At 52.1% G+C, this 132,835-nt stretch overlaps 1 protein-coding gene and 2 pseudogenes across 3 annotated transcripts; 2 read left to right on the top strand and 1 right to left on the bottom strand.

The window, feature by feature from the left end:
* The first annotated feature begins 71,435 nt into the window (after positions 1-71,435).
* Positions 71,436-126,538, top strand: N4BP2L2 (NEDD4 binding protein 2 like 2). Of its 3 annotated transcripts, XM_016134326.2 has the most exons (8): positions 71,436-71,626; positions 72,845-74,094; positions 80,012-80,136; positions 84,542-84,630; positions 85,014-85,090; positions 87,609-87,752; positions 122,913-124,633; positions 126,454-126,538. In XM_016134326.2, exons 2-7 carry the CDS (start codon positions 72,845-72,847, stop codon positions 122,959-122,961), a joined length of 1,734 nt encoding a protein of 577 aa, XP_015989812.2. In that variant the 5' UTR covers positions 71,436-71,626; the 3' UTR covers positions 122,962-124,633; positions 126,454-126,538. The 3 variants fall into 3 exon arrangements, with proteins under 3 accessions (XP_015989812.2, XP_015989811.2, XP_036084330.1); XM_016134325.2 differs by lacking the exons at positions 122,913-124,633; positions 126,454-126,538 and having other exon boundaries at positions 71,437-71,626; positions 87,609-91,157; XM_036228437.1 differs by lacking the exons at positions 85,014-85,090; positions 122,913-124,633; positions 126,454-126,538 and having other exon boundaries at positions 71,437-71,626; positions 87,609-87,741.
* Positions 83,813-83,930, bottom strand: LOC118609788 (annotated as a pseudogene).
* LOC118609657 lies at positions 119,841-119,956 on the top strand (annotated as a pseudogene).
* Positions 126,539-132,835: the final 6,297 nt, after the last annotated feature.

The raw sequence follows: 132,835 nt of genomic DNA, 5'->3' as shown, positions 1-132,835 counted from the left end.
GCTTGATAGAGTCGGCTCCCGCCCCTCACCGCTCAGTCGTCCTGCGCCTGGGTTTTGCACATTAAACTGCGTTTTCGGCCCTTTTGCTCTTGGGAAGAGCTGAGGGTATTAGGAAGCGTCTCCTGCTCGTGCGCGAGTGCCATCTGGCGGTGGAGATGAGTCACTGCAGGCTCAGAGGAAGCGTTTTCTGATTGAACCCACCAGGACCTGCTAAAGGAGGATCAATTTGTTTCCCCCATTAGCGCCCCCTTCAGCCAGATCTGGGGACTGACGTTTCCCCAGAGTGCCTAGCACTTGACACAGCCTTGCTGGTTGTGTACTTAAAACTAAAAACAGCTGCTGCCAAAGTTTACTTAACAGCCACGCTTTTATTCAGTATCCATCACGGATCAGGCTTTCATGTATTGTGAGTTCACATATGTGATCTCTAACTCAGTGGTCAACCCCGTTTTTCTAAAGGGGAAGCTTCCGATTCCCAGCAAGTAGGAGGTGAAAATGGCAGGCCAGCGAGCAGAGGAAGTGGGTCTCTGAATTCGGGTCTCCCAGCTTCAAATCCCATGCTTTTTTCCTATTATCCTCTTTCCTTAATTGCTTTTCTATAATAATCACCGATGTTTCAGTACTTTGCAAGTGGGGGCTGAGGGATTAACTGGGAAAGAGTTATGTGATCGACTCATGTTTCACTTCTGAACCTGTAATCGACTTCGTTGAAGCCACTGAAGTTCTGGGGTACGTCTTTGCCCGTCCCTGTCCCCACCCCTGCAAATCAAATCAAGTACTCAGGACAGTGGAGAAGAAAGGCTTTGCTGCCTGCTCCGGAGTAATATCTTTCGCCAGAAGCTTTTTTCTTTCTTTTCTTTTCTTTTCTTTTTTTTTTTTTTGAAATAAATATGTTCCAAGGCCAAGGAGAAACAAACCTGAAATCCGTTTGTCTGCAAATCAGTTGACCCGGGTTTCTTCCAGGGTTTTGCCATGTTCTAGGTAAGAACTCAGAAATCAGCCAGGAAATCCAGATTGCAAACGCAGCGTGGCCCGGCTCTGCCTCGCTGGCCGGCCCAGCAGAAGTGGGAGGAGCTTCCAGGCTGTCGGCCTAGGCATTTCGCTCCTCTCCTGGATTTGCCCTGTCTACCCCGGACTTTCAGGAGGGCCCACGACAGAACCACTGCCGATGTCTGCATAATGCTCACGATTTCTGCAGCGCTTCTCAGATATGGCGAAGCATCCGGTCTTTGCAGCAACCTGCGAGGTGGGTTTGTTAACTCAGTTGTCTCCTTCTGTAGAGAGTCTGACATTCCGAGGGTAGATGACACACCAGAGGCCTCCCGGCAAGGATCAAAACCCAGCCTCAAAGCAGTGACCGGACGAGGCCCTGCCCCGCTCAGCACACCACCACATGTCCTGCCCTGCTCCAAACCCTGGTGCCCCCTTCCAGGCCCCTTTCCTGGCTCACCAGCCCCTCCGCCTGGAAAACCCCGCCTCCTTCCCCGTATCCAGCTGCAGAATCCCGCCTTCAAGGCTCGGCTTTGGTGTCCACGCACGCACAAAAGTTCTCCCGACTCCCTCCCAGGCTCGCTGTTCCCTGCGTTTCCACGGCTCCTTCCTGCACTTAAAAAAATAATCGTGTCTCCACAATCTGCTGTGTGTCCTGGTTACCACGCTCGTGGTCTGCGGGGTCTAGCAGGGGGCCTGGCGGTCGGCGGGTCCTCCGTGAAATGCTCATCCAGCCGAATTCTCACGATGGGCCAAGTCGAACTGTGCTAGTTCACGTGCGTTGTACCTTCTGTGTGCCAAGTCCCGTTTCGAAAGCCTTGCTCATCTCACGTGGTCCTCCCTCCTGTCCGCCAGGTTAGTTTCATCACTGTCCACATCCCAGAGACGAGAAAACGGAAATCAAGGAGGTTAAGCGACGTGACCGGGGTCACACAGCTAGGAAAGAGTAGAGCCGGGCCCGAACCGCTTTCCCCAGTGCCTGTAAAGAGGGGACAAATCCCCAGGCCCCAAGAGAGCGGTATGTTTATTTCCTCCCCCAAGAAAGAAGTCTTGCCTCCAAAATGAGGCAAAGCCAGCCTCTGACTGGGCTGGCCTTGCTTTTGGCCAGAGACAGGCAGAGACCCTGTGGGTGGCGGGCACTCACCCCGTCCTCAGCCCCGAAGCAGCCTGGAGACAGGCCGAGCCCCCTGGAGCTCTCGGTGTGACCGGGAGGGAGCGGAGGAGGATTCCTGCTGCCCACACGGCCTCCTTCCCTGAGGGTCCCCATCTTGGCACTTGAAGCCAGCTCAGGCTCCCTCCTTCACATTAGGGGTGAGACCCCTTACTCTCTATGATGTCAGGACCTCCTCGAAATGAACACGGGGTGCCAGGAAGCTTGCCATTTATAGAGCGCCAGCCACACAGCCAAAGCTTGCTGGTTGTATTTCTGATCCCAGCACTGAGCCTGCAAAGGGGGCTTTGGGAGGCAGCCGTTTTACTGATGGGGAAACTGAGGTGCAGAGAGTTTAGGCCACTTGCTCCTTGCTGTTCACCCTGGAGGGAGGCTGGGGGCCCTCTTGGGCTGCAGCTCCACCCTGAGGGAGAAGGGCCACCCCTCGGAGCCTGCAGGGAGTTGTCCTTTGTCCCAGTTTCATCCAAGCCAGAAACGCAAGGCCCCACTTATTTGGGCACTGCCCAGGCTGGAGCATAAGTGTCTTTTGCACACAGGCCTCTCTCTGTGGCAGGCCGTCTCCCTCAGGGCAAAGACGCATACGGGGCGGCCAGGGCGGCCCACGCAGGAGGTGGCTCTGCCTCGTCTCCAGAGCTTCCCGGGGCGGGGGACGGCTGGCAGGCTGGGCTGTGCTTGGCACGTCGCTGCAAGAGTTCGTGCTGGCTACAGCATTGGGAGGAAGCCATGTGGGGCGGTATCCCAGGCCCTGCCGGGTTTGGGGCTGTCCCTTCTCTGTGGTGTGGCCGGGCTAGGTCTGGAGCACCTCCAAACACAGACACGCGGAGGTAGGTGTTTTCCCCAGATGACACGCAGGGCAGATGACAGACATTCTTTACCGAGGTGGCCGAGGCCCGGGGCTTCACCCGAGTCCCCACGCCCCCCGCCCCCACCCAGACAGGCCCGGAGGTTTGTTCCAAGCAGGGCTCCCGACTGCCAATGCGAGCTCACGAGGAAGCAGCGTGCGAAGCAGGAAAAAGGGCCACCCTGTCGTCACGGAAATTATTTCACAGGTTCCATCCAGTTCATGACACTAACTCACCATAAAGCGGCCAGCGAGGATGACGAGGCTCTTTGGACAGACGCAGGCGTGCGCAGCGGCAGGCAGGGTGGCGTTCGCGGGCAGGTTCACGCCCGCGACTCGCTCGTAGATGTGATTTGGCGGCACGTTGTTGAGAAGGCTCTGGATTCATACCGATTGACTGCTCTGCCTTCCAAAAGTCAAAGTGTGTCTTGCTTTGCCATGTCAGGATATTTTAAAGTCAGAAATGCGAAGAGATTCATTTCGGAGTCTATATTAAAACACACTCACCTGGCAACTGGATTTAACACTTGGGTGGTTTCTGATGATTTTTTTATATGTTGGCTGTTACATCTTCGAACAAATTTTCTTAATTTTCAGTTTTAGAAGGAGTCAAGAAGTTATGCTCAGGAAGGGAGGCTGAGTCCTCGCAGGACCGGGGCGGGCCCAGGTTTCCGCAGGGCGAGGGTTGGGACCAGCTGCCCATCGCCAGCCACGGGTAGTGACTGCCAGCTGAGAGGGACTGCGCCGTGGGGAGTGAGAATGTGGGGTTCCTTCTCAGACGGACCTGGGTCTCCGCAGGACCCCTGTCACCTCGCTGTACCCACACACCATTGTTTCTCCGCCCTCTGAATGCAAACCGTGTCACCTGATGCACGGGACCCCCGTGGGATCAGCGCTGTTTTAGAAAGCACTCATCACAGGGGACAGGGGACGACGGTGGCTTGGGCAGCTGCCGTGTGGGATCCAGGACACGGGCCGTGCCGGGCTGTCCTGTACCAGGCCCACACACACAGCCTGTGCTGGGTTTGGTGTCCGGTGGCAGCTCACGCCCAGGAACAAACCACACTCACGACCCCCCTGGCCCTCTCGACACTGGCGAATGATCTTAAAATGACACCCGCATTCCCTACCAGGCCGTGACCTGGGACCCAAAGCGAGGTCCGCAGCCAGCAGCCCAGCCTCCGGAGCAGAAGCTGCCTTTTAACAAGACCCCGGCGAGCCCCCCGCCGAGGAGTCTGTGAGGCACTGAGCGCCCCACGCAGCGGGTCACCCTCCTCCGGGGCGGGAGCCCCAGCATGGCTCCCTTCGGTGAACAAAGAGTGGTCTCTGAGTTCACTAAACACCCGGCTGCTCTGACGGTGGTCGAGGACCCACTGCGGGTGGCCCTGGGCTCAGGGCTGGGTGGACATGCCGCCTCCCCCAGCTGGCCACCCGGAGGCCATTGGGAAGCAGCTGGAGAACGGAGCAGTGTCCTGGGGCCCGGTGAGCCGTCCCCCCAACCCCCGCCCTGCAGAGGACCCATTCAGGGACTGTGGCCTCTGAGGCAGCTCGTCCCTTCCTCAGTGGCCTGGAGCTATGGCTGTAGGATCTCACGCTAGAAGAGACATTGAGACCCACTCGATGGCAGTGGTGGCTCCAGGCGGGGGCGGCGTCACCTGACAGGTGTGGGCGGCACCACAGGGTGGCCGCATACACAGACTCCCCCAGCAGCCGGGGAGGCTGCCTCCCAGGCCGTGGGACCTCTGCTCGGAACCTTCCCGCTGCCTGGAGCACGGCCCCATGGAGGCCCTGCACACCTTGACGGAGCCGACGGGATGCCTGCGTCCGGGGCTGGGTTGGCATGGCTGCGTCCAGGGCCACGAGCCTCGACTGCACGCTGGTGTCAGAAGAGGTGGACGCGGTTCCTGGCCTGGCTGTGGGCACTAGCTGGGGATGGGGAGGTGACTCCCCGAGCCGGAAAGCTGGGGCCTTTGGGACATCTCACCCTCAAACTGACTCTGCCAACACCCCGTGCGCTCCCCCTGCTCGCCTCTCTTTCCAGCCTGGGCTGCCCCTGCCCCGTCCTACCCCTTTCCAGTCGTCTGGTCTCACATCTGCCAGGCTTGGGTGGGGTCCCAGCCCCTCCTGGGGTCTGTCCCTGGCCTCCAGCCCCCCCACCCCCATCTCCCCAGCCCCTGAGGGCCCTCCTCCGTCCCAGTTTGTCCACGAGGCTGGCATGTCGTGCCGTGCTGTTTTCTGTGCAGTTTCCCATATGTTGGGGTGGCCCTGGTATGACCATGCGGCCTCAGGGTCAGCGTCTGTACCCCGAGCCTCAGTTACATTCGTGAAGCGTTTCTGGGTCACCTGGCAGAGCTGTGGGCTGAAGTGTGTGTGTGTGGAGAGAGAGATTGATTCTGTCTCTAAGGATCTCACGGTCTAGAAGGGAGGATAAAACTTGGCACCGCCAACAGGAGGAGTCGGACAGATGGCGGAGACAAGATGTCACAAGGGTTCGAAGGCGGGACAGGCCGGGAGGGGTCGGGAAGAGGCTCCTGAGCCTGTGGCCTCTGGGCTGGGTCTCAGAGGGTGGAGAGAGTCTGGCCTGGAGGGACAGCTGGGGGCAGCGGGGAGTGTCTTCCCGTGCTGGAGGCCCTCGGTGTGGCCGCAGGGCACCGCCGGCCCCTCTGTCCTCCTGGAGGCCCACCTGGGCTCGCCACGAGGACTCGGCAGCGACGGAGGCTCCGCGCCAGGCTGCACAGGTTGCCCTGGCCCCGACTCCAAGGCCCTCTCACCCCTGAAGCCAAGCACCCCAAGCGAAGCTTTTGGGAGCGTGTGACCGGGCACAGTGCCCACTGGCCAGCCCATCGAGAGGACGGAGGACAGGACTCGAGATGGGGACCTGTGTTGACTTTCTCAACCTGTGTGTCTTTATTTTCACCTCAAAGGACCACAGACAGAAATCGGCACGAACCGAGGTCCAGGCCCTGAGAGGAGTCTGGTGGCCCCTGTCAGGAGCGTGCCCTCAGACTGAGCACACGCCCCCGGCCCAGGGGGCCTCTTCGACGCCCACTCCCTCCTGCCAGGGCTGAGCAGGTTCACCTGGCCATGCCGCCTGTGGACAAGGCCCTCCCGCGGGTGGCCACCGGAGCATCCTGTGTGACGCGGCGTCTCCCCGGGCCCGCGGGCTGCCACCTGCTACCTGGAGGAGCAGGGACAGCTCCCACTCCAGGCCCTCGATCCTCTGAGCCAGGTGGACTCGCCTCACCTCCAGCATCAGGGCCCGGTCACTCCTCAGGGCCCAGGTTCCCAGATGTCCTCCACACGGGCCACCCCCGTCTTCTGGGACCTGTCTGTCTTCCGGAGCGATGCTGGGAGCCCCCTGACAAGGACACAGATGGGGAGAGAGGAGGTGACCCCAGAGAGCTCTGTGCTCACCCTGCCCTGGGCCCCCCGGGGGACCCTGGCACGACTAACGTCACTGACGGTCTCTAAGCAACAACACCCACCCAGCATTGGGGAAGGTGCCAGCAAGTCACCTCCAGGGACTGACCTCGCGATTCACTAATAAAGACGTAGTGTCCCCTGAGTTTAGGTTTCCACATTAACATACGAGAACAGCTAATTGCACCACTCACAGCCGGCACGTCTGATGGTCAGAGCGATTACCGCATCCCTAGGTCTTGCCGCGGCTCACGCGCGGGCCCTCGGCTCGTGCCGCCGGCCCTCCCCTGATAGCGGGGAGGTTTGCGTCACGTCTCTTTAAGCATGAAGCGCGCCTGCTACCGTATCATCTCCAAATCGCTCTCATCTGAGCCCCTTGGCACAGAGATGACAGGTCGCCGCACCTGCACCCCCACAGCAGGACGGTGGGGCGGCCCCCACGGAGGTCTGCACAGCAGGGCCTTTGCGAGGGGTCTGCTGAGGCCCCGAGAGTGAATGCTGGATGTGGCGAGGCTGGGATACAGGTGCCGGGACCTGCACCTGGGTTTCATGGGGAGGACCAGCCTCGGGGACCAGGCTCAGGGCTCCAGGGACCCCGCGGGCCTCGGGACACACACACAGAGTCAGAGTCTGTGACCACGCTGGGAAGGGCTCCTATGGCTGTGACTCAGCGTCCCCCAGGCACACGGGACAAGTTTTCCTGCAGTCACTGGCGGGCACAGGTGCCTTTCTTACCACTTTTGTCTTAAGACAGAGGTCAGTTTGACCAAGAAGAACCGATGCTTCAGCTCACCCAACATCAAGACTTGGGCACATGCCATGTTCTTGGGGGGCTCTCTGAATTCGGGGAGCAGCGCTCCCCACTGCCGGCCCGGCCTGGGTCTCCACTCCCAGCGTCGCTGAGCCAGGCAGCCCCCCTGGTTATGAAGAGGGGACTCCTCGGAGGCACAGGGCACCCCCACACAGATGCTGGCTCTGGGAAGCCTGCCCACACTCCGTCGTCACCCAGAGCGTCACCCAGCTCAGCGGGGCAGAGACGAGGGGCCCTGGGCTCAGGGGCAGAGGTTGGGGGCTGGGGCAACATAACTCAAGCCAAGAGGAGTGATACCTTAGCACACTATTTAAAAAACCGAGCCGCATGCTGAGGCCCATCGCGGGCTGCCTGCTGTACTAATAAAGCTTTACGGAGCCCAGCACAGACGCAACAGAATGATCACACCCGTCTGTCATCTTCGTCCCCTCCGAGCTTGCCTAGGTCATGACCACCAGAGACCCGCGTGAGGACGGGGCGCGACCTGGATGGGCGATGCACCCCACGGACACCCCCTCCTGCCACAGGAGGCGCTGTTCACCCGTCTGGATCTGCTGTTTCTCCTGACCCCGTCCCACGCCCTTGCTCCATCCTCCCAGGCCACCAGCTTGCTGGGACACCTGCAAGCTCAGGCTGACCGAGCGGGCTTCCCTCTCTCCAGACCCAGCTGCCACATCAAAAGGGCAAAACAGGACTCTGCCCTGTGGGCTTTCTGGTCAGTACGAGCAGTTCTGCCCCCAGCGCCTTTCTGTGGAAGGGACTGTGGCCCCGCTCAGGAGCATGAGACCCGCTCCGGAGCGGGCAGGGGGGCTGCAGGGCTCACCGCGGATGTGCCGGCCCCGGCGGCGGGTGGTGGGCCTGGCTCAGCCTCTTCTCTCCGGAGCTGCAAGGCCTGAGTGCTGAGCTGGAAGAACTCCCCATTCAGCTCGTCCAACGTGTCTTCCACCTGCCAAATCTTCCTCTGGAAACAAGGGGTATGTGGCCTTCATTACTTTCTCTTTCATTCCCACTTCATTAAGAATCCACGGTGCTCCTGCTCCATGACAGGCCACGACATCAGCCCTGGATAAGAGCTGAAGTCAGGTCCGTGGCAGAGAGCTCAGCGCCGAGGACGCGGGGCCCCAGACCTGTGTCCTGCACACTGAAGGCTGCTGTGGAGGTGGCAGGAGCCACACGCATGACACCTAATACCAACAGGTGTGGTCAGGGAGAGCTTTCTGGAAGAGGGGACGTCCCGGCTGAAGTCTAATAGGTGAGTAGAAATTAGCTGATTGGACGATGACAGAAGGGCAAGTTCAGCAAAGGAACAGCACGTGTGAGATCACAGGGATACAGCGGAGCAAAGGAGACGTTCGTGCAGACGTCAGTCCATCCACCCTCCCATCCGCCCGCCTATCCATCCATCCAGCCAGCCGCCCACCATTTCATCCATCTATACATGCACCCACCATACCATTCATCTATCTATCCACCTGTCATCCATCCATCCATCCATCCATCATCCATCCTTCCACCCGCCCATCCACCCATCTATATATCCACTCACCATTCCATTTATCTATCCATTTATCTATCTATTTATCTATCTATCCATCCATCCATCCATCCATCCATCATCCATCCATCATCCATCCACTCATGTGTCAAGTCCATGGTCAGTTCTGGGACTCATTGGTAAATTTTCATGGGGTTTCCAGTCTATCGAGAATGGCAGGCGTGGAATGAGAAAGTGTAAGTGACGTGTCACCTGTGGGAGGGTTGGGTTGCTGTGGGGAGCAGTCAGGCTCCGCTGGGTGGTGGTATGGAGTTTGGTAGGACAGTGGAGGCGAAGCCGCTGAAGTGGAGGTGATTGAGGACTGGGGACTCCAGGCCATGAAGGGCCTCGTGTGCTGCTCTTGGACACCATGGCCAAGATGTTCTTTATAGGAGAACCCTCAATTTGTCAGGGTGTTAGTGTGTCCAGCCGAAAACTGCTCTTCTCAGATTCTTTTGTAGCTAGAGGTGATCATGAGACTAAGCCTTGGCCAAGAAGATGTAAAAGAGAGTTGTTCACAGGATGGATTCTGGAAACTTCTTTGAAGAGAGAGCTGACTTAGTTGGCCCATGCCCTTTGACCTTCCGCCCTTTCCAGCAGCTGCCTCGTGACCACAAGGGGACCCCAAAGGTGAAGGTTGTGGGCTAAGGGTCACGAAGCCAAATGTAGAGGGCCTTGGAGTTTTAGGGTGTCATGGATACTGATGCTATTGTCCCACGAGTCCACGCGTGGTGAACTTGTCTGTCATGGAAAGCCACCTCTGCCCCACACGAACCCCAAAGTCAAATACCAATGTAGAGGCAGAGCGGCGTTCGCATGGGAACTCTGCCAAAATCAGAGGCAAAGAGGTGAGTGGGGGTAGCACATGGGGCCTAACTCCCGCCTCGGGCAGGCGTTGGGGCCACAGGCCCGTCATCTACTGGGGTAGAGGGCAGTGGTCTGGGGCTGCCGAGTGGAGTTTGCACCCAGGAATTAGCTGCCCCTTCCTGTCACCGGAATGAAAAACCCGCGCCCGGCCCCGGCACGTGGCCCGGTAGCTGTGCAGGCTTCCCGCTCGGGGCTGAGTTTGGGACAGAACCGACGGAAGACGTAGGAACCGCGAGGCTGGGCGGCAGGAGGCCAGACGCCGGGAGGTGAGAGGCCTGGAAACCAACACACCGCGGCGTGTGTGGGCCCCGCACGGGCCGGGACCCCGGCGAGCGCGACCCGGTGGGCCCCGCACGGGGCAGGACCCCAGCGAGCACGACCCGGAGACGAACGCACGGACCACAGAGGGGGGCTCGGCGTCACGGGGCGCAGCAGGCACGGGGAAAGATGCTCGCGGGAGGCTGGACGCAGCGGTGAGGTCTGAGCAGGGCCGCCGCACACGCGTGTTGACAGTGGGAAGAGGACAGAGGAAGGACCAGGATCCACGCGCAAGACCAGGAGCGTCACGGCGAGAAAGAGAAATCCGGAAAGGAAAACGATGTCGCGCGAACAGCCGGGGGCTTGCAGGGCTGCTGCTGGACCCAGCTGTCATGTGCGGTCCGTGCGTCTGTCCGTAGGCCCTGGCGAGGAAGTTCCTGGGAGCGCCCCGCTCCCTGACACTCGGCCCCTTTCCTGCTTCACGGGCGTCCCTCAGGAAGAGCGCGAGGACAGGAACGGGAGTCGTGAGAGTCGAGCGGCTGAAATGCTAAAACCGAGAAAGTCGAGGCCGAGGACGCGGTTCTATTCTAGCTTCAACCAGCCTGGAATGTCAGCTTTTGAACCTTCCCGCCCAGCGTCAACGCCTGGCCGTGTCCGACCTGCAGACAACCCTGTGATGGCCGCCTGAAGGCCGCGCTCACCCCGTCGCCTACCCAGACCTCCGACCGGCCAGACCAGACCCCTGGCGCCCGTCACCTCCCATCTCCCAGACCTGCGCAGCCATCACCCTGACCGCCTTAGGGCGAGTTACGTGGGGCTTTTTTTTTGTTCTTTGCTTGTTTTTTTGGTGATAGAGCAAAAGTATCTATTAGTGGTAAGTTTCTGACCCAGGGAATCCTGTTTTATGTCATTATGTCATCAAGTCTGTCCCTTTCTATTGTTCTGCAGTGTCTTTTAGACGTTCACAGGCTCTGATCCCCCTGGCGGCTGTGAGAGAGGGCGGAAGGGCCGCTCGATTGAATGGACGCGTGTCCACGCCAGGGATCCCCAACGCCAATCGCGTCCCCCACAAAACATCACCCCCGACCACTTTTTTCTCCAGCCTCGTGTTTGATTTCTGTCCCCTAGAGCTGTGTGTACCTCTACGGTGTGTAGGTGACCAGCAGGGCTGAGAGAAGGGACAGCCGGACAGCACGGCACCCTCAGAGGCTGCAATGGGAACTGGTGGCCCAACTGGCCTCCTGTTGTGACGACGGCGGGGCCTCGGCAGGCTCCTACCTGCAGCTCGGGAAAGCCTCTGTGTGTGTGACCGTGTCCAGCGCCTGGGCTCCCGGCTCCTCCTTTGGCAGCGCCGCTGGTGGGCTGTCCTGGTCGCTGGTCCTGCTGGGGGCTGGGAATAAGCAGGATGACCGTCGTAAGCCTCCGCTGCCCAGACGCACATCTCAGCCCCCCGAACAGAATGAAAAGGACAGAGGCAACCTTTACCTCCTCCCCGAGGCGTCTGAGATTAGAGCGGATGAGAGGCTAATGGCACGAGATGCTCACAGCCCTCGTGGTCCCCGAAGCTGGCCTAACCCCCACCGGCCTTCTCTGCCACCCCGAAACGTGGCGATTGCTTTGAGCTGAAGGTAGTGAGGAGCAGACTCAAGAGCAGGTTTGAGTCTGCCCCCTCCCCTGTTTGCCTAAAAGCAGGACAACAACATTTCAAGGTGCCCTTCCTCCCCCCACCCCACCAGGAAGGAACAAAGGGAGTCACTTGAGGTGACTCTAGATCCTTATTGGCCCACAGCCACCGCCAGAGGAATTTACATAGAAACCTTATGCTTCCTCATCCACGGTTTGCAGTAGATTTTCCTTCCCCCGATTTGCTGCTCCTAGACACTCAGTCCTTTTCTTGGTCACCTGAGTGTTGTCCTCTTGTGAAGATGCCCCCCGCGCCTGTCCTAACCCGCTCCGAGCTCCTTGTCACCAGCTGGGGTTCACTGGTTTTTCCCTCGGCCTGTGGTCTTTGTCAGTCTGGCCCACCCAGCCCTGCCCCAGAGGAGTAGGGAGAGGGGTTTTCTTCCCTCTGTCTTCAGGCTGGCTGTGTCCTGCCTCATGCCGTGGCCCGGTGCCTGCTCTGTGCCCTCCAGCCCTGGGGGGTGGAGAAGGCGGCCCGGGGAACCGGGCTAAGCGTGTGGGCACAGGTACTGCCACACCTTGGCGTGCATCCCTCCTCAAACCCGCCTCCCATGTCTGTCTGCTTCCTGCTGGGACCCCGGCTGCATTTCCAGGCTCCATGTGGCATCTCAGCTGAACACCTCAGTCCCTGGACTGGCCTCCGCTCCTGAGCTGTACCCCCAGCTCGCTCACCTCACCGCGTGTCTCTGTCAGCACTGTCCCCTCTGAGAACACCCTCCCCGGCCCCATAAGGGCTGCTGCTCCACACCCTGCCCTTATGGTGAAGGGCGGCTCAGGTGACCCCACGCCACCACACCTCTCCCGGCCTCACAGCCTTCTTTAGACCCCCGGGGCTTTGTATCATGATTGTGTGCCCCATCTGACTGCGTCCGGAATGTGTTCGTTCAAGATTCACAATGCTCGGTGCAGTCTACACCCGGCCATCTGAATTCCGAACCTGCCCTTCCCTGTGTGACCCTTCTTTCAGGAGTCCCTGACCCTCCAGTCAGGCCACTCGAATTGTGGGGGTACCTTTCTCGGCACCTTAAAAAGAGACTCAGTAGGAGAGATGTTCCTGGGAGGGACGGCTGTCTGTGACCTCGCCGTGTGTGGCCTCGGGTACATTGTGTCAGTTCTAGGCCCTGAAAGTAACAAACCTGTATCTTTTCAAAGTTTCCCGCGGGTGTTTTGGAATGGGAATAAGAGCCATAGGGCTGGTCCCGCCATAGCCCTGGTTACCGCCGGGCTGGGACCAGCATGAGACCTGCAGATGGAGGTCAAGTTGACCTAAGCAAACAGGTACGCCTCAGAGGAGGGGGGAATTAGGAAGGTTGGGGTGGAAAATGAAGTGTGGTGGAGTTCGGCTGGAGTGGATGGGGCCTCGCGCCCACGGGTGGGAACAGCCTCCAGTCAATGACGTGAGTTCCGATGAGTCGCTCAAATCGGGGGCGCTCTTGGCAAACCAGGGTGGCCGTGACAGTGGGGGGTGGCCGCGGGCAGGAGCCCTGGACGCTTGCATGAGATCTGAGTGGGCTAAGGCTTTAAATGAGGCGCTGGCGATGAAGAATAAAGTTCTTCGTGCCAGGGAGCTAAGGGCCACACCCTAAGAACACAGCTGCTGTGTGCAAGCCTCAGGGCGACACTTGTCCCCAACTTGCACTTCCATGCTCCTCGTCTGGGGGTGTCCCCACCTGTCACTTCCATGCTCCTGGTCCAAGGGCAGGGCTAGGGGCTCCAGGAGCCGGTCACCGGCCAGCTGAAGGTCTTGTTGACAGGCGGAGAGAGGCTGCTTGGCAAGCTGACCAGTGGCCTTGGGAAAACAGATATTCCTGTAACTTTCCTTCAGTTCCGGGCCCGCAAAGCACAGTGGTGGGCAGGGCGGGGCTGCCCACCGCCTGGGCACAGGCGCTGCTCTGAGTCCGGAATCCCCGTCTCTCTGGGGCTCGGCCCCTGACTGCCAGTTACAGCTAAAACCCGATGTGGGTTGTGGCTCGTTTTAATGCCCCCGGACCCTCGGGGACACGCGTCACGGATTCTGCCCTGTTGCGTTGGGGTGTGCCAGGCAGGGTTCCCGAACAGTCCGCTTGTCCCTCTGACATATTGCTTGGCCACCTGCAGAGCGTGAGGCCCAGGTGTGTGTATGAGCGTGTGATGTATGTACCTGTGTGCGCACGTGCCCGTGTGTGTGAGTACAAATGCGCATGAGTGTGGCGTATCGTGTGTGTGTTTTGCACGCATCTGACGAGTCCCCAGGGGCCAGGCTGTCCGCAGAGCTGCCCTGCACACACAGCCGGGCTGCTGCCGGGGACCACGCACCTTTCTGCTGGTCCCAGCTGGTGGCCCACGTGCACGAGAAAGGGCGGACGCCAGGGCCGCGATCACTGTGTCCAGCTCCGGCTGGCAGCCCAGGGGAGAGACGCGGGCGGAGCCGCCTGGGGGGAGGGCACGGAGGATGCCCTCAGCCACGTTCGTCTCCCCAACCCGCGACCCCCGGCCTGACACCCGGCAGCCTCTGCCACTTCCGGGGCCTGCGTGGTGCGTGGGCCCCTGGGCCTTGGTTATGTTTTTGCCTCTCATCCCAGAGCCCACTTCCAAGACCCTCTCCTCTCAGCAGTCACTCCCATGTGGATGTCCGCTTCCTGTTTATAGACAGTGCCAGCCCCACGGGACGTTTGTAGAGAAGCCTTCAGCAGGGAGTCTGGCAGGAGCCTTGGGGCCCTGGTCCCCGTCACCGCCCACACGAGGCCAGCCCTGTGGCATGGAGGTGGGCCTGCCAGCAGGAGAGACCCACCCGCCACACGTTACCTGAGTCCCTCCCCCGGCCGACCCTGTCCCTGCCGGGGCCAGGCCCGCCTGTGCCCAAGGCTGGTGCTGTCTGGTTACCACGGTGGGTGCCAAGCACCAGGCGACATGACAGTAGACGAGAGACGCACGGCCAGGTGCCCTGCCCGTGCCGATTTCCCCTGCACCTGCTGCTCACCTGGAGGCCGCCGCCAGCGCCCCCTGGAAGAAGCCGCACTGTGGCCGCCCCGCGGTTCCTCACGCTGCCCAGCGTCTGTCCAGGCCGGGGCTTTGGCCCCCGTCGCAGGCGAGCCGAGGGCCCGCAGAAGGTCCTGGAGGAGCCAGGCTGCGTCACTCACTCAGCTGCCAGCGTCCGTCTTAGGTCAGGGGGTTCCCAGAGGGGGTGTGGCTGTCCCCAGGGTGGTGCGGATGACCGTGGCTGGGTTGTCTCACCTTGAGCTCCCGGAGCTGCTGGCTGGCGCCCTGGTAGAAAGCCAACGCCTCACTCCTGTGCCTGCCCAGCTGGGCTGCCACGTGCAGGCTCTGGTCCTCCAGCTTGTCGTAGAGAGTGCGGACGCTGAAGTCCTCCAGGGTGTGGGCCCAGGGCGGCTCCCCTGCTGGAGGCCGGGGTGAGAATGCGGGATGGGTGGGTGCAGGGAGTAGGGCCCCCAGGGGTGGGGCTCAGGGCAGGACGCAGGGGAAGTGCGGAGGCCTGCCTGCAGGAGGAGGCGTGCTGGGGGAGGGGTTAGCACTGGAGAGGGAAGGCAGGGTGGGGCTTGGTGGGCCGCAGGTGCAGCGGGGAGAGTGGCTGCAGAGCCTCCTCTGTGTGGGTGTGACTGACAGGGGGGCCCTGCCACCTCAGTCTGTCCTGCTCCGGCGTCACACTGCTCTGCCGATGAGGGGTCTCCCTGTCAGCCACCTGAGGAGGCTGTCGGCTGGGTCCTCCGGGCTGTGTTCGACCTCCGCCCCTTCCTTCCACCTGAATTCACCTGGCTGTCCCCAAGGTCCCGTACCGTCCTGTTCTGCTAGAAGGACCCGTGAGGGAGGGAGGCCCTCCCCTGGGAGCTGGGTCTTGAGGAGGAAGGACAGTGGCGGGCCGTGCAGGCCTGTGCTCCCCGGGGCAGCCCGCGGAGCGCGTGCGGCTGAGCGAGAGCCCACTGACTGCCACCCCCCGGGCCGCCCTTTCCCAGGCCAGGTGGGTGTGTGTGGGAAGGGGCCCCGTTTGTGCTGGCAAAGTGTTGGGGCTCATTCTGAGCAACACACGGGCCCCGGCCATGCTGAGCCAGCTTTGCCCTCCTGTTGTCTGTCTGCGGCCCCATGGGGTCTGTCCCCTGAGCTCCCAGCCATCAGCTGGGGAGGGGGTGGAGGGCAGGTTTTCAGAAGAAGCACAGGGACCTCCCTCCCCCTGCACTGTCACACACACCCCACACCCAGAAAGACCAGTCTTCTAACCAAAAGGGCCTGTCCCTGCGCCCAGGGGGGCCCGCCTGGCCGCCTCCTCCCACGGGAGCCCCCAGCCTGGGCCTGGATGGAGCCTCCACCCAGCACCGTCCACCGCGGATGACCCACGAGGGCCGATGGCGCAGTGGGAGGGGCAGGCGTGTCCTGAACTCGGTCAGCGCTCTCTGCCCTGAAAGGCGCTGTCCTCCCTGCTCAGAGCCTTCCCCAGAGAAGCGATGGCTGGCCTCCGAGGCCCACACCGAGGCAGAGTCAGGGGCCACCCAGCCAGGCCCGCCCTGGACGGGACGCGGGAGGAGGCCTGCGTCCAGGCCCACACTGCTGGCCTGGCCCCACGACCGTGCTCGAGACCCTCACCGCCCTCCTGCAGGCCAGGCCCCTGCACTCAGCTCACTTCCAGGAGGGGTGGGGGGCTCCAAAGCTCCACAGAGGCCACTGCTAAGCCATGTGACCCCAGGTGGGGCAGGGAAGTGTGTCCCCAGGTCCTCCTAAGCCCCAAGGCCCTACCCAGCTCTCCAGGCATGAGGGGGACTGACGGGGATGCCCAGGAGCTCTGGTAAAGGAGCCGTGCGGACAGTCCCCATGCCGCCCAGCGGTGAGCGAGGGCCAGCAAGCCAGGGCTTAACTGGACCTGGGGACTAGACCTGACCAGACCCACGTGGTACGAATAATAAAACTCTTGCCTCAAGCTCGGCAGCACCGTCTGTCCAGCCCTGAGCAGCTGGGGACCTCGGGGAGCAGCCCACATGCTCCGAGCCAGAAGTGGGGGCAGCCAGGCCCGGAAATACCCTCTCCTGGGTGCTGTTGTGAGGGTCAAGTGGACCACGAGTGCCCCACAGACTCTCAGTGCCAAAGAGCCCCCTCCCCTCCCCGGAGCCCGCACCTGTGTGAGGACGGGCGCAGGGGTGTGCCACACACCAGGCGGCACCTGCTCCCTGGGAACCGGCGTGCTCCCGGGAATCGGCTCCCTCTGCAGAGCCCCGAGGACCGAGGCCTTCACGGAGCAGACAGCTGGAAGGAAGCAGGGGCTCGGTGCACAGACACCCACAGGCGGCCCCGGGGGGCCAGCGATGGATGACGGGCAGCTCAGGAAGGCGCCCTCCCCCAGCCCACAGGGCCATGCCGGGCTCACAGATAGGGCAGGGCAGGGAGAGGCATGAGGGGCAGAGGGTCTCACCTGTCCCGGAGGGGCGCACACTCAGCAGGCACGTGCGGCTCGCAGAGGCCCCTCCACTGAGGCCTCCCAGCCGTCATGGGGCCGGCCGGGGCCAGCGAGGGGCTCAGCGCCAGACCCAGGCCAGTCAGCAGGGCGGTCGCCAAGCCGACAGCCAGAAGCACACCTGCAGGTCGGGGGGAGAGGGGCAGGGCCACGTGGTGACCCCTCGGAGGGGCCCTGGTGAATGGCGTTTGCATGTGCCTCCATGTCTCTGATTTCTCTGTCCTGCAAAACAACCCTCATTCCTGCTTAGGCCCAAGTGGGGGGTCTCCTCCACCCTGCACCCCTCGTGTGAGAGTCCCTCTGGGGCACCACTGCTTGGCCTTCCCCGGCACGTCCCAGGGCCAGGCCTGCTCCTTGCGGTTTGCTGGCCTTGGCGCCCTGGTGACTTTGTGCCTCAGCCACTGCCTTCTCCCTGCCCACCGGGGCAGGGCTGTGACTGCCTCACGAAGACGAGGAGGTGAGGACAGGCCTCTGTGACCCCGTCACCACGGAGAGACCCCACGGCCCTGCCTCTCAGTCCCGGGCCATACCTGTGATGGCTGTCCAGTCGGGGTCCAGGGCTGGCAGCCCGCGCCGGAGGACGCCGTGCCTGGCGAGCTGCTCCGGGGAGGACGGTTGCACGCGGGCCGGGCCGGGGCCACAGGCCGCCCCCTCCTCCTTCACCAGCACCACGGCCATGCTCTCCGGCAGCCTGCTGTCTCGGAACACGTACGTGCCCGGGTCCAGGAACTGGTGGGCAAACCTGGGGCGAGGGCCCGGACACGGGGAGAAGCGGCTGCTCGCACCAGGCCGAGTCTGGGTGGCCTCGCCCCATACACGGGGGGAGGTCACCCGGGACCCCCGCACCTCCCGCCCGTGCAGGCAGCCCCCCCGTTTTCCCCGCCATCTCCATCACAGTCGTGGAGGAGGCCGTGACCTGCCCTCGAGAACCGGCCGCTCCGAGCCCCCGGGCCTCCCTCACCTGGAGAAGTTGAGCTGGGTCTCTCGTACCAGGTGGTGGAGTCTCCGGAAGGCGCCGGAGTCCCAGCGGGGGTTGGTGTTGAACAGGTGCTGCTTCTGGTACACGGGGTAGTGGCTGGCTGAGCGGTCTGGGGAGACAGCTGGGCTTGGGCTGGTCCCAGGGGCAGTCCGGCCCCAGCCCAGGACAGCGCGCATGCTTCCAGTGGTATGACCTCCCACCTTCGCATGTGAGGGGACCTCGATGACCTTGGTGCTGGGGCGCGCACACGGGCAGGCACAGGCGCGCTCTGAGCAGGGCCACCAGATCTGGGGCACCTTGTGGGTGAGCACAGCCAGATGCCCTGGCACCCCAGAGGTGGGCCCGATCCGCTCTGCACCCTGACACAGTGGGGCAGCCAGCAGGCACACAGCGTGTGCTGTGCGTGGCTGAGAGAGTCGGCAGCGACGGGGCGGACGGGGCCGCCGGCGGAAACGCAGGCGGTGTTCCCTGTACGCCTCTTCCACGGGCAGGTGTCAGCCTCTTGTCCCAGGCCATCCCCACGCCCTGCCCCTCAAGGCCAGGCTCCAGTCTCACTTCCCCCATTGTGTGGAGAAGGGGTCACTTCACGGGTGGAACCATCAAGGCTCAGGGAGGGCGGTGGTCACCCCAGGTCCCCTGGGTTTATGGGAGAGCCGAGCCTGGAGCCCAGGACACAGATGTCCCATTTGGAGTTCACTGTCAGGGGTCTGTTTGCCCCTTTGACGCTCGTGGCCATGGCACTGCTTTGTGGTGATGGGGAGCAGGGGACGGTCTGGGCCTGGGACTTTGAAGGTGTGGTCTCTGTGTGACATCACCTGACAGTGGGCAGGGGAGGGACCAGAGACCGGGCAGGAGGGACGGTCCAAGGGGCAGAACTCACTGTGGGGAAGAATGTGAAGCTGGAAAAGGATCACATCCCCCTCCGCCAGGCAGACCACTGGGTTTGGGACCTGGCGCACAGGCTGCTCCGGGCCTGCGGTCTGGTGGTGCCTTTGCAGCTGGGAGCTGGACACGGGAGGTCCTGGCGAGTTTGGGGAAGGAAAACTGAAGGACATGGGCCTGTCTGGGGACACAGGCTCCACCCATCATCCCTGCCCTGTATTGTCCCCACCCTGTCCCATGTCCCTGTCAGGAGCAGTGCCAGCCCTGAGGCCCTTGCCTCTGGAGGACGACTGTCTCGCCTGGCCCTCGTGACCCGCCCCCTTCCGGGAGACGTGGCCATGGCCCCCACCGCCGCCCTGTCCGGCCAGCCCGGGCTGCGACCTGACTGCTGAGTCCGCGCCTTACCCAGGAAGGAGCCCAGCGTGTCCTCTCCGGAGACGATGAAGCCGAAGATGCCGTGGGGGCCGCACCGGATCAGGTGGACCCTGGCGCTCCCATGGAAGAGCTGGTCCGGGCCCAGCGTGCTTGTCACTTCCTGCGGACACACAGCAAAGGCTTCAGAGACGGGCGACAGACATGCAGACGGCCCCAGCGTGGCCCAGCCAGCTGCCCTCTGCCCACGTCTCCTCCCTCACGGGCACCTTTCCCGGTGGCCTCCCGCGCCCTGGACCCCTCCTCATCTTCAGAAAACACCCCGAGCCCGCTCAGCGCCCTGTACTGGGTCATCGCTTGCTCCTCCTCTCTCTCTACCTGCAAACGTCCTGCTTGTGGAACCACTTAGAAACATCGCCTGTGCCTCCAAGTCTGCTGTCCAGTCCTCACCCTTCCAGTGGCAAGTGAACAGCCCCCCAGAACCGGCTGGGAGACAGACGTCCAGGGGCGGCCCTGCCCTGTGGCCGGAGGTCCCGGCCAGGATGAGAGGCTCACCATTTCTGCAACTGTGGTGAGGGCTTTCAGGTGCCTGAGCCTCGGGCGCCCCTCTGTAAAGTGAAGCTGATGCTTTGTTTCTAAGGGCCTTCTGGCCTCCCACTGGGTGGCCGACAGCCACACGAGAAACGCCACTTCCTACCTCCTTCCTGCCCGCTCTCCAGCCCACAGAATGGAAATGCAGGTAGTCGGCAGCGCCCCGGGCTGGGAGGCCCCCTGCCACGCGCCTGTCCCTTCCGAGGATGTTTCTTTAGACGTGGCACCCAGTGGCTCTCTCCTTCCTCTCCCCTGGAGCGCCCAGGTCCCCTCCCAGGCCAGCCCTTCCCCAACCGGGGCTCACCCTCCGGGTGCTGTCCCCAGCCTCGTTCTCCACGCTGAGGACCAGCTCTCTCCTGGGGCCCCGGGCCAGGGAGAGCCTGGGGGTCTTGGCCAGACACTGGGCGTCACAGAGGGCTTCTACGGAGACATACTCCTGGCACTCGCAGCTGAGGAGAGCAGGGGGCAGGCCGGTCTGTGGTTCCCGCAGCCGGCGCAGGCCCTGGGAGGACCCGGCTGTCCGGTCCCCCAGCAGACACTGCACGTGTGTCCCCGCCCTGCTCCCGGGGGCGGTGTCTCCCACCGGGGAGGGGTGACACACACACACAGAGCCTGGCCCCCGGGCGAGAGGCCCCGCGTTTTGCCCTGGGCCTACTGCTGGGGGGGCGCAAGCGAGGTCAGGGAGCTGCTCGGCCTGAAATTGTCCTGTTTGTTGTGCCCCGCATCCATCGGGCATGGAGGTCTCCCCCGCCTCACGCCGCCTGCTGGTCAGGCGACTCCGCCCAGGCCACAGGGCAGCTGGAGCATCAGAACTCGGGGTACCCTGGGCTCAGCATCTAATTGGGGTCAGCTCCTGGCGGCTGGCTCGGGGGCCTGAGTGTGGCCCCCCTCCCTCACTGCAGCCCCTCCTCAGCCCTGGCTGCGGGCCCCGCTGGGGTGGCCTCACACTGCTCTGGGGGATGCTGCCTGGGCAGTTTCTGGAAGGAGCTTGTAGTCGGTTCAGCCTCCCACCAGGGCAGGGCCCTGCCAATGGCCTCCAGATAGGCCCTCTGGGGATGGTCAGGGCCCGTCTGGAGAGGGTGGCTTTGTCCCATTCTCAGTGGCTTTTTGTCACTCACATGCCCAAGTCAGCGTTGAGCTCTCCGCCCACTGGGTGACAGGAGGAGGAGCAGTCGTACTGCTGGGGGGATACACACTTGCGGGTGGCGGCCAGGCGAACATCTCCGGGTGAGCAGCGCTCAGCCACCTGCAGGAAGAGAGTCCGAGGTGGGGCCTCTGGGAAAACAGGCTCCTCTGAGAGGCCACCTCGTCAATGCGCTGAGACAAGGGTTGGACTTGAGGGCAGAGGGGACCCAGAAAAGTCGAAGGGAAGTCTGCTGCTTTGGGGACCTGAGTGGGAGGGTCCAGCTCTGGGGAGACTGGCCCCAGGTCCACACAGAACAGCCAACATCACTTCCTAGGAAGTGGGGAAGGATCAGCCGGAGTGAGGGTGGAGGTTAGTCAGGGAAGGCTTCCTGGAGGAGGTGATGGCGAGACTGGTTCTGAAGCAGGGTCGTGAGGGCAGGACACTGCAGAGGTCAGAGGACGAGTGTCTGTTGGGCTTTCTGTCCCCGTGGCTGGCTGGATGAGGAAGCCCCTCTGAAGTCGTCGCCACGTATCGAAAATAAATGAGATGCAGAGCCTGCAGAGCTGGCCATGAAGGGAGGGCCTCAGACCCTGGTGCCACCAGGGCCGTCTGCCTGGGGGGCGATGCTGCACCCCACTGCGTTTGACAGTGCTCCAGGGGCACCTTCTGTCCTTCGGTGCTCACCCCAGAGCCCCCAGCGTGACCCTGTCAGCTGTCGGCTACCACAAAATGCTTCTCGATTCAAGAGACCCGCACACAGTGGGAAGGGGGCGACTGAATCACCCCGCGATCCTGCCGAGGCTCCGGCTCCATGGTGAGGAAGGACGGCATCTTATCGGGACATGTGACCTCTCCCAGGTCTCCTCCTTCATGCAGGAGCTAACACCCCGGCACAAAGGGTCAGACATTCGCCAAACACCCCGTGACAGGAATGTGGCACGCGGAGGCCTCCGCCTGTGCTTCCTGTCGTCACCTGCCACCCCCCGCCCCCGCCCCCTGCCCTTCCTCCCCCCAGCTACGGGGCGGAGGGTACCTGGGGCTGACAGTCCTCACCACCGCTGCTCTCGTCACTCTCCAGGCCGCTCTTGCCGTAGGACTCGTGTCCCGCCTGGCAAATGCAGGACCCATCTGACTTCTGGAAGACCCTGTTCAGGCCCCGACAGGTGCAGTGGGAGGCGCCTGGGGACATGGAAGTCCTGTCAGCTGTCAGAGCAGTCAACTCTCCCTCCTGTCCACAGGAACATTGTGGTCCAGACATCTGCCTTTGCCAAAGCACTGGGAAGCTTCTAACGTCCAGGTCTCCTTTTAGATGGATTAAGTAAAAATCTCCGGGGCAAGGCAGGGTGTCCGCCTTTTAAGAAGTCCCTTGAGTGTATCTGAGCCACTTTACTTTTACACGTCTTATATTAATCCCCTACATAAGAATGCTTTTGAAAAAAGCGTTCTGCCGCTAAAGAATACTTTGAACAAAAGTCAGAACTCTCGGCCTGGCATTGATGACCATAGAATTAACCTCAGATCTATGTTAAAAGCCTAACTAGACTTTACTCATCCTCATTCCTGTTTAAATCCAACCTTTTCCATAAGTTTCCCTGATCCTGCCATGCAGAAATGATTTCTTCCTGTTTTGAACCATCAGGACTTTTTTGGGCTCTCTTGTGGCATTTGACACTCTTGCCGGTTTATTATATATTTTCTCTTTCTTCCTATTATATCTGTCACAGAATTCTCCACGGTGCCTTTGTGGCACAAAGAATAGTAACTGGAGGTTAGTGCTTGTGAGATAACCTTTAAAATGAATGAACTAAAAAATTCTCCACCTTATTCCCAGGGGGAAAGATGCAGTTCATAAAAGTGCATATACGCGCAAGAATTTTTTCTACCTTTGGCAGAGTATCTTTTCTCAGGCCAATTTTCCTATGACTTACAACTAGAAAAGCCAGGACAAAAAAAAAAAAAAAAAAGATGGAAAACTATTTGAAGGAATGAAGAACTTAATTGGGGGCGTAAGGGAAAGAAAATTCTGGAAAGAAAGGAAATCTGAGGGAGGAGCACCACATTCTCCAGTGAGTCATATGCCACTTGGGGAAGGTACAGTTGAGGGGCCGAAAAGATGAGCATAGCTTCGGGAGGTCTCATAAGGCCACAGGGACAAAAATGGGGCCGCCAAGAATGAGGATCTCAGGGCAACACCACGGGGTATCAGTTCGGAGCACTAAGGGACTACCCACCCCCAGTAAGGCCTGACTGCAGGAACCTAATTCTGTCAAAACCCGATTTTCTGAACCCCTGATGGACACGGCTGATTCATTACTGTTGTCACTGCTTCCAGAGGGAAAGCAATTCCTCTGTGGACTCCGGTGACAGCATCCAGACTTTCAAATGTTCTCTATGATTTTCACTCACACTGTCTAGCATTCAATCAAAAAATAATCAGGCTTGCAAAAAAAGAGAGAAAAAAACCCCACAAGAATTATTAAGAGATCAAGAGGGAAAAAAACCAGACAATAGATTCAGGCTCTCAAGAGAGCCAAATAATTGGAGTTATAAGACATGGTATGCACTTTAAACTGTGAACATGCTAGATAAATCAAATGATAAGACGGAGAATTATAACAGAGAACAGGGAAATATAAAAGACTAGAAATTCTAAAACTGAAAGACTCAATAGCAAAAAGCAAAATATCAATAGGTATATTTAATAGTAGATTACATGGAGCTCAAGAGAAAATTAATAAGGTGAAATAGGGGTCTCAAAAGAGCATCCAAATTGAATCTCAGAAAGAGAAAACGAAAGGTGAAAAATGCAGAAAATAGTGCAAGAGACGTGTGTATAATAAGAGAGAAAGAGAGAGAGAGAGAGAGAGAGAGAGAGATGACATGAGTAAATGGAGACCCAAAAGAAATGGAAGAAAATTGGGCATAATAAATATTGTAAAATAGAATGGCTGAGGATTTCACAAAATTGACAAAAGACAGCAAACCACAGATTCCAGAAGCGCTAAAGAAACTCAAAGAGGATAAATACAAAGCAGAACGACAGGAAGAAACTTTAGTTCTATTCTCAGAAACTGAAGACAAAGAGAAAATCTTAAAAGCACCAGAGAAAAAAGCACATTTACCTCCAAAAGGCAAATATAAGGCTTGCACAAGACTTCTCAAAATAATAATAATAATAATAATGGAAGCCAACTATATCTTCGAAATGCTACAATTCTCTGCTTAGTTAAAACATGCTTCAAGGCAAAGCTTTAAAAAAGACAATTTTAGACAAAATGCTAGAAAATGAAAAACGTTAAACCTCATAGCTTGTATGATAATGTCACAACACATCAAATGCCTAGTAACCAAGCTAATGGAACATATAGGAGGGCTACCCAGAAAATGTAACAAAACAAAAATCGTTACGTGGAAAAACAAAGAAGACGTAAGTGAGAGGAAAATTAATCCATGTTAAAAGGATTAGAAGGTGCCGTGTGACAAAGGGTCTGTGTCTCTATGCAATCCCACAGACGTTCCAGTAAGGGTCTTCGTGGACGACGTTTCTACCAGGACAGGAAGAAAGGTCAGCGGAGCAAGAGATGCCCAAACAGACCCTCCGCCGACGGGATGCTTGCTTCATGACAATAAAGGCCACTGTTGAGCCGTAACTCGGAAGCCCTTCAGTAATAACTAGGGTAGGACTTCCCGTAGAAGTCGAGGAGCCTAATCAGAACGCAAGCTCATCCAAACATTCAGCCCACACAGGTCGCCAAGGCCCCCATCGCCGGCCGACCATCTTTGGAGATGAGGCCTTTGAAGAGGTGATAAATAAGTTCAAATAAGCTTAGCGAGGCCCCTGATCCGTTTGACGAGTGTCCTTCTACGAAGAGGAAATGTAGACAGACACACAGACGCCAGGTGTAAGCACAGAGGAAAGGCCACGTGAGGAGGACACAGGCGGAAGGCGGCCATCCGTTAGCCGGGGACAGCGGCCTCAGGAGAAACCCAGCTGCTGACACCTCGATGTCGGACCCGCAGCCTCCAGAAAGAAGAGAAAGTAGGTTCTGTTGTTTACGCCGCCCAGCGTGTGGCACTTTGTTATGGTGGCCTTAGCAGGCTAATTGATACATCCCCAGGGCTCTAAGCCACAGAGAGTGGCCGCAATCATTTTAGCCTGAAAAAATGTCCTTACTGCCACCTAAAGGTCATGCCACCACAGAAATTATAGTCACGTGCCCATAGAAGGTGCAACTCTGATTCCCTGATGATGGCCATTCAACACGAACAAGTTAAAAATGTGCTCCTCAGTGACTAAAGCAACGGGCTGTCCTAGCTCGTTCCATGCGAGCCGGTGGGACATGACGTGGACAACAAACCCGCGGGTCCTGCCTCACTCATCACCTGCCCGCCAGGTAAGGCGGTCACGGGACTCAGGGGGTCGGCCACCTCGGAGACAGAATGCCTTAGCGGGCAGACGGGAAATAATGATAGAACCCCGGAAGACATGGAGTCAGACTGTTGAGGGTGGCGTGCGTGCACACACACACACACATGCACACACACACACACACCCCTCTCTGGGACAGCAGGCCCACGGGGACATCCATTCCCTCACATCCGAGCAGCTACATTCGACGACGAGGCCGTTCTCTGCAACCCTGCACCGCCGGCCCTCACGGTTGCAGGGCCCAGGAGCCCGGGTGCCCTGGGGCTCAGTACCTGGGGACAAGGGGGCGGACGTTTGTGAGACCCACCTTGGGGAGAGAAAGCGAAGCTCCCGCAGGGCAGACAGCCTGTCTGGCCGGGCAGGGCGCCGAAGGTGTCCGCAGGGCAGGGCAGGCACTCTGCAGCTGCCCCCGCCTGGCGGCTGCTTCTGAAGGTTCCCGCAGGGCAGGGCCTGGGGCTGCGGGTCCCAGCAGGACAGAAGTGCCCCGCGGGACAGGGCTGGCTCTGGTACTGCTCTGTTCCTGTGGGAAGATGGAGCGGGATACTGAGGCGTGGAAGCTGGCGGGCAGGGACAGAAATGGCAGGGTCCAGGGTAAGAACGAACCAGCTGGGGTTGGGGCGGGGAATGGGAGGGGAGCCAGCAAAGCGAACGCAGGGGACAGTCCAGATTGTTGAGGGGACGGCGTATGCGCCCCTCCCCACCACCAGTCCCCTGGCCCCGGAGTCCCTCGGAGCATGCCTCCGTCTCAGCCGACACGGGCAGTGTGGCCGGCACTGCTGACCGCTGGGCCGCCGCTGTCCCGTGTTCGAGAACTCCAATGCTGCTGACCCCAAACACTTACTAGCACGGTGCTGTGCACGGCTTGCAATTCACAGATCTTTCAACCTTCGCATCCAGACAGGCGTGGCGCCTGCCTGCCCCGCACCCTCCTTCCCCTGCGTCCTCTCCACACTCTGCCAGGTGGCCGGCCCAGCCCAGAGGAAGCACAGGCCCAAGCCGGCATGCTCCCAGGGGCTCTGCCCCAAACCCCACCCTCCTCACCAGGCCCTGCCCGATCCTGCCCAGAGGCCCCCAGACCCACCCGGCCGGCAGCTGAATCCAGGGGGACAGGGCTGGCAGGGCCCGGCGTCCAGGCCTGGGCCGCGGTAGGTGCCCGCGTCACACCGGTGGCAGCAAGTGTCCTGGGAGACACGGAGGCCACTTCGGTTCAGGGCCTCGGAGCCCCCGGGGCAGGTATGTGGGCGGCTGCTGCCGGGGGGGCAGTAGTGAGGGAAGCGGCAGCTGCAAAGAGACGACCCCAGGCCTGGTCACGCGGGCGAGGTCTCGCAGGCCACGGCGCCTCATCTGGCTAGGAGGAGCCCGCATGTCCCCAGGCTTGGGGCTCAGCTCGGGGGCCGGGGACGAGTCTCTGGTGTCATCCTAGGTGGAGGCCCCGGGGTTGCCTGGCCTCCAGAGTGGGTCAGGGCGCCTTCTTGGAGTTGGCCAAGCCGTGGTGGCCAGGTGGCCAGGCTATCGAGCAGTGTCCAGGCCTGTGCTCCCTGCCCTCCTCGCCTGGGCAAGGGAATGTGTTTGGGTGGGGGGAGTGCCGGACACGGGCTCGAGGTGGCCGGATAAACTACAGGACGTCCAGTCATGCGGAATTTCAGATAAACAATGAGCACGGAGTCCCCAACGCTGCAGGGCTGCATGTATGGCACAAATGTATTTGTCGTTCACATGAAACTCAGCCGTGAGTGGCCCTGCTGTAGCTTCATCTGCTAAACCCGGCATGCCCCACCGGCCAGCCCTGGAGACCGCCTCTCAGTGCCGTGCGCTTCCTGCCCCTTCCTGCAACACCGGCAGGGCCGGGAAGCCCCAGCAAAGCGCCACCGCACTGGTCCTTTGGGACCCCGAGTGGTTGACTCCTGTCAGGGCGGCGGCGGGTGGGGGGTGGCCCGGAGGGGGAGACTGGGTTGTGCTCAGATTCTCACGGGTGGGTGGGGGGGTGGTACTCACAGCTGCCCTGGGCCCGCGTAGGTGGGGGAGCCGGCAGGGCAGGCATAGCCCGCGGGGCAGAGTGGGGGTACCCCAGTCTGGGGCCCGCAGTAGGAGCCAGCCCTGCACGGGACCTCAGCCACGGCACCTGAGGGAGAGGGGGGAGAGCCAGGTGGCACAGGTCGGACCTGGGCGAGCCTCGCGGGGCCGGGCAGACGGCCTGTGGTGGCCATCCCTGTGCGAAGTGCTCTGTGCAAGGCCTCAGGGGGAGGGCACGGGCACGGGGCAGGGGCGCAGGAGGGGAGGACTGGCAGGCTCACCTGCGGGGCACTCGGACCCTGCTCTACAGGGGATCGCAGAGACGCTGGCATGGCCCCGCAGCTCGGGCCCCGGGCAGTGGTGGCCAGGGGGACAGAGCTCACAGCCTTCCCGCGACGACGCCCCTGGCTCCGTTCGGAAGGTGCCCGGCGGGCAGAGAAAGGCGCCCCGACTGCCTGGACACCAGTGGCCTGGAGGACACAAGTGGCCTTCGAGGGAGGAGAGACCTGCGGCAAAAGCAGCAGGCAGGGAATCGGGGCTGCCCTGCCTGTCCCCCCAAAGCCCTCGGCGTCCCGCCTGGAGTCAGCATCGCACCTGGGGACGCGCAGAGGTGCCCGGCGGGGCAGGGACGGCACTCCGCCCGACTCCGGCCTCCTTCTGCGGCCAGGAAGGTGTGCTCCGGGCAGGCCTGGGGGGTCGCCCTGCCTCCGGGGCAGTAGTGGCCGGCCGGGCAGGGGCGGGCAACCGGGTCCCCTGCAGAGCAGAGGCAGTGCTCCCTCTCCGTCCCGCACCTCCCAGGGGGCCTCCCGTGCCGTCTCCCGACAGTGCTCGGCCCGGGTGCCTCACCGGCTGTGCACCAGTGCCCGGCGGGGCAAGGCCCGCAGTCCTCTTGCTGCTCGGCCCCAGGGGCGGCTGCCACGGTGTGAGGCGGGCACGGGGTGGGCTCCCCGCTGCCCTCTGGGCAGTAGAAACCTGAGGGTCACAGGGGACACAGGTCGCACTGGGCCCCGTGGAAGGCAGGGGCTCGTGTCCAGAGGGCCCCTGCTGGCCCAGGAGTTGAGGGGTCTGGACCCCAGGCCTGGTTCCACCTGCTTTGGCGTTTGTCAAGTCAGTCGCCGTCTGACTTGCTTCGGGTGCTCATATTACATACTAGACACGTGTGATGTGCGGAATCACACGCACACGCACGTGCATATTAAATGCACGGCGCGGGGGTGGACGCGATTTGGTCTGTTTTGCCCGGGTGGGTCCTGTGGTGACGGCTGGGCGGCCTTGCCCTCTGCCTCTTTCACACCCCAAGGTCAATGAACAGCTGTTACCTGGTGGGCACGGCTTGGCGCAGAGCTGTCCCCGGGGACACGGGGTCTGGGACTCGCTGGCACCTGGGGTCGTCAGTCCAGAGGTCCCAGGTGGGCAGAAGTAACCGGCGGGACATTTTCCCCACAGCTGTCCACCTCTGACAGCCAGGGAAAGGGGACAAGAGTGAGGAGACCAGGATGGAGGGCCGAGCGGAGCCAGGGTCCCAGCACAGGCGGGCCACAGGCCCTGGTCCCAGACGGTCACCGCGACCCACAGTGAAGAATACCTCAACCTCCGCCCCAGGGAGGGAACGTGGGAATCCACTCACACACACGAGAGACCGAGGCGGGACATGGCACCCAGCGGTGAGACGGTGCATGAGGCTCAGAGCCCCGACCTGCGTGCCCTTCTGTAAAAGGCGCATTCCTGGGCATTTCCCCTGAGCTTGTCGAGCTCAGTGGGGACAGAGCGGGGGTGAGCTGCCAACAGCAGGACACGCCCCTCGGGGGGCGGCCGGTGGGCCCTGCTGCCCTCCCCGTGGCAGGGAGGAGGAAGGGGGCCAGGCCACCGCCCACGTCCTGTCTGGGGCCTGCTGGGCTCTGGGGGACCCCAGCCCAGATCTCTAGCCCTGCAGCAGGAGGCCTGAGATAAGGAGACAACCTCCCAGGTTGACCTGGAGAGCCTTTAAGGAGTAGAGTCCGCTTTGAAGGAGGCACACTTCTGTGGGAAAGGGGTCCACCTGTCCTGACAACCTCATTCCCAGGCTTGGGGCCTGTAGGCACGAGCCTTTAGAGGGTGCCGGGAGCTGTCCCTGGGCCAGAGACCCCAGGGGCTGTCCTTCTCTCTGGGGAGCTGCGCCCAGGTCTTGGGAAAGGCCGGAGGCTGGGGAGTCCCACCCAGCCCTGGAGGCCGTGAGTCCCTGAGTCCCCAGTAAAGCTTCTCCCGTGACTTCTGCTCCAGGAGAGTGTCCCCACTGCACAGGTGAGAAAGGCAGGTGCAAAGCACGCCCCTCCTCCCACCATCCCTGCAACGAGAGGAATTTGGGTGCCCAGAGGCCTGTTCTCCGGTCTCGCTCTTTAAAGGGGCCGTGTATTGTCTCTCCAGCCTGACCGATGACAAAAGCTATTCAGATTGCAGAAATTCCTGAAACAGAGCTGGAAGGAAAATTGTCCAGCTCCTCCCGTGGACACCACAGAACTGGTGTCACCTGGGGCACAAAGAACCCTGCCTGTGAGGACCCCGCTCTGTATAGGCTGAGGCTGGGCAGAGGCTGTCACGTCCCGCCCACCTTCCCTCTGTCTGAAGGTCACGGTCAAGGTCTGCGCTAAGTGGCTCTCTCCACCTCGCCTCAGGCTTCCCCTCCCTGCTCAGGCCTGTGTGGGGCTGTGGTCTTACTGCCCGCCGCTCGCCCGCAGGGCAGGGCCTCAGGACAGGCCAGCTGAGAGGGTGTACTCTGACGGCGGCGGCTGGGGGCCAGGGACTCTGCGCGGCTCCTGACCTGCAGTAGTGACCAGGGGGGCAGACGGAGCAGTCATCCTCTTCCCGGAGGCCCGTCGTGTCCTGGGGGGTAAAGCGTCCTGGAGGACATGGAGGAGGGGACCACGTGCCTGGAGGAGGGGAGCAGCGGGGCCTGGAGGACAGATCCCGTAGGGCATCCTGTCCCCCCTCCCCTCAGCGTCTTGCTGCCCCCAGTGGTGCAAGATTCTTGTACTGCTTTCTCAGGACGGAGCGAAGACATGGCGGTGACTCGGTCCCTCTCCCAGGATTGTGGTCCTTCTATGAGAGGGTCACTCCCGAGGGGAGGGTTTGCAGACAGCAGCGAAGCTGTCTTGGGGAGAGGGTCCAGTTACGCAGCTGAAGGGCTCTCGGGCTGAGCTGGAGGCACGCTGGGTCCACACTGAGCATGTCGCACTTGGGAGCTGCCCGCTCCCCACGGCCTGGTGGGGCGGGACATGCCCATGCCAGCTCCCATCTGCTCCCACCCCACCCCACCTCGTCCCATGGGCGGCCCTCATGCTCCTGGGGCCTGGGCGTTTCCCAGGGCACGTGGCTATGCTGGCAGGTGCCAGGTACACACCAGTGTGCACACCTGGAGTGGGAAATAAGGGAAGAAACCCCCACAGCAGGGAAAAAGGTTTAAAGGCGGCAGCTGGGCGGAATCGGACCAGGAGTTAGAGGCTGAGAGGTGTGTTGAGTGAGAGTCAGCACTCCGGTAGGAGAGGCTGGGGACCCAGGACAGCAGGCTTCCCAGAGCTGCCGCCAGAGCAACATGTCCCCACGGGGGCAACCGGCCAGGCCCTTTGAACTTGGGACGTCCCAAAGATTCTGGGGTGAGAGGTCACTTATTCAAAAGGGGAGCCACCGCAGAACGAATGCGTGTGCCTCGCCCGTGAACCAAACGCTTGCAAAGGTGAGGCGTGCACAACTCCTAGACACGGCAGGATGATTCCCCCACATTTACCCGAGACGCGACAAAGGTCACAGACCACAGACGTTCGCGGACACCTATTTGTCTGCTGGGCCGCCTGGGGACCGCGTATGTGTACACATTTCCGCGTGTGCCCTTGCGTGTGTCTGTATGCCCTGTGTTTGTGCGCCTGCGTGTGTGTGTGTGTGTGTGTGTGTGACTCTGTGCGTGTGTGAGTGTGAGCGTGGGCTCATGCACAGGGCACGCAGGGCGACTGGACCCACAGCCGTGGACAGCGCGCGACGCGTTGCCGAGCTCCCCTTCCCCAGTGCCCGACACCGCGGCACAGCCCTCCTCCGTGCGGGGCTCGGAGTCCCTCCCGGACCCTCACAGGTGACAATGCCTGTGTGCCATGCCCTACGGTGCAGGCGCTCACCCTGGGCCCCCCCGGCTGAGTGCAGGGGAGCACAGGGCATCGGGGGTGATGCCGAGAAGGTGAAGAGAAGCAAAGCAACAGGGAGGGGCAGCCCAGCCAGGTGGGGGGCGGAGGGGGGCTCCCCCACGCTGGTGTTCCCAGCATGGGCGCCGCGCCCAGCCTGCAGTGGGCACCTGTGGTGTTCGAGTGAGTGGGGGAAGAGGGATGTCGGAGGAAAGAGGAGGGCCCTGGGGGAACGGGGGGTGTCGAGGGCTCCTGGGCATACCGGCTGGGCAGTAGGCATGTGCCGGGCAGAGCCTGGGCACTCTGGTGCTGGGACGCGGGCAGTAAGAGCCAGGTGGACACGGCAGGCAGGTGTCCGCTCCCAGGGAGGGCTGGTACTCCCCTCGGTGGCATGGGGCAGGCCAAGCAGCCCCTGGCTGGCAGAAGTGACCCTGGGTGTTGGACACAGAGTGGCACCTCTGAGAGCCGAGCCGTGTGTGGTTAGGGTGCTCTGGGTCAAGAGGGTCGGGGGGCGGGGGGGAATGCCTCCTTCGGGCTGGCGATGGGGTGGGGCGGGGCCGGTGGGAAAGAATCGGGGCCTAGGGGACAGGGTGTTGAGGCCCCCTCCAGGCACTGAGGGCCGGCCTGAGGCCTAGGGGCCTGGGATCCCTCCTGTGGCCCCCGGGAGGTACCTGAGGGCAGGGGAGGGCTGTGGGGCCACAGGCTGCAGGGTCCAAGGGGCATTTGGAGCCAGCTGCGCAGGAACCCATGGGAAGGCTGAGGCCCCGGCCGGGGCAGAAGGAGCCAGCTGGGCAGGGCTTGCAGCTCTCTTTGGAGGTGCCACCTGGATGGGGAGGCGGAAAGGAACAGGCTCTATGTCCCCACAGGGGACGACCCGTCCTGAGCGCGGGGCCTTGGCGCTTCCTGGCTGTTGCCCTACCCCGTGCCAGGCCCCGTGCCAGGTCAGGGCCGGGCACACGGGCCTCCTCCGCCTCGGCGGCCGGCAGCACGGTGGGCATGTCGGTTGGAGCCCGGCACAGGGCGCGGCCTGCAGCCGGATGTGTCCACCCCGTTGGGAGCCCCAGAGCCCCAACCGAGCAAGGGTCTGGCTGTGATGCTTGTGTCTGTTCCCAGGGATTGGGGTTGGATTTTGCAAAAGGAGGGGACCCAGCTGGGAGTGGGAGAGGCGCAGGGCAGAGGCTCACCTGGGCTGCTCCCCACCGTACCCCCGGGACAGGGCACGGGGCGCAGCGTCCCCTGTGGGCAGTAGTGGCCAACGGGGCAGGGTCCGCTGAGGGGGAAGGCAGCGCTTCTCCGGGGGGTGGGGCTGGCCGCCCCTCCTTCACAGTAGTACCCGGCCAGGCAGGGTCCTTGGACGCAGGAAGACAGAGTTTGAGGACAGCTGCCCGGAGGAGGGAGGCCCCTCTGCCCCCTTCCTGCTGCCACTGCCTGCTGTCCCTAAGCCTGGGGCGTCAGGGAAATTAGAGTAGGAGGGAGGGAAAGTCGGGGGGACGAGGACTCCACAGCAGCTGCAGCGTCCTTGGCCTGGGAGGGCTGCAGGCTACTCCTCGGCACCTGCTCCTCCTGGCTCCAGATTCGGGAGGCTCGTGTCTCCATAGCAACTGTAGAGGTGGGTACCACAGTCACCCCACCTTACAGGGGGCCCTGAGGCTGCGGTAGACCCGTGACTTGTCCAGGCCACACCTGCTCTTGGCTCTGAGGCTGAGACCTCTTGGGGGCACAGGGGAGCAGGGTTCCAGGGAGGGGGGGACGGGAGGCCACCCTAAGGCGGGCCGGCCAGCCGGAGACTGCTGTGGCCCCTGGGGACGCAGGGCAGGGGGCAGGACACAGCTGTGCTGGGTGCTGGCACCTACCCTCGGGCTGCGCGTTGCCTTCGCCTGGGCAGTACGTCCCCGCGGGGCAGGGCTGGCAGGCCCCGGGGGACAGCGCACCTCCCCGCGGGTTCAGGGCTCCCTCCGGGCAGGGAAGGGCAGAGGGCGTCCCTGCTGGGCAGTAGTGACCTGCAGGGGAGCCGCGGTGAGAGCACTGAGTGCTGGGACCTGCTGCCCCTACACCCCACACTTCCCCGCACTGCGGCAGCCCTGAGGGGTCAGAGGGCACAGCAGGAGGCATGTAGCTGGTGGGGGGAGGAGGCGGGGCTGACTCCAGCCAGAGGAGGAGGCTGTGGGGGGTCTGTCAGGGCAGCTGAGGTGTGACTGTGTGCACACACGTGTGTCAGCGTGTGCACACGTGTGCATGCACAGGGTGTGATCAGTGAGAGGTGACAGCTGTGCCCTGGCCCTGGGGGCTGAGAGTTTCTCATCCTAGAGGAAGGACGTGGGGTCATGTGCGCCCCCAGGACCCCCGGTTTCCTCTGGAGAAGCGTCTGCCCTAGGTGCGCCCCCACAGGCCGGCCGGCTCACAGCACAGGGAGTCGGCCCCCTGGGGTCGGGCTTGTGCAGGTCACTGGCCTTGCTCTGCGGACACACAGGACTGCCGAGGGCCAGCGGCCCCTTCAAGTGGGGGCTGGGACTGACTGAGACGTCCCAAGTCCCAGACCTGTGTCTCCCCTCCATGACACGTGCACCCTCGCCTCCTGGGCACCCACTGAGAACTCAGGTGCGCAGGAAGGGACAGACGTATAGTCACGAACGGGGTGAAGGGAGGGCGCTGGCACTGTCCCCAGTGGCTCCCTCTGCAGCCTCCCCTGACCTCCCTCTGTGGCGCCACCAGCCCCGTTTCAGGGGCAGGTCCCCGGCCTCGCCGACGGCACATAGTGCCGGGAGCCGCACCCGGGGAGCTGGACCCCATCTGCCCGGAGCCCTGAGGGCGCTCGTCACCTTTGGGGCAGGTGGTGGGCTTCACCGTGGCGGCCTTTGGGCAGTAGGTGCCTGCTGGGCAGGGCAGGCAGGTGTCAGCCCCTGACGCGGGGCTGAAGGTGCCGGGCGCACAGGGCAGCTCGCTGTGGGCCCCTGGGGGACAGCGGAAGCCAGGGGGACATCTGTATCCGTGGGTTCCGTCAGAGGGGGAGGGGACAGTGCTGCCCCCTAGGCAGATGAACCTGCGGAAACAGAGAACATGGCTGAGCCTCCCGTGACCACGGGCCCTGGCCTCGCAGAAGGGCACGGACACAGGAGCCTTGGGGCAGGTCACCAGGGTGTGAGGTCCCTCACACGCTGTCCCTACAACGAAAGGGCCCTGTCAACATGCTTCTGGACCAGCTGTTAGCCACAGGAAGCTGAGTGGCAGGGGCTCAGGTAGACGGTAGGGACAGAGGTGACATTCTTCGTAACAAGCTCGCCCCCCTGCATGTCTCCTCTGTCCTGAGGCCAGAGCACACAGGGCAGGCGGGTCTTCCTTCACACAGGACCCAGCCAGCTCGCGGTGGCTACAGCTACTCTCCAGCCCTTCGGACAGTCAGGAAAAACACCTGGCAGGGATCTGGGATGCCTGCTGGCCAGTGGGACTCAGACTCGCTGGGAGGCCACCCTGAGGCTGAGCGGGGCCGTGGCTGGGTGGCAGGCACACACCAGGGCTCCCGGGCCTGAGAGGCTGTGCTCAGCTCAGCCCTGTATCACAGGGACGGCACGCTGGGGCCCACGTGCCGGGGGAGACAGCCACCCTGGGCTCCCCAGAGGGGCTGGGAGACACCTTAAGCTTCGGGGTTAGTCTGTAACTTGGGGGCCCTGCTGGGCCTGAGTTCGAGACCCTCCCTCCCGCAGGCCACCACAGGTTCCTCACCCGGCATCGCAGAGCCCGGCCTCCAGGGCATGGGAGAGCCCAGGCCTGCTGCAGTAGTGCCCAGGGGGGCACGGCTGGCACTGGTCCTCGCTGGACAGGCCTGGGGCCGAGGAGTATGACCCAGGAGGGCATGGCACCGGGACACCCGTTCCCCAGGGGCAGAAGAAGCCCGGGGGGCAGATGTCATTCCCAGAGAGTCCAGGGGCCTCCACCTGTGCAGCCAGAGAGAAGCGAGAAAGGGCTTCGAGCCAGGGTTGTGGCCTCAGGCTGCAAACACTGGCTGACACCCAGGGGGACCGGCACCGATATAAATGAGGCGACATCGTCGATAAGAACGTCTCGGGCAAAACAGCTCTGTTATGTGTGCGTTTAGCTGTGCCCACCAAGGCCTGGAGCCGTCCCTCCTGAATCAGTGAGGACTCAGGGCTCCCCCTCCCTTCCCCTCCCTCCCTGTCTCCCGCCTGGTGGCTGTGGAGGCGGTGACTTCCAGAAGGGGCAGTCTCTGGTCCAAAAGGGGGCTGGGAACCAGAGAGGGCAAGGGGCATATATGTCCAAGGTCTAACGGCAAGTCAGTAGCAGAACCGAGTCGAAACCAATCCAGATGCACTAACACCCACCTGCCCCCGTCTGTCCAACACCGGCCCACATGTCCGTCCACCCAGCCGACTCTCCGCCGCCTGCCCTACAGTACGATGAGGTCACTTTCTCGCCACATGGCTCTGAGACAGGCCATTAGCCCACGTGCCCCTTGGTGTCTCTGTATCTGTCAGGGGTGACCCCAGGGCCTCCCACAGCCCTCCGTGAGGATACTGAGTCAGTGTGTGCACAGCACGATCCAAGTTAAGACTCCGTGTGTGTTACCTGCCGTCACAGCCACGCATCATCAAACCCAAGATGTCATCTACTGAAAGGCAAATGATTTCAAAAAAAAAAAAATCACAGCCTTTACAACCACCGGATTCTGTGGCGGGTGAGCTGCTGCTTTTTTTAGAGACCGGAAACGTAGAAACGTACGCATCTTAAAATGGCAGAAATAAGCTGTCACCGGGCCCTGTGCCAGGCCCTGGGGGCATGAAGCGGGGAGGGTCCTCCCCTCAGGGCGCTGCAAGCCTGGTGTGAGAACCCGTGGGCCCAGCGGGACCCCGGCCAGCTCCGTGGCCCCGTCACACGCGGTCGCTGCGGGGCGGGCTCTGACACCACTCACCTTGTGTTTGAGGGGGGTGGCAGACACTGCACCCCCTGTGCAGTAGTGGGCGGGGTGGCAGAGCCCCGACGGCTGGGACAGCCCTTCGGAGGAGCAGAACATCCCTACGGGAGCAGATGGAAGGGGCAGTGACGAAGGGAGCACCCCGCCTCCCCCATCTCCAGCCCCAGCCCCGCCCCTCTGGGATGGTCACCCCTCACACACACACCCACTCTCTCTGACTGACAGGGAGCTGGTGTGACAGCGGAGCTGGGGTGAGGGCGAGGTCACCCAGAGAGGCCCGGAGCTGCCCTGGCCAGGGCAGCGGTCTCCCCAGCGACGCCTGGTCCCCGAAGAGGACATGGGATTGGTCTTGTCTTGAGCGTGTGGGTGAGGTGGGCACAGGTCCCAGGAGGCCTGAGGGCCACACGGGAGGGCGATGGGGCCCGGCCCGCGTTTGGACCTGACTGTCCTTTGGCTTTGGGCTCCAGAGGTCCCTTGTCACAGGCAGCACGCTCCCCATGGACCTGCCTCGTCTCTCCCCAGCCCTCAGCCCAGGCCCCCTAGGCCTTGAGTCCACCAACCTGCCGGGCACGGCTCACAGTCCAGCTCGGCAGCGGCCCCTCGCCTGGGCCCGAATGTCCCCCGAGGGCATGGGTGGGCAGTGGCCGAGTGGGAGCCGGGGGGACAGAAGTATCCCTGGAGGCACGGGCTGGGGCCACCGGCCATGGGGCCTAGGGGACAATGGCGGGGTCAGCCGGGCTGGCCGTCAGCCCTACCTGAGCATCCTGGCAGGAACGTTGGGATGCCCAGGCCCCGAGCCTACCCCAGGTCAGCCTTCAATCTGGGTGCCGGACTCTCTGTCTCGCTTCCGGGTGCGCTGGCCAGGAGGGGCCCCCGATGGCTGGCCACCTGCCATCGCGACAGAAGGGACATTGCCCGGGAGACCCTGTGGGCCCTGAGACCTCCAGCCTGGGGGACCCTGGCCACTGAGCATAAAGCTCCCTTCTCCAGGATGTGGCTCTTGCCCACGCTGGCCACATGAGGGCCACCACCCCGGGGCGGCTCAGCAGCCTGCAGACCCCAGTGCTCAGGCCTCTCTGCTGGGACAGTAGGGTGGCCGAGGCTATCGTGTGCGCAGCATGTACCTCGTATGTTCAAGAGGCTGCTGGGCCACTGCCAGCCAGACCCCAGGGCCCCAGATCTCAGCCCCCCCCCCATCCCACCACCACTGTGCGGCTGTACCGGGCACTGCTGTGCCGATGGGTTGCTTTGCTGCCCGTCCTGTGAAGCCCTGATGTGCCCCCACCCGCTTGTCCCTGGCCTGTCTCAGGGGCCGGGGACCCGGCGCCCACGGGGGCCTCGTGCTCCCTGAGCCCACCTGTGCCCGAGGCTGCGCAGTAGAATCCAGCAGGGCAGGGCTCACAGGAACCCTGGGCCTCCTGGGGCTGGAACGTTCCGTTCTCACAGGCCCTTGGCTGGGACGAGCCCTCGGGACAATAGAAGCCTTGGGGACAGCGGAAAGACGCAGGGGTGGCAGAGGTCTGGCCCGGGGGACAGTAATAGCCTGCTGTGCACGGCCCGTCTGGGGAGTCCTTCCCCACCCCTGTGCAGAGGAGGGAGATGGAGGGCCTGACTTCAGGTGGGAGGGCCTGACTTCAGTTGCGAGGGCAGGGGGCAAGGGGCAAGGGGCAAGGGGCACGGGGCAAGGGGACGGGGAGGGCCTCGCGCTGTGCCTGAGCCGGGGCTCCGCAGCCAGACTCCGCGTCCCCTCCGGGCTCCTCGGCTCCCATCCTGTGCGGCTGTGCGGCAGGCAGGCCTGTCCGAACCCCCAGGGCCCGTCTGCTCTCCTCCCATGGGACCACGCGGAGCCGGAGCCGGAGCCGGAGCCGGAGCCACACAGTGCAGGCTTAGGAACCTGGGAGCACGGCCGTGGGAGGTGGCCAGTGCCCCGCCTCCCGCCCAGCCTCTCTCCGGTGTGACACCCACATCCTCGCGGGATCCCCACGGGCCTGGGGACCATCTGGGGACCCCGCTCCTCCCTCTGTCCCCCAGCATCCCGCTGGTCCGCTTCCCGCCACGCTGTGTCTTGCTCTGGGTGATTTCTACAGCCGGGACGAGGCAGCCGAAGCCACACGTGCAAGTCACACTCCCGCTTGCTGCTCGCCCCGCGTGGCCACCCGCCCATCCCTGAGCTCTTTCCTCGCAGGTCCCCTGCAGTTCTGCCATGGCCGCCCCGGGCAGGGGCCCAGCTCCGGGAACGAGGCACCCCGGAAGCCTGTCACAAGTGCTCCACGGAGACATAACCCTCAGGCCACCCAGGATGCCTTCCCGCAGGACGATGGGTCAGTTACGGACCCTGCGAAGTCCCAGAGCGTTGGCTTTGTCACCTGAGTCTGAGCAGAACTGTCCCGCGGGACAGGGCCTGCAGTCTTCGGCGCTGCGCCCACCAGGCCTCTCTCTGAAGGTGCCCCTCAGACACGGGTGCCGCGTGGGGGTCTGGCTACCCAAAGGGCAATAGTAGCCAGCAGGACAGTCCACCGGCCAAATCAGCCTGGCCCCTGGCCCCTCGGTCCCCAAGGGACAGAACCTGAGGATATAGAGGTGGGCGGTCAGGATGCCTTTGGCATCCCCAGGCCTCTAGGAAGTAAGGAAGGAAGGAGGCTCCTGGACCCGGATGATGTGGGCAGGAGCAAAGCCCTTGCAGGACCACCTGAGGTCACAGGAAATGGACGTCAAGGTGGACAACGGCCTCCAGTCGCGCTGAGTGTTGGGTGTGACCCTGCAGCCCCCAAGGCCCCTGGTGTGGCAGTGGTTGTCACACACTGGTCCCTGCTGCATGTCTGAGCCCCTCTGGCTTGGAGGAGGAGGGGAGTTGAAGGTCACCCAGCCCTAGCAATGGCTCTCACTTTCCAGCCGGGCACGTCTTGCAGACAGTCTGTCCAGGTTGATCCTGATACTGCCCTGGGGGGCAGAGAAGGGGCTCCGGGCTTCCCGGGGGGCAGGCGTGTCCAGTGGGGCAGAGCGTGCCTGGAAGAGCCAAGGGACAGAGCGATGCCCTCCAGGGGACTCCCCACATCCTGCCAGCCGGAGCCCTGGATGACCGCTTCCTGCGCCCTGCGTTGCTGTGGCTGTGCGGGTGGGGGGTGTGATTCACGGCGCCTGTGACAGATGGCATCCCAGGCCACCCTGTTCTGTCTTCGGTGGGGAACTGAGGCCCCAAACGACAGAATTTTGCCGCCTCTGCTCTGGGAGCTCAAACGCACCCTTGTCCTTAGGCTCTGACTGGCTTGCTCTTCCTCCCTGGGCCCCGGGCCTCACACGAGGGGTGGAGACCCATCCTGCCCCCTCGCCAGAGGGCCCTACGTGGCCCGAGGGCACCTTTGCTCCCTCCGAAAGCCCCGGCTTCTCCGTCTTGGTCGTGTGTCTTCCCTCTCCCTCACCCCGGGCGTCTCCTACCTCCCCATGCACGGTGTTTCGGCCCAGGTCACGAGGACCCATCTCCCTGCTGTGGGGTGACCGGAGCCTGGTGCAGAGGGAAGGCCCTCGGGCACGCCTCCTTCCAGGAGGGGCCCCTGGTGGTCCCACAGCACGCCACTGGGGAGGACGCCCCACACTTACCTGGACTGCGCCCCGAGAGAGAGGCTCTGGGGCAGAACCAGCCTCCATCACACGGGGCCTCCGGGAAGCTCAGGCCGGCCCGTGAGCAGAACCAGCCGGCAGGGCAGGGCTGGCAGGCGTCCGGCGACGTGGCCCCAGGGGTGGGCAGGAGAGAGCCTGCAGGTCCACACACTGCGTCCACCACCAGGATGCCTCTCCAATGGAGAACCAGGGGATCTGCCCCAGGTAGTAGAGCCTCAATCCTGCTCGGCCTCTCATACCAGGACCACAAGGCCACCCCACCTCCTTGTCACCTGGCGTGCTGTGGCCTGGGCTCAGCGGCCATGGCCAAGGGGCACCCCATCGCATCTCCGCCACCCGCTGCACCTCCGTCCACTGCTCACATTCAGGCCTGTCCCAGAAGCCTGGGTCCCGGCTCTGAGTCTCTCCATCCACCACTCCACCCCATGCTCCCTGTGCTACGTGTGTGCAGGATGGACGCTGGCCACTAAGTGCAACTGGGGGTCTTCTATGTCACTCCCTGGGAGGGTCCCCAAGGCCGGGCCTCGACTCCTCCCCTCTCTCAGGAGTGCAAAGCAGACCTCGGGGCTGGCGCTCACCGTGCGTGACTCACCTGCCGGACACGGAGCAGGCCTGGGGCTGCCCTGGGGACAGAAGTGGCCTGGAGGACAGAGGTCCCCTGTGACCCCGTCGGTGGGGCTCGGGACAGATGCTCCCCGAGTGCAGTGGAACCCCGCGCTGCAGGGCCCAGACACAGCCACCAGCCCAGGCAGCAGACAGTAGAAGCCTATAGGGGAGACAGGACATGGGGTCCCCAGGGACTGGGGGACATGGAGGAATAGGGACCCCCCCCCTCCCAGCCAGCAGGCGTGCTTTGGGGCGGCTGTGGCCCTGCAACTCCCCACCTGAGCCAGGCCTGAGTCCTACCCTTGCTGGTCGGCCGGGGAGGGCCTGGCCTGGGGCGTGCATGGTGGGGGTGCGACCCTGCCCCCTCACCTGGCTCACAGGGGGTGCAGTCTGAGGGCTGGGCGCCCCCCCTCTGTGGCTTGTAGGTGCCCCGGGAGCAGGGGAACTGAGAGGCGAAGGCGGTGGAGGCCGGGCAGTAGTGGCCCGCGGGACAGTCGTGGCCCAGCACGGAGGAGGTGCCCTCCGGGCAGAAGAAGCTGCAGGCAGGAAGCGAGGGGACGAGGTGGCCGCGAGGCCCCCTCCCCTCTGGCAGTTGCCCCCAGGCTGGGGACACAGCTCGGCTGGGCTCAAGCACTGGTTGGGAGGGATGTGGGGGGAAGCTAAAGGGCTCGAGCTGCAACGACAGAGGCCCAGGTTTGAAGCAGGAGCGACCCAGTGACCCCCAACACGGAGGGGGGGAGACTGGAGGCACGACGGTCGGGGGAGAGAAGGGGACACTCTCCTCATCCTCTGCAAGTCACGGCAAACTCAGGTTGGAGGGGTCTGGGCCAGTGCCTGGTGCACCCAGCCTGTGCCCAGCGGGACTCGTGGGCCCAGGATGGCCTCTCAGCACTCACCCCTCGGGACAAGGCTCGCAGTGGCCCTGGGCGGCCAGGCTGTTGTAGGTGCCTGCCTGGCAGGGCCTGGGGGTCGCCGTGCCTGGGGGGCAAAAGTGTCCTGAAAGGCGAGAAGACCAGATGGGTCAGGGCCACAGGACGCTCTCCTGCCTGGCACTCTGAGGGGTCCCGTGCTGGACCCAGTTCATAGAGGAAGGGCTCAGGGGACCACCGGAAGCCTCCTCATGGTCCTTGGCGCCTGTCTGGGTGGCAGGCAGCCTTGGAGCTCGCTCGTCCCCACCTCCCCAGGCCAGCCCCCGGGGTACCTGCAGGGCATGGGCCACCGGTCGAGTCTCCCAGAGAGCCGTTGGGGATGAGGGCCCCACTGAGGCAGAAGAAGCCGGGGCTGCAGAGCCCAGAAGGGCTGGCGAGGCCAGGGGAGGAGCAGTAGTGGCCGGGCGGGCACGGGGAGCAGGCAGCCTGCAGGAGACGGCCCTTAGTGTGCCCGCCCCCGGCCGCCCCCAGCACGGGGCCGCAGGGGCCGCAGCAGCGGGCTGAAAGGTCCCCGGCTCAGAGAGTCTGGTGCTAGCTCCCCGCCCTCACCTACGGCCACCCCACGGGCTGGGCCTCGCTGTGCTGCCCGCCCCTTCTCCAGGGAGGGGCACGCCCCACAACGGCACGGGGCTCCCCGTGACCGGGTCGGGGCCCTTCGGACCCTCCGCCGTGTGCTGTCCTGCTCGTTGTATTATTTCTCTTTTGCTTCCACGTCCTTATGTGGTCTGACTGGTGACACCAGGGAGGCCGGGGTGCTGAGGCCCCGGGCCAGCCAGGAGTCTGGGGAGCCTTCCTCGCGGGAGGCGAGCGCGGGGCCAGCCATCGCAGCCCTTTGTAAATGACAGGTGACTGTACCATTGCGTCATAAAGTAACGTCTGGTCACTCCTCCGCCTGGAAGCCTCCTGTGGCCTCGGACTCACCCAGGTAGCAGTGGGTGTGCTGCACTGGGGCCCCACCCACCCAGCACCCTGCCTGCGCCCACTCCCCACAACCCCAACGTGAGCCTGCTGCAAGGGGACTGCTGCCCCTTCCAAGGTCCCAAACTCAGCGGGCAGCGGTCATGTGCTGGGCACACGCGCTGGGCGCCTGCTCTGGCCAGGCACTGCCCTGACGTGAGGACGGTGAGCAGAAAGACGAGCCTCCGGGCTTCGGGCGTCAGGGTGCATGCGGGAGATGAGGGGGCCGAGGGGAGAAGCCGTGTAGAGGGCGGTGGGCGGTGGTCTGCGCTACACGGGGCCGGGCAGGGCCTCCCTCCGAGAGCGACCAGGCGGCTCTGTTCCCAGTCCCTGTGACAACCTTCGACCTTGGGGACTAGATACAAACAGGGCCCTCCCCACAGCCAGCCTCCTCCCGGGACTGGGGTCGCCCTACCTCTGAGCCGAGCTTCACGCGGGCGCTGAAGGTGCCAGGTGGGCAGGGCTGGGGCACTGCTGAGCCCCTGGGGCAGTAGTGGCCCTGAGGACACGGGCCGGCCGCCTCTGGAACCAAGACACAAGTCAGCCCAGCCGCTGGGAAGAGCAGGGTGAAGGCGCGTGCTCGAGTGGTCCCCCGTGTCTCTGGTACTGGCTCCAGGGTTGGGATTAGGCAGCTGGCTCCGAGGCACACCTGTGAGCCTTCCTCCTGCAGTCCACACCCGCACCTGCCCTCCACCACGACCCGTGCTCTGACCCTCACGATCCGGAGAGGTCAGAGGAAGCTTCTCCTGACATGGGTGCCGGCGTGGAAGGAGTGCCTGAGGAAGGCCGGGTGCCCTTCGAGGGCTCAAGCCCTGGGGTCTGGGGCAGGAGCTCGACTAGGTGACCCCACCCAACCCCACCCCACCCAGCTCTTTGCTCAGAGGCCTTTGCACACCCCCCTGTGCTGGCTCACGTTCTAACATTCTCCCTGGGCTCTGGACCTGCCTGGCTGTTTCTTTTCTCTTTCTGTCCCTCACCCCACGGGGGACCTGCTCCAGGTACCCTGACGCCAGGGCCACTCGGCCACTGTCCTGGGCTATCGTGGAGCAGCCGCGGCTGCCGGAGCTTGTGGTGAGGATCCACACCTCCTCCCGCAGGCTGGTGTGAAGCTCAGGGCCCATGGGCAGCTGCAGGGGCACCAAGCTGGGCCAGGGGGCGGCGGGCTGGGCACCCGGGCTGGGCACTGACTCGCACACCCTCTTCCTGTGCCTTGGCCAGAGACAGGGTGAGACTGCACCATGGGAGTTTGTCCTTCCGTCTCGGGATGTCAAAGGGGCTTTGACCCTCAGAGGATTAACGCTGCTGGAATGATCCCTGAGAGCCGCTTGGGAAGGTTAACACATGCACCAACCTGGGCTGGTCCCCACCCTAGAGAGTCCGACTCCGTGGCCTGGCCCACCCCCCCCGCACCCGCACCAGGAGGTGGCAGGGGACGCGAGGGTGTGGCACGGCCCGGCGACAGTTCACCACCGCGACCTGCCCTGGATTCGCCCTCAGCCTGGCCCTTGTGGGGTGTGCGGGTCCTTGGAGGGGGGGGAGAGGTCCTTCCCAGGACAGACAGGGGTTGGACGAGATAGATGCCACCGGGCCGGTCACTGCTGGGCCATGGTGTCCAGCCCGCCACGCCCGAGAGCCTGGGAGCGTGAGTGGCCCAGGACACGCGCCCAGGTCTCTTGAGGAAGCCGGCGCCTTGGTCTCAGTGGTTGACCTGTGAGCAGGTGGAGGGCCTGACTCTGTCCCCGACCTCCCCGTTGGGGGCTCAGGAAATGAGGCCTGGCTCGGTGGCCGGCGGGGGTACCCGTACCTTCGGTGCCGGCCTCCGGGTTGGGCCGGCTGGAACCTCTGGAGCAGAAGAAGCCCTCCCAGCACTGTCCGGCGGGCTCTGTGGCGTTGGCGCTCGGGCAGAACCTGCCCGCGTCGCAGGCGTGACAGCCCGCCCGGCTGCGCAGGCCGGGCACGGGGCCGTAGGTGCCCGGGGGGCAGGGCTGCCCGCTGAGCCCCGAGCCTTCAGGGCAGTAGAAGCCTGTGAGGGGGCAGGTGGGGCCAAGATTAGGGCCCGAGCAGACAGGGAGGCCAGGAGAGGGAAGGCTCTGGGCGCTGGGCGGGGCTCCGGCCCAGGGACTGTAAACGCAGGCGCGTGACCACCTCCACAGCCAGGCCCGTTGCCCTCCCTGCCGGTGACTGTGCCCACCCCACCCGCCAGCCAGGCCACTGCAGGACGCTGACCTCTTGGACACAGTTGTGGCTTCAGCCCTGGAACACAGTAGTGGCCACCAGGACAGATGTGACATCTCGCTGTGCGGCCACCAGAGGCGTAGGAGCCGGGAGGGCATGGAGTGGGGTCAGCCATTCCCAGAGGACAGAAGTGCCCGGGAGGGCAGGGTCTCCCAGAGAGCCCCTCTGCGGGGGTGGCAGGGACAGTCCCTCCTGCACAGGAAGCTCTGGAAAAATGTGGGCCAAGCATAAGCACCTCAGCCGCGAGGGTCGCTGAGGGGTGTGCGGCTTGGGCAGCGGGCGGACTTCAAGCCTGCGCCGGACCCGCCTAGCCCACTGGCTCCTGGCTCCTCCCGCCTCATGCCTCCCGCCTTCAGCCTAGTGTCCAGATGGTCAGCCTGGCCCTGCTCGGGGCAGGGTGGGAGGTGGCAGACATGAGATGTGCTGCCTCGAGGCTGGATACCAATGTCCTTCCAGTGACCTTGTCTGCACAGCAGGCCAGTCCAATGGCCGACCCTGCTACCCTGGCCAGCACCCTGCAGGCCAGTGGGCGTGGCTTCTCCCCGATGGGCAGGGCCTTCCTCCCTGGTCCCCGGGCTGGGCCCAGACCCTCACTCTGTGGTCACCACTCCCTGTGCATCAGAGGAGACAAGCTGTGCACCCACCCCGGGTGGCAGGGTGCTGGCCACGCTGGCGAGGAGCCACTGGGGCAGAGGCGCCCTCCAGAGCAGTCTTGACAGCCTTCCAGGGCTCCGTTCCCCTGCTCGGACCAGGTGCCAGGCGGACATCGGGAGGGGACAGCAGCGCCTGCAGGAAGCAGAGTGACAGGAAGAGGCCAGGCAGTCTCACCGGCTCCCGGGGTTCGAGGGGACGGGGGACTAAGCGAGGCTCCTGCGCCCCGCATGTCTCCCTCCCGCACACTAGGACGAGAAGCCCGCCCCTCTCAGCACCCGGGGGACCAGTTCAGGTTTGGAATCCTCAGTCCACTTCATGGACGGACGCCTGCCATCGTGTAAGCGGGGACCACGGTGGGGAAGGGGTGACCAGGCCTGAGAGGCAGAGGAGGGAGGGCCAGCGCTCCAGGGAGGTTGCTGAGGTCCGGGCTGGGGCGGGGCCTGCCCAGCAGACCAGGGTCCCGAGCTCAGCCCTCAAAGCTCACCCCGCCTGTCACTCAGGGCCTGCAGCCGGTGCCCGGAGACCCGCCTTCCACCAGGACAAGCGGGGAGGAAGGGGTCAGCCTTCGTTCACCCTGCCGTGGCTGGAGAGGCCCTGGAGGTGGCCGGGTACCTTCGAGGCAGTAGTGCCCGGCGGGGCAGAGGAGGCCGGCGGGGTCCCTGCTGGTGGCTCCTCCCTTGCACCAATGTCCTGCAGCACAGTCTCCTAGGAGAGCGGCCGCTTGTCACCGTCCCCGCCACGTCCCGGCTGGAGGACACAGCAGGGGGCACACGGGCGCTCCGTGCCCCCACGGCCACCGGAGCCCCTGAGCCGGGGTCCTGGTGTCCCTCCCATCAGTGCCACGCGCCGGCGTGGGGTCCGTGCCAGTGGGAGGTTCGCCCTCCTCGAGGACCGTCAGCGACCGAGCCGGTCTTTTCCTTACGGATGAAAATGTTTCCGGCCATTTCACCGCGGAGCCACCCAAACGCGCCAAGAAAGTGCCACCCTCCTCCTCCCACACCCACACCTGCTGGCAGAGTCAGGGCGCAGGGACGCTTTGGGCCCTTTGGGGGAGCCCCAGAGCCAGTGCCCGTGTGCTGAGAATGGAGGCGGGCAGTGCGGAGGGTCCTGCCCTGGAGCCCCCGGGCCCCTAGGCCCAGCCGCCACCTCCTAACTCTCTGGGTGGGGACAGTGTCTGATATCAGCGGTCGTGGGAAGGCAGCGAAGACCCCGCTGGATTTCCCTATTCTTTCCCCGGAGCCCACGCTGTCCTGTCCCCACAGGGACCGGCCACCATGTTCATTCACTTCCTCCCTGAAGCCTGGCCTGGGACCCACCGGTCACGCCTATGCGGCCCTCCAGGACGTACGTACCTGTCGGTGCCCTGAGCCCTGCCAGGGCACAGAATTTCCCAGCGGGGCATGGCTGGCACTCAGCGATGCTCCCCAGCCCACTCCGAGGGCCGTACGTGCCCACGGGGCAGCTGTGCTGTGTGGCCACAGCTGTGGCCAGGGGGCAGTAGTAGCCTTGAGGACAGGGGTACAGGCTGAAGTCCTGGATGGGCCCAGCACTGGAGTCGCAGTAATAACCTGGCCAGGAGGGAGGAATGCTCGGCGCTGTCCCCTCCCTGAGAAGTTCAGTCCCAGCAGCTGTCCTGTCGCAAGGGGCCTGGGGCCTGAGCCCTGGGCACTGCCGTCCTGGAGCTCTCAGTCGCCACCTCGCCCCTTCACCCGCACCCTCAGGTCTTTGCTGCCTCTCACCTGCCGGGCACTGCCCGCTGGGGGCTTGGAGACCGGCCTCCTTGCAGTAGAAGCCTCGTGGGCAGGCCTGGCACACGGAAGGCACGGTCTGCGCTGGGAGGCTGGAGAAGGTGCCGGGGGGACACAGGGCGGGCCTGTGTGACGCTGCGGCTGGGGGCACAGGGAGGCCACAGGTTGGGCAGCAGGTGGGCAACCGCCTCTGGCCACCCTCCCCGAGGCCCGGCTCCTTGGCCCTTCTGCAGCACGTGGAGAGACCCACGTGGAGGGGCATCGCCGGGGCTCATGACAAGGCCACCCCATCGGCTCTCAGCTGTCCACAGCGAACAGCTCACGCCACACGAGCACCCGCTGCACATTAGCCACCGCCCTCTGCGGCCCCTCTCAGCCTCGTGGGACACCTGCAGCACCTCCTTTCCGTCTGGCTTTCTCCCCACCTCCCCAGGGTCTGTCCCCCGGGCGGGAGGGTGAGGCGGGCTGGGAGTGGGGCCCAAGGAGACACTCACAGCAGAAGGTTCCCGGGGGGCAGGGGGCCCCGGTCAGCCCGTCCTCCGGAGCTGGGGACGCTGCTCCCTCTGCACAGAAGTATCCTGCCTGGCAGGGCCCGCTGGGTGCGGCGAGGCCTGTGGGTGAGAGCGAAGCCCGGCTGGGGTCAGCAGACTCGCCGAGGCAGCAGCAGGTCCTGAGGCAGGTGTGTCCAGGCGCCTGAGGATGCAGCACGCGGGATGCTGGCCTCCTCTGGCCGGCTCTCTCCTGCACTCAGCCCTGTGACAGCAGGGGCCACTCCCAGCTCACGGAGGGCTGAGGGCAAGCCAGCAGGTAACAGGGCCCACACCTGAGCACAGGTGGGCCGACTCAGGCTGGGGTCGTGGCCTCAGGTGCTCTACAGTCCCAAGGGGCCAAGACCGTCTCAGGGGCAGGAAGAGTCTGACCAGGCATGGTCCCCAGCGACCAGTGGTGCAGCCATGGCAGGTGCTCAGGAAATGTCATGCTTAGACACAGAGTGGTGAGCGGCTGGGCCAGGGCCACGAAGCCGCTCCATCTCAGACACCTGCCCTTCTCCCCATGCTCTTGTGTGGTGACACACCTGTCCCACTTAGGCTATTTACTCAGCATGGCGCAAGCATGACACCCCCAGGCCGGCATGGGCACCAGCTGTCACTGACAGAGTGACAGGCAGCTGCAGGTCCCCCGCCACCCACGGGGTTGGCAGGGGCTCACGCCAGTCCTCCCACCACTGCCGAGCCTGGGTCATAGCCCAACGGCCAGAGACGGCTCAGGGGTCCTTACCAGAGGTGGCGCAGAAGGTGCCTGGCGGGCAGGGCGTGGGCTCCGAGCTGCCCTGGGGGCAGAAGGAGCCGGCCGGGCACTTGCCACCTGTGGCCGTGGCTGGGCACAGGCAGTTGGCACTGGTGTAGTTGTCCAGGTCGAAGGGGCGGGCGGTCCAGGCTGCCGACACGCAGAACCAGCCTGGGGTGGGCAGCAGCAGGCCGGGCTGAGCGGTGGGGCAGCAGGGCCGGCGTGATCCCAGGGCCCAAGCCGAGCGCCCCCAGGCCGTGGGCCCGGCCCCTCCCGTAGCCACTCCAGCAGCTGGTCCCATCATGTGAGGTCCAGGCAGAGGTGGGAGGCGCAGGGGTCGGTGGGGGCATCTGGGGTACTCTGGGAAACACACCTGCGTCGCACGGGCCAGACACCTGGGTCAGATTCTCCTGCCCGCAGTAGTGGCCAGGGGGGCAGGGCAGGCAGCCATCCAGGCTCTGGATCAGTTGGTCTGGGTTGTAGTAGCCCCGAGGGCAGGGGAACTGGGTGGCGAGCTTGGTGCCTGAGAAGCAAAGTCCACGGGAGGAGCCAGCCTGCTGGAGCCCGGCCGGGCCCGGGGCCTTCGGGCAGGACAGCGAGCAGCCCGTCACTCCCCAGGCCCTCGGGCAGCGCCCCCGGGCAAACTCCTGGCCTCCGCCACAGGAGCGGCGCCCTCACCAACCCCCTCACCAACCCCCTCACCAGCCGCTCACACTGGCCATCCCAGCCTGTGTGGCTCTGAGCCTGCGGTCCGCAAAGCCACCGAACTCGCCTTCTGGTGGTCACCTTTCCCGAAAGGCACGGAGCCCCAGACTTGTTACATCTTGGTCAAGTAATTTTAAATCTTTATTTTTTAGCCAGTGTGGATACGTTATGGAATAGAAAGTGATGCTCTCGTGAATTTGAAGATAAAACAGAAGAATTGTAAGAAACTTGGTGGTGAGGCCAGGTGCTTTGGGCCCGGCCCCTGGGAGAGGCCCTGTCCCCTCCCTGGGCCTTCGGGACAGGTGATTGGGAGCACCTTGGAAGCAGAGGACACCCGTGTGCGCTCCAGCTGCCATGGCGGTTTGCAGAGCAGCTGGCCCTGCCCCGCCGGCTGAGCTTAGAGCGCCAGGGCCGGCCCCACTGCCAGCCCTGCTCCCGGGGGCCGCAGCCTGGACACTCACCCCTGGGACAGTAGAAGCCGGCGGGGCAGGGGTGCCCACTGTAGGTGGTGACAGTCTCAGGGCAGTAGTAGCCAGCAGGGCAGGGGAAGCAGGAGGCTTGGCCAGTCAGGTTGTTGTAGGAGCCGGCGGGGCAGGGCCGGGGGAGGCTGGTGCCCCCGGGGCAGAAGTGGCCTCTGGGACAGGGCCCTCCCTGCTCCGAGTGACCTGAGGAGAGGACGGAAGCCGCGTGAAGGATGCAGGCCCGGCCACAGCAGAGCGCCAGAGCCAGGGGCACCTTGCGTGGAGACGCTGGGACCCGACGAGGACTTGGTTTGGGCCAGAGCTATGAGGGTTTTAGAGAGAAGTGATGTGGCTAAGTCGTGTCGTGTAGCACCGTTCGGGCCAGAAAGCACGTGCCTTGCACAACTGTTGTTTCATCTGAGCCTCAGAAAAATCCCCCTGTGGTAGGTGGGCGGGAATGACCCAGCATCACTGGGAGGTCGTCCCGAGACCAGGGTCTCTCGTGCTCCGCCTGGCCTGGTCATCTGACGTCTCCCCCCTCCCTCACTCACTTCCCCCTCTAGTTCAAGGACACGCTCTGTTTCCTTTCGAATGAAACAGATTTAGACACATTGTTTCACGTGTGGTTGTAACGAACCAGGGCGGCTGATTCTGCTCTCGGGGGCTGGTCCTGGCTGAGCTGCCCCTCCGTCCCCTCCAGCCCCAGCTGCACTGGGATGTGGCACCCCACTCAGCAATCCAGAACTTAGCCTTCCACCTGGGAGCCGGACTGTCACCTCAGGTGTCTTCTAGACAAATGGAGACAGACGAGAAGAGGGCAGAAGGGCCCGGGCCTGAGTTCGGCGGCCAGGTGGAAGCTGCCGCTGAGCAGGTGTGCCTGGCAGATGCTCCAAGGACCGGTGATCACCAGAGGGAGCTGGCACCCTGACCCTCACGCCACCTGCACCTTGCTGGGCACAGAGGCTGCCCCATCAGCCTGGCCTTGCACCCTGACTCCCCCACAAGGTGCTGTCTCTGGTCCCATGGGAGATGAGGGCCACGCTTGGCTTGCCACTGGGTGGCCCTCTGGGTGCCATTTGTGTACCCACTGGCTGGTCTCCAGAAGTCTCCCTGTCCTCCCTGGTCACCTCCTTGCAAATCTATGATGTTCCCATCTTTTGGCCAGTAGGGGTCTGATTTGGGAGGTTGGGTGGGACCGAGGTGGCTTTGGAGCAGAAGGTGTGACCAGAACCGATGACCGCAGCCCAGGAAGGCAGTGAGCCACACTGAGAAGGTGGCTGGAGTCACGGTGGGGGAGGCCGGTGGGTCCAGGAACAGCCCTCGGACACTGAACACTCAGGAGAGTCACCTCCAGGCCCCGTTGCCCACACGCTCCCCTCTGTCCTCAGATCCACGGCCAGGCACCTCCCATCACCAGAATGCCCGTCTGCCCCCGGGCATCTGGCCAGTGCAGGGCCCACTTGAGTCCTGGGTCCCCTTACCTGTCGGGGTTGGGGAGGTGACTCCTGCCAGACAGAAGTAGCCAGGGGAGCAGGGTCCAGAGGGGACAGGAAGGCCAGATGCACCGCAGAAATGGCCTGGGGGGCAGGCCAGGCACTCGGCGGCCATGGAGACAAACATCCTGGGGACAGAGAGAGACAGCTGGCGGTCAGTGGGACCAGGAGGCTCTTCACGGGGAGGGGCACATCCTGGCAAGGGACATGCTTTCTGGGGCTGCCTTTCCACTGCTTGTCCCCTAGGCTCCCTGGGGCTCTTTCTGCTTGCGAGGGTCCAGGAAGGTGTGGCAGCCCCCTCCCCGAGGACGTGCACCTGGCCACAGGCCCTTTCATCCTAATCCCCAATCCAAACTCAGGTGTCTGGGGCCACAGCCCCCCAGCCATTGGCTCCACAGCTGTCCCCTTGCTCTGGGGAGTCCTCTCGTGGGGGCTGGGAGGTTCCTAAGGTGGGGAGTTGGGGCTCTGCTCTCAAATGCGATACAGGCAGATGTGCCACTGCTTGGTGGCTTTGCTGTGTGACATGCTCTCTGGCTCCCGCAGCCCACATCGCCTGCCCTGCTCTGGCCAGCTCTCTCCCTGTCCCTTACTGCTGGTCAGGGCACCTGTGCCCTCACAGGCCCAGTGGGATTCTTGCCCTCGAGGCTTGCGTCTCCTGGGATGAAGGGTGTTGGTGAACGGTCAGCATGGGAAGGAGGACAGCAGGAAGACGCCCGGGCTCAGCCGTGGGCCTGAGGGCAGGGGCACTCACCGATCTGAGAAGGTGCCCACAGGGCAGGGGAGGGGCATCCCTGTGCCCACTGGGCAGAAGTGGCCCCGAGGGCAGGGCCCCCCTGCCGTGGTATGTATGTCTCCATCAAGGTGGGTGACCTCGGCTCCTGCCCAAATCAGGAGTGGGTGGGGTCACAGAGAAGCCCCTCCTCGGCCCAAAGCTAGCAGCCCCACCTGGCATACCGCCTGCAGGACACCTCCCGGAATAAGAGCCTGAAAGCTGGAGTGACAGTGACCGAGCCTTGGCAGCCCTCGAGTCTAGGGTCCCGACAGCAGGTGGGGTCCTGGGCGTGGGGGTCAGGTCCTGACATGTCCTCTCCTGAATTAGAGATTACCTGGGCAGGACCCCGCCTAGGACCCCGAGGGCAGGGAGAGAGCATGGGGGTGCCAGCATTTGGCCTATCCTGGAAAAAAGCAGGGACAGGACAGGATAGCAGGGGCTCCAGGCCCGGCAGGGACAGCTTCTGCGACATTTGTCTTAGAAACTTGGACCCTCTCGGCTGAGCTTGTTTCTGTCTGCACCACCTCCCCCTTGCAGCAGAAGGATGTGGTGGGAAGTCTGTCTCCTGATGCTGCCCCAGGCCAAGCTTCTGTGATTCATGACCTCATGCCGCCCCTTGCTGAGCTCTGCACATCAGGGCTCATCCCCAGAAGGTCCCCTAGTGCCGGCCTGGGGCCAGTCTGCAGTGCTCCACGCTCAAGAAGGGAAGCCCAGGGTCACTGAGCACGTGACCACCTAGGCCCCCACCATGGATGCTGCCCTTCCCTCGCCCTGTCCTATTTAACTTTTCCTAAATGTCACATCCCCTGCTCTCAGTGTCCCGGGCCCCTGGGAAACAGTGAGCTCCCCTAGTCAGGAGGGGTACCGCCCCTCTGGCCAGTCCCCAGTGAGCTCTGCTCCTTGACCGGTGTCCCAGGAGAGTTCCCTCCCCACTCTGTCTCCTCCCCTGCAGGACACGGCTGGTGGCCCTGGGCCTGGTTGCAGCTCTGCCATGGACTGGCCGTGTCCGGAGGGCAGAGGAGGGGGCGCCCAGGACCCCAGGAGCAGTAACAGTGTGGGAGTGGGGGTGGACGGGTCCTCTTCTGACAGCTCTCTTAGCGCGGAAAGCAAAGTGGCTTTGGCCGTCTCAGGGCCCTATCTACCCTAGGCTATGCTGGTTTCCATAGCAACTGTGCTTCACTTTCTGCCCCAAGTACCTGAGCCAGTGCTGTGCTGGTCCGGCTTGGCGGTGGCCACCACTGAGCCTTCAGGGCAGGCGCGGCCCTCAGGACCCGTGTCGCCCCGTGGCCCACCGAGGGGCCTCGGGGTTCGTGCCCCTCCTGGGCAATAAAACCCTGGAGGCAGAGCAAGCACTCAGGCGGGCCCAGGGCCCAGCACCCCACCTTTCTGTGCCAAGGATGCCACCACCAATGACAGCTCCCACAGGAGCGGGCTCTGAGGGTGTCCCGGGGTGGGGGGTGGGGTGATGTGATAATAACTCGGGCCCTTTCCACCTCATCTGAACTTCACTCTCCGCAGAGCCCATGGGCATCCAGGACCCATGGTGGTCAGGGTGGTGGTCAGGGAGCTGCCCCACTTCCGGACGAGGCAGTGGTCTCCAGAGGAGGTGGCCTTCCTGGGCTGAGCGGACAGAGCCGCTTGCTGAGCTTCTGGGACACTACAGCCCTCTCTTCTCCCTCTGCCTTCACCCCAGGGGCTGGGATAATCCGAGTGGCTCAAGGTCCTTCCATCACATCCAGAGGCCCCACCAGTGGCCTCCAGCCTGCCTCCCTCCTGTGTCGGCCAAGCCTAGCCACACTGAGCTGGACCCCAGGCTCTAGCGGGCCCTGGCCCAGGGCTGAGGCAGGGAGGCAGGCCGGGAGTGGAGCTGCAGGCCTGGACACCTTCTGCCTGGCGCTCTTCCCGCCAGGGTGTCGGGGGATGAGGGGACACTCACCTGGTGCACACGGGCCCCCGGGGACAGCCTGGCCCGCCGCGGCACAGAAAAGCCCAGGTGGGCAGGGCAGGCACCAGCTCACGTCCGGCGCCCCTTTCTCTGCATTCCAGGTGCCAGCCGGGCAGGGCCATCGCCTGGGGTCCTCGGTGCCCGCCGGGCAAAAGTGGCCAGGGGGGCAGAGGTCACCAAAGGGGAGTCCCTCCTGGAAGAAGAGGGGCCTGTCAAGAGCAAGGGGTCCTCTCCGCGGGTGGCTCTCGGTCCTCCCGGAAACCCCTAGGGAAGCCTGCCTGGCTGGGCCCTGCCACCCCTGCTCACCGGCCACCGATCTGCACTCACACCGCCCTCTGGGGACCGCTCTGGGAGTCTGGCCTTTCAGAAACATGAAACAAATTTTAATGTCCAGTAGTCTGAACAGTCCCAACCCTGCCTATTTGCTAGAAGTGCTGACACACAGCTTTAATCGTGGTAAGGCACGTCCATTCATCCATCCATCCATCCATCCGTCATCTATATCTGAGTATCTATCTATCCATCCATCATCTATCTACATCTGTCTGTCCGTCTGTCCATCTACCCATCTGTATCTATCATCTATCTATCTATTTTTTATTGGCCACATTTAGGGGGTGGTGGTTCTACCAGCTCTGCCCCTGCAGCAGCTCATCTCATCTCTACTGGGGTTCTCTGTCACCGCAGCAGGCAGTGAGCCCCGCAGGGCGGGCGCTGGGCCCTGGCGCTCTGCCGGAGCCCTGGGGCCCGGCGGGGCCCGCACTCACCGGGGAGGAGGAGTTGGAGCCAGGGCCACAGTGATGGCCTGCACGGCACAGCCCCTGGGGCTCGGCCAGGCCTTCTCTGCCGCAGAAGGTCCCAGGGTGGCATGGCTGGCAGTCCTCCACGCGGGCAGCCCCAGGGGCCTCTCGGAAAGTGCCCTGGGCAGAGAGGAGGACACTGGCAAGGCAAAGGCCCTGGAGGCCAGCGTGGGGGCCCCTCTGCCCTCACCCTGACAGACGGCTGGGATGGGGACGTGGCCTGCTCAGGAGCGCAGCCTCCAAGTCACTGTCCCCTCCGCAAAGAAAAGGCAGGCTGGAACTTGTGCCCATTCATGGCAGGTGCCGACAGCAGTGGCCAGGGAGAAGAGGCCACCAGGTTATTTGAAGAGCCGTGTGCGTCCCGGGGATGGGAGCCATGGCTGTGGGGCGGTGACTGAGGAAAGGGTCTTCTGGAGATTGGGTCTCCCCGCTGTGGCTTTCTGGTCTACCGCCACTATCAGAAGCCAGCGGAAGGGAGTGGCCCAGTCCTCATCCAAGTGGGTGCAGGAGGCGGAGAGCTGGGGTGTGGCCATATCACCATGCAGACATGTCACCCACCCCCAGACCAGCACAGGGCTGTTGGCCCCAGAGCTTTCCTGTGTAAACCGAGAGGCCAGAAGGGTGGAGGGAGTGTCTCACCGTGGGGCAGGGGATGGACAGCAGGCCCCGGGCTGGGCAGTAGTGTCCGGGGGGACACGCCATGGGGCCAGCCAGCTTTGTCTGGTTGCAGAGTTTTCCTGCTGGGCATTCCTGGCACCAGAGATGGCCGGGCCCCTGGGGAGGGGGAGGAGGGTAAGGTGGGCTTCTTTCAGCACCTCTGACACGTGGGCAGGCCTGGTGCACAGCAAACTCTGTGGAAATATGGGCCTGGACTGGGGCCCAGGCCACCAGAACCAAGGTGCTCTACAGGCCTCAAGCTCAGTCCACGGATCATCAAAGCCGGGAGGGTCCTCCCACTCCGTGGAACAAAGTCCACTCGGAGACACGTACTGAGAAGCTGCCAGCATCACATGGCCGCGGGGTGGCGGTGCCCGGCTCAGGGCAGTGGTGGCCCGCGGGGCACAGCACACAGGCCACAGCCAGCCTGGCACCCGGACTCTGGCGGGAGGTTCCCCTGAAGGAGAAGCAGAGAGCCAGGGTGTGGGTGCCCACAGCCTTCCCAGGAGGAACCATGGCCCCAGCCTCACCCACAGGGTTCAAGGGCAACCCCCAGACTGGCAGCAGGCCCCTGGGGCAGGCTGAGGGGGTGGCCACATGGGCCAGCACGGGACAGGGCACCGAGGGAGGCTCCAAAAGCAGGCGTATGCGCTCACGGTGCTGCTCGCTAAGCTGTCTGTCCTGCCACTTTGCTCGATTTCCTGCTGGCATGGTGTCTCCCTGTCTGTCTGTCTCTGGCTCCGTCTCTCTGTCTCTGTCTCATTCTAACTGATTTGTAGTGGTTCTTTGTGGAAGACAGTGGTGAGCAAATGGGCGTTCGGCCTGTCATTCAAGCTGAAAATGCCTCTCGCATTCTGGTTCGTCTCTGTTTTGATGCCTTTGAAGGGCAGACGCTCTAAATGCTGCGTTCAAACCCTGCGGTCTTCTCCTCGATTACTCCCGCGTTTCACGTCGTGCGTCGATTTTCCGCCTTCTCTCAGACGTCATAAATGACCCCTTTGCCTTCTGTTTCGTGATGTTCCGGTTTTGTTTTTAACTCCGACAGCTGTAATCAGCCTGAAACTTATTTTGGTTAATGCCGTTTTCACTCTTTACATGAAGAACACATATTGCTTTTCTTTTTTTAAAAGGAGAAAAACTCTGAAGTTTTACTTTTTGGCCAGAGGAATAAAAAGCACATCCTGATGAAAGTCAAATGAATAGAGAACCTCTGGGCTTGGCCAAGTGGTCTCTGTTGGGACCTCGGTAGAATTAGCTTCCAGACGCTGGGCTTTGGAGGGCGTCTCCGAAGCAGCTTCTCTTCTGAGCTCGGGCACCTTTCCCACCGACTGCAGCTCCCAACGCCCGGACCCTTGGGGGCAGGTGTGGAACCCCCTATGCCAGCCCGTCCCATGCAGCCAAGCTTGGGCCCCTGCTGATCCTGTTCCCCTGTGTCTTGTCTCAACAAGGCTGCCAGGCCCTCAAGACCGCCTGTCTCTCTTTAGAGACCCCTCTCACATGTACTTGACAGGCACGCAGTATAGCTCAACTCCAGGAAGGCCCCCCTCAACTTCTCTTACCGTGGGCAGGGCACAGGCTTGGGAGCCCCTCTGGGGCAGAAGGCCCCTGGGGGGCAGGGCAGGCAGTCTTCCCTGTGGCTGTTGCCTGCCTGAGAGCTGTAGGTGCCCGCAGGGCAGGGGAACTGGGTGCCCCACTTTGTCCCTGTTTCAGAGAGAAGGGGAGGGGAACGGGGCAGACAGAGGGAAGTCAGAGCTGCCTCGTCCAGACACAGCAGCACCTCGCCCTGCTTTCCGGGGACAGCTCCTCAAGGAGGCCGTGGGTGAGGGGCAGGGAGCAGGGGTGCCACCCACCCAGGACCCAGCCTTCGTCTGGGCTGAGATGCCCTGTGACCCGCCAAGATGCTCAGCCGCTGGTGGGTCGCCGCCCTCCGCTCAGGACTGTCTTCTGAGGTCTAGCCTTCATCCGCGGAGGTGCGCAGGCCGGCCCATGACATGCCCTCCTGGCACTCACCTGCGACCTTGCCGGGGAAGACCCTGCCCGTACTCACCTTGCGGGCAGTAATGCCCAGCTTCGCACGTCCCCGAGGGCACTTGGGCTCCACCGACGCAGAACCAGCCCCGGGGGCAGGGCGTGCACTCCTCGCCCGTGATCAGTCCGGTCCGGTCACTCCAGGTGCCCGGGGGACACTGGAACTGAGTTGGCCATTGGGTTCCCGGAGGGCAATAATGGCCGGCGGGGCAGGCGGTGGGAGGCCCGTTTGGACCCCCAGTTCCTGCAAACACCGTTCTGAGCTAGGCCCTGAGGCGCAATAGCCCCTCAGGCAAGCCAAGCATCAGGGACGTGGCTGGGCTGGGCACCGGGAGGGGCATTTGGGTCAGCAGTGGCCCAGAGCCACCCGCTGAGGTGGCAGGTGGGGACTGCAGCAGTCTTTGTGGGCCCACCTGTCCTCGGACACCTAAGGAGAGGTGAGCCGTGCTCTCTGTAGGGACAAAGGGGCTGTGTCCCTGGCCTCCACACCTCGGCGTGGAGCTGGCTCCTCACCCCGGGCAGGGAGGCAGCTTTGCCACCTCCCCACTCACCCGGAGGACAGGCCAGTCCCGCGGGGCAGGTCTCGCACTGCGACAGGCCGGAGAGGTTGCTGGTCCTGCTGAAAGTCCCAGCCGGGCAGGCGGGCCTGGGGCCATGGGGACTGGAGGAGCCCACGGGGCACACGAACCTACAGCAGCGAAGGGGTTGGCGCCACCATGCAGAGCCGATGCCCAGAGAGTCGCGGTCAAGGCCCACCATGCCCACAGGCCTGCCGTGGGGCTCTGTCACCGCAGCCTGGCCCCTCTGACACCCTGCGCCCAGCCACCTTGGAACACACTCAGGCCCAGCGCTCCTGAGGTAGCCTGGGCTGATGTGACACTCGGCCCTCCCAGAACACCCAGGGGACAGATGCTTGGGGAGCCTCGCCTGAACCCGAGCGTCTGGCTCTCTACCGGTGTGTGTGGGGACTCCGAGCTCCCATCCCATAAGCCTGCCATGGAGACATCCAAGACGCTTACCCTGGGGAGCACTCGGCGTCCGGCTGAGTCAGCCCCGCCTGGGTGCAGGCCCTGCCGGCTGGGCACAGAGCACAGTCTGCGGCTTCGTCCTGGCCCGGGTGGGGGCTGAATGTGCCTGGCTGACATGGGATGGGGTGAGTTGCTCTGCTGGGGCAGAAGTGTCCGGCCGGGCACTGCAGACACTGGCTGAGAACTGAGGGGAGGTCAGCCCAGGTCACTCCAATGCTCCCTGAAGTCCTGGGCTGCCGGCTAGCGAAGAAAAGCAGCGAGCCCTCCCGTGGGCCTGGGGGTGCAGCGAGCAAGGCCGGCAGCCCCGTCCACTGGACGCGAGCCCCGAGGTGCAGAGTGGGGGCCTGTCTTCCCCCACATAGAGGTGCCCACCAGAGCCATGACCTGCAGGAGCTCGCAGCCTCAGCAGCAGAGCCCACGGACCGCGGTGGCGGGAAGCCTCCCGACTTCTAACTCCCACTTCCCTTCTGATAAAGTGAGAGAAAGTGAGATTGATCTTAACGCCACCTCCTCCCAGGCTCGCTGTGAGGACTAATTATAACATTGCCCGAGGCGACAGAGCGTCACGCAGAGTCAGCCACATGGCAGGTCACCGTTGAGTGCCACCACAGCCCTGGGAGAAGTGACACCTTAGGCTGCCAGCTCACACCAGGCCATGGTCCCTGTCCTTGGAGGCTGGGTCGCTTCCGCAGGCCCTGTGTGCCCCCTGCTCAGGCCCAGGCTGGGAGAACTGCTGTCCCCACCCTGCCCTCAGGTGGGAACCGGGGGTCCTGGTGGAGACTAGTGTGACCCCTCAGGCTACAACTCTGGGGACCTGTGGACGAAGGAGCCCCTTGATACCCAGAACTGTGTCCCCTCAGGGGCTAGCGGGGCCCCGTCCTCCAGGCTGGCCCTGGCCTGCGAAGGAGAAAGCTGTGCTGAGGGAGGAGCGTGCTCTCTGATGGCTCTGAGGAACGCCGGAGCTGTGGATGGCAGTGACCAGGGGCTTGGAGCCTTCGGAACTTCATGGAATCACAGCCCAGAGACCCCACCACAGAAATATTTCCTCGAACCATTTTCCCGGGACTGGGCCTGAGAACCGGGCGAAACGGGAGCTACGAGGACTTTGTCCCCGGTGCCTCTTTTCCTTTCAAAGCCTGTCCGTCTCTTGTTGGGACGGCGGGGGTGCGGGGAGGGACTTCAGGGCATTTTGGGGTGGTGCAGGGTAATAATGGGGCAAGGGCGCGTTTGCGCTGTGACCTCGCACTGCGTGACTCGAGCCACTTTAGCTGACCTCTGATGCTTGGAGAGGATGCGAGCTTCAGCTGCTGGGTGTGACACAGTGCTTCCTAACAGGTGGCCCCGGACCTGACCCTGGCAGGTGTGCCAGCCCCACCCCCCTCATGCCCAGGGCCTTTCCTTACCTGCACTGTGGACCCGCGGGCACAGACTCAGGATGTCAGAGCTGGGAGGGGCCTCAAAGACCACCCAAAGCACCCAGTACCAGATGCCATTGTCGTGGAGGGTGGTGGCCTGTCTTAAGCTGGCCTGAGTCATGGGGCAGAGAGGTCCCTCCTGCCCTGCCCAGCTCTGAGGGGACGACCCTTGCTGTTGACGGCCCTGACTTTGCTACCAACTAGACACGTGATCTCGGCGAGCCAGGGAGCCTCGTTTCTGTAAGTATGTGGGAGTCCCGGTTCCCCACCCCCACCCTGGGCTGCTGTGAGCTCCATCTGGAAGGTGTTTTGTGACTGCGGAGGCCACAGCAGCTCTTCACTGAGCGAGCGTTCAATACCTGCTCAGCCCAGCGCGAGCCCTTCGCACAGTCTGTCCCGGCTGACGTCCACCACAGCCTTTGAGACAGGCATTACTACCTTTATTTTACAGATGAGGCTCTGAGTGATCAAGGAACCTGCTGATGTCACACAGCCCCTGAGTAGCAGATCTGAGACCCAAACCCCGGCGTGGCGTCCGCTAACGCACGCTCCTCCCCACCACGGGAGGACCTTGGCACTGGGGTTCCGGCCACATCACCCCTCTGTCTGCAGCTCTAAGTAGAATAGTTTGCTGCTTTTGAACTTTCTTTGCAGGTCCTGACTTCCCCAGCTGAGCACAGAGAACATGGAGCTCCCAGAGCTGGGGCCTGGGGGGCAGCTGCGCTCTGTGCTCACCCCTCACGGTGCCTGGACGTCCTACTGGCCGTAGTGGGCACTTGGATAAACAGCTAATCAGCAAGGTTAGCAAAGTACCTCTTCCACGGAGTTCATAACTGACCTGCCCAGCAGAAGCTGGTGTTGGGGTGGGGTGTCACCCTCTTGCCTTCGTAGCTCCCGGCTGGTCGTGACACAGTGGCAGAACCGTCTGGACAGAAGTGGCCTGTGATGAGAAGTCTCATGGTGGGGCCCACCTGGGCTTAGTTTTGGGAGGAGCCTGCAGGCTGAGAGGCGGGGAGCTGGGAGCCGTGAACCGGGGCTGGCCTCTGAGGGGGTCTGGACCACCCAGGATGTGGCTGGACCCCACCCCTGGCCCTGGGGAGGCACCACCGCCAAGACAAAGCTCAGGGCAGCAAAAGCTTTGCTCTCTGGTCCTCCCCAAAGCTGCTTCTTCTGCTTGGATGGCTCCCACTGCCCCCACTCCCCGCCCCCACCTCGCTATTGGATCCTGGTACCTCCTGGGTCTGGCTCCCTTACCTGTGCAGAGAATATGTTTTCTGACTGCTGTGGTTAAAATAGAAATCAGTAAGACATCTAGAAAAGCCCCTAAATGTTTGGAAATTAAACTACAGACTTCTAAACAAACCTTTGGTTAAAAAATATCACAAAGGACAGTAGAAAACCTTGCAACATGAATGATACTGAAAACCCAGCATCATATAATTAGTGGGATGTAGCTAAAGTGGTACACAGATCTAAATTTATAGGCTTAAATGCCTGTAAATTAAATGCCTGTATTTGTAAAAGAGAAAAATGCAAAATCGGTGATCTGTTTCCACCTTAGGAATTCAGAAAAAGAGAGGATTAAAACCGAAGCAAGTAGAAGGAAGGATATAAAAATAGCAGGAATTGATGAAATAGAAAAATAAGGAAAAGCAATTAAAAACCAAAACTAGTTCTTCGAAAAGATAAATAAAACTGATCAAGTTCCAACCAGATCGATCGAGAAAAGAAGAAAGAACACAAAGTACCAATATCAGGAATTTAAAAAGAGCTACCACTCCAGACGAGACATCAAAGCACAGTGAGGGGAGAATACGATCGACTCTGCGACAATAAATGCGACGACTTAAATGAAATGGACAGTCCTCGAAAGACCTAACTCACCTAAACTTCACAAGAGAGAGAAAAAGTCTGAAGAGCCTTAAATTACAGACAATGAATTTTTCAGTAAAGACCTTCCTGCCAAGAACATGCTAGGCCCCCAGGCTTCACAGAGTTCTATACACCACTTAAGAAAAGACTCAGTCCAAGTCTACATAAACCCTCTCACGAAACAGAGGAGCGGGAGCGGCTAATTATCTGAGAGCAGCTATACTGATATCACTACCAAACAAAGAGACAAGGGGAAAACTAGAGGCTAATATCTCTCATGAACATAGATATAAGAGTTTTTACAAAAATATTAGCAGATCAAATTCAACGATATATAGAAAGGATAAACTATCACAACCCATGGGGTTTAGCTCAGGAATACAAGGTTGGCTTAACGTTCAGAAAACGATGATATACATCATCGTATCACAATAAAGGAGAAAAACGATATAGTCATCTCGATCAATGCAGAAAAGCACAGGACGAGATTAAATATCTATCCCTGGTAAAGGCTCTCGGCAAAGTAGAGACCGAAGAGAACTTCCTCAACCTGATGAAAAACATCTAGAAAAAACTAGCCCTAACATAGTACATGAAGGTAAAAGACTGAATGCTTTCCCCTCAGATTGAGAATAAAGGATGCCCGACTCTATGCAAAATGGTACTAGAGTTCCTACACAGAAAAGCAAGAAAAATTAGTAAAGGGATATGGATTGAAAACATAGACATCAAAAAGTCTTTATTCATAGATAATACTTTTGTGTAAAGAGATAGATCCTAACACGCACACACGCGCACGCGTACACACACACACACACAGAGCCACTACAACAAGTAAACGAAGCAGGTCAAGATTGGTCGAAGGATACAAGGTCAACCGAGAAAGTCTATACACCAGCCAGGGCCTTGAAGAGATATGTGGACACCATGTTCATAGCAGCATGACTCACAAAGGCTGAGAGGTGGAGGTACCACAAGTGTCCACTGACGGATGAATGCATTATCAAAGGCGATCTATACATATGATGCAGTATCACTCAGTCTACATAAGGAAGGAAATTCTGACACCTGCTACAACACAGGTGAACCTGGAGGACATTACGCTCAGTGACATAGGGGCTGTGGAGGTGACGGCAGTGATGGATACAATGGTACGAATGTATTTAGTGTTGCTAAACTGTGGTTAAGATGATGCATTTTGTTACATGTATTTTACCACGATAAATAAACTGAGGAAAACAATTGATACCAGCCACAAACAATTCAAAATTGAAATAAAAAAATATATAATTCCATTCGCAATAGCATACATGCACAAACATGAACTGCTTGGGGATAAAGTTAACCAAACATGAGCAGATCCTGCACACTAAGATTCGGAGTTCTTAGCAGGAGCCGTTAGGAGAGAACTGGTACCTGGACGGCCGTCTGATGCCCACGCTCCTCCCCACGGTCTCGCTTCATGCTCCCCACGGTCCTGTGGGTGTGCGTTGGGGGCCCAGGGGTAGCTGGACCCTGTCCCTCAGAGCCGGCTGGACTCCTGGGGGGCCATGCAGGCCAATGCGAGTAGCACGGCCCCGCGCCCTCCTTGCCCACCTGGTGCTCATTCTCTCTCATGTCGTAAGGGTCGCCAGCACCCTCTCACCTACCGGTGGGGCAGGGCTGGATGCCGAGACCTCTGTCTGTGAAGTAGCCCAGAGGGCAGAAGACACAGCCAGCATGTTGCGAGCTTGGGTCCCATCCAGGCAGGAATGGCTGAGGGACAACAGGGAAACTCCAGGTGAGACGCCAGGCAGGTTGTGACTCACACCTGGACCCGGACCCTACTGAGAGTTGGGGTCTCGGCTCAGATGCTCACTTAGCCGAGTGTCATTGTGGACCCCCTAACCTCTCTGCCCCTCTGATTTCCTCTGTAAAAGAAAATGACCTCCCGCGTGGCCGCATGCATCGAGGGGAGGAGGCTTGAGCCCGGTGGTCCGGAGTGGTCACGGCGGGGGCTCGCCTCCTCGCCCTCCAGCTCTGACCTTCTGGGGCTCTGAAGGATGGCAAGCTCCCAGAGACAGCGTCCTGCCTGCCCCTGTCCTCTGTACCCACTGCCGCGCACAGTAGTGCCTGATGGCATGTGGTGAGTGGCTGAGTCATGGGGTGACTGCTGGGGGTGTCGCTCCTCGGTTTCTATGGTAACCACGTGTCACATGGGGACGGTAGCGCCAAACCTCCTAACACTCCGTGTGTGTCACCTCATGTGAGCCCCACCACAGCCCAGAGCTGGGCTTTACTCGTCTCCAGGTAAACTGGCTGGGCGAGTTCCTGGACGCGGGGTCAGAGGCTGCCTTCCTAGGGCAGGGTCGCCACCTTACTTTTACCCGAGTTGGCGGGGACGAGGCCTGCTCCTGGTCCTGAGATTTAGCCTCTTCTGGGGACTTCCCGATAAGCTCCAGACACCCCCACCCAGGAAAGGCTGAGGCAACGAGGGCCCTTCCCTGGGGGTTACCTGGCAGTCCTTGCTTCCTGAGGGCCCAGTGCAGGCTCCGCTGGGGCATGGCCGCAGAGCTGTCCTGCCACCCGGGCGGCTGCAAATGCCAGAGGACAGGGAGCAGCTGAGGGGAGGCCACTCAGCCAGGGGACAGCTGAGGCTCGATGGCAGCTGTGACTATGCTGTCTCACAGCTGGCCTCTCACAGCTGGCTCGGTCCGTTAGAGTCCGCCACCAGCTGGGCAGACTGTCTGGCCCACTTTCTGCCTGGCCCAACCGGGACTGGCTGGCCGGAGAAGGGAGAGTGTCCCCACCTGGCTGACTCAGAGCTGATGGTCAACACCTTGGGGCCTGGGGAAAGGTCAGTCCCCGCACAGACACCCCTGGGCGGCCCCCTACCTCCCGCCACCCCTTGCCCTGCAGCACTGCCCTTCCAGCCCCCTCCCTCCTCTCTCCCTGGGGTACGAGGGGGATCCACTCCTTACTAAAAGCCTGCGGGGCACTGTGGGCAGCTCCCAGCCATGCAGGGCTGGCCTGGCAGGCAGGTGACAAGGCACAGGAAGTGGCAGTGGGCCCCGCTGCGGGGAGAGCGGATGGCCATCCCTGCAGAGGGCGAAGGAGAGGGGAGAGGAGGGCGGGGCGGGTGTGAGGTCGCATCTCCACCACTCCACAGTCTCTACGGAGCTCCCCTGAGCCGGGCCTCCTGCGATGCTGTCACTTCAGCAGAAGCCTGCAATTACTGACAAACTGTCACAGCAAACTCGTAACAGGGCTTCGCTGGGAAGCTGGGGCAGGGCTGGTGCCGAGGATGGCGGCTGTTCTGGACAGCCCACAGGAGACCCAGGAAGAGAAAGTGCAAAGACTGGGTGACGGGGACCACAGGTTGCCGAGAGCCTCCCCCCCGCCCCCCGCCGCCGGCCCTGAAACCTGAGGCTGTGCAGAGGCCTCATAGCCTGCGGCCACCCCCACCACCTAGAACTTCCAGGTGCTCAGAGCACCCTGCCAATAGTGCCACAGAGTAGCAGGGCTGACATTTCATCTGGTCAAGCCTCTCATTTTACGTGGGGAAGGAAGCTGGGACTCAGAGGTTGCAGGACCGGCTGGAGCCACCTGCGCCCTGGGCGAGGCTGACGTGGGCCGGGGGCACGGGCAGCAGGCTCCCATCTGCACCCCTTGTAGTTCCAGGGGTCGGGTGTGTGGCTCTCCCCTGTGTTCCTGTCCCTGCCACCCCTTAAGAAAACTCTGCTGGGCTAAAGACCCAAGGAGAGGCTGCAGAGCTGTACCTTAAAACTGCTAGCAAATCCCGATAGGAGACCCAGAGAGGCTCCAGTTGTCAGCGGAGGAGCTGCAGGCTTTGGGGACAGACAGACCTAACTCAGAGGCCTCCTCTTCCACCCATTACCGGTCAGCAATGTCCCTCCACCTCAGGTTTAGCCTCTTATTGGGGCATAATAGCTACCTCATTTCAATAAACGGAAAATACTTAATATATACAGTTTATAGCAAGTCAATGTATATAATACATATTAAGTAACTACATATAAACATATCTTCATATATGCTATATATATATGAGATTATATAAGATTTGTATTTTAAATATATAAAAGATATAAGTTTATATATGCATAAAGGACTTTCATCTGATGCAGCCGACTACAAGGGCTTGTTTAGCATGGGGCCCAGAAGAGACAGACAATTCACCAAGGAAAATGAACACCCTGCAAGGCCTACAGAGCCGCTCAGGGTGCCACAGGATTCCAGGGCCCGAGAGAAGGTGCAGAAAAGAATGACGAGGGGACCAGAGAGGGAGCAACCCCGAGGACCTGGGCAGAGGGCTGTGTGCAGTAGGCGGCCTGGCGTGGCGGGGGGGTGGGGGGCAGAGGCCTGCAGACTAGGGTGGTGGGGGCAGGGTGAGGGGGCCAGTGGTGCTGCCGCCTCCCACCCTTCCTTCAGGTCACCGCCCCAGCCGTGATGAAGGCCGTGGGCTGGGTTTATACCTGGACCTGACACTGACGGACGACCTGCCCTTAGCCAAATTCCCGAGCCCCGGGGTCCTCGTCTGAAAAGCGAGTGGTCATCTTAGGCGTGCACAGAGTGGACGAGAGATCAGACAGAGGCTGCGGGCAGAGGCCACGGGTCCCAGCACACAGCACACACCCAGGTGTCATGGCCGCCCTTTCGCTGATCTCGTCACGGACTCACCTGCGTTGAGGGCGGCCAGCAGTGGGGCCAGGGCCATCCAGAGCCCGGGCTGTGGCATGCCGGAGCACTGACTGGGAAAGGCTTCACCAGAGAATGTGCTCGATCCTTGGACTGTAGGCCGGAGCATGTGACCCTCACGGCTGTAACCGGACCCTCCGTCGCTGCCTTGACCCACCCCACCAAGGTCCCCAGGGAATGCGACCTCCCCTAAAGCATCAGAGAAAGACAGGCAGGTGCTCTTTGTCCAGCTCTCCTGCCCCTTCTCCTTCCAGGAGGCAGCTGACAGGGAGCCAGGCTGCCAGCCTCCGGTGCCCTGGGGACACTTGCCAGCTGTGGGATCCTGGAAAACAACAACAACAACAACAACAACAACTCTTTTTCTGTCTCCATTTCCTTGTCTGTGAAGCAGAGGTGACAAGAACACCTACCCCCCGGGACTGTGAGAGGGCCGAGGAGTCTCGGGGCATCCTCAGAGCAGCGCCTCCACTCACAGGCTCAGCATCGATCCTAATCCCTTTCAATATGCTGAGCATTTGTTGAACGTCACCATTTGGCTGGCAGCATGTAAGGGGCAGAAAAGACAAAGTCCTGATTCACGTACGCAGGGCTTCACGTAAGGGCCGTGAGAGGAAGCCACAGGAAGCAATCACAAACACAACTACCGTAAGCCAGTTAGCATTATGTGGTCCTACTGTGAGCCAGGTTTCAGTCACTTTTCTCAGGCCCCCGCTGGTAGGTGTAAACTTTATGGATGTGGTGGGGACAATGAGTTGCTTGAGGCTACCCGCCCCAGAGTTGTGTGCTGGACACAGTGACTTCCCTTTAAAAAGTGCACTGTGGAAAGGCAGGAGAAGAGTTACTTTACGGTAGAGAAACCTGATGATTACTACCTTAGCAGGTGATCAAGTTCAGCCTAAACGATGATAAATCATGTTGGAGGTATGCACCCTTGCTATGATATGATGAAAATGAGACTTTACCTCTATGATCTTCCTCTCCAAAACCCACACCCCCAGTCTAAGTATGAGAAAAGCATCAGATAAATTCCAGTAGAAGGGCATCCTACAAGATACCTGACCAGTTTTCCTCAAAACTGTCAAGGTCATCCAAAACAAGTAGAGTCTGACAAACCGTCACAGCCAGAGAAGCCTAGGGAGACATGATAACTACATGTAATATGGTAGCCCAGATGGGATTCTGGAACGGAAAAGACATTAGGCGAAAACTAAGGAAATCTGGGAGGAAAAAAAATGGCGTAGATGATAGAGGCTCTGTTCATCCTGCTGGTGACCACGGTTGTGATGGAAATGAGAAGCAGCAGCAAGGTAAAATCGTCTGGGATGAACAAGCCATACAGCCAGGAAGAAATCACGCTACGACACCAAAAAGTAAGAGGAAGCGAGGACGCAGGGCTTCCTGGTCCCGAGTGGCTGAGTGGGACAGAGGCTGTGGCAGCGGCAGACGCCTCTTAAAGGGGCTGTGTCCGGGAGTGGATTTCCACGGTGACGGACCTGCTCACTCTGAGCGCCAGTGATGATGCAGAGGGCACCAGGGGCTTACAGTGAGGGAGATGTTGTCGGCGTGAGGGTTGAGGTGAGACTCACTCGGTACAGAAATGCTGGCGGTACCTACTGTTTTCTGTTGAGCCCTCTCCGCTACCAGTGTGCTGGACAGAGCGCTGCCATAGCCAAGATGTCATCAAACTGGATAATATAGGTTGCTCTGCCCAGAGGATTCCCTGAAACCCCACTTCCCCTGACTCGCAGCCCCACCCAATCCACATCCGGGTATATCCTCTGCGAGTCAAGTGTTGCTTGCTGAGCAGCGCCTAGACTCACACTGGAGCCAGCTGGCCGTGGTTTCTGGTGTGGCCTTTTGAGGCAACTATAGGCACAGCATCTATGCATTGTTTGCTGAATCTTGACAAGTGGCCCCTCAGGGGCAAAGGCTTGGGCTAAACTTGGCCTGCAGCTGAATCCCTCTCTGGACTATGCCACTGGACACCTACTTCACAAATCCACACTAATAAGACTGGGAGACTTAAGAGCTTTGCTTAGTACATAGAAATAGACATGGAAAGGCAGCCGAATTGGGAAGACAAAGAAGCAGAAACCATATGAGAGAACAGAACAGAGATCCAGATATAATGGAGTCAAGAAATCTAACAGATGCAGAGTTCAAAACACTGGTTATAAAGATGCTCAATGAACTTTTGGGAAGTGTGGAGAACTTTAGCAAAGAGATAAAAAAACAAACAAACATAAAAATAGAAACGGAAATTATGAAAAGGAACCAGTCCGAAATGAAGAACACATTATCTGAGAAGTATATTAAATGGAATAAACAAAGGAATAAATAAAGATCAAATGCCTTATCTAAAGGACTGGAAAGGCAACAACACACAATCAGAATGGCAAGAGATAAGATGCCAAGACTATAAAAATAATTTAAGGAGCATATGGGACACTATTAAGGGTTCTAATATCCATCTGATTGGTGTAATTGAAGAAAATCAATATGTTGAACAGCTATTTGAAGAAATAATAATGGAAAACTTCCCTAACCTGATGAAGGAGATGGACATAAAACCCAGGAAGCTCAGAGAATTTCCAAAATCAGGATCCAAAGAGGCCTACACCAAGACACATCATAATTAAAATGCCAAAGTTTAAATACAAAGAAAGAATACTAAAAGCAGCAAGAGAAAAACAGATAGTTACTCATAAGAGAACACCCCTAAGACTGGCAGCTGATTTCTCAGAAGAAACTGTGCAGGACAGAAGGGTTTGGCAAAAAATATTTGACAGGATGAAGACCCAGGATCTATAACCAAAAATACTTTATCCAGCAAAGCTATCATTTAGAATTTAAGGACAGATAAAGAGCTTCCCAGGCAAAAATAAGCTAAAGGAATTTATCACCACCAAGCCGGTATTACATACAGGAAATGTCGAAGGGACTTCTTTAAGAAGAAAAAAGCAGGTATCAAAAACATGAAGAAAGAATAGTAACAACTACATACCTATCAGTAAGTACCTTAAATTGAAAAGAATTAAGTGCTCCAACCAAAAGATAGGATGGCTGAAAGGATAAGAAAACAAGACCCCTACAGATAAAAAGGAAGGGAATAAGAAAAGATATTGCTTTGATGGACCGAGAAGGTATTTAAGTAAGACAGAGAAAGGTAAAATTCTGCATATAATTTCTGCAGAATTTAAGGAATAAAAAGAACAAACTAATCAAAAACAGACTCACAAATATATTGGACAATTTGCTGATGAACAGAGGGGAGGGGGATTTGGGGAATTGGCAGAATGGAGTGAAGGGTTAAAGAAGTACAAATTAGTAGCCAATGGATGGTCACAGGGATGGGGAGCATGGCATAGGGAATGCAGTTAGTATTAACACGTTGGCTAGGTTGAGGGTCAGGGGAGGGAGGGAGCAATTGTGGGGATCATTTTATGAACTGTATACATATCTAACCAATGTACTGTATACTTGAAACTAATTAAATTTTAAAAAACTAAGGAAATCTGAGTAACTACGGGCCGTAGTTGATATTAATGTATCAATATTGGTTAATTAATTATAACAATGTACCATAATAATGTAAGAGGTAGCAGAGAAAACTGTGTGCGTGTGTTTCTGTGTGTGTGTTTGGGTAGGGGGCTACACAAGAACTCTCTTTACTGCCTACTCAATTGTTCTGTGACTGAAACTGTCTTAAAAATAGTCTAATAAATAAATAGGGAGACAATGCACTAGATTGTAACTTCTGAACAGAAAGGTGTAAAGATAGTAAAGAAATAAATGAGGAAGGCTGTTCTTTATAGCAGCATCAGGACTAATAAATGTGAAGCGCGTGAAGGAATTAAAGAAAAAAATAAATAACAATTCGTAACTATCACGGTAAATACCTAAATATCGGTTGCAGCAAGAATCATCAGAGCAGACTGAATCTTAAGGTAGAGTTTAATCGGGAGCAAGATATTTACTTGGTTTCAAAGTATCTTCTCACGGATTGTTCATTAGTTGCAAGGAGGAAAATACACAGTAGAAAAACTGAATAACACTTTGAGGGTGATAGATATATATCACCTTATAATGGACAGACATCCTGCGCCTCTGGGTGTGATATCCTGAGGACACACTTGAATTTAATCCAGAGGAAACGTCAAACAAAGGTCAATGTGGGAACTTGCACTTGAGGAAGATTGTTTCTGAGGGGGTGAATTGCTTTGCTGAGCCCTTTTGGTCATAAGACTGTTAACTATTCAAATGCAAATATTCCGGATGGTGATTTTAACTGTTGTACTTATAAACTTAAACGCTACAGATAACAGAGAGAGGTATTTACGAAGAAATCGGCAGTTCCCCTTGCAGGACGGGAAAGAATGCTGGGCAGGGGGCGGGTCCAGGCAAAAGGGACCCTGGCCTGAGGATTACCAGTTGTTCGGTTCGTATTTGTTCTTTATTGAACGAACACACAGCACTTGTTCCCAGGCGCGGTTCTAAGCGCTTTTCACATATTCTTTTTAACGCGAAAGCTTAGTGATTGGTCTTTATTCCCCAAACAAAACATGGTCAGGACACCACACGGTTTTCCCACGAACACTCTTATCTGTTACCGAGGCTCTGCTGCGGTCATGCTCTCCTCCAACGGAAGAACACGACCCTGCAATTACCTGGCGGTTTTCATAAAAACGTGGGCGACTCTACTCGAGTCCCCTTCGCAAAGCCTGATCCTTTGTCCCCTAAAAATCCTTAAAAGCTTAAAAGCACTGAGACCCACTCATGTCTCGTCCCAGGGTGCCAGGCACTCGCGCTGTCCTTCCCTTTAGGGGTGAACGCGGGAGCACGTCGCTGTCTTTTTCGGCCAAAACAGGTGTTTTTAAGTGACCGGCCCGCTCCAGGTCTGGGAACTCAGTCCGGGTTGTGTTGTCAAAGTACTGCGTCTATGACGCAGTGGATTCTGGGAGACCCCAGTCGCTGTCCGCCGAAGCATCCGGTCCGACTTGACGCTGGACGCCAGTTCCCACAATGCTGGGCGCGCGCGCGCTGCCTTCTGGGTAACCGTGAGGTGGCCGCCATCTTGCGCGCTGAGGTGCGGCCCGACGCCTGGCTCCCTAGGGGTGGGCTCTGAGACCGTCCTGGTCTCTGCTTCGGGGCCGTGTCTCCGCGTCTCATTCAGCTTCTCGGAGGTCCGTGTCTTGCTAAAAGGTTTTATTGGGAGGTGAAGGTCAATGCGGAGCTGTCGGGTAAGGTGAGTAAACACCTCCTTTGTGTATGTATGTGCGTGTCGGGGGCGGGGTAGTAGGAGCGCCGTTTCGGGTTTTTTCCTCTCGCCGGCGCTCGGCCGGACCCCTTCCGTTGGCCGTAACGGAATTCGCAGCAGAACCCGAACTCATTTCCGGTGGGACGGAGACAGCGGGGCGCACGTTCCCCGGCTGCCCTGCGGGGAGGTCGGGAGGCCGTTGGGGTCGGGCTGTGGGCAGGCCGCGCGTCGTCCCCGCAGCCCTTGCTCTTCCTCGGGACTTTAATGAGGCTCGAATGTGGGGACGAGAAGTGACAGGTGGCCGAGGAGGGCGCTGTTTCCGGGCGTTCGGCGTTCTTTCTTGGGCCTCTCTCATCCGCCTCTTCCGCGCTGTCCTCCTCTTGTGTTAGATGAACACCGGGGAGCGGGCCGAGCGGAGGGCGACAGGGCGAAGCAGGCTCTTGGATTGTGCTCCTGAGGGTCCGTTGGACTTTTCAAGGGAAGTAGAGTTTATCTTCCACATAGACCAGCCATTTGGAAAAGATGAGCGCTTTGGCTTTGGGAGCTGCCAGAATGTCTCTTCTAAATGTAATGTGACATACTTGCGTCATTTTCAGTGCGGTCGAAGTTTCTTTCTTTCCTTTTAAATGAATGGAAACCGCTTTTTGCGCTGTTCGCTGGAGTGGAGCCCATAAAGACTGGCGTTCCAGTTAACTTGCCGTTTGATTGCTAAAGAGGATGTGGCTGGTGGGCAGGTTTGGTCACTAGATCCACTTACTCTGGATGTACATGGGGGTTTTAAATAGGAAGATGTTTAGGATGCAATTTATTGTAGCCAGTTTGGAAATGTGTCAATTTGGTTGGCAGATTTACTCTTTCTTCGTACACAATTGTGTGTCATCAAAATCTATAGTGTTTCAATTTTCCAGACTTACTAGGTCTTTGAGTTCTTTAAATTCAGAAATGCATCATTTAGGTTAAAGGTGTGATATATCTTTTTAAAAACAATGCTTACTTTCAAAGAGATCCCTCTCTTAATTGTTATAGCAATACTTAAGTAGTAAGTGATTATAAAGTTACAATTTTCTTATTTTTGTATTATGGGAAGATGGTATTCTTTAATGCTCATACCAAAAATTTAAATCTTTTTCTACTTGTTGCTGAGGAAACTTTTCTTAAGGTTTTTAAAATATTAGCTATTAATTACATGATTTCTTTATTCTTCAGATGCCTTATGGTGAAGTTGAAGCTAAATCCTTGGGACATGGGAAAGAACTAATAAGCGAACCGTGCTATAAAAAATTAAAGTCAACTGAAGGGGCTTTTGTTTTTCCCCATCATGGTAGTTCTAATTTTCACAAAGTCCACGAGAAAACTGGAAATGATTGGGTTGTCGCTGATGTCAGAGGACATAGTTATCAGCAGGAGGACAAAACCAAAATTAAAACTACAGATTTGCTGAAAACTGTGCATGAAGAGATTCCCGGTAATAGACCAGATGTTACTGGGTCCATTGATTCTCAAGTTTTACAGGCTGCTAGTCGTCAGTTGGTATCCACAGATGATGAGATCTATAGCACCAGTAAAGCATTTATAGGACCCATCTACAAACCCCCTGAGAAAAGGAAATGCACTGAAAGGAGGAATCAAGCAGGTACTATCAGTGGGGGAGGTGGCAAAGGAGGAAAAGAAGAGAAACAGAAATCTAACTCCAAAAAATCAGAGATTGACAATGAATTATTCCAGTTTTACAAAGAAATTGAAGAGCTTGAAAATGAAAAAGATGATTTGGAAGGCAGTTGTAAGGACCCCGAGCCTCCTGAGGAACAATTTATTCCATATTTTGATGACCATAATAATGATCTGATAAAATATGAAGAAGAAAAGAAAAGAGATCTTAGTAATGCTCTTCAGTCACATCGTGATTATCAATGGCATGTGGAGAATGAGCCAGGCAGACATCCTCGTAGTGGACAAGTAATACCTTCATTTTGTGATGAGTTATTTACTTCCTTCAGGCCGGAATGGCAACCATTGCATTCTTTTATAGTACCCCGAGGTCCTCCTCTTCCCAGTTCTAACTATCATTTAAATATTCAAAGATTCAATGCTCCACCAAGTCCACTGTCAAATATTTTCCATGCCCAAGATGGTTCTCAGATTCGAAATGGATGTTATGTAAATAGTTATGTTCCTTGGAATTGTTTGACTTTTGATCAGAACAATGACTATATTGACTGTAGTGAGATTATCAGTAGTGATCATCCCTATAGAAATGGCTGCAGTGTGCAAGGTGGATATGTGAGTAATGGTTTCTGTGAAACCAGTGAAGGATGCTGGAAAGGTCCTTCCATGGACAAGTATAATAGAACAGACAGTTTTATGAACCAGCAGTTTCAAGAGGAAAAGTTAAAATTGCAGAAATTACTTATTCTTTTAAGAGGCTTGCCTGGTTCTGGGAAAACAACATTGTCTCGGTAAGTAAAGGACACCAAGGGAATACTTGTTAATTCATTACTTAAAAATTGTGCTAGTTGTAATCAACAACACATACTTTCATGTTTCTAGTAAAACTTTGTTGTACTTGAGAATGGCATGTGACTAAATATTTTAAAAGATGTTTTCTAATGAAGGGAGAATTGGCATATTTATATTTAAAATCTCCCGAGGGCTTTAAAATAGATACACCATGTGTAATTATGACCGTGATGACAGCAAATGCTATTTGAGAACCGTGTTGGCCTTCACTTTTAAGTCAGCTATTCAAGAAGAGTTGTAATTAGGCTTAGAAGATTTGGGGTTTGACTCAATTATTTCACTTCACAACTGTGCACAAATTTTGCTTTGCGTTAATAGAATGAGTAATATATATATATATATATATAAATTTTTTGGATTTATTGTGAGGAGCAAATGAGGTAACTCAAGGAAAGGAATTTTGAGGGCGTTTGAAGCACTACTCTGTCCATACTATTGACTGGCAGAGGGAATCCTTTATTGGTGTCTTTAAATAAGAGTTTTAAGTGAGCAATATCTGAATTAATGGAGTTAGAATTGGTGATGTTTTATCCTAAATTCTGGTTTTGTTTACATTTTTTAAAAAAGAGCATTGATGCGCTGGAATACATTTGTGCAGTTGTGAAAATAGCACAAAGAAAAACAATTCAGTTTTTTTTTTTTTGTAATCTTTGGGTGAGGATAAAATATTCCAAGGAACCATTTTATAAATGTTTTATATTTATTTGTGAGACAACCTAAACAATCTAAACGTAGGGTTTCTTCTGAAGCAAGAAATTAGGGAAGGGTTAAATTTATAGACATTTCAAACTAGATTGTAAACCGTGATCTTTATGCAGGAATTGAAATTTAAGTCTTTGCATTTTAATTCCTCTTTAGTGAAGATTTTGCGAAGAGGATGAAATTTCAACCTTTAGAAAGGATAGAAATTAAGAGTGAAATTGTTACGAACAGGAGTAATCTTCTAGATTTAAAATATAACATCAGAGAAAAGTATTAATTTTGATTTGGAAATTGGATCAAGGGATTTTCTAGCTAGGGACCTTGACTAAGATTTAGTATAGAATAAACATAAGAAAGATAGATTAGGTTTGGGACAACATATTTTAATATGCTGAAACAGAAGATGAATAAAGTAGTAGTAATTCAGTGTAATTCCGGGGAGACTTAGTGTAGTGGGAGATGACAGGTGATTATATATAATATATGTATTTCTTCATTGAGAGATTAGATGTAAGAATGGAAGTTAGAGTAGCGATTGCCATTCATGTCACAATTTTACAGAGTACTTTTGTATATAAAAATCTTGTAAGATGGGTTGCATTCTTTTCATTTTGTGGACGAAGCCAAGGCTGAAGAGGAGAAGTTCAGCTTACGGGACTTGAGAGAAGTTCCAAAAACTGGTGAAAGATCAAACGAGGGACATAAATGACCATGTATTTCTTCCCTGCTCCTTCACTCTGCCATCTGTTGTGTGCACAGCTCTGTACATGATCCTGACGTGCAAGGAGCTTGGTTAAGGAAGCAGGAGTATTTCTTTTAGGTCAGCAGTTTTTGAAGTAGAATTGTATGTTTGGGATCGGCTATAAAGCCACATATTCTTTGGTGAGGAGCACCTTAATAAAGGAGTTAGCTTTGAACATGAGTTTGGAAGAAAGAAAGTAATGATTTGGTAGATCAGAGTTGAGCTGATATTGGGCACTAAGTTAAAAGATAGTGTTGTTTATATTGATATCTGGCAATGAATCTAGGTATTAAAGTTCATGTAACTTGGGGCAGTTGTCCGCTTTTTCCTAAAGTTAGTCCTTACCCACCTCTCCATCTTCGTAGCCATCTGCACTTGGGCTAGAACCTGCCCTCCACTGCAGGAGACATAACTTGTCCATTTGTTGTACTCAGGACTTTGCTTATTCAAAGGCTCCTGAAGTGCCACCACTTTTTGAGGTTTTTGGCTTATCTCAGTCCTCAGTAATCCTTCTGAACTCAGGTGTTATTTGCCTTTATCACTCTTTGCATTTAGTAGAAGCAACACAATACAGCGTTATCCTTTTATTTATTTATAACCTACCCAAGCCAATTTGGTTATAAGTTTGCTAACAGATTTTAATGGAATCAATGTTAGATTAAATTCTAACACAAGTGTAGACTTTGAATATTTATGAGTAAGCTAATACAAAACAGTTTATACAACTTTTGTAAGTATGATAAAGTGCCAACTCTGTGTCCTTTTAGGAAAACTGACAGCACTTTGCTGAAAGGTTCATGTGAGGCAGAATTCAGCAGTGTTGTAGAGGTAGAATTTTGTTACCATTGTAGTTGGCAGCAGCCAAACAGAATATTCTGACTCAGTGGATGGACACAGGACCAGTTAGGGATCAAGGCATGAGTGTCATTCCTAGGAGTGTGGGATATAGATTTTGCTAGATTTTTATACCCTGTTTATGCAAGCTGGAGGAATGAATCTAAAATATTTTAGCTAATCCACATTTCATATAGATTTCACCAACGAGAGTATATTTTCAGAAACAGGCCACTAATTTCATATATATATCTTGAGTTGATCAGAGACAAAAGATAGTTGAGGCACTTAGAGAGGAGAGAAGATGCTAGCTATATTGCTGACTTGAAGATGGAGGAACCATGAGCCAAAGGTATTCAGGTGGCCCTTTGAAGCTGGAAAGAGCAAGTGAACATTCTCCTTTAGGGCCTCCAGGTGGAATGCCATCCTATGCCCACCTTGATTTTAGCCCAGTAAAACTGATATCGGACTTCTGGCCTTCAGAACTGTAAGGTAAAAAATCTGTATTGTTTTAAGTCAGCAAGTTTGGGGTAATTTGTTAATAGCAGTGTAGGAAACTACTGCAGTTATAGTTTAAAGAGGAATAGGAAGAGACCCCCGCCCACCACCGGCTTTTGGAGATCTCAGTTTAAACTCTAGAGGAAAAATTGAGTTTTTATGAATTTCTCTTAATTCAAGGAATTGCCAGGAAAAGTGGTCTTGGGCTAGGGATATGGAAGGCTCTTCAGTACATGAGAAGACAAAGGGTTCATGAAGTCTTAGTTTTACTCAGATCCTGGGGGGTGAAATTACTTCTATTTTAAAAGGCATTTGCATGTAGTAGAGAAAATAATGCATAGTTCTTAAGAAATTTCAAAAATAAACCATGGAAATTAACTCATACAGTAAGCCATTTTGGTGATAGAGTTCCCAAAACACAGGGCTTAAGGAGCATGATTCACTTGTTCCTTAAGTGAAAAATTGTAAGCATAAAGTGCAGTAGTTATCTATGGCTGTGTAAACAAATTACCCTAAAACTGAGTCATTAAAGCAACGAACTTTTATTGTCTCACAGTTTCCGAAGGGCAGTTGTCTGGGTTTCTTTGGTTCAAGGTCTCTAACAGTGCTGTGGTCAAGATGTTGACTAGGGCTGTGTTCTGGGCTGAAGGCTTACCTTGGGGAAGATCTGTTTTGAGCTCAGTTCCTTGTGAGCTTTTGGATTGAGGGTCTTGCTGGTAGTAGGCTGGAGAGAGACCCTTCAATTCTTTGCTACTTGGACTTCTCTCAACTCAGAATGTGATGAGAGAAAGCAAGCCAGCGCTGAGCCAAAGACAGAGGCTACTTTTTTCTGTAACCTTCCATCCCCTCTGCCACATTCTGTTAGAAGCTAGTCTCTAAGTCCAACTCACACGCAAGGGGAGATGATACACTGGCTTACAGTGGTTCCCTGGCTCCTGAATAACAAACAGATCACTGTAAGCTGTGGTTTTGTCTCTCCCACCACTACTGGGATAACTCTGGTGGCCTGATTTCTGAAATTATTTTCTTTTCTGAATTTGTTTAATATCAAATTAGGAAGGTTGTTGTGAGAATTAAATGAGGTCATAGATACATAAAATGCTTGCCACATAGGTTTTTAAAAAGATAACTATTGTGAAAAAATACAAGTCAAGTGGCCAGTTGGGCCCACATCTGACTTTTTTCAATTAGATACTTGGTTTTCCAGAGTCCTAAATTTTGACAGCCTGAGAATCCATTTTAGTATCTTGACTTGTGAGAATTCTGATAGAAATTGACTGTAAGAATTTTAAAAATACTAATATTCTTAAATAATTCATTTTTTGTTCAGTGGTTGGTATGATATCTGATATATCCAGATTGGTAAAGGTATTTTAAAAATATAAGTCCTCAAAATAATGCTTCATAGTTCACGATGGTTTGAGGAATTTAAAAAAGACGCATGAGCAGTCTTCGCTGTCTGGGAGTAAAAAGTCTCTCCAAATAAAATAATTTGCTATAATTATGATTTATATATTTGAGATGAACTTTAGTAGAGGTTTATTCATGCTTAGTGTTGACTTGATTTAATGATGTAAATTGATTTGCTGTCCCCACCTCCCCCCCCCTTTTTTTTTATGTTGGGAGATGTTAAAAAAAAACAGTTCCTGGATACAAAATCCCCTGTACTCTAATAGCATGGTATTATTAACATCTGAAAAGTCACCTGCTAGAAGTACTAGAACAGAAAAAAGATGAAACAGGGTATCTAAGAGAGATGGTATCTGTTCTGGTATCATTAAGTATATTTAGGCATCGCAGGGTCGATTATGATCAAAATCTTTTTAGATGAGTGAGCTTCGGTTTGGAGTGCTAATGTTGTGGCATTTTTATATTCTAGGTTATCTATATAAGCAAATAAGATGCCAGACATGTTAGATGAATATATTTTTAAAAAATTATGGCGGCCTAAAAAAGAAATCCAACACTAGTTTAAATGTTTAAGTATCATCCTAAACAAACAACTCAAACCATTTACTTTCATTTGGTTTGTTGGAGGTAATTTGAATCATTCTGTAAGTGGAAATGGATATTTAAAAATTTTTAATCTTGATATATGTGATTTTATTTATTATAAACTGAAGAAAGAAGAGAGATGTTTATCATAATAATTGAAATCCTTTTATTATTTTTATTAGGAAGTACTATGCTTGAATCATCCCAGAACAATATTCTTTTACTTTTAATCCCTTCTACTACCTTCCACTCCCCTTCTCCCTCAACAAATTTAGAACCATATCCATCCATTTGCCTTATGGTTGAGGGAAAGAAGAGATACAGCAAAATACTTTTGTTACCGTTGGATCCAAATCATTCTCTCACTGTGTTTTCCCTTTTTTCAGCAAACCCCTTCTTTTTCAGGAGTGACTAGTTGTGGGAGTTCTGATGCTCTGAACACTTATTAATCTCGCAGTTTAGAAATTAAGGTGATATTATGAGAACAAAGCTTAATCGCCATTGACTTGTTCTGAGAGTGTCTTTCATTTAGTGTTTAGTAATTAATAATTGAATCTCTTGAAAATTTAAAGTTTGATTATTCTGTGGAGGATCATGGACTGTTTCACTGCCTTAAGCATCAAGCTAGCTCTGACTCCCACTTGAGAGCTTTATGTTTGTGCTTCAGGGAAATGAGTTTATCAGAGCTATTTTGGGTTAAATACAGTTTTTCCTCAGATGAATTGCTTACTTAGGCTTACTTGCCTTTTAGGTTACCTGTCGCGCTAAATTTAGGCATTTTTAGACACCAAATACACATTCACTAAAGTTAAAAGCATGGATAATAGTTGACATAATTTTGGGATGTTTCTAAAAGTTGAAATATAAATACCACTTAAAAAAGTTTCGATACTGGCCGTAATTGTGTAGGTTCAAGTGTAAAGTGATATTTGAAATCTGAAAGCTTTTAAGGTTCAGCTCCTCTGCTATTTGTGATATACTTACAGGAATGCTTCAGAAATTCATTTAATAAGCTTTCCTTTGTGGCTTATTTCTGATGGCAATAGATTTTATAAATGGCACTTTATGATTTCTTTTATTAACAGAGTTCTGCTTGGTCAGAGTCGTGATGGCATTGTGTTCAGCACTGATGACTATTTCCTCCATCAAGATGGGTACAGGTATAATGTTAATCAACTTGGTGATGCCCATGACTGGAACCAGAACAGAGGTTTGTTTTGGGCCAGGTCTCCCGGGATAGAATATTTGACTAGGAGTCAGAGGACCTGGGTTTTTATTCTCAACTTGACCTATACCAGCCGAACGACTTTCACAAGCCATTCGAAAGCTTTGAGACTCGGTTTTTTCATGTTAGAAGCAGTGAGAATTATACTTGTCCTATCTGATCAAGGTTGTGGAAATCAGAGACTATTTTGTAAACTGTAAATAGTGTACCAGTATAAGCTGGTAAAATAGAGAGGTGGGATATATTGGTAGCCTTTATTTTATATCTCTTGAATAAATTCAGAAAACTCTGATACGGTATTTCTGTATTCCCAAAAGTGATTTTTCTAAGAGTAATGTTAATATTTTCTAAGGCTTAATATAATGCCTGTGAATATTGAAAGTTTTTCTCATTGATATTACCCTATGAAAAATCTATTTAATGAATTTTTTATTGGTACATGGGTCAGTTTCTTTTTACCTTGAAATAGTGGTTCTTAACCTTGGTGCACATTTGAATCATTTATGGACCCTTTTAAAAAACTTATGCCTGAGTCAGCCCCAGAGATTCTGGTTTAGTTGGTTTGGAGTGGATCTAAGTATTGGTATTTTTTGAAAATGATCCAGATATTCTAATGTTGTAGTCAGGTTAAAAACTTACTTTAGTAGGTAAATGCATATGGTATAAGTTAATTTCTTTCTTTTAAAGATGAATGTATTGATGATTAAACAAATTGGTTTATTATGAAAAATTTTAAACTAAGTGTAGAGAGACAATGAACTCCATATTCTCATCACTCAGAATTATCAGTTATCAAATATTATCATATCGGTTTTTTCCTTTTTTGTTGCCACCTCTCTCTTTTTTTAAATTGCTGAAGTATTTTAACACAAATTCCAGACACACTTAATGCATTTCAAATTAACCACCCTTTTACTTAAAAAAAAAAAATTTTTTTTTTGACATTTAATACCCAGTCTGTAATCGAGTTTTCCCTGTCGTCTTAACTATTTCTTTACAGTTGTTATATTTAAGTCAGGATCTAAACAAGGTCCTTACAGGACATTCGTTTTTATGTTTCTTTTAATTATGTTAATCTATAGCAATTTCCCCTCTTGTCACCCCCATACCAAGTTTATTAACTTGTTGCAGAAACTTCGTTGTTTGTCCAATAAAATGTCCTATATCCAGTAACTGTCTACTTGCTTCCTTGTTGTAACCGTTTAACTTGTTCTTTTTTCTCTTATATTGCCTTAAATAGAAGTTAACTCTAGACTGAAGGCTTTGTCAGGTTCAACTTATTTTTTTAGTAAGCAAAGATCGGGTAGTCCCATTTTCAGTGATGTTAAGATTGATAGTAGCTTCAGAGGGACAGCCTGCTTCCTTCATTATCAAGTTCCTTATAAATCTTATACCCAGTGGTTTTATCCAACAGTGAGTTGTTGTTTCCTGAATCAGTTATTTCATTAAGGGTTGCAAAATGGTGATTTACTAGGTCTGTTGTTCCTTCCATGTTTAGTAGCTGAAATTGTTGTGTAATGAGAACTTCCCCTCGACTCGAACTAGCAAGTAGGGTCACCCAATAGTACAGTATGTACAAGAAAAACGGGATAAATGCTTTTCTTTTTAATCTTCAATTTTTAGAGTAAGGAATTTCAGTGAGAATATTTTTGAGTAAAAAATTTCATTCTGTTACAGTTCGTGTTTTCACAGGAAAGTTTAAATGTCAAATAAGTTTGATTGTAAGACTATTTCCCAGTATTGTTTCTATGACAGTCGAGGATTTCTCCACATATATTAGAAAGTGGCATAAAAAAAATCTCAAAAAAAAAAAACAAAAAACCCTGAAATACTAATTGTATTTTATTTTTTTACATGCCTCAGACCGTTATTGCCCAGATCAAACAGTGGTGGTGTTGCAATTCCCGTGTTTGACGTTATTGGCATAAAGTTAAGGGAATAAGAGTCAGTGCCCTTTGGCGGAATGAGAAGTCTATTTGTAGGGCGTGTTTTTCTGTTGGCAGAACTAGTCTAGAACATTTCATTAAAAGGTTCATGCTTGTGAATTCCAGTGCTGAACAGAATATTGATGTCAAGATAAACATCTAGTTTTATTAGTAGTATAAAAATATGGACTTTTTCAGGTAATTTTTACTTTTTTCAAGGTACTATAACTAGCAGTCATTAGACATTTTGAAAATTAGAAGCATGACTTATTTAGGGTGGAATTTCTTGACACATTTATTGAATAGTTTTAAATGCTAGGAACCATACTAGGAATGTCTGTCTGCCTCATTATGATGAGAAGACTCTAAATTCGTCTTAGGCTGTTTATAAATTGAAAACATCTCCAAGGTGTTCTTTTTTGTTCTTTCGTTTCTTTTTTTCTTTCCTTTTTTTTTTTTTTTTTTTAAATGCAGCTCTGAGGTAGACTTTTATTTCTCGGCTGACAGGACCTCCATGCCCATGATCCTCCCAGCACCTTTTATCCTGCCTGAGCCCAGCAGCCTAGTCCAAAAGGTGCCATGGCCAGAGGGGTTGAGAGTCACCTCCCATTCCAGGCTAGAGGGGTGGGGGGCTTTAGGACACTCCCCTCCAATAAATCTTTGCCAGCAAGAGGCCATGACTCACCTCGATCCTAACTCCTGCATCTTGGTGGGAGGTGGCAATATCTACCTCCAGCTCTCCACACCTGAGAGGGACATGACCAGACAGGGTAGGACACAGGCTCCTAGCTCCAGTAATGGTAGCTCCCAACAGTGGCCCCTGCCCAAGTCATAGTCCCAGCCCCCATCACAGGGCAGCATAGGTCTCTCCTCCTCCTCGGTCCTCAGCAACTGAGGGAGCCCTCCACACCAGGCAGGACAGAGGCCGAGCTGGAAAGAGCAGTTGCAGTGGGGAAGGAGTAGGCGCTGAGACTGGTTGGCTGCTGGCCGGGCATGGGCCCCGGGCTCTCCAGACGTCAGGGGAAGCTGTCTGTACAAGCTCTGGGGCTGGCCACTAGGTGGGCATGCTTGATACTTGCCCAAGGTGTTTTTATTCTCTTCAAGTATGGTGGTGAATTTGTTTAAGAAAGTGACACTCATTAATTGCATATTCAAACATTGTTTACTTAGGACCTCTGTTCTCCTGGAGTGCACTGGGATGTAGTATTGGATGATGATTATTCATGGAAAGACGGCAGTCTCCCCATTATTTGGTTAATAAATTCCTCTTCTAGAACATAACTGAGGTGTAAGCCTACTAATCAGATATTAGGAGAATTGCTCTAATAAGTTTTTTTTTTTTTTAAACAAAAGATGTAATCACTGTTTATGATTGGGGTGGAGCAGTGGGAGGTGATAACATCTTGGTATCCTGTTTACTATCCAGATTCTAACTTTCTCTTAGTATTTAGAGACCTCTGCTCCCAAATATCTATTACACCGTAGTCATTACTACTTAAACTGACTTACCTTTGGAATTCTATCTGCACTATACCTCTGTATAAATGTTTTCATTAGTGGTTTGAATTGTAAATCTCAAGAAAACTTCCACATAATTGCATTTTTGCCTCAGCCTTTTACATTTATTATGGGTTTTTAATTATATTTGCCTTTTTTTTTTTTTTTAAGATGAGGCAACCCTTGGTTGACCTCACAGATTGCAAGGACCTTGTCAGCTTACAATCCTTTATTTTTTACGCCTACAGCACCTGATCTTCCTTGGTGGTCTCCCATCCAAGTACTAACCAGGCCCAACCCTGCTTAGTTCTGAGATCAGACAAGGTCGGGCTTCTTCAGAGTGGCATGGCAGTAGACTTCTTGTTAACATAAGTCTTTCTTATGTCAAACTCTTATTTGTAATTATAAGACATTGGAAAATACAGATAAGCACAAAATAAAAATATTTTCATTACTCACAGATCACCACTTTTTGATTTCTCCTAGTAACTTCACAAATCTTTTTATTTTGAACAGAATAAGATTGTACTTACGTATTGTCTTGCCACTTGCCATTTTCAGTTAACAATCTCCATATTTCCATGTCAGTAAATGTTCACCTCTTTTTATACTCAGACCATATTCATATATAACTTGTTCCTGTATTGCCTGTAAATGAAAGTTAGTTCTAGACTAAAAGCTTCATTAGCTGTAAGTTCATGAAAATGTTTCCCCAGGATGTTCAGTACAGTTAGTGAAAATCAGCTTCTGGTCTGGAGAAGACTCGCAGGCGGTTGCGTCTACCAGATAGTTCCCTTTTAATGGAGCGGAGTCCTTTCCGTGGCACTGACTTGAGAGATTGCAATGCACAGTGTGGTTTTAAGTATAGAGATGTAGAAGTTTTCTTAATAATGAATGTTTAAATTTTGTGTATTTTAACCTAATAGCTCTTTTTTTGTTTTGTTTTTTAAATTTATTTTATATTTCAGCAAAACAAGCTATCAATCAGGGGAGATCTCCAGTTATAATAGACAACACTAATACACAAGCTTGGGAAATGAAACCATATGTGGAAATGGTAAATATGAGATGAGAAAGTTTTTATGTTTTATTCTTGTCATCTTTTTTAAATTCTGGAATTTTCGTTAACCTTGATCTTTATTATTAAAACATTCGTCTTTGTTTTCTGAAGACGTGTTTGCTTAGATTTTAAAAATTGGGAACGGTGCTTATTAAAGAATATGCTCATTTTGTTAGTTTTGCCTGGACTTGATAGTAATTGGAATTTGTCCAGTTAAGTGGTCTTAAAATTTTTATAAACCATATTATTTTAAAAGTAAAATTTTTCTTGACTGAGAAAATTAAGAAGTATTGTCTAAATGAAATTTATATCTTGTCTGTCTTCTTTTTACTTTAAGAAGTGTTCTCTGGGTTTTTGTTTTCTTCCTTTCCTTTGTGTAGGCCATAGGAAAAGGATACAGAGTAGAGTTTCATGAACCTGAAACTTGGTGGAAATTTGATCCTGAAGAATTAGAAAAGTAAGGCACTCTAATTTATTTTGAATCTTTATCTTTTTCCTTTTCTCTTGTATACGGTCAACGTCTTTACTAGCTTTGCTTGTCATATCTTTGCTACTTGTGAATAGGGACTGCTGCTTCTTCCTTTCTGTCTAGAGGAACATTACCTTAAATTCAGTGATTTTGACGTGCCTTGCCGTCTTAAATTTTATTAAGTTTTTCTTGTTAGGCGTGTTCGTTACTGTTATGTCAGTTCCTACACTGTTTCACAGTAAACCGAATGCTAGTGGAGATCTAGAAACGTTTGAGGGAAACATTAGAATTTTTCCCTCTGGTCTTTAGCTAGGCCACTCCTCTGCATTACTCTTCTAACTTGCTTTCATCCTGAGTCCTCCTTTCCATCTTTACTACCAAAGTGCCTATTCCCATAACCAAGATCCTTGGAATCAGTGTGTTTCGGAATTCTGTGGGGTTTCTTCTTTTGATTTTAGAAAGGTAATAGAGTGTATGTACCTAATCCTAACACCCCTAGCAGAGTGTGGGTGGCATATCATAATCCTCAAACATCTCTTTATTTCTGCGGTAAATTATGACTAAGTAACCTCATAGATAAGAAAGACTCTACATAATCTCTTTATCAGTTCTGAGTAGATCGTGCTGCTGCCAAATGAATACAGGTCTGGTTAGATTTTGCTGCCATTTCAGTCAGCCGGAGACTGAGTTTTCAGAGCATTTTGGTTTTAGGTTTGTGGTGAGGGGGTGTGGACTTGTATTACTTTCAGCCCTGCTCTTCCATTTGTGTTCACCTCCATACCCCCCCACCCCCCACCCCCTGACAGCACTGGTTTTCCTGGCTAGGACTCTTTTTTCCTTCCCTTTTGCCCACTTCGCTCCCACCTTTGTTAACAACTTTGAGATATAATTCACATACTTTACCCATTAAAAGTGTACAGGACAGAACAGTGGTTTTTAGCAAATTCACAGAGATGAGCAACCATCACCTCTCTTTTTTTAAAAAGCTTTTTTTTCCCCTCCCACCTCAGTTTGCCCTCTTTCAGCTTAAAGCTATTATTCTATGTAGCATCCAACTAATAATTCTTTCTCCCTTGCCTTTTATTCCATTGGTTATCTTACTTTCCCTTTCTGATTTGTATGCCCTGTGTTCATATATAAACAGATAAACTGAAAAGATTTACTAATGTCAGGTATTGTTTGCCTGCCTTTGCGTGTATTGCACCTCAGGTAGAAGAGACAGAAATTTAAATACTAATGATACTTGGGTTATGCTGGACAAATGAATTCATGAAATTGTTATATAGTTAGGCTTTGTTTACATTTGAGGTGTACTTAAAATTGATTATAATTTTTAATAAAAATTGACTTTACTAAATAAAGTCAGTTTAACTGATGTCTAGCATAGCTTGACTTTTTTCAAAGAATTGATCGAATCATCAAATTTGACATCTTGTGGATTTGGTCATATTTTGCCAGTTTTCGGCTTGAGATCTCTTTTTTGGTCTTCTGTCTTCCCTTTTGCTTTTTCGTCTCATCTTGAACACAAATATCAATAGTTTTGAAAAGTAAACATTTCTTCTGTAATGAATTAGCACTAGTAAATCTGGAATTGTAACATTAAATGAAAAAAGTGTTCCAGTGTGTTTTGCCAAGTCCAGATCAGGGCGCAGAAAACTACTAGGGTGAAAGAAATTGTAAAAAGTTCTTTGAGGGTCAAGAACAACTTTAAAACCACTTTTTGTTGTCATAATTAAACTCACTAAAATGTACATAAAATATGAACATACAGCTTAAATAGCATATAAGGCAAATATTCATTCAGCCATTACCCATGTCACGGGAGTATTATCAACACCTCAGAAGTTCTTTGAATTCCCTTTCCCAGTAACAACTCCTTGGTAATTACTTTCTTGCTTTTTTTTAAAGCATTTTTTTCTAAAATATCTTTTGCCTTAACACTGTAGTTTTTTTTAACCTTATACAGAATTATGTAATATATATTCATTATGGGTAGTTTCTTTCACTTATTATGTTTGTGAGATATGTTCAAATCATTGTATCTCTAATAATTTTGTGTTGATAAGTTTTAAAAATGTAATAGGAAATGTCTTAAATAATTTTTAAAAAGCGATAAATATTTGATAACTTGATTTTTGTAAGTCTTACAGATCTATTCAGTTCTTCTGTAATTCTCAAAACTGTGTCCCATAATCTTTGATTTTGATATTAACAAATATGAAAAATTACCTCAGTTCAGTGAATTAGTAGTTCTATGTGAATGAAGGTGCATTCAGTTAACATTTTATTCTGATTTATGATATCATTAAACCTTTTTAAATACTGTTAAAAACTTTGAGAGAACCAGTATAAGTTTTTTGGTATAAAATGTTGGTAAATGAGGTGTGTCTTCTATATTTATTTGCAAAATGTGATTTAGAGTCTGTACTCTCTTACTCTAAAACAGCTTAATCTCTGAGCCTATACATCCTTAAAAAAGAATTAAACTCTTTTTCTTTTTTGGTAGGAGGAATAAACACGGTGTGTCTCGAAAGAAGATTGCTCAGATGTTGGATCGTTATGAATATCAAATGTCCATCTCTATTGTAATGAATTCAGTGGAACCGGGGCACAGAAGCACACTCAGGCCTCCTTTGGAGGGGACACAGAGGTGGGGAGGCTCTTTGGGCTCACATAATCAAGTCTGTGCCACGCATAACCATTAGTTGGCTGTTTTCAGCTAACACTTTTGTTGCTTGCACTTGAAAAAATTAGTGAGCCTTTCTTGAAGTTTAAATAGTTTCAAGTAAAAGACTACATTGCCTCACAGAAGGTGTTCCCAGCAAGTTACTTAAATTCTAAAGTGTAAATAAAAATTATATAAAATTGTATTTTAAATGTTTTTATAATCTGTTGTAATACCTTCGGCTATTATGAAGACACCTGACTGGGTAAGAAGTAGAATGTTTTTCTACAATTGAATTTTGAACTAATTCTATCTGTTTTCTAAATAGTGTTTAATAGTTTTATAGTTCATGCCTAAATATAACTTTTCATAAAACTTAAGTATTTTTCCTTAAGTACCTTAAATATGCAGGAAATACTATTCATAGGCACCATGGTTGATTCTCCTGTTCATTATGTAGGTAAAATTTTGTTTCTGCAGATTCATCTGTGTGACAAAAATATTTTTAAGCTATAATTAGCATATTAGTTAAAATTGTCCACCAAATGCCATAGGTATATTAGTCACCTGGGAGTTTTCTCCATAATATACATATTCATAATATATACATATTCATCATCCTTCTCAAGCCATCCTCTCCTACCTTCTATCACCCCCTCCCCCACACACTCTCTTCAGATCTGGAATGGACAAACAGAAATCACTATATATTCAGGAAAAGCTCTCAGGCATTTCTGATATGTATCACGTTTTTCTATTTAGGACAGTATTAATTCTAATACAAAAAAAATATTGGAGAGCTCTTTAGCTTTAATTATAAGGAGACTTGTCCTGTAGGGTATTTTATTTATCCTGGTTTTAATTTTTCTGTAGAGCCAGTCATTATCTCACTGGACAGTTTTCTTTGTTAGAGTGTGCTCCTTCACTTAAAATTTAAAAACTAAGATAAAATTTATTTCAAAGATCTTGTAATTCATCGTAACCTTTGCTTTGATTTACTCTTTTAGGGGGAAAAAATACCAGCTAAGTACATGAGATTTTTAAAAAATATTATGATCCTTCATATGTTTTACATAATAGTGTTCCCATGGCCTTTAAACTTTCTCATAAACCAGCCCATCCTGAGTCCCAGTAATCTTTCTTTGTATGTTGTTTTAAAGGTTTTTTCTGTTCTTTTCCACTTTACCTAAAATGTTCTCCCATATCTTTATGTTACTTTTTAAGTTGCAGGGCTCAAAACTGTACAATGCTCTCCACCACTGCCTTTAGTGAGACAAGAATATTATTTCCATTTATTTGTAATTTTCAGTGCTGTTTACACTTAAATGGGTATTACCTTGCTTTATCCTGTTTAACACATATGTATGTTTGTATGTATTTGTTTATTTTAACTAAATATGATGTAGTAGGAATATGCTAACTCATGTTTCGTGTGTAAATGTATATTTTATATATATATATATTTTTATACATACATTTCCTTCATCCACTATTTTCATATATTGTTTTGTTTCAAAGTAATACTTCTTGGTTATTTGGACTTGCATTTCCCAATATTTTATTATGTAAATTAGCACATTTTCAAAAAGCACAGAGGAATTTAATTTAGAGACAGGTGAAACTTAGATATATACTGTGTGTCTTTTTGTCTCATTTGTCTTTATAAAACTTTGTTTAGGACTAATAGTACTATATAGTTATAGTTTTTTGAATAATGAGCTCTTGATTAGTCAAATGTATTTTAAGGAAGTAGAAAATTACCTTTGGAACATAAAAATTATGAGGAAAAATATTTGTGTTAGATATAGTAAGTCAAAAAAATTTCCAGATTTTATTACAGATTCAGCTTCATTTCCTAGTACTTCTGAGTACTAAATAATCAGAGAGCATTAACCAATTACTGATTTTTTAAAAAGTTACAAATGCTTTTTGAGGCAGGGAAATTCAGTTCTGAAAGACTTTCCATTTTTTTAAGACAAATTAATGGTTCCCCAAGAATTCTGAATAATTTTAATTTTTATATTTTGAGCAGTAACAGAATAGAGGAATGAATATGCAGTAAAAGATACCCCAAATCACTGTTATAAGTCATTTCTTGATGTTAAAAATCTATAAAAATATGAAATTTTCCAATTAAAGATTTTTATCAATTTTTTCTGCTAGTCTCATATATATAAATTCAAATATATTCTTAATGGATTAGCCACCAGATGGCTATCTTGCATTCTGAGTTGCTTTCCTTCACAAAGAATAAACTAGGCATTAGTCACCATATTTAAAATGAAATACATTTTAGTTATGTGCAGTCCTGTTTCTAGTTTGGTTCAGTAAGATAAATTGTTTTTTCATTGGCTTGGTGTTAAAATCGCTTTTTGATAAGCAAATTTATAATTTTTTTGTATGTCATAATCCTGTTAGTAAAAATACTTGTAAGGAATTGAACTTTTGATATTGCTTTTTAAATAGATCATCTTTATTTCAGTATTCACCTTTCTAAAAGAAAATGTTAACTTTTTAAATGTTTTATGTCTTTTAAAGTAAGATTTTTTACAACAGATTGGATTATATTGTTGGAATGATAGGGTGGCTATAAGTATTTGAAGTTTGCTTATCTCTTGTCTAATACAGATCATAGAATTTTCCAGTTTTATATGTAGATAAGTTTTGACCAGTTCATAATTTCAAATGGTGTAAAATATTTGTTCTGACCAAATTCGAGTTTCTTGTATTACAGAAATGTCTATTTTCTGAGCCTGGTTTTCTAAGTATTTATAAAGAAAATTGGTGGTGGTCTCTTTGGAAAAATGTTGAAGAAATGTGGTTGTTGATGTATTAGTGCCTTGACCAGATAGGTTTGCTAGCCTCTATTGAAGTTTTATGTTGTATTCAAACATAAATGCAGTAACTGAGAATTCAGTAATTAGTGATGAAGTCTTCTTACCTGTGTTTTTGTTTAACATCTGCAACCCATATAAATAGAATAACACCTCTTAGTCTAGAATCATAACGAAATGTTAGTTTTGTTACAGTGACCATTTTGAATAAATAATTGGAGGCAGTGGAAAGAGCTGATTGAATTAGTGGTTTTTAGAGTTAAGTTTTATGGGTTACAATTTGTAAAATTTTTTCTGTTAGAATCAGTAGCTATAATTGTTATTTACAGGGAAAGGAGTGTTTAAGGAATTAAAGATAACTCTTTTTTTGCGATGGTGTTCTTTCTCTTTACCAATTAAATAAGATTAGCATTTCAATTTTTACTTTATTCTTAAAGTTAACATACTGCTAAATCAATTGGTCTTTGTATGTGTACTGGATTTTCTCCTTAAAAGTATGTTTAGAGTGGTAAATTTGTTAAAATGGATTCTGAAATAGAAGTAATTAGTGATCGATTGTCTTGTGTCTTTTTTTATTACTTTTTTTTTACTTTGCAAAGCAGCATTTAAAGTAATTCAGTTGATTCAAATTGTCAAGTGTTTTAAGTCTGAAACATTTTCACTTTTGCGTTTGTAAATTTTAGTGCAAACCTTGAATAAATTAGGATTTTTGCAACTAAGTTCTGGAACTTGTAATAGAATGGCTATAATTTACATTCATTATCTTCAGTTAGACTACACTGAATGACATAACTTTTGTAATAGAATATACATGTGTCTAAGCTTAATATTGAATATTTTTTAATGAAAATTTATAATGCATCGTCACTGTCAAATTATGCACAGAAACTAGGGGAAAGAGAAGCACAAATAACTGTAAAGAGATTCTCAAGAGTAAGTAGTTATTTTTGAAGCTAAGGCTGTTGGAAGGTTTTGACTTTTTGATAAATTTAAAGTCTGTCGTTTAGATTAGAAATCATCTTATTTTCTTCCCTTTCCTCCTTGCAAATTTGGTTCTCTGAATGATAATCCTGTCACATTCCAGGTGTGATAATTGCAATAATTACATATTATAGTACACTTCCCAGTACAGAGCCCAGTAACTTCAATAAGCTGTCTTACATTTAAATATGAGAAATAGATATTATTTTATCTAGAATGGACACACTATAGTCCAACCCCTAATCTTAGAACTAGACGCATTATATACCTACTTTGGTGAGTAACTGAAGACTCTGTCTAGGAGTATTGTCCAATTAATATTTGCATGGTTTTTTTTTTTAATTGAACTTGTTTTGTAAATGGGAAGATTGAGAGCTTTTGAGATGAGCTGTTGGTCTTTTGCCTCAACTTTATTAGTACCTAAGGAATAAAAGTAAGAATAATCTGTTCATTCATGGTTAAAATCGTGTTCAAGTTCAATAGAGTTTGCAGAAATACACTGCAGACTCTATTGATAGTTTATTATTTGGATAGTTTTCTGTATTTGCAGTTTTAGTTTATCAGATGGGACATATAAAATTAAAGTTTTGCGCTTGAGATTAGTTCACCTAAAACTAGTAGTTATAATCGTGGAACTCTGTTACTGGCTCTTCAGTTGTAATTCAGAACTCTTCAGGTTTTTTTAGTATAACAAAATGATAGAAAATTTGATTTTGGGAAAGAATTGTGGGTTCTTTCTATTCTTAAGTGCTTTTGGGTTTTTTTTTTTTTCTGTCTTAATATTAGAAACCACGTATCTTTTATAGTATTTTCTTCTATCCATTTTCTACTCAGCTATCCTGTGTAACCTCATAGCATTTTTAATGAAGATGCTGGGATGGTAAGTGACTGACAAAAGGAAGGTAATTTCTTTTCTCCTCCTGTTTCCACTGAACTCATTGTTTCTTATGAACCTTATTTAACCATGTTACACTTACAGACCATGGATCTTTGTAGTTAGTTTCCTAACCTTGTGCTTTAGGTAGAACTCAGATACAAAAAAAAATACTTGGAACGATTTATAAAAGGCTATCACTGTTACTCATTTGTTAGGGCTCCTATAAACGTGGCGTAGTATTTGGATGTATGGATTTGAGAAAAATTTTTTTACAACACTTAAGCATCATGATTGGTGGTAGACTAATTGATAAATAGGAGTTGGAAATTCACTATTATAGAATTCACTGTTACATCATATTGAATCTGCACATCTTAAAGAACTGAATGATTTTGAAGGAAAGTTGGTAGCTATTTTGAGTTCAGCTTCTACAGTGGATCTTTACGTTCTACAGTGTTGCTACAGTGATCAATAGGAAGTTATACCAACAAGCCTTAATTTAATAATACTCATTTAGGTAGTCATTAAATAAAATGCCTGTCAGCAGGCCTTATTTTAACTGTGATTGTTACAGTCTGCAATTTTCACAACAATCTCTAAGGGATATATGAATAGAAAACTTTTAAGAGGTTAAGTAATTTATCCAACATAACTTCTCTAGAGAGAGATGTAGCTGGGATTAAAATCAGCATCACACATATTCCACATATCCCATTTTATCTTTTATACTATGTTGTCTTTTTTTTAATTTAGTTTTTTTTTAAGGTAGGAAAAATTTCAATGAAGAGTTGAATGTGTTTTTACTGTGCCTTTGATTTATAGGGTTAGAAAGTATGTTGATTTATCAGTGAAGTTGAGTGAAAAAACCTATAAGTGGCCATTTATTTAGAATGCGGTTTTTAAAAGTCAAGATTGGAAGTAAACACATTTATACAATTTAATGTTTAAATGATTTTTGCAAAAATAAACAATTTATAATGTTTCAGTGATCTTTTCAATTGAATTTTTACATATGCTGTTGTGCTTCGATGTTTAAAATTTAATAGTTTCTGATTTTAATTAGTATTTAAAATGTGTGGTATTCAAAATTAAGCTTTTGCTGATTAATCTTGAGACAATATTTCCTAAAATAGATCAAACTGTTTTTAAGTGATTTTAATTTATTTTCCTTTTACTGTCCACTTAAGTGTGCTAATAGTAGATGTCATGGAAATTGTTTTCTCAATCAAAGGAGTTTTTTCTTTTGTTTATGTTGTTTAAATTAATTTTTCAAAATTAAAGAACTGTAATGAGCCAATTAAGTTTACAACAATGAATTAACAGGTTTTGGATTAACGTGTTGAATTAATTACCTTTTACCAAAAAACCCTACAGATGAAGAATTCTTACTGTTGACTGTTTGCCTTTTTTTATTTTAGCTAACTTTTTCTTCATTTCATAAGGGTAGTTTTTTCTTTATTGTTTCTAAACGGGAAATCAGAGGTGGAGTTTTTGTTAGAATAGGGAAGATTTCATGGAAGAAGAAAAAGCACTGGTTTCATGATTAAGGTAGTTTTTAGTTCAGGAATCTAGAAAGCCGTATATTATGTAATTGAGGTTATTGGAGTATAGTATAGTATAACACTGGCAAAGATGTGGTTAAAACATTTCTAATATAAGTAAATTGAAGTATTTACAGGAAGTGTGATAGGTCTGGGCTAGATATTTTGAATTAAAAGTGAGCCAAATTTAAATCGGGACTGATAGGAAAGAAATTGTTAAGGCTACAAGGATCGTATGTATTGTTGTTATTTGCTTCTTCAGGCGAAGTAACTTCAATTTAACTTTTATTTAGTCAGTTCGTTGTCCTGCGTGGAATACTTTTCAGAATCTTTGTAGCACAATTTCAGTGGAGAGAACACATTACTGTCAGGGTGTGACCATCGGGGTTGTACCCCATTTGTGTCCATCCCCTTTTCTCCGATTTCAGTAGAGAGGGTAGCCCTCCTCCCATCCCAGGCTAGTGCCTTCGCCTGTGCTCTGGATTGCATCGTGTACCTTCCTTCTCAGGGTTCTTTCTATGTCGTCAGTTATTTTTCTCTCTGTCGCTTTAATCTTGCCTGCCTTTTTCAGTCTGTCCACATTTAAACACGACCAAGTCTCTCAAAGTGTCTCATTTTTGATACCACTCATTCATAGCCAGGCTTCTCTACAGGATTGTCTACACCCACTGTCTTTTTTCCGTCTACTCTCCAAATTCAGCCTATTCCATTTTAGCTTCTGCCCCTGTCATTCCACTAGATTTTAAGGTCTCCGGAATATTCCTCTTCGTTGAGCATCCTTCAGTCCTCATATGACTACTCAGCGAGCATTTGACTCCAGATCACTTTTTTCCTTCAAGGATTTTCCTCCAATGGTTTTTGTTCATGTCTCTGTGGGTACTTCCGTGCCCCCTTTGCTGCCTTCTCTTCTTGCTCTTTGCTTTCCTATGAGATTTCAACTTTTCTCACCTGGGCATAAGCGTCTCTCCACTCACATCTTTGCCGTCCTGTAATTTTATTCACAGAGCAGCTAGAGACCTGTACAGTTTTCCGTTGCTTCCTGCTCAAACTGCGTAATCTGGTCCTTGGCCTCTGCCCTGACCCCCAGCACCTGCAGCTCTCTTCATCCACTGCCTTCCGTTTACACTGCTCTGTTTGTTCAGACAAGCTAGGTTTGATCTTGCGTTGGGCACTAACTCTCTCGGAATGGCGGTCTCCTCCTGTGCCTGGCGTTCACTCAGCATTCAGATTGCGGCTCAGTGTCACAGCCGCAGAGGGGCCTTCCCTGGCCATTCAGACTGAAGGAGAGCAGCCCCACCCTTTCACATCAGCCTGTTTTATTTTCGTCATAGTACTTAGTAGTTGAAGTTATTTAATACCGATTTGTTGTAGGTCTTCCTGAATTGGCATGTAAGTTCTGTGAGAACTTGTTTATTTTGTTACAGGTGCATCCACAAAGTCTAAACCCCTGCCTGTGGTACTGTAGGAACTCATTAAGCACTGGCTGGCGGGTTTTATACCCACTGCTGCTATTGTTAACACTGCCGACCTCAGATGTATCTTCTTCTCAGACCTGTCCTCCTGAGCTCAAGCCTGTATCCTTAACTGCCCACCCAACGTTTCTTTTAAGCTTGGAAAATTGAACCTGGGACTTTGCCCTCCCATCTCACGGGCTCTAGGATTTCCTCACCCAGTGAATGTCTCTACCTTCTATTTCCACGAGCTGGCAACTTGGGAGTCATCTTTAGTGCTTCCTGCCCCTTCGTGGTCGACCCACCAGCGGGGTCTGTGGATTTCGCCACTTAAAAACCGTTTGAGTGTCTCCATTTTTGACTGCCCTCTTTCTAGTTAAAATGATCTCTTACTGAGACTGGGGCTCCCACATCAATGCTTGCTCCATTCTAACCCCCTGTCTGCACAGTGTACGTGTAGAAAAGTGCGTGATTATAAGTGCATAGCAGGTTTTCACCAGGCACACACGTCGGTGTAACCAGCCCCGTGGTGTCTCCCCCGTGCCCAGGTGATCTTTGTAAGACGAAATGCCATCACACACACTGCCTCGGGGTAGCTTCCCACAGCTGTCAGGCTCAAGACTGGAAGCCGTGACGTGTCATCCAGGACTGAGGTTGGCGGTGGCCTCTCCCTTCCCACCCAGCCCCATGTTCGTTACTCTCATTACTCTAGCCCTGCCGGGCACCCCTCAGTTCCCTGAATGTGGTGTTTCTTCCTCCTGGGAGGTTCAGTGCGCACGCACCCTTCACACTTAGCCTTCAGCTCGGGGCTCTCCGGGGGGAGCCTGTGCGGACGTAGCGGGCTTGGTGAGGTCCAGGTGACGTGTGGTTGCTCTCACCTCACATACTTCGTTATTTTGTATGAGTACAGGCATAAAACCTTGTTTTATTGTGGCTGGCTTTATTGTGCTTCACAGATACTGTTTTGTTTTTTTTTACAAATCGAAGGTTTATGGCAACAGCAAGTCTGTTGGTGCCATTTTTCCAACTGCATTTGCTCACTTCAGGTCTGTGTCACATTTTGGTAATTCTCCCACTGTATGTGTCATGGTGGCCTGTGGTCAGTGATCTCTGATGTCACTACTGTCATTGCTTTGGGTCCCCCCAACCACACCCACATAAGACAACAGCTTAATAAACGTGTGCGCTGACCACTCCACCCACTGGCCGTCCCCGTCTCCCCCTCTCCTCCGGCCTCCCTGTTCCCTGAGACACCACAGCAGTGCTGTCAGGCCACCTAACAACCCCGCAGGGCCCTCTACGTGTTCCCGTGAGAGGAAGAGTCCCATGTCTCTCACTTTAAAGTAGAAGCTGGACATGACCGAGCTCAGTGAGGATGGCGGCTGGGCGTGGAGCTGGGCCAAACGCGAGGCCTCTCGTGCGTCGGCCAAGCCGTGAGTGCAAAGGGAAAGTTCTGGAAGGAAAGTAGCAGCGCTGCTCCAGCGAGCACACGAGTGAGAGCGCAAATCGGCCTCTTTGCTGATACGGAGGACGTCTCAGGGGTCCGGGTAGAAGTCAGCCCCCGACCCCCTCAAGCCAGAGCCTGGTCCAGAGCGAGGCCCTGCCTGCCCCCGACCCTGTGAAGGCCGAGAGGCGAGGAGGCCGCAGGAGAAAAGGCTGAGGCTGGCAGTCTGGTCCATGAGGTTTAGGGAGAGAAGCCGTCTCCATGACGAGGTGCGGGGTGAAGCGACAGGTGCTGACGGGGAGGCTGCAGCCAGGTGTCCAGGTTCCGCTAAGGTGATCGGTGAAGGCGGCTGCTCCGAACAGCAGGTTTTCGGTGGAGACGTAGCAGCCTCATACTGGAAGACGATGCCAGCTGGACTCTCGTGGCTGAGAGAGGTCCATGCCTGGCTTCAAAGCTCCCGAGGACAGGCTGACTGACTCGTTAGGGGCTGATGCAGCCGGTGACTAAGTTAAAGCCAGTGCTCATTCAGCATTCTGAACACCCTAGGGCTTCACAAAAGACGCTAAGTCCACTCCACCTGGGCTCTGTGTGTGGAACGACAAGCTGGGTGACAACATCTGTTTACAACACAGTTTACTCAGTGTTCCGAGCCCACTATTGAGACCTGCTGCTCAGAAGAAAGGATTCCTTCCCGAATACGACTGCTCGTTGACAAGTCCCCTGGTCACCCAAGAGCTCTGGTGGAGACGGACAGTGAGATCGATGATGTTCTCACGCCTGCGAACACAACCATTCTGCAGCCCAGGGATCAAGGAGTGATTCTGAATTTCAGGTCTCGTTATTTAAGAAATGGTTCGTGTCAGCTGCAGCTGCCGCAGATGGTGATTCCTCTGACGGATCCGGGCACAGTGACCTGAAAACCTGGAAAGGATTCCCCATTCGAGGTGTCGTTAAGAACATTCGTGATTCACGGGAAGAGGTAAAACACCGACATGAACAGGGGTTTGGAAGAAGTGGATTCCAGCCCTGGTGGTTGACCCTGAGGGGTTCACGGCTTCGGTGGAGGAAGTCACCGCAAACGTGGAAACGGCAGGAGAACCAGAGTTAGCCGTGGAGCCCGGAGACGCGACCGAATTGCATCCTCGTGCTGGAACTAACGGGCGAGGAGTCGCTTCTCAGGGATGAGCAAAGAGAGTGGTTTCTTAAGAGGAAAGCTCCCGGTGAGGATGCCGTGAAGGTTGCTGAAGTGGACACGGGACTGAGAACGTGGCCCAAACTTTGTCGATGAAGCAGCGGGGGTCTGAGAGGACGGACTCCAGTGCTGAAGGGAGTCCTGGGGGTAAAACGCTGTCGCAGCATCGCGTGCTGCAGAGAAACTTCACGAAGGAGCCGGCACAGCAGACTTCACTGTCTTAAGTAACTGCCACAGCCACCCGGCCGTCAGCAGCCACCACCTAGATTAGTCAGCGGCCACCAACGTCAAGGCGAGACCCTCCGCCAGCAAAGACGCTATGACTCGCTGAAGGCTCAGGTGATGGTCAGCATTTTTAGCAATAAAGTATTTTTAGTTAGAATAGGTACGTTGCTTTTATTGACATAATGCTATTTATTGCTGTAGTATAGTGTAACATAACTTTTCTATGTACTGGAATACCAAAACTTTGTGCGACTCACTGTATTGTGATATTCACTTTATTGCAGTGGTCTGGAACCAAATCCACGATATCTCCAAGGTTTACCTGTATATGATTTTCCCCCATTATTTTTAAGCTTTTTGAGTCAGAACTGGTACCTGTTTTCTTCACCATCACATGGTCATCAACTAGCACAATGGCTGGGAAAGAGTGATACTCAATAGTCATATAATAAGTGAATATGAGTAGTCTTAGCTTGTTACAGGCTGAATTGTAACCCCCCCCCCCCCCAATTTATGTGTTGAAGTCCTAAGCCCCAGTATGTAGAATGTGGCTATTTTTGGATCAGGGCCTTTAAAGAGGTAATTAAGATAAAATGAGGTCATAGGGTTGGTTCCTAATGCACAGTGAACCCTTCTAAGAAGAGATTGGGACGCAGACACAAGGGGAGGACCTCGTGCAGATGCTGGAGGAGGACAGCCATCTGCAAGCCAAGGCGAGAGGCCTCAGAAGGAATCAGCCCTGCCGATACCTTGATCTTGGACTTCTAAGATCCAAAATTGTGAGAGAATAAATTGTTTAAGCCACCCAGTCTGTGGTACTTTGTAGCTTCAGCAAACTAACATAGGTTTTGGTCCTGGGAAGTGGGATGCTCCTCTGGCAAATACCTAAAACTGTAGTAGTGGCCTTAGAACTAGGTATGGGGAAAGCTGGAAGAGTTTTGAGATGCATGTCAGAAAAAAGCCATGTTTGCTTTTAGGGATTGTTGGTGGAAATAACGGGCGTGAAGGGAGAACGTGGTGAGGGCTCTGGAAGGGAGCTGAGGAGAGGCTGCCGTCCTAGAGACACACGTGTGGTCGGGCGCAGCGCTGGCAGAGGTGGGGATGTGGGAGGCGCTCCGGCCAAGGTCACAGACAGAAGTGAGTGTGTTACTGGAAGCTGGAGGGAAGGCCATCCTGCTGGAAAGCAGCGGAGAGCTTGGCTAAATTGTCCCCGTGTTTGGAATACAGACCCTGTAAGTGATGAACTTGGATAGTTAGCTGAGATTTTTAAAGCAAAGTGTTAGGGTGAGGCCTGGTTTCTTTTTGCTGCGTATAGTAAAATTCAAGAGGAGAAGGAAAAATTGGAGAAGGAATTGTTAAGCAAAAGGAACCGAAACGAAGATTGAGGAAATTCTCAGCCTGTGCATATTGCGAAAAAATCAGAAAGTGTGTTCTGGAGACACCAAGTTTGTTGATAGCCATGTGACGTGAACCCATTAGGTTATCTCAGCAGGAATAGAGCTGGGGTTATGTCAGCAGAAAACTGCTAGCTTGGACTCGGGGGACAGGGACAGAACGACCTGAAGGGAGTCATGTTAGATGTCTGGGATTCTGCAAGACAAGCCAGCAGAGCCACCTGGCTGTGGACATGTGTTCTTCAAGAACACAGAATGATCCTGAAGTGGTGCGGAGGGTGGCAAGACTGCCACTGCCACCACGGGATCAGACGTACCACAACCGGTGTCCAGAGGGGACGGGACTCCCACAGTGGCAAGCGCGGAAGGCCAGGGCCCCCTTGTCAGTGGGCCTGGAGAATGCAGCAGCATGGAGCCAGAGGATTGTTTTTCAGTCTTAAAATCTAATGAAATTTGCCTTATGAGGTTTTGGTCTTGCTTGGGACCCCTCACCTCTCATCTCTCCTCATGTCTCCCTTTTGGAACGGGGATGTCTGTCGTGTTGTATTTTGAAAGCAGGTAGCTTTTCTAGATTCACAGGTTCAAAGTTGGAGAGGAGCTTGGCCTCAGGATGAATCGTACCTCAAGCCCACCCTACCTGATTTAAATGATATTTGGATGAGATTTTGGACTTAGAGTTGGATGCTAGAATGAATTAAGACTTTGGGGTGAATGTATTTTGCATATGAGAAGATCATGAATCGTGGGAGCCAGAGGGTATAATGTCATGGACCGGCTGAATTTATGTCTCCTTAACATTCATATGTGGAGGTCATAAATTCCAGTACCTTAGAATGTAATCGTCTTTGGAGATAGGGCCTTTAAAGAGGTAATTAGGATAAAATGAGGTCATGTGGATGGACTTTAACTTAATATGACTGGTGTCCTTAGAAGAAGAAGCGATCAGGACACAAGACACACAAGGAAAGACCGCACGAGGATGCTGGAGGAAGAAGGCCATCCACCAGCCCAAGAGAGGGGCCTTAGAAGAAGCCAACCCTGCTGACACCTGATCTCAGACTTCTAACCTCCAAAATTGTGAGACGAGAACTTTATGTTGTTTACGCCCCCCCAGGCGGTGGTACTTTGTCACAGCCCTAGCAAACCCACAGCTGTTACATTAGCTAGGTGAGAGGTACTTGTAAGATAGTTTCTTCATGTGTCAAGTGAGGGCATTTGACTGGATTAGGGTTCCGAATTTTTAATTCAATCTTTCTGAAAATGAGACGTGTCATTAAGGAGTATATAGTGGGGCTGCCCGACAGGGCAGGTGACAGCACCCACAGGGCAGGTGGCAGCATCCACAGTGCAGGTGACGGCACCCACAGTGCGGTTGAGCGTAGAGTCCACGGTGTGCTAGGCGCCTTGGGTGGGCGTACAGGGCAGAAACCTCCAGTTTTAGGGGAGCACAGAATTTGGAGATCAGTTCAGTTCTGGCTGCACCCTGGGAAAGTTACTTAATTTTTGGAAACTTTTCTTCATAATTAAATGAGGGTAACACATGCTCAATCAGTAACAGGGTTATTGGAGTGATTGAAGGAGACGAGTATGTTAGAGTTCCTGCTGAAACGGCTCCTGCGTTACCTCGAAATCTGTGATTTTGTTTTTTGATAATTTCACCTCTTCACTTCTGACATACACTAGGGATGGGCAGAGAGTGAAACAATGCAGTCGATTTTATACTGGTTAGAATGGGATCTAGAAGGACAAGGTGATTTTTTTTTAGTTATGATCAGAGACATTCACGTTTCTCAGCATAGGCAGCGGGAGTGAAACTGGCATAGTGCCAGCAGCGCTGGTGGTGCACGTGCCGTTTTCGTGAAGTGGCACTTTTCACCTGTGTTGTACGGACTGTGGTGTGATCCAATCAGTTGGTTCTTCCCATCTTTACGGGCAGGTTTGTCACGATTAGTTTCACAGAGCAGTTTATTGGCTGGCTGACATGAATCCATTTCTTTAATAAAGGAGAAAAAAGAGCATTTTTTTTTTCTAATGTCAAGCATACTGAAAGTAGTAAGCCACGTTTCCCCTCACTTTTCATGCATGACATTCCGTGTACTGTTTACCTGACGGTGTGACATCAGCTTACCTGTGGTTGGGTGAAACTTAAGTTAATTGCAGCCTGGCTCCTGTGAAATGAGCCATTTAAGATGGGCATATCAGTGTGACTGGAAGTTGGTTTTCTGTTTATAACAGAGTTACAGAAGTGACAGTTGTCGCAAGACTCAGTAGACAGGGGAAGAGGGTGTATGTTGGAGGGTGAGAGAGGCAGCTTGTAAGTTATAATTACTAATACCTCATTTGTTTGTTTTTAAAATTAGACCAAATTTTAACAACATACCATTCTTTTTGACTCACTTAGATTATTTTCTACCTTTACAGGGAAGTAGAAGGAATTTTTATATTTAGAAACAGTTCACTTATAGAACAATGAGGTTGTTCATAGAATGGATAGTCTTCAGTAGAGAAAGGAAATCTGAAGGAAAAGCAGCTAGCCAGTTTTTAATTAAATAATTGGCCATTGAGACTTTCTAAGCAAGATGTTGGTCGATTGCTGTGGTATGGAGTTGATGTGGAAATGTGTGTTTTGTCATATGAGTTCTCTCCTGATAGGATCTGGGTTAGATCTGCTGAAGGCACAGAGCCCAGAGTAGGTCTCCAGGCCTGAAGCGCAGGTGAGCATCTTACCCAAGGAGGTAAAAAAGAGCCATAATGGGTCTTAACTAAAAGCCTCGGGAAGCACTAAAGAGTATGCGGAGGAGACATAGGCCTGCCACCTGGGAGACAGTCGAGAGCTAGGAGCTGAGTGAGTAGGGTTGCGTGCGTGCGTGCTGGGGGTGCCGGTCGTCACCGTGAGTGGTGGTGGGATGCTTCACCGGCGCTCAGCTGTGTCATTTCTCGGTCGTGCGTGGGGCGGACTGGCTTTAAGGTACACGCGTGGACTAGAAGCTTCCTGTCTGCCTTCCCTACCTTGGACAAGGGTTTTCTCTTGTTCTGGAAAGATGTGGAGTGGAGGAGGGGAGTGGAAGGGGAAACATCCACAATTTACTGTCACTCTTTGTCTCGGGTTGTCAGGGCTCGGCCAAGGCGCATGTCGAAGGGTCGACATTCTCAGGGGCCAGGGACTGTGGAATCCCTGACGGGGGGCGGCGGGGGGCGGGACACTGGAATTGAGACCGGGTGGGACTGGCTTTGAGTGGGGCCAGGAAGCAGCAGCCTTGCATTCGGCAGCCATGAGAACATGACAAGTATGGGAGACAACCAAGCTGCTTCCTCGCATGATCTCGCCCAGTGCACGGCAGAACTCTTTGTTTTCCTAGATGCGTCAGGTGTGTCTTGACTCGGGGCATTCTCTCCGCAGGTACGAAGTAGATGTTCTCAGTGCCGAGGGAAACAGCAGGTGGAGGCGGCAGGCACTGGGGGTGGAATGGCGTTTCCTGACTGGAGGGATGCGGTTGACACACGTGAACCAGCAGTGAGAAGAGGTAGTAAAACATTTCCCGCTGTCCAGTTAAGGGACTGGTACTGAGTGAGTGAGATGCAGAAGAGTGGGTTCAGGTAAGGCTTCCTGGAGGAGGTGATGCCTAAGCCTGGCCTAAAGTAGGATTTAGCAAGGAAGAACGCTCTAAGAAAAAGGCCTGTAGGCTGTAGCAACTGAGTGATCAAAGGCCCAGGGGCAGGAAGCGGCGTTGCATTTATTCACGCATGTGTTTACTCCTCAGCAGTTTTCCATAAGTGCTTACTATGTGCCAGGTATTGTTTTAGGTGAGAGAGACATCGCAGTGGATAAAACAAAGTCTCTACTCTCCTGGAGCTGGTGTAGGGACGCAGACTAAACCAGTGGGCATGTGTCTGGTAGGTCAGAGGCAAATGCTTTGGAGGAAGTCGAAGCAGCATTCATGGGGCGGGGACGGTGGGGCTTGGGGAGTGAGTGCCACTCTGCCCGGGGTGGTGAGTGAAGGCCCGACTGGATTAGGTGACATCTGAGCAGAGACTCACAGTGAGAGAGCAAGTTAGCAAAGTGAGCAGGGAGGGAAGAGCGTTCCACACAGTCCTGCAGGCTGAGGCGGGCTGTGCGCGGTATGGTGAGGGAGCAGCGGGGCAGCTTGTCTGCAGCCAAGTGAGCATCGGGCAAAGCAGTCGCAGAGAGACTCAAGACAAGGGAGTCCGGTAACGTGGGCCTCGTAAGTTACCGAGGAGCAGGGGCCTCTCTTCTGCTTGAGATGGGAAGCTACTGGAGAGGTCTGAGCAAAGGACGACGTGATCTGACTCACGTTTTAAGTTCCATGAGTCAATTCTGGCCACTTTCTTGAAGATCAGTTTTACAGAGGCAAGAGTGGAAGCAGGGCCTAGTTGGGGGGCTCTCGCAACAATCCGAGTGAGAGAAGACTGAGACTTCAACCAGGGGGTGGAGGGGGAGGTGGCGAGAAATGGTTGAAGCCGGAGCTGACAGGATTTGCCAAATAGATCAAATACGAGGCATGAGAGAAAGATGGAGTCGCTGAGATGTGATGTAGGAGGAACTCGTTCGGCATGGAAAGCAGGTGTTTGGTTTTGGATGGTAAGATGCCTTCTAGACGTCCAGATGGAGATGTCGATATGTAGTGTGTTTAGAGGTGCCAGGGAGAGGTCTGGGTGGAAATACAAGTTCGGGTGTGGGTGGAAAGCAGGCTTTTCATGGTGGGTGAAGCATAAAAAAATATGGTGCATTACAGTGGGAGATAACTCCAGGCCATCAGTTCTTCTCAACCTTTCTTACATTATAACACACATTGTAGAATTTGCTGGGGTAAATGGACCAGGCTACTCTTCCCAAGGCTGCTGGCTGTTAGAAAGAAACAACAGGCCCAAGATGGAGTTGCTCGTGCTGAGCCTCACCAAGACTGTGTAACTGAACTGCAGTTTCAGCCTCTTCCAGGATGGAATTTCAGGCCAGTCAGTCTGGACTTCCCTGACCAGCACCAGTGAGGTCATCTCCCTAATAAGACCCTGCCTTCCCCTGTGGGAGGGTGACCTTGCCTGAAATAATCCACTCTTCCTTGTCCCACTGTCTTTCCGCCTACAAGAACCTCCCACTGCGGACAGCTCCTCAGAGCCCCCTTCCAGCTGCCAGGTGGGTTGCTGCCCGACTTGGGAGTCGCTTAATAAAGCCAATTAGATCTTCAGATTTACTCTTCAAATTTTGTCCTTTGACATCATCCTGGAGCTTGGGACTCAATCTGCCACAGGCTCTCTTCAGAGGCGTTGTTGAGGCGTTGTCAGCACACTGGTTGGGGCGGGGGCCCCGCTCTAGGGGAGACATGGGACCTGATCAGGGAGCCCTGAAACACAGTGTTAACTGTGACGTAGTCTTACAGATGGGGCGGGGTGTCACTGAAGAGAATTCAGCAGAAATATGGCATAATCGCATTTGTTTTAGATAGGCACTTTTCAAACTGTTTGTGGTGAAAGATAAGTTTTGTAAAATTTCCAATTCATCACAGTCTGATACTTTAGTAAAGTATAATAAAAAAGCGAATCACTAGGAAAAAATTTTAAAGTACAAGTCAAACATTTTTTCATTAAATGCAACAGATATAAAAATTACTGTTAGATGGCTATGAAAGTTTTTCAAAACTCTCATTTCTGTACTTCTCGTAGGAGGCCAGGAGCAGACCGTGCCTGGACTGGTGTCAGCAGGGGTGCCAGTCGGGGTCGCACTGTTTGGAATGGGACTGACTGGCAGCAAGGGCAGTGATGGGGCCACTCCCAAATGCTGGGTCACGCCCGTCGAGAGCCTTGCATGGCCTGAGGCAGCCTGTCTGTCGGGTGGTGGTTTGGTAGAGACGTAAGGCTGCCGGTAAGCGCACCCAGCCATTCTGGTCATGTCCCCTCCGGTTGACCCCCAGAACTCAACATCTGTGGAAGCCACGCCAGGCTGGCCCTGACGTCGGTCCAGTGTGGCTGATGCTTAACCCTCCCTCAGTGGGTCAAATTTGATTATTCATCTGCACATCAGTGGTGACCCAAGGGTGACAGAGGGTTAGGGTGGGACATCTCTCTGAGTAGAAGGAATGACCTTCGTCGTTGCCCTGTTTCCAGATCAGGTGACAGGATCAGCTGGGTCATTTGAGCTGTCCAGTGTATAGGTTACAAGAGACAAGGCTCTTGGGAGCAGGGCGCCGGTCTGCACTGACGAGAATGGAAGACAGTGGAACAGTCGGGCCTGGGCGTGGCTGCCGCCCGAGGCCACCCTGTCCCTGCTGGAGCCACGGCCCCTGGTTTTGCTGGTTTGTTAGAGGCACCCGCATTTCTCAGGTGAAGGTAGGGTTCTGAACTCGTGTGCTCTCTCTCTGTATTCTGGAGGACCCGAACTGCACCCATCTGTCAGGGAAGCGAGGTCACCAAGCATATTGTTTAGTCAAGCTCCCCTTCTTGCTGAGAAAAGGGCTTTACTTGCCTGTGCTAAGCAGGGGTTCACGTCCATTTATGGACTCATTGCCACCCGCACCTAGCCCTGCCTCCCCGCACGTGGGCTGGCCGTCAAGTCTGGGGCAGAAATGATGAGAAGACCCTACCGGGTCAGAGCCCCTGTTCTTAAGGTGGCTGATGAAGTCGAGAGTTCTCCTTGTTGGACACACGCTGACTGCACGGTGCCTCTAGCAATACGCAGTCGCAGTCGGGAGTCTGGAGGCGTCTCAGCTAACTGGCCGCCCTTCGGCACCGTCAGCAGCGTCCGCTTCACCAGGGCCGAGCCTCAGGTCGGAGGGCGGTCGTAAGCAGAGTTAGTGTTGTCGCGTCGGCCTTTTTGCAGAGGTGGCATTCAGAGTATTTCACAGCTGCTGTGGGGGCCAGTTGGCTCGCTGACACATCTGTTCTCTTTCCGGCTGCCTAGGCTTTGATTGTCACCAGTGAGTCCCCCATAGTCACCTTCTTATGGCTATTTGTGGGATTCGACAGGGGAATCAACGGTGAGAAGACAAAGCCTTTTGGTCAGGGGCCAAACGGGCGCCAGACCTTGCGTGCTGGGGCGCCACTGCCGCTGGCGCCTTGTCTCCCACTGTGTGCCAGAGAAAGCGTGAAGGAACAGGAGCTGGCGTGATGCTGAGGGGGCTCGTGCCAGCTCTGTTCCTTGTCAAGACCCACTGCGGTCCCGCAGGGCCGGGAGGCTGGGAAGGCAGGAGGAGCCCGGGCTAGCCCTGGGGAGCCCTGGTGGGAGCCAGCGGCAGCGTCCGGGAGGCGCGAGGTTTGGCGTGTCGATTGATTGCGTAGGCACCAACCAGTCAGAACTGAGGCTGGTTACTGTGCCGGAGAGGGAAACTGGGGGACCTTAAGGTACCCGTCATTAACCCATTAGTTGACGGGTCACTAGGGGTCCTGGAGAAGGGGCTGCGTTGTGGATTAGGAGAAGGCCCAGCGCACCGTATGCCACACTGTGTGGCCATAAATGTATACTGACTGTTTCAGCCCTTTGAGTTCTGAGAATCCTGGACCCCTGAACACCCATGGCAGCCTTTACACGCATACAGAAACACTGCCACTCCTCCGGTCTTCCAGTTCTTCCTGGGGTAGAGGGGGTCCCGGAGAGCATGTAAGACGGGAGTGTCTGGTCGGCAGTGAATAGCGCCTCCCTCACCGCTGCTGCTGGAGGTTAGTGAGGATTTGCACCCTCTTCTCCTCGTTCATGGGGACAGGGAGTGGAGCCTCTGACGTGTACGTGCTGAACTAACAGACGTGTCTCTGTCAGCTGGTTTGAAGGACAAGTCTGAGAACTTGTGCAGAGAGGTGGGAGCAAATGCACTTGGTCGAGGTCCTGGTCAGACAGGTTAGTGACAAGGCTTTGGCCTTGGAAACCACAGCAGGGGCAGGATATTCTGCTCAGAGGAGCCAGGAGTGGGAGCATGCAGGAGGGGTGTTCAGGCTGCGTCTTTGGAGAACTTGGGAAACCAGTTTCGTTCATTGACTTCAAGGACCAAGAGCTTGGGAGTTTAGAAGGGAATGTGAGAAAGGCCACAGAGAGGAAGGTCTAAACCATCGTAGAAATGGCACAAAGACTCTCTGGTGTCTTTTTCAACCCCTTGGTACTTGGAAGTATTGGGTCTGTATAAAGATAGAGATGATGATGACAGATCTTCTGTATGGGCTTGAAATTGAGATAGAAAATTAATAGCAGTTGTGTAGAAGATGAGACAAATAGTGCCCCAGGAGCCCTAAGGCACGTCCGCAGGAGACGGATCAGGAAGCATCATTGGCGAGTGCTGTAGCGGTAGAGCGGAGGGGAGGGGGACTCTGGGGAGACCTCCCACGGTGAGACGCTGAGCAGGGCAGGAGTGAGCACAGGAGAGGGCAGAGTGGCAGAGGCACGAAGGGTTGCAACACGGGCTTTCTGAGGACAGCCGAAGCAGCAGCACAGGCCGTGCGGTGAGCACGGAGTTAGTCATTGTTCTCATCGGGCCAGGTCTGTGACCTTTCTGTGACCAAGTTGCTATCCCAGTTCATGACTCAAATGTTACACATAAAGATAATACCTTTTCGTTTTCTCCTGAATACAGTGAATGTTAATGGGATGCTATTTATGGCATATTCTGGATTCTGAAAAAAAAATTAACAAACATCATTGGTTTCTATTTGGCAAAGTATTTATATGTTAAAAAATAGTGTTAGGGCTAAAAGGGATTTATAGGACGTCTGCCTCAAATCTCACATTTCATAGATGAGGAAATTGAGTCCTAATAACTTCCTTAAATTCAGTGGGAAAACTGGGACCTCCAGTCACTTCTCTTCTGTACAGAGATCTTCCCAGGATGCATTTGTGCTGAGTCACATCAGCTTGCAGTGTCTTAGAATTTCGTCACTGAGTCTGAATCCTTGGGAGCTGCAAAGTTGCTTATCCAGGGCAATTCATGGCAGTTTTAAGGTAGTTACATGAAAGTTGATTTCCTTCCTTCTTTTTATATCAAAAACAGCACAAAGCGTGATTGGACATAAGCTCAGTTTTAGTCCCTTGTCTGACTGGTATTTTAAACAAAATTCCACATTTTGGTAAGAAAGCTGGACAAGAGACTTTGGTGTAGTTTGGGGCAGGTGTGGGGACCCTCACTGGCATACAGAAATGAGGAGTTGGTGAGACTTCGTCAGCTGTCGTGGTGAATGGTGCTGGGACACTGGCTGAAGATGAAGGCCTAAGGAGGACGAAGGTCGCATAATAATTTAAAACGTGAATATACTGTACATGGGCAAAGTTTTTATCACCTTCACGCAACTTAAAGTCAGCACAGCTGCTCACGTGCAACAGTTATGCACGGAATGGATGGAGAAGTGACACTGGATCAGAGAGGGTACCCGAAGGCCACCGGAAGACGGAAGATGTGCTGTGAACCACCCCTTCAAAAGAAAAAATAGCCAGGTCTACAGAGGGATGGCGTCGTCTGACCTGTATGGCCAGGCTTGTCCCCACCACAGATTCTGATTTTCAGAATTTCTCCTTTGGAACATAACATTACAGGGAAAAATAAAGTCCCTGCGAGGCCCCTGGATGCAGCAGGCACACCGCACAGGGAGCGCAGTGCGGGTCGCGGCCCCACTGGGCGCGCCGGGGCCCTCTGCAGAGGTGCCTGGTGCGCTGCGCCGTCTGAGCATTGCTCGTGGCAAGGAGACAGCACTCCGTCACGTGTGACAGGTACACAGTGAGGACAGCCACCCCAAGACCCCGGTGTGGGAGTGGTCTCTCGTGCTTGCTTGGCATTGTCTCTTTGGATACATAAACCTGGATATAAATTATGCATATAAATAATTCGAGCGCGACCTAAAAATGTCCACACGGAAGGAAGTGAAGCAGAAGTAGCAGTTCTCTTCGTTCCGAACCCCCTCCACATTGCACTGTTAAGACAGGTTTCGCAGTTTGCTGTGCATCCTCCAGGCCCTTTGTGTCTGGAGGAACACACGCACGCACGCACACAAGCATGCACGCATGTGTACACACACGCGCGCATTAACTGAGGAGCGAGCTCGTTCCAGATTCTGTGCTCAATGCTCTCTCACTCCAGACACAAATTTGCTCATTCAATAATTACTTCCTTATGAATTTTGTTTGGAATATGACTAATATCTCAAAATAAAGGTTTTCTGATTTGCTGAAGTAGATGTCACATGCTCTGTACCTTTCGAAGGCTCTCTGAGGAAATTCGCATTTTTTGTACCAAATTCCAATAAGGCTATTTTAATGGTTTTCCTTCCACAAGTGTTTTAGCAGTAGCAGGAGGTGGTAGTGAAAGTTGGGGCCGTTCCAGAGAGGAATTAAATCTGACAGGCTGAGAACATTTGAGGGAATGAAAACCCCATAAAACGCAGAGAGAAGAACTCAAAAAGCTGATCTGCGGGGATGTTTGAAAGGGAGCCAGTAAGCAACCCCCATCCGCTTGAAGTCATTTAAGGTGTGCCTGCAGCTCAGTGCGGCGTGGTCGCTTGTTCACAGTGACAGCGTGTGGACTGACATCCTCGATTGTTAAAGGTCTCAGGGGTGTCAGAAAATCAGGGCTCCAAAAATGTACACATTTTGATGCTCGCTTATTTGCACAAATGATGGGTTTAAAACAAAATCCCCAATTCTAAGTGTATGAAATTTCAGATTGGTGCTTATGAGGCCATTCAGTTTTAGAATTTTTTTATTCTTAGAGAACATGATACTACTAAATTTCATGTTTGAAAAGATTTAGAAATGTAGTTGCTATGTTTGTTTTAAAACAACAGCTGTAACTTAAATGTGTCAAACATGTTAAGAATTTAAGAACTTGTAGCAAATCAGGGCTGTCTTACTAGTGCCTGCCGCTAATGGGTTTACCAAGTAGATACAAGTTTTCCATTTGAAAAGGCTTTAATATTCTTTTCAAGTATAATATACTCATGAATTCTCACTTTAATCATATTAATTTCTGATAAGAAAACATTGAGGCTAAAGGTACTTTTAGGATATGTGTAGGGAAAATGGTCTTTAAGAATTCGTCTTGGCGTTTCAGGATGTTTAAAATAGCATCTTTTGAAAGTGCTAAACCCTAAAGCAGTAGGGGCGATCTCACATATCTCATCTCAGGCTTAGGACAAGTAGTTTAATTAAATGGGCTTCATAATATGTTTTTCTTTACCTGTAGTTTTCAGAAGGTTTAGTTTTACTATTCATTGCTGCTCACATTGTCAGTTTGGCCTTCTTTGGGGATATATGACTTTTTACAAAGCAGTGTTTCTTTTTCCATATGTATAATTCCTTTTCAATTAGGAAGAACTTCTGGTAAGTAAATAATGCTTTCTGCAGGTTTTTTTTGTTACTGTTGTGGACTTCAGGGGGTTTTTGTTGGCTTTTTTTCCTCTCTATTGATTTTTGACTTAGCTACTTTGTAGTCTGAAATATCTTTGGCATGATTAGTTCATCAACATATATAGGTAATAATTTCGGATTACTATGATTAGGTCATCAACATATATAGGTACTAATTTCGGATTACTAGAGCTTATTCTGCCTCCATAGAACTTGTCTCCCGTTTGTATTTGGCCTCTGTTTAGTACAGCACGAGCAGGGCTGGCCACGTAATAAGAGCGATGCTGGGATCTCTGAATTCTTGTAATTCATCAGGATCGTGTAGTTTGTTGTGATGAGTGTATGTGTATGTGTGTGTGGGGGGTGTTGCAGGGGTTCAGGAATGCGAATTTCAATGCCAGAGACCTCCACCACCCAGCCACCCGACAGTTGGGGCGGTTGGGGACGTTACTTGAATCTCAGTGTCTTCTCCTGTGCGGTGGGGTTGACAGCGGGGTCCGCCTCCTGGGGAGGTCGCGCAGGTTGCCTGGCAGCGGGCGAAGCACACGTGGCAGGCACCACAGGAAGAACAGCAGCAGCAAGAAGAGTCACTTGAGACCCAAAGGATAACGAAAAGTGAAGGCAGCCGCCGCCCTTTTCCTGCGAATCCCAGACCCAGGAGCTTTCTCTGCCTCGGTTGGTTTTGTATTTTCAGGTTCTGAGCCGCTTCCTAGGGATACATCCTGGGGGGGGGGGGGCGTTAGTGTGTCTCAGGTGGGGCAACCGAGACAGAGTTTTTCTGTAGGTCACGGGGTGAATTTACTCTGATTACAAAATTAAACAGTGCATATCCCGCCTATTCCTGTCAGTCAGGAATAAGCTCAGCCGATGCAGAGCTCTCACTGTAAAATCACCGCCCGCTCAACGGCGCCTCCACGTCACAGGCGCTGTGGTGGGTGCTGGGGGCAGTGGGGAGCAGAACAGACACACGGGACTTGACTAGAAGTCAATGGGGACAGGTCAGTCACGTGGTGTGGTGCAGGGAGATGACCAGTTTCAGGCGGACACTAGAGCAGAAGGTATCGGGTGCACCTGGCTGGGGTGGGTGCAGTGACTGTAGTTTGCAAGGTGGGGTCAGGGGAAGCTTTCCCTGAGCTGGGGACATTTAAGCACCTTATTTTCCTCATTTGGTTTAAGATACTATTAAGGGAATTTCTGAACAACATGAAACTCAACTCTCAGCTTTTTCGTGTTCATTATATAACATAACCAAATAAGTCGTATTTAGCTGTACGTTTTTCTTAGTCAATAGGAAGCATCTGACAGTATCTGTGAAGCAGTGCTATCAGTGGAAATCGTTATTTCTTAGCCATGAAAATAAACTAAGTATTTTAAAAAAGAATTAGAGTGGATTGTCTAAATCTTGGCAGTTAAACTAGATTTGCGATAGAACAGGGGAGATGTGATTGATAGAATTGGAGTTAATATGTTAGAATAGTGAACTCTTTGCCTTGTTAATCATGAATTTTATGCACGCAGCAGTGAGATCTTAACAGAAAATAAAGACTTTTCTGTATTTGAAGCAATCACATTGCAGTAATGAGAATTTTCTTAAGAGGGTGTTAGAAGATTTGGAAATTAACTAGTTCCCTTGGGGAATTTAACTTTTGGGAAAATGGTAATTTTTATCTAATATATTTTAAAACATGTGCTGCTTTATCTCTGTGTGTTTAAAAAAAATTTGACTGAGGGTGAACATTATGAAATCAATACATTTAAGAATAAACTAGTTAACTTTGAGGGCTTGCCATTATTTCTGGCAATAATAAAATTTAAAGTATTGTCATCTGAGTGAGATCTTGAAAGCTCATGTGATGGAAGCAAAAATTGATTCAATATACCACACTGGAGTTCAAGTTGGAGTTATTCTTGGTCATGACTAGTAAAGAGGTAGAGAAGTCACCAAGTAATAAAGAGCTTTCGAGAAGATGGGTGGGCATTAGCAGTAATTGTTGAGTCTTATTGGCTAAGACTGAATTTGCACACAGGCTGGGTTTTTTCATGTGTGGGGGATGTTTATGTTCCTTAATCAAAGTTTGCACTCAATAAATCGCAAGTGGATTTGTTATTCTAAAGTGAAGTTTAAATGTTGAGAAAACTTGGTTGAGAACAAACTTAGGAATCAGAGAGACTTGAGTTTAGGTCTAATATCACATATTTATTACTTATGTGAACTGGGCAAGTTTCTGTGTCTCAATTTATCTGTTAAACAGGAAAGATGATGATAGTACTATCCTCATAGGCTGTTCGTATGTAGGACTAAATGAAATTTTATATATACATGTATATTAACAAATATGTGCCCCAGAGCATGTTTGTAGGAAATATGAGCCATTACTGCTGGCTTGTGTTTTAGGTTTTGTTTCACTTCAGTATGTTGTGAGCATTTTAACAAGCTTAATCGTTGTTGTCCTGAATTATATTTCGTATTCTCTTAAGTCAAATTTATTATCTCAATATTTTATCTTATTTTAAAAATTTTAATGACTTATATAAACTTTAGTTGTAACTATAATAACTACTGATTGTGTGTAAAAAAAAGGTTTATGTTCAAACATTTTTTTCACTGCAAAAGGGATCCATAAGTCATTAAGGAGTACATAATTCAGAGTTCCAATTTCTCCACCTCCTTACCCATACTTGTTGTCTTTTTTATTATAGCTGTCTTAGTGGGTATGAAATGATATTTTATTGTGGTTTGGACTTGCATTTCCTTGATGGCTAATGATGTTGGGCATCTTTTCATGTGCTCATTGGCCATTTGTATATCTTCTGTGGAGAAAGGTCTATTCTGATCCTTTATCCATTTAAGAATCTGGTTTATCTTTTTATGACAGTTTGTTCCCAGTTTCTTATCTTAGGTGGATACGCTCCAGGACCCAACAGTACTGGACCCTAGATTTTCCTATATTTACATACACTTACGGCTTCTCTGTGGCATCTCCAAATTGCCATTGTCACTGCACTTGGGCTGCGGGGCCGTTATTAAGTAAAATAAGGGTGACATGACCACACGCCCTGTGATACCGCGACAGTGGTTCTGAAAACCAGGGGACCTGCTAAGGGACTAACAGGCGGGGCACATATACAGGGTGGAGACGCTGGGCAAAGGGACGGCCCATGTCGCGGGCGGGAGGGGGCAGAACGGACAGCACAAGGTTGCACCACGCTACTCAGAACGAGGCGCAGCTTAAAACTTACCAACGGTTTGTTTCTGGAACTTTTCACTTCGTATTTTCAGACCGAGGTCGGCCGTTTTAAACGGAAACTGCCGAAAGCGAAACGGCAGATGAGAAGCGTTCTTTGTGCGTTCCGGTTGCAGATACGCTCTCCCTTTCCATGGGTTGCCTTTGTACTTTCTCAATAATATCCTTTGAAGCACAAAAGTTTTACTTTTGTTTTTGTTTTTGTTTTTGTTTTTGTTTTCTTAGGCGAGGCAACACTTGGTCGAGCTCACAGATTGCAAGGACCTTGTCAGCTTCCAATCTCTTATTATTTATTTTTAATTAATTAATTTATTTTCCGTGCCTACAGCGCCTGGCCTTCCTAGAAAAGTTTTTGGTTTTGACGAAGTCCAGTTTATTTTTCATTTGGTTGCTCGTGCTTTTGGTGTCATCGAAAACCGTCCTGCCTAATTCAAGGTAATGGAGACTTAGGCCTATATTTTCTAACAGGAGTTTTATGGTTTCGGCTCCTATTTAGGTCTGATCTACTTTGAGTTAAATTTTGTGTATGGTGCAAGATGGGGTCCGATTTGATCCATTTTGCATATGGATGTCCAGTTGTCCACCATTTGTTGAAAAGACTGTTCTCTCTCCTGCGCCATCGAATGAGTTGCCAAAAATCGATTGGCCGTAAACACAAGGGTTTGTTTCCGAAACCCGACATCTGTTCCCTCTACCTCTGTGTTCGTCCTGATGCCAGCACCACATCGTCTTGGTCACTAGATAGCTTTATGGCAGATTGCTAAACTAGAAAGCCGAGTCCTCCAACTGTGTCCTTTTTCGAGGTCATTACGGCTCTTCTGGGTCCCTTGAATTTCTATATGGATTTGAGCATTGCTTTGCCAATTTCTGCACAACAGGCAGGTGGGATTTTGATAGGGTTTGCATCGAATCCGTAGGTCGATTTGCGGAGTGTCGTCATCTTAAGAATGCTGGATCTTCTGACCCGTGAGCATGGGACGTCTTTCTGTTTATTTAGGTCTTTAATGTCAACAATGTTTCGTAGTATTCAGAGTACAAGTTTTGTGCTGATTTGTTAAATTGAGTCCTAAGTATTTTTTTCTTTTTAATATCATAAATAGAAATTTGTTAATTTTCAGGTCATACATTGATAATGTTTACAAATAGAATTGATTTTTGTATGTAGATCTCCTGAAACTTTGGTGATCTAGTTTATTAGTTCATTATGGTTTAGTACCTTTAATGGTTTTCTAGTACATTTTTTAGGATTTTCTATGTGTAAGATCATGTCATCTGCAAATAAAGATAGTTTTAGTTTATTTCTTTTCCTTGACTAATTGCCCTGGCTAGAACCTCCAGTATGATGTCGAATAGGAATGATGAAGACAGACATCCTTGTCTTTTTTTCTTTCTGATTTTAGGGGAAAACATTTAGTCTTTCACCATTAAGTATGATGTTAGCTGTGGTTTTTTAAATAGGTGTCCAATATCAAGTTTAGGATGTTTCCACTATTCCTAGTTAAGTGTTTCCATCATGAAGGATTGTTGGATTTTTCAAATGCTTCGTGTCTATCGAGATGATCATGTAGTTTTTGTACTTCATTTTGTTGATCTGGTGTGTTACACTAATTGATTTTTCAATGTTAAACCAACCTTGCATTCCTGGGATATATTCTGCTTGGTCATGGTGTATAATCCTGTTAACATGTCATTGGACTCAGATTACTAGTATTTTGTTTTGTTTTACTTTTAGGTTTTTGCATCAATAGCCATAAGAATTATTGGTCTATAGTTTTCTTGTGATGTCTTTGTGTTTGGTTTCGGTATCACAGTAGTACTGGCCTCATAGAATGAATTGGGATGTGTTCCTTCTTTTATTTTTTTTGGAAGAGCTTGTAAAGAATTGGTCTTTATTCTTTAAATACCAATTTGATAGAATTTGTCAGTAAAGACATCTGGGCCTGGGCTTTTCTTTGTGGCAAGTTCTAAACATCTTTTAATATCTAGTTTGTTTTCCTTTCCAACTGTTGCTCATTTACTTCAAGAATTGTTTTTTCATGTCCTTTGATGTGGGTAAAAAATAATGAACTTAATCGTATTTGACAAGAATAATAATTATACTACTTTCAGAAACAACAAAACAAAAACAAAATAAAATAAAAACAAAGGAAAAAGGAAGGCAGGAACGAAGTAAAGAAGGCACACCACACATTTTCAATGAAATGTTTTTGTGATTGGCCTGTGAATATAATAATATTATTTTATAATGTATCAATAGATCATTTTTGCTTTAAAGTAAAAAGTCTCAGAGTCATCTAGAAAACAATCTAGATGACTTTCCGTTTTGTAAGTTGAAACTTTCCTGCTTTTTAAAATATTCTTTTTAATTGTTATATATTCTGTTTTTTTTATGCTTTTAATTTAATGCTTAGGCTGTTTCATATTATGGCAATAATTTAGTTATGAGGTTATCTAAGTAGAAATGACCCAACATACTCTAATTGTACTTCATATACTTAAGTATAAGGTAATATTAGACTCTAGCTATCTTTTTTACCAATTGACATCCTAGATCATAATTGTCAAAAATAACATTTTAAAGAAGAAAATTACTAAAAAATTTATGAAAAAATCATGAACAATTTTTAGATAGATGTTTTCAGATGATATATCTGAAGTTAAGTGCAGTTTATAGCATTTAAGACTGATTTAACTTGACTAGGATTAGCTCCTGATAGTAAGCCTGTAGTATCACTCTGTCTTGTAAACGTATTGTGTAAATATATGTTGAGGGGTGTTAGTAAGAAAAGCCGTGGGATAAAATTACTAGCTTATTATCATAGAAATTAAGTTTTAAGAAGTAATCATGCAAGACCTGTACCCACTCCTGCTCCATCCCGACACAGGTAAGCATAAGGAGAGCCCTCTGGCACGTTTCTGTCACCAGGCTGTCAGTCTGGATGCCACGCGGCTGCACCATTTTACCTTCCAACGAGGGTTCCAGCTTCTCCACATCCTTGCCAACACTGCTTTCCTTTTTCTCTTTTCTTTTTCTTGATCATAACCATCCTAACAGGTGTGAGTTGGTATCTTATTGTAGTTTTGATTTGTGTTTCCTACTGATTAGTGATGTTGAGCATCTTTTCATGTATTTACTAGCCATTTGTAGATCTTCTTTGCAGAAATGTCTATTCAAGGCCTTTGCTTATTTTTGAATCAAGTTGTTTGTTGTCATTGTTGCTGTTGTTGAGTTTTAAAAGTTCTCCTTATATTTTGAATATAAATCCCTTATTATATATATGACTTGCAATTATTTTCTATTTTGTGCGTAGTCCTTTTGTTCGGTCCAGATTGTCTTTTGATGCACAAAATGTTTTTATGTTCATGAAGTCCAGTTTGTCTATTTTTCCTTTTGTCACCTGTGCCTTTGGTGTCAATATCTGAGATATCATTGCCAAATTCAATGTCGTGAAGCTTTTGCCCTGTGTTTTCTTCTAAGAGTTTTATAGTTTTAGATCTTACATTTAGGCCTTTGATTCATTTTGAGTTAATTTTTATATATGATATTCTGAATGGGTCCAACTTTATTCTTTTGCATGAATAGTCCTCGTGCCCTTGTCAAAAATTGTTTGACTATATATGTGAGGGTTTATTTCTGGGCTCTCTATTCTATTCCATTGGTTTGTATGTCTGTCTTTATACCAGCACCACACTGTTTTGGTTAATGTAGCTTTGTAGTAAGTTTTAAAATGAGAAAGTGTGAGTTCTTTAACTTTGTTCTTTTTTCAAAATTGTTTTGGCTATTATTTTGAGATTCATTATAAATTTTTAGAATGGATTTTTTGTTTCTGCAAAAAGAGTCATTGGGTTTAGAGAGAGACTGCTGAGGGACCCACTTTGGGTAATATTGATACATCTGAACAATATTAAGTCTTCCAATCCAGAAGCATGGATTGAGTTTCCATTTATTTATGTCGTCTTCAATTTTTTTCCCCAGCAATGTCTTGTAGTGTTTATTGTACAAGTCTCTCACTTCCTTGGTTAATTCCTAAGCGTTTTATTCTTTTTGTCGCTATTATAAATGGAATTGCTTTTCTAATTTTTTTTGGGTTGGTTGTTGTTATTGTATATAAATGCAATGTATTTTTGTATATCGACTTTGTATCCTACTACTTTGCCAAGTTCATTTATTAGCTCTAACAATTTTTTGTAGAACCTTTAGGATTTCTACATACAAGATCATACCATCTCCAAACAGAGATAATTTCACTACTTCCTTTCCAGTTTGGATGTATTTTATTTGTTTTTATTGCTCAGGCTAGAAAGTCCAGTACAAAGTTGAATAGGGCGGTGAAAGTGAGGATCCTCATCTTGTTCCTGATCTTATAAGAAAAGCTTTCGGTCTTTCAACATTGTGTATGATCTTGGTTGAGGTTTTTCATTTATGGCTTTTATAATGTTGAGGTAGTTTCTTTCTATTGCTTGTTTTTTGAGTATTTTTATTATGGAAGAGTTTTGTCAAATGCTTTTTCTGCATCAAGTGAGATGATCATGTGGACTTTTTCCCTGCATTCAGTAAACATGGCATATTACATTGATCAACTTTCATACGTTGAACCATCGCATTCCAGGAATAAATCCCACTTGGTCACAGTGTAGAATCTTTTTAATAGGCTGCCGAGTTTGGTTGAGGAGTTTTGCTTCAATGATCATAAGAAAGAGTGTTCTGTGGGTTTCTTTTATTGTGCCTTTGTCTGGCTTTGGTGTTAGGATAATGCTGATCTCCTAGATGAGTTACAAAGCATTCTTCTTCTTCATTAAAAAAAAAAAACAAAACCCTTTGAGGAAGATTAGAGTTAGTTTTTGTCCAGAGATTTTTTTGATTACTGATTCAATCTCCTTAATAGTTTATAGGTCTAGTCAGATTTTCTATTTCTTGGTGATTCAGTCTTGATAGTTTATTGTTTCTAGGAATTTTTTCATTTCATCTAGGTTATTCAATATGTTTTTTTCATAGTGTACTTATAACCCTTTCTTATTTCTATATAATAGGCAGTAAAGTCCCCATTTTCATTTATGATTTTACTTCTTTGAGTATTCCTTTTTCCTTGGTCCATTTAGCTAAATGTTTGTCAATTTTGTTAATCTTTTCAAAGAACTTTTGATTTCATTTTCTCTATTTTTAATTGTCCATTTCATTTATCTCTGCTCTAATCTTTAATATTTCCTGTCTCCTTCTAGCTTGGGTTTAATTTGTTCTTTCTTTTCTTGCTCCTTAAGATGTAAAATTAAGTTGTTGATTTGAAATCTTTGTTTTTTTTAAATGTGTTTATAGCTTAAAAGTTTTCCTTTCATGCTGCTATTGCTATATTCTATATGTCTTGGTATGTTTTGCCTTTTTTAAAAATATTATTTTATAGTTTCCCTTGTTATTTTTTCCTTGATCCACTGGTTGTTTAAGCATGTGTTATTTAATTTTCCCAAACTTATTAATTTTCCTTTTTTACTTTTATTGGCTTCTAACTTTGTTGTGGTGAGAAAAGATACTTTGTATGATATTTGTTAATATTAGAAATATCCACACTACGGGCATGCCACCCTGAACACACCAGATCCCGTCTGATCTTGGAAGCTAAGCAGGGTCGGGTCTGGATAGTACTTGGATGGGAGACCTAGGAAGACCAGGTGCTGTAGGCGTAAATAAAAAAGAAAAGAAAAGAAAAGTCCAAACCTGTGAATAATTTTTATGAGAGTTTATTTGAGCCCAAACTGGTGACATATGATGGGGGGTGGGGAGGAAGCAAGATCTTAATAGCTCCTCAGAATAACAGTTTGCAGTTTCTTTTTATGCCTTTGAAATTAAGGAGGGAACATAAGGAAGATTATGTGAAGGTGGGAGAAAGCCAGGTGGGGATGGGATTACAGGACACTTAAGATTACCTGTTCTCATGTTTTAGGAGGGGTCTAAAAGTGGGCATTGCATGTAGGTGCACAGAAATAATGGACAGGGTTTGCTTCAGGCAAAGGTAAGCCTTTTACTAAAGAAGTTCTATGTGTGAGGCATAAATACCCAGCCGGACCTGCCAGGTAGGAATTCATGACCAGATCTCCCTGTGAGGTTACTTTCCACAGAACCCCTTTTTCTTCCACGTAGCTGACTTTTTTTATAGTGAGACTTAGTTTGTGGCCTAACACGTGATCTATCCTAGAAAATGTCCCTTGTGATATTCTAGTGTAAACTAATCTTGCACATCCCAAGGTAAACCCAGCTACATCATAATGTGTTATTTAGTTTAATCATTACTGGAGATAGTTTGCTAATGTTTTATTTGGGATTTTTGTGTTTAGAAAGTGTACTTCCTGGCTATCAAGCTGAAAAGAGTTGGATATATTCTCTCCTTTTCTCTTCTCTGGAAAAGTTTGCATAGTATTTACAATTAACAGTTCTTTTGACTATTTGGTAGAACTTTGCTGAAAAGTCCTTTGGACTTGGAGTTTTCTTATTGGAAAAAAAAACTTAACTTTCATCATTTTACTATTATAGGACTAATTAGACTTTCTATTTTTTAGTCATTTTTAATAAGTTGTATTTTATACATATTTCAATTTTCAATTCAATTCATATAAAGTTATTCATGGTATTATCCTTTTATTTATTTTCTTTTTTGTTTCAGATAGAATTGACATATACCTTTATATTAGTTTCAGATATAAAACATAATGATTTGATATTTCTATATATTGCAAAATGATCACAATCAGTCTAGTTAACATCCATCACCCTACATAGTTAAACATTTATTTTCTGATAAGAATTTTTTTAAGATTTACTTTCTCAGAAACTTCCAACTATATAATACAGTATCGTTAACTACAGTCATCCACTAAGTTCTCTTCCACATCTTGGCTACCGTAGATACCACTATGATCCTTTCATCTTTCAAAGTCTCTTCTGGAACTGCAGTTGGGCTTCCTTTTTCATCCTTAAACCTAATTCGCTTTTTTCCCCCTTTGGTTAATCTTACCAGAAGTTCGTGTTTTTTATTAATCTTTTTAAATAGGGTGTTTATTTTATTTTTTTGTTATATTTTTCATTCTCTTTTATTCCCTCCCTTCTACTTTTTGGGTGTTTGTTCTTTTCTAACTTCTTCGGTTGTGTGGTTGTCTTTAATTTTGTATCTTTCCTGTTTTAACATGTAAATCCTATGGCAAATATCCCTTTAAGTACCACTTTGACCTGTAATTTTTTTACTGTCATTCAGTTCTACATATTTCTACTACAATTTTTTCCACCTATTAATTTTTCAGCATTTTAAAATTTTTTCCAAAATTTTGTTACTAATTTCAAAGTTAATTGCATTATGGTCAGAAAATTTGGTCTGAACATTAGTGATTCTTTGAAATTTGTGAGGACTAGCCTGACGGCCCAGTTAATTGCCTATTGTGGGCTTGAAAAGAACGTTTTTTCTCCAATTTTTGGATGTAGTGTTTCATATTTATCCATTATATCGAACATTATTAATCGTGCTATTTATAACTTGTATATTTGTGTTTTTTTTCTTTCTTTTTTTGGGGGGGGTGTCTAGTTGTTTTATCAATTAACAAGGAAGCTGTTTTAATGTTTGATATAGAGGATGGATTTGTTAGTTTGTCTATATATGGCCACTTTTAAAAGAAAAACTTTAATCACTTGAAATTATATTAAATAAATCACACACTGAGACTGTCCAGCTCTCCTGTCTCACCTGTTCTTTGTGCATAAATCATACTAGCCACCGCACCATTGTGATCATGAATTACATCCTGAGAGTGTCAGTGAGACAAATAATGATCATTTTTGTTGTTCATATGTATTAAAAATAAGAGCTGCCGTTTATGAAGTATCCACCATGGGCTAGGCGTTGTGCTGGGCGCCTTCTTCACAATAAAAGTCCTTGTATCTAGCAGGATTGGGACAGGTGGCTATTAGCTCACCAAAAAAGTTGATTAAAGTGAGGAATTAGTATGATAGTACTTTAAACATTTTATTTAAACTTGTGCTTACATGTACATTCATTCACCCATCTTTATGTATGATTCTGTTTAGTGGAGCTTGTCTTTTTTCACGCATAAACCACACCAGTAATGAATACATTGTTAAGAATGTCTAGTTTCTATTGATGTAAATTGGAGGGGGAAGCCAAAGAAGCCTTGAAAGCAACGTGAGGGCAGAATTATAGGTTTCATGATCTTTAACCAAACTTCATAGTTGTCCTGCCCACACTCGATTTGATAATAATTGTTTAGTACCTCACCTTTATGAAGTCATTACTTCAATTTTATAGGAACTTTTTTTTGTCCTCATATTCTACCTGTTGATGTTATGTTCACAGAATGTTTAATCAAACTACATAATTATAGTAACAACGGATTAGTATAAAAAGCCTTGGGAATCGACTGAGCTGACGGCCCTACGCACTGGGACCAGAAGGGAGTGGCCGTACTGGAGAGCCGCTGTCTAGCTGGGAGCATTTTCTGTGACAGCGGTATCAGCACACTTTAGAATCTCTTGTACTAATCACTTGTAAGTCTGTCTGCACAGTGAGAGTGTAAGTAGGTTGTTAACATTCCACAAATAATCGTTATGAAGTTTCTTGACTCTTTTATATTTCAGAGGAAGAGATTCGAAGAACACCGGGCCCAGGCTCAGTAAAACCAAGTAGAAGAGAAACAGAAAAAGGAAGAAAAAGCGCAACAGTCCTCGGGAAATCATGAGAGAAGACTCGTGTGAAACCTCGAGTTACCAGGAGCCACCTCGGAGTGAAGGGGGAGACATGGGAGAGGCCAAGAGAGACGCAGCGTGTGCTGTTGCCGACGGTCTGGGAAGTGACCCGGGAGGCGCAGGGGATAGTCCTAAAGATGGGAGATGGGAAAACGTGAATCCCCAAGACGGCTCTCCAAATGTTATGTCTGTGGCTGAGTCGGACAGTACACCACAGAATTACCTCTGTGCAGTAGACGATGATGTGTTCCGAAGTTTGTTACTGAGGCCAAATGACGGCTCTGTTACTTGTCCAGCAGTGGCTCGAAATCTTCCCTGCGTGGCAGGTGACGACTGCCCTGGCACGAGGGAGGAAAAGCCCATGGGAAGTAGGCATGCGGCAGTATTAGACACGCAGGACCGATTTGCAGAGACCCCGCAAGCATTTACACAGGAGAGAGAGACAGTAGGTAAAAGTACCCCGAACGGAACGATTCTGCGCCATCAGCGTGGATCCGGAACTCCAGATCAAGTTTTCAGAAAGGAACGGGGAGTAAATACAACTAAGAACAACTGGGCTTTTTTTCTCAAACAATTTTTTACCTGATCAAGAATCACAGCTGGGCTCTGAGAGACAACCCTATTTTGGTGGCTGGCCTGAGGCACCTCACGAGTTTTTGTGTGAGCAGAGACCTAAGAAAGATCGATGACAAAAGCTGGCCCTGTCCTGACAGCAGGGGACAATTGATTAAATTGATCACCACTTGTGAAGGAGCATCAGGACCAGGAGGCAGTCCAGAAACACCGATAGAGAAGCTTTTGATAGAAAATGAAGACTTATCACCTCCAATTGAGAGCACAGATTCAACCACAGAAATGGAAACGAGTGTCTTTGAAAGCTGCTCACTTAAACCGGACACCCCAAAGAGTGCCTCACATGCAACGGAGAATAAGAAAAGGAGGCAGAAAAGGATTTTTGATTTGGCGCCAAACTTTAACCTACTGGGACAGAGTCATATCGGTGCTAAAGGGCGGACGGTGGCTTGTTCACAGAAAGCCATGGACCAAGCATGATTTTAAAAGAAGATAAAGATAGAATTTTAGAAATACATAATGAAGAGGCAATGAAGGAAAACCACACGACCTTCGATCAGCATCCCTCATGGCTCTGCTCTGCTATTTTCCAAGATCCCCTTCTAAATGCTGGGGGCGAATTTTACTCTCATGACCTGCTGCTTCACAGACTAAGGCGCTCCCTGTGGTTTGTCAAAAACCCCACTGCTGGCATGCCACGGGACTCAGCCGGCTTCTGGAAGACTTACCTGTAGGTTTTGACTCTCAAATTTCAGGCCAGAGTAAATCATAAACTAAGTGACGTAAGGTTTACTTCCCCAGAAAGTTTGAGTAGCCCACCCGATACTTTGTACTCTTTCGGGATCACTTCTGATCTCCACTTTCTAAGTGGAAGTTTGGGTGAAAAGCTGGCGCGTGGGAAGAGCCGACGCCACCCCACTGTTGTGTCCCGGGAGAACCAAGATTCAGCAGGCGCTGGCCTCAATCCCTGGAGCTGCCGCTGTCTCCGAGGTTGGCCTTTCCACTAGGACAGCTCTGTGGGTCTCTCGGGGTTCCAGTGGGTAAGTCGTGTTTATTTGCTACGAATAAAAGGTCCAGTTTAACATGCACAAGTGATTTTTCAGGCTTTTCTGCCTCACATTGGTAATTTTGTGCAATCGATTGATCTTGTGATGCTTTTCAGCAGTGAGAGTGGAGACCCCACCTCTGTGACCGATAGTCTAAACTGTCGCGGAGCACCTACAATACTTGGATTCCCAGTTTAAATAGACCCTGGGAAGAATGAAGAGGCAGGCAAACAGCGATTAGGTCACAAGTAGAGATGGTCTGCCTTTTTTTTTTTTTTTTTTTTTTTTAATTCTTTCTACTTTCTGTATTTCCCCCATGTGGCACATGGCCCTTTCCTTCCTCATCCGCATTATGGCACATACACGTGAGAATAGTAAAGCAGGGGACAGTGAGGATTAAACGATGGAAAAATATCACCTGAAGAATTGAATTTTTAAAGACCGAGAGGGGCTCTGAAAAGAGGACTAGGAAGGAGTGGTCGATGTGAAAGTTTCCTTCAAGCTCTAAAGATTGTTGTCTTTGGAAATGAAAAACCCACCTGTGAATAAAACAAGTGAAAATATGATTTTTTTCATATTCTAAGCAAAATTCTAAGTAAATAAGAGTATTTAAGACGCTCAGTGTCTTAAGAGGAAATGTAATATGCCAACCGTTTCTTCTCTGTTAGTCAGCCGCGCGTGTTAGTGACCCCAGGGGATTGCGTATGTCCCCTCGCTTGGGGACAGAAGCGGTGAGGACTGAGGGGCCCGAGCTCTGAGCCCTGCAGTCTCTCCTGTCTTCCCAGCGCTGCTCCCCTCCTGCACCCAGGGGTGCCTGGGCCTCTCCACCTCCCAGCTTGTCTTTCAGAGGTTTAGACCTCGCCACAACAGTCACTCTGTCGGGGCCAGCGTGGTCCCTGCGAGGAGGTCTCAGGGCCAGGGCTCACAGTCATAAGGCTGCTTTTGGGGGCCCGGCACCCCGTCTCTCACTTTTGTAAACTCGGTGAATAATCACGTGTTTACTGCTACAATTTTCTGTTCTCCTAAATGCACCAATGAAACATGCCAATTCAAAAAATTAAAACGCATGTGTTGTTTTGGGGAATTTTGAAAGATAATTGAAGTTGTTTTAGGTCAGGGATCTTAGTCCAAGGTCCATAGTCTGAAATCACATGCAAATTTTTTTGCTTGTCTCCTTGTGCTATTTTTCGGGGAGGAAGTCTGTAGGTTTGATCAGCTTTTGGGGGGGGGGCAGGGTCCCTGACCCAGAGCTGAGCAGACACTGCCTTAGGGGGTGCCAGAAAGCACTAAGGCACTAGTCAGAAAGACTAAGCCCCCTTCTGCCCTGACCGCACCCCGTCGGGAGCAGTGGCGATCCAGCGTCCATTAGTTAAGCTTTGGAAAGCTTTGTAGAGGAAACAGACCCCGTTCATCAAACAACTTACTTCTCAACGAGGAGACAAGACTAACACAAAACAGAACTGTTGCACGTAGAAAATATAAATTACTAGCTCCTGAATATTTTATGAGGTCAGCAACGCTTTGTCTGGGATGGCTCATGTGTGGAACTGAATTATAGGCAGCGTTTATACAAATGTGACTTAGAAGAAAAACAGAAAAAACGTAGTGCTTTACCTGGATGTACACGAGCCTTTTCATTGAGTCCGGGCGGTTTGCTAACGGGGACAGAGGCCCGAGACAGACCGACCCCTGCCATTGCTGAAGTACCTTCAAAGGCTTTCAGCATCACGCCCAACAAGGTACCACACTCACACACCTTCCCATTGATGGCGAAAATCTGTGTGAGATGCAATCCGTCCCCTTTTCCCCCCTAGAACCATTACTGCCTGATGACTGTGTGGTTCCCTCGACCGGATGACACTGGGTGTGATCTGTTTGCAGTGGAAGTCATCAGTACAGGTATGTTTTTATGGCCTTGAAAGAACCTCAGCTGGTTTCTTAAAAAAAAAAAAAAAAATTGGAGAAAATCTGCTGATCAGTGTAACCTGAAGGGCCACGCCCCTTACCTGAGCTGGGGGAAGTGTGCGTGTGGGCAGGTGGGGAGCAGATGCACATTTCCTTCAGTTCGTCCTAACGAGAAATCCGGTCGCCCCGAATTCCCCAACTTCACGTGGTGTAGGCTGGTACAAGGGCCCGCCGGGTGACCCAGGCGCCCACCTGGGAGAGTCCTTTATTCGTCAGTACATCTTCCCCCTGTCCAGCCCGCGGTCTTATGATGCATGTTAGGTTCCTGTTTTCTTGACCTGTAGGCACCTCACTTGGGCCCCAGTGAGACACTGACAGGCTGCAGATTTTTTCAGTGGCTGGAGGGCTGGCCAGGAGGGGCGGAGAGGTCGTAGGGTCAGGAAGAGCCAGCGCTCCCTGTAAGGGGCTGGGGAGGAGGCTGGGGAGGAGGCTGGGGAGGAGGCTGGGGAGGGGGCTGGGGAGGGGGCTGGGGAGGGGGCTGGGGAGGGGGCTGGGGAGGGGGCTGGGGAGGGGCAGTGCTGGACGGTGATATGGATTGCCCAGAGGCAGTGCTGGGAATGCTCTGAGATAAAGAGGAAAATCAGGGTCTAGTGAGAGTTACAGAATTATGCAGCTCAGGACAGGAGGTCTTTCTTAACTGTTCATATTAGCACTGCTGTGGGAAAAGCATGCCCAGTTAGTGGAACCACAAGCATTTTTCCAAGCTTTTCATTTTCCAGGGCAACCTTATTAATACAGACACACACACGCATGTACAACACCCCACGCATGCACACACACGTGCACACACTCCCACACACGCACACAAAACACACATGCACACACCCAGTCTCATGCACGCATGCACACTCGTACAGGTACAACACCCCACACACGCACACACCCACAACAATTGCATACATGCATGCACACTCTCCCCAACACACACTAGTACTTTAAATGTTTAAATTGACACTTGTTATTATGTTTCTTTTGTCATTTGGGGAGTATCCTTACATGAGTTAAATGTAAACAGTGCAAACTTAAGCCCAGTGCCAAATATTAATCATTATTATATGTTTTTTAATTATAATTTCTAGAAAAGACAGAAGATGCTGTTCAGAAATGAGAATTCCTTGAACTGTAAGTACAACTTATTCCAGAAACATCTGTATGATTGGAAGGACGTGGATGTTGACATAATTTGGTTGTAAGAGCTTGTATGTACCACAATTCGGGAGTTACGTCGTCTGTCTCCATGGTAACCCTGTGTGCTGTTGTACACGTGATGTTTTCATTTCCTTTAAATGTAGATCTCATGAAATACAACAAAGCTTAGATTATTGCTACCGAATTTATTTTCTAACTTCATTATATAGGATGTAACTTAGAGCATTCTGTCAACACAGTTCATGAGGGACTCACCGCTGCTCCGATCGACGTGTGATGGCAATTAGGGATACAGGTGACATTTAAATATTAAGAGGCTCTCTAGGAAAAGAGGTAAAACATGTAGACAAACTCGTGTTATATTTTAAACTCGACATCAAGCCGACATTAAAATAAACACATCGCACTTTTTTTCAAATGCCTAAATTCTGAAATAAACACAGCTGCTGTGATTTCAGGGTACACGTATCTGCATTTAATAAGGATCGAATGCGCACACGTTTACTGTATGTTCTCTCTCTGCGTTTGAGCTCGCATCCGAGTGGTCTGTTTCTTCTTCTTAACTAGAAATACACGTATACCCAGTAAAAATATTTTCGTTTGTTTTAAATCTGGTTCTGCCAGAGGAAGGAGGAGAGGAGAAAAGATAAAGGAGGAGTTGAGAGACTGGGGGGGACCACTGGAAATGGGGAAGGAGGCTCTGAGGGACCCCAGAGATGGGAGGTAGAGCAAACACTTCCGGCCGCCTTGATTTGGACATTGCTCTACACACTGGGAATCCAGTGGTGAGAACAGCGCGTTCCTGCCCCATGGGGTTGATGTCAGGGCCCCGTTAGGAAGGGCGTCTGTCCCCCTCCCCCCCGCCCCGGGAGTACCCCATGGGACACCAGCATGGCTGCACTTGGCCGTGCCCAGCTGGGGAGTCTTTTATCTGCCAGGCTTGGGCGTCTGTGTCAAGAATGCTTTCTGGGCCACACTTGTGATGCGCGTGCTCACCTCCACCCCCGAGCCGAGGGGCTCTGAGTCCGGGCTTCTCTGCAGAGAGCGGCCACCCCTAGCTGTTCGTCTTCTCTCCTCAGGGCTGTGCTGTGTGCAGAGGTTGTATCATGATCGGGTGTGTGGCCTAATGTGCCTACCGGTCTATGGCCTCAGGGGTAAGCAGACGTTCAGAAAGAGGGAACTAGCAGGACAGCGAGGTCGGCCCTGGGAGCCACAGTCCCTGCCGGTTTCAAACCCCTCAGTCCCTCGGGGGCCTGGGGCGGAGCACTGACTGTGTGACTTAAATTAGCCTCTCAGAGCCTCGATTTCTTCACCTGTGACAAATAGCTTCATAATACCACCCTGTCACTGGGACGACATTCAATGAGGATTAAGTGAAATAATTTATGCAAAGTACTTGGCATAGCGCCTGAGAAATAATAGACTCTTAGTAAGGGTTAATCCCCTTCCCTCCCCGCTCCCCCAGATAGAGATACTCCTCAGGTTTGGCATTGTCTTTGGAATGTCCCTGGCGAGACAGATTCCTATCCAGGAGAGCAAGTTCATGGACTCAGTACACTCCTAACACCTTAGCATGAACCGGTACAACCCTCAGGCAGTGCGACACAGCGCAGGTCTGACTTAGAGTTGGCGCTTGGGCAGTGTCAGGGCGGCAGGCTCCCGAATGAGGCGGGGTGTGGGGGCTGTGGGGACAGTGAGAAGTCCTAGATGCCAAGGGAGTGGCATAAATAGGGGAACAGCCTGGGAAACTGACAACTAATGCGCATTGCCTCTTTGTCTGGACTCGACTGGGCTCGTTTGCTGTGGCAGGTCCTCACCCCAGAGTGCTCAGTGCAGGATGCCAACCCAAAGGGCTACGGTGCTGGTTAGCAGAACCGTCCTGGGTGAACTCTCCAGCCTTTCCCGGTCAGTCAACTGAATTATAACACGCTCAGCCGGAGGAGCAGCAGCTCAAACCTTTCATTATCCAGTTTTGAAGATGTTTGCCACATTCTAATTTGTTCTCTAGAAGAAGATAAGGCACAGAAAATGAGAGCTTTTAAAAAAAAATTGTGTCAGGATAGAAGGGTAGTCCACATGCGTCCATAACTGCATTTCTAGAATTCTGAAATCCAAAAAGCGCTGAAAATCAAAGGTTGATTTTGTTTCGTTTTGTTTCTTAAAAGTTTGGCATTAAAACTAAGTTGGCAGCAAAACTTGACCCAACAGACCGGTTAATTTCTCTCCTTATTTATCCTACTTTCTGTGACTGTGCCTAGATTTCACTACAGAAATGTTAATGTTTAATTACCAGGGGCGGCCCCCACCCCACTCTGTGAGGTGTAAGGTTTTGCAAACCAACAGATAAACAAACATGCTTTCTGAATCTGAGTGGCTGACCTCAAGGGTTTTGGGTAGGGGTTGTGGGACTTGTACTGTTACAATAGCTACCTTTTGAAAATATTGTTTTGGTTTACTTGTACTTAACAGACTTTGAATGTGAGAATTCACGTCCGATAAGTGTTAAGTCAAGGGGTGGGCACTGACTTAGCTCTCTGTTTTCAGGAGAGGAGTGGCCTGTCGTGGCCCGCGCTCCGCCCCATCCCCCCCTCCCCCCAGCGAACCTCCAGGTGTCCCTGGGCACAGCTCCCTGAGGCTGTGCTCGTTTGTTTCCTAAACCGACTTTCAACCCGGCCTTCCTGTTCAGAACCCCACTCTGAGCCCCACATCTTCCAGTTCTTGAAATTCTAAGGGTCGTGAGGGGTAAATTGTGCTCCTTCTTGGCTTTCTGTAATTCAGGACTTTTTTTCTTTTTTTGTCAGATTGACACTTGACCTTTGCTCTCCAGTGTTCAAAAATATCATTGCTATGATCTTCTTTCTCTTTTCTTATAGTTTATACTTAAAAATCAAAACAAAACAACTCCCTCACCAAAAAAAAAACCCCAAAACCATTACATTTTAGTGGGATTTCAAGGAGGGACTAGAAGTTACTATTTGTGTTTACATGCCATCTTTATTGGAAACTGAGTGCTTTATTTAAAATGGCTCGATGTTTTCCTTCTGTTCATTTTGTACAGTTTAGTTTCTCTTTCCACTGGACTGTAGGTCTCTTCCAGATGAAGACCAGGGCTTTTGGTGTTTGGTCGAAGTCCCCAGGGGTCCCTCTGCGGGCTTCCAGACCCCTGGGGAAGCGAACCTACCCTTCGGCCCAGGGAGGGTGCTCTCAGGGAGGAGCTGGCCCGGATTACGGCCGAGGCACGGACAGCTGTGGAGGGGACTCTGGCGTCTGGAAAATGCCTACTTTTTAGGGGCCTTTGATAGTGACATTTATGGATTTCCAGTGAATATATTAGAATCCACTCTAGCATGGCTATAACCAAGGGTCGTGTTATGAACATTTAACAGTGAGGATGACTCGGGCAATGACCAGCTCTGAAGCACCTTTGTGCTGCACTGGCGCGTGGTGGCGGACCGTCCTTGCAGGCTTGTACTTCGGTTCCAGATGCCCCCAGCTTTCTCCAGCCTCTGCCTTTATTACCTTGCTCTCATTTCCAGAACGAAGATATGGAAAAACGGGTTCTTCCTCAAAGCTTATGATCACCGGAGCTGTGGAAAAGAAGACGTGGCCCTCGCCGCAGGGGGGCGGGTGTGACAGCCAGAAGGGTGAGTGACGGGGCGTAGGCAGGGCAGATGCAGACTCAGGCTTGTCCAGAGGGCCCGTCTGCGTCCTGCGTCGGCAGGCGTGCCCCAGCCTGGGCATTTCCCGTCGGTTCAGCCCACTGCACGTCGCTGCTCTTCCTCATCCCCTTCCCCTGACCTCTCCCAGCGCCCTGCAGCCCCACCTGGCTTCTGGGAGGTGGAGGAGGGAAGAGTCAGGAGGGAGCAGTGCTGGGTGGAGAGAAGGCCAGGGGCCTGCCGACGGCTGGCCAGACGTCCGACTGGCAGGGGGTGCGAGCTCACAACTGGAAGAGACGCAGGCCAGGGCGACTCCCTCCTGCCCTCGCTGTTCGTGTCACTCACAGAGGGACAAGGCAGACGCGACGTGTCTAAGACTCACTTTACATTTGTGAGCAAAAAAAACCACAAAGAAGTTTTAGGCAGGGGAAGAAACCACACAGGATCAGAGAGAACCCTGCCCCCCGAAAATGGCTCTGCTCCGTGACAGGGGTCGGGCCCCTCCCCTGCGGAAGCGCCCCTGGCTTCAGACTCTGCCCTTTCGGCCTCTCCTGGGAGGAGCCCGCTGCTGCCTTCGGAGCACTCTGAACCCGGGTTACTTGGAGCTGTAGATTTGAGGGTGCTCTTCCTGGTTTCCACTAGCTCTCCTCCTGCGCCTCCTCATTTTCCCATGTCCTGTGAAACAGTGACAGTCAGAGAAACATTTGCATGTGTCTTCATTTGTCAAAAATGACTTATAAGATTATTTTCTGTGCGTCCGTCGTGGTAATGGTTTCTCCGTATGACAGAGAGAGAGAACTGACCCCGAGAGCTGAAAAGTTAGTTGGGTGAAGCGAGGGCTACGAGTGTTATCCCAGGGGGCCTTTGACTCGGGGAGCCCGCCTGTCTGGAGGCTGCCATGGATGGAACCAGGGAGGGCGTGAACGCAGCCCGTGGCAAGCTGGCTCTCGGATCTGTCCCTGCAGTCGTGACTATTTACATTACCCCTTGGCTGGCATTAGCACTGTCTCTGTTCGGCCTCAGTCTGCAGTAAACTGGAGCTCAGATCCATCTACTGAGACAGTAATTCAGGTCCACGTGCAATTATTCAGCACCCTCTGCATATCAGGCCCTGTGTTAGGTCTTGGGGGTGACGAGGGTGACAGTGTCCCTGCTCTGAAACTTACAATCTAGGGACAAGGAACAGATTAAAGCAGATAACGTCCAACAGTTTGGTTTTGAGGACTGTATTGGGGAAAATAGTCAGAGCTTGTTGACAGGTTAAATATGAGATGGAGAGAAAGGAAGGTAGGGAAGCTCCCAGCTGCTGCCTCACTGGCTCGCACGGCCCTCCGGCTCGGAGCTCTGTCTGCTCTGCTCACCTCCTTCCCCTAGTTCCACCTCAGGGACAGTTCTCACACGCTGGTGTCCCCTACTCCTCCTCCCC

This window comes from Rousettus aegyptiacus, unplaced genomic scaffold (assembly GCF_014176215.1).
Source record: "Rousettus aegyptiacus isolate mRouAeg1 unplaced genomic scaffold, mRouAeg1.p scaffold_m13_p_11, whole genome shotgun sequence".
Lineage (NCBI taxonomy): Eukaryota > Metazoa > Chordata > Mammalia > Chiroptera > Pteropodidae > Rousettus > Rousettus aegyptiacus.
The sequence above is the reverse complement of the archived record's forward strand: the minus strand, read 5'-3'. Positions and strand labels throughout refer to the sequence as shown.

Excerpts from the sequence above, each read along its gene's own strand:
- N4BP2L2 (XM_016134325.2), top strand. The coding sequence starts at position 72,845 with ATGCCTTATGGTGAAGTTGAAGCTAAATCCTTGGGACATGGGAAAGAA. Across the intron at positions 80,137-84,541 it reads TGACTGGAACCAGAACAGAG|CAAAACAAGCTATCAATCAG; the intron begins GTTTGTTTTGGG and ends TTTATATTTCAG. Across the intron at positions 85,091-87,608 it reads GATCCTGAAGAATTAGAAAA|GAGGAATAAACACGGTGTGT; the intron begins GTAAGGCACTCT and ends CTTTTTTGGTAG.